At 40.6% G+C, this 144,179-nt stretch overlaps 1 protein-coding gene across 1 annotated transcript; it reads right to left on the reverse strand.

Moving 5' to 3' along the window:
• Positions 1 to 10,301: 10,301 nt before the first annotated feature.
• Positions 10,302 to 75,169, reverse strand: LOC108940918 (leucine zipper protein 2-like). The gene is made up of 11 exons (XM_029256463.1): positions 75,063 to 75,169; positions 40,503 to 40,626; positions 39,290 to 39,360; positions 36,536 to 36,617; positions 27,365 to 27,427; positions 22,240 to 22,302; positions 21,580 to 21,642; positions 18,605 to 18,679; positions 16,304 to 16,471; positions 15,600 to 15,701; positions 10,302 to 11,028 (listed from the first exon to the last, which is right to left on the reverse strand). The coding sequence occupies exons 1-11, from the start codon at positions 75,122 to 75,124 to the stop codon at positions 10,921 to 10,923; spliced, it is 981 nt and encodes a 326-aa protein (XP_029112296.1). The 5' UTR covers positions 75,125 to 75,169; the 3' UTR covers positions 10,302 to 10,920.
• Between the last annotated feature and the right edge of the window lie 69,010 nt (positions 75,170 to 144,179).

Consider the following 144,179-nt stretch of genomic DNA (forward strand, 5'->3'; position numbering starts at 1 on the left):
TCATCTGCATATATGCAGAGAAATTTACAAACATTTACATGTGTTTGGAGGACTTACAGGTGGTGATACAATAAAAATACATATCAAATTTTTGGGCAACCCTGAGTGTGTGAATCCTTATATTTAGGTCTGGAAGTTGTGTTTTTCCAGCTGTTTGCATTTTAAAAAAAGGCTGGGAAGGACTGGCGTGGAACACAGCATGCGGGTCTTCTGACGGAAACTATCAGAAGAACATGTAGGCCATGTTTTAAATCTTTGAAGTTATCAGATCACAGCCGGAATTTGGACCGCAGCAGTTTGGAGCGGAAAGAACTTTCAGATTTGATTTATTCTCTCCTCCGAAAGTGTGATGTTGATAAGGTTTATGAAACATGGAATAGTGTATGCAGGATATGTGTTTGTGGTGTGGTTTCACAATACTGGCGATATTTCAAGCGATGAATTGAGTTTAGGAGTGATGGAAAACGGTTAAAATAACCCTGATGGTCAATTTCCCAGGGAACTCGTTTGGTCATATTGATGCTTTTTGGTATTCTGGGACAAGCTGTTTTATAAATGATGGCTTTTTCAAGGCAAACGAGAATAACTAAGAGACAGCAATGTCCTTCTGCTTTTAAGCTTACAGCAGCAAATGTTTCAGGAAAACAATGCACAAGACATGACGGAGCTGGGCAAACATCTTTTAGTCATTTGGGATTTTCGTTCCCATCGTAACCAGTCGCTCTGCAATTCAATTAAAAGCCTTTTTTAGGCAAAGTATTATTTAAGGTTTGAACGACAGATCAGTGAATGAGGATAAAATGAAGCAAGGGTCCGTAGCTGACATTTCAGCACCACTGAAGTCTGTGTCATTAAATAACTGACCTTCTCGAGCGTTTTTTACTTCGTTTTTCTGTGCACGCTGCTGACTTTCTAAGTGAAATATCTTCTGAGATCCTCCAGTGAAAGCGCGTGAAGCTGCTCACAAGTGCTCCAGGGCTGCCATCACCTCCTTGGTCCAGTGATCACTGAATGAGCCACCTGCTCTCAAAAACCTGTGGCGCATTCTGCTTTCTTATTTCCTCAACATTTTATTCAACGTCTTTGGGCAGTCACATTAGACTCTCCGTTCTTCTTGGCTGGTGAACATGTTTGCCTGTGGTGGCTACTCCCCAAGGCTGCACTGAGACAGCAGACTCAACAGTGCAGCATCTGCTTGATTTACATTTATCTGACACTTTTCTCCAAAGAAACCTACAATGTTAAGATGCCGACAATGATTTACCCATTTATACAGCTGGGTAATTTTACTGGAGCAATTTAGGGTAAGTGCCTTGCTCAAGGGTACTGCAACAGTAGGTGGGATTCAAACTGGCAACCTTCAGTATCAAAGACAACAGCTCTGACTACTATGCTACCAGTTTGCCTGATTTACAGAATAATACCGTACTTTGATTATACTAAAATACTATAATAACACTATAATAATACTACTGTTATAGTATTAATAAGTGTATAATTATAGTGTGCGACAATGATCAGAGGGAGCAACATCACATGTATATGTTTGATGCATTGTCTTCCTGTGTTAGTCACAAGATTCTTTGCTGTATGTCTCATTTCTCAAAGACTTTAGTGCTTCTGAATGCAGGAAAGTTTAACAATTCAGCTCATTTAACACCTTGGCCCTTTACCTGTATAGTTCCAAATACTCCTTTTGTAATTCATGAACTTCTTTGTGGGCCATGATGGACATCAGGTAATGAGTTCCAATTTTGTAATAATCGTAAAATCAAATTAGAGCCGGAAGAAATGGAAATGAAAGGAGATGAGCCATCGTGCAAAAAATCCTTTCATATCATAAAACTTTTTTTTTTTTTAAACAATTTTGAGAGTGTTGTAGAATCAGATTTCTCATTTGTTGAGACAATCGGTGCATATTCAGGAAGACTGATGACAGTAAATTTCCAGCCCTATGATATGAAGGCCAACCAAGGACAATATGGAAGTTCTTTGGTGTCATCATCCCGAAATCAAGTGTCAGACAATGTCATATGATCATATTGGAGTGTAACTTTAAACTAAGGTCAAATTACATACAGGTGGTCCCCGATTTACGATGGTTCGACTTACGATTCTTTCGACTTTACGATGGTGAGCTGGCGATAGATGTTCAGTAGAAACCACACTTTGAATTTTGAATTTAGATTTTCTTTCCCGGGCAAGTGATATGCTGTGCGATACTCTCTCACGATGCTGGGCAGCAGCAACGATCCGCATCTCCCAGTCTGTCATGCAGAGGTGTGTATTAGGCGTATTAAATGTATTTTCGATTTACGATATTTTCAGTTTACGATGTGTTTCACGGAACGTAATCCCATCATAAATCGGGGACCACCTGTATCCTGTATAATATAACATAATATAATATTTTTTTTAATAATAACATATTATAATATTATATTATAGCTCCCAGATTAGTGGGGGAAATTTGTTGGTGGGCTTTAATTGAGACTTTTTGGGTGTTGAGGTTTTTTTTTTTGTTCAGGATTTGGTGTTCAGTGCATTTAAAGGGGAACAAGCCCAACATTTGTTTCCCTTTCCTTGAAAAAAAATGACAATTTCCTTTGAACCCTGTTGTGCTGTATCCTTGCAATACCCATGTGGTCAACTGTACTGCACAATGAGTCACACTAACTGAAATACTCTGTATTATTGCAATAATTACCCTTGTAGCAGAGACTTAAAACAGCGCCAAATCACAATCCTGCCTGGTTTTCCATAGTTTTAATTAATAGTTAGAACTCCCAAACTATACACTCAGCAAACACCAAGAAGTAGTTATGGCTTTGAAAATTAAGTGTTAAAAGCAAAAATTACCAGTTTTAATAGGAGCTGTGCATGGAATATGTACATGAATTGGAAAAGCTTAGTATCATTTCTGTTCCTCTGTCTCCTATTAGAGATTTTTAAAGCCACATTTCCCTGGGTGTGTTGTAGCATCAAAGTGCTCCTAACATCTTCACAGAAATATGCATTTGTGGGTCTTTTTCTAATGAGGACATGCTGAATGGAATAGAATGGTTTTTTTTTTCTTTGTTCCTTTACTTTTCACTCATTTTTATGTGAAATGATCAGATTTGTTATGTTTTTCATTGTTTATCAGATATGAGAAGATGGCCAGAACTTCCTGCTGCAAAATACCCAAAGGAAGGTATGGTAGCGGGGGGGGGGGGGGGGGGGGGGGGGTCCATTTACGTGTCAGTGATGGGAATAAAGTAAACAACTTTTAGACTTTCTCTACTTTGTGTGAAAATTAGAAGGTAAACGTGTTAGATAAAGCTTATCAAATGATTTAATTCCATTAACAAAATCCAAAAAGTTAAAATGTTTCTTAACGAGATTTGATCTACTTTAATGCAACATTAAATGAAATGATGACTTCTGCTGTTTTTATAACCATTTTAAATAAAGAGAAGAAGGGGCAACACTCACCACGAGATGATCTGCCTTAATATTTTATATCAATTTATTTATTTCTTTCAAAAGGCCATTTTTGCACAAGTGAACAACTCATTGAGATATGAAAAACCTGTTTATTCTTGACAGCAATTCTGATATATTCTGGGAAAGTGATTATAATCCGTAGAAAAGGTTCTAAAGGCCAAGACCATCTGCTTCTGCTCTGCGTTCAGAGGTGCTCTTATTAAACACTTTTCTTTTAAAGAAATTGCCATAAGGTCCTGCACAATTTCAGTTTTTTTCTGCATTTTTCTCACATTACAAGAATACTTTATAATGGGATGTTTATATTTAAGTCTTTACTTTTTACTAGCAGAACAATTTCCTTAACCACAATATCAGTCTTTTGGTGACCTTCTAAATGGAGCTGATCTTGAATAAAAGTTTAATATTGGCACAGTATGCTTTTCACTATGAAACAGCCACTGTCTGCTTTTGATTAAGTTCTTACCTGCCCTCCCTTTCCTACCAGGTGACATGGACAGGATTCTGCTGAAAGAGTCACCATCTCTACATCCAAGGGGAACAGTCCTTGTCCCCCTCCTGTTCTCTCTCTACACCATCCTAAGTGAGTGATCCTCGGTGTCACATCTGACAGCCATCTCTCTCTCTCTCAAAAAACAAAAAAAGAAAAAACAAATCACAGAAGGGCACATTAACAGAGAAGCTGTCAATTCCACGTAACATTGTTTACACCACTTTTAGTCAGGCGCTCTCATTTTAAGTCCATTGCATGTCTGTTGGAGTGTACTTACTGTTTTAACAACTACGTTATTTTCTACTCTTCATTATATCATGATTCATTTTAATTATGCTTTACGTGCTGTTTACTATATAACTCACAGTACGCAATTATTTTATGTCTTTTTTAAACACCATTAAATTTTTACATGTATGTCTTCCCTTATCCTTTGTCCCTTCTTTTTATTTGTCTGCCTTGGAAATTTCTGGAATAAGCTCTTCTGTTCAAGACGATTTGGATGGTCTGTTTTACAAACACAGATAAGGGAGAGTGTGGGAGTATATAATGAGCAGTAGGGAAACGGCAGACATGGCCGTCAACGATGGGCTGTTTGTGCCTCATTACTGAAACTCTAAAGGACCCGGAATCGTCGGAAAAGATCGATTCCAAGAATGTCCTACAAGCTGCTGGCTGCGTCAGCCTTCCAGTTTTCAAAAATTATCTCCCAGCTCACTCATCTCCAGTGACTCTCAGTTGCATGAAAAAGTTCAACAGCACAGTTTTGGCCTTGCAGGCAAGAACTACTTGGACCTCAATACCTACAGTAACTTATTAACACCCACACAACAACAAGACCATTTCACTGAGCCATTAAGGGTGCCAGGTTACACCCACTATTCCAGTTACATCTTCCTAGATGTTGCTTGCACTTTTTTAAACAATAATTTGTTTATTTTATTTATTTATTTATTTTTTTCAGTTTCGCATTTGGGTGCTTTATATAGCATCACATTTACATTTATTCATTTAGCAGACGCTTTTGTCCAAAGCGACGTACATCTCAGCAAAAGTACAATTTATGCATTACATTGAGAGAAGGAGACATAGCTGCAGACATGAAAGTCTCAAGCAAACCTAATTTGTTACCTACCACTTGCTGCACCGAGATTCATCGTTCAAGTAGGTGCATAAGACACAGGATAGACAAATCCTGATACCCACATCAATTTTTTTTTAATTAAATATTATAAGATGCACAAATGAGCAGTACAATACAAGAGTAACGGCTGAATAAAAGTTGTAAAGGTTGTATCTGGGGATGCTTCTGGAGTTACGATGCGTGAACGGTTACACCATAGATGATCTGAAGAGATGATCTGAAGAGATCACTTCTGAATGACTGTCTCCAAAGGCCCTGGAATAAATTGTATATTTTAAATTTGAATATTATATATCAGTAACTTTGGCTATGTATGTCCTTTTGGATTAGATAAAAAAATAAAGCGTAAACTTATGGACTGAGCGCCAGATGGCTCTGGAATGCTATCTTCCAGGCCTTATCTGAATGGCACTTAGAAATGGTGATCCTTTCAATAACAGCTTCTTGGTGACTGTCGCCACACAACCTGTTGACAGCCCGTTCATTCGAAATTGCAGACTGACTTCAATCTCTGCGTTTCCTCAGCGTGTGTGTACATATACAAGAACTGCAACTACTAGTTATCTAGGACTGGGGTCATTATAAAATGCAATTTGCGTCTTTAATGACACTTGATATAACCCCGGTGCGATTTAGGGAAATAATGGTGTACATATATGAGGCTCCGTTGAATGTAAAATCAATGATTGGTCTAGGGTACCATCACTGAAATATTGGGTCTAAGCAACAACAAGACATATGAGCATATTTATAGTCCCCCAGGTCGCAGGAAAACATTGTGACTGAATACTTTAAGGGGTTTCATCAGGGCAAGGATGCAAATAGTCACTTGTTTTAGGAAAAACACTTCATGACCTTTTATAGGCCTTATCATCTGCTTCCAACCTTTATTATCAGTTATGTCTTTTTGGGCCATCATGGACTCTCTGAAATTTGCTAAGACTTTAATTTCAATTATTGATTATTATTAATTATTATTGAAACAACTTTTCTCTAATTACAGATCCATTCTTTCCATTGTTGAGCAGTGAAAAATATAAAATATGGATGATGTCCTGGTCTCTATCTCCTCTGGACAAAGCAGCTACTATGGGCTTCTGGCACTTTCTGCTTGGAAATGAAACCATCATCTCCAGGGTACCCTCCTCCCCCTGTTTGCTACAATAAGGCCCGACAAGGCTGGGAGATCCGTGTTACACGGCAGATAACCCACTGCTTCAGCCCACACTTGTCCTTCCCTATGGACTTCATCCACTTATCTGACAGAGAATCCTCTCTACCCCCGAGTAACATCACCATTAAAGTTTAATCGAGCACCATCACAACAACCCCAAAGCACAGAAAAGTCCAAATTGTAAGTACACAGAAGTTTTACTTTAAACTTGATCTTATGACAACGCCAAGTACTCATATACAGAAAAGGTGGCGGAAATGCAGAATTTTATCAGATTTTTCTCCAGTCTTTTGACAGCAACTGCTTGGCTCATATCACCTTTGAGAGAAGGTTTTCATTATACTTCTTTTATATTTATTTCATCTCATTGGAAATGTGTCTAACATTTCAAGTGATGATTTCCATCAGAAATCAGGCTATTTAGGCACTAGGCAAAAACCCTTGGTCAGAGTGTTAACTATTTTTGTTGAATATCTCTAACCACTATGCTACTAGCTGTCCCATGGTATAGACTTGTACCGGGGGACAGCTGGCACCATAGGGGTTAGAGCTACTGCCTTCGGATCCAACGGTTGCAGGTATGACCCCCCTGTCCAGCTCTAGTACCCTTGAGCAAGGTACTTACCCAAAACTGCTCTGGTAAAATTATGCAGCTGTATAAACGGGTAAATAATTGTACGCTTGTAATAACTGCAACCTTAACATTGTAGGTTGCTTTGGAGAAAAGTGTCAGCTAAATGAATAAATGTAAATATCAGCAGAGTTACTACTGTCTGTGGTAGTGCTCCATATTAGTGCTCATAAAAGCAGTATAAACTGCATAATTTAGATTCCTCCGCTGTATTTCCTGTGTGTATCTTGTAATTCACATTGATGTTTATGATTTTTTTAAATTGCTTTAAACTTGAATGATCAGTTTCTATAATGGCTATCTTGTGCCTGTGGGTTTACTGAGATATTGTTCCATTAAGCGGAGACCTGTCAGCCATTCACACAGACATGCAAGGTAAGGGAATACACTGGATGATGGTCACTACCGTTTAATTTGAACAAAAGAATCTCAGTCCTTCAACGTACAACACCAGTCAAGAGTTTGAGTATACCTGCGCAACCAGGGCCATACTTGTACGGATGAACTAGACAGAAAAGTAAAAGTAAAATAACCCGCAAGTGTTCTACATCTCTGGGAACTGCTGGGACGACATGTTGGTAACATCACATATATCATATAGGTAATACATGATAAAAATAATATACATAATTGTGATTATACAAGTAGTCCTCAACTTACTGAGTTTCTTACTAAATGACTGAGATTTCTGATATTTTTTCACTAATTTCACACATTATTCATATTGCAATAATAATGATTATAATAATAAGAATAATGTATTATACCGTATAACATTTATGTGCTGCACTATTATTTTAACGTTCATTTCTAAATCTATTTTCTTTCGCGTTTTCTTTTCTGCACCACCAGAGCACTTATAAAATGAAAGTAACTTGAATGGACTCGCAAACAAAACTTCCTGAAAATAAAACGTTTTTCTAACTAAAATGTAACAGAAACACTGACTGAGTCAATAAGAAATATGCCTTACAGCAACATGCTCAGCAAATGTCAACATGCAGCAGATGTAAAATGTTATGACCAAATGTAGTAATTCAAAAATAGGACGCTAAGGATGATGGGCGGACTATCAGAAGTACAGGCCATTGTAAGGGGAATTTGTAATGTCGAGGACTAACTCTACGGCGTGATCGTGTGCTCATCAACATTGACTGTCAGGTTACTGCTGCTAAAGACATTCTTTCCCCATACATTATGAACAGCCACTGATGCAAATAAAGCTCAAATCCTTAAAATACTAATTTTCTAAGTTAATTTTTTTAAGTGCTTCATTTTAATGAAATAATGATAGAATAATTATCGTAGTCCAGTGAAGTATAGTGCACAGCCACACCACATCATAACATGATATATTGAATGATGTATGACTTTTCCCAAGCAACTTTTTCATTCTGTCACTGCCAAGACCATGTAATATTGAAAGCCTGTTTCTGATTATTTTAAATGGGGTAAATAATTTTTTCAAGGCCCATCCAAAAACCCTAAATCAGTTTTCCCAAATGTCACTCGAACAGTTAAATGCTCATATAATCTACCAATACATAACTTCAGCATAATTAATGAGGTCATTAAAAGGTATGTTTTTAGGCAGTAGGTTTCGGAAACGAATTGTGTTTTCCTTATGTGCAGTAGACAGCAGCAAACATTCAACAATGGAATTTATGTAAATTAAGTGCAGACAACAATTTAATATAAACAGACAAAGCACTTTACCGTATTGAACAGTTACTATATTCACTGAGTGAAGAAAAGACTGGTTAATTATGAAGTGTGGTAGGTGAAGGTGGGAGGAGGCTTGGCAGTCATTCTTGCACTGCCACTGCACAAATACATCAAAACAATGTGAACACCAGACAGGAAGCAAAGTGGGAATAGTTGATTGCACACTAGCATCAACTATACTCTTCAGATAAATTTTGTTACATTGATTCTTTGTTATGGAAATTAAAAACTGGCTATCTACAGCCAAGAGCTGTTCTACCAAAATTTTGAATAAAGAAAATCCGTAAATTGAGTGATGCCTGTATACATTGTAATTATGATCAAACCATCTGTGATTGTGTGGGTGTGTAATTTATTTCAGATGAAGGACCATTACAAAAAACAGCATGTATATGCTGAATAAATACTAACTGCGGAGTGGTATTGCATTTCAGTTATTCAAGGGTAGACCACTAAACCGAGATATAATTGCATATATCTGCCTGTAATTTAAACGCATTTTATTCATTCACCGAATCAGCAAATTGTCTCGTTTTTATTTTACGAAGCAATTTATTGTGAAGTCAGAAACTGGATTAAATGCACTTTTAGTGATAGCTAACAATATGTGAAATAACAGAAATCGATTAAACAGCACATTCAGCTCATTCTGTGCAGTTCTAATTAAAATATATTTTTTTTGCTGCATTTTGTCAAGGCAAGCAGACGTCTAGACTACATATACAAGCGCTTGCAGTAGTGAATAGGCTAGGAGAGTGTAGTCATGATTCTAACAATGTTTAATGCCACCCATTGTGCTCTGCTGGAGCAGCTTTGCTCTCTGTGTGGATCCAGACTATTAAACTTTGCTGTCACAGCTTCACGCCAACATGCTGGTCGCTCACCATGCTGCTTGTGAGGCCACTCATGTCCAGGAACCAAAGAAGCATGTCAGATCTGATTCTGATTCAATGCAGAGTCACACAATTTTATCTGTGGAGTCGAGTGATTTTTAATCCAGCACCCAGACAGCACCTCTTCCATTTTTTATGTGCAGAGAAATTAGGCATTTTTATTACTCTTGAGTGTAACTTGCAAAGCCTTGTCTTGTCATTTCAATCCATGACGCTTCTCCCCAAAGTCATGGGTGGTATCAGACAGAAGTCACTTTATCCCTTAGTGCCTCCAAGTATGTTCAAAGGAGCCCAGGAAGTGTCCCCTTCTTCCTTTCATTGTCACCATATATGCTGGGCCACACAGGAATTCACACGTGACAATCATGAAAATCTTCAGAAAAATTTGCAACAAAATCCCCAGCCAATTTATATGAAAACCTTCAAACAAAAACACCCCCCCCCCATTTATTTATTTTTTTTATTTTTTTTTTTTTAAAAAAGATGTCAACACTATCATGCAATCTGGCTCATGCATTGTGAAAATATACCTTTATAAACCCTCAAAATGTCTTCAAACAACCCGTGAAATAAATTCACACTGAAAAGGAAGGGACCAGAGACAAGCAATAACAACACAGAAAGTAATTGTATTTGAAAATGTAACAATAAAACAAATACTATAAATAATAACATATGACTACCAGGTTACAAAAAAAAAAAAAAAAAAAAAGAAATAAACTCTAAAGGATGACAGCAAGAAATGAAGGCTCTAAAACTGTTCAATTGTAGATATTTGTTCACACATCTATGAATTTGTCTCCTCCCACACCAGTGACCCGCGATTCCTGCCATTTTCCTGGCCCTCTACCCACCAGTCTGCTTAACATGCGTAGGTCAAATAGCTCCAAGGGTTTAATTTAGGGACTGAATACAGCCCAGCCATAGTTTGTGTTGTGTGGGAGGACGGATTTAAGCCCTTTGTTGCAATGAGCCGAAAGTACAAGATCATGCCTCAGTCATTTTGGAAATAACACTTCAGTCATAAAAAAAAAAAAAAAAATGATCCTTCTTTCCTGACTTTATCATGATTTCATCTCAGTTGAAGGAGTCTCATCTGGTTTGAAAATATTACAAAAATATTTATGAAAGTGATGTTTTGGCTATGAAAAAAATAACTGCAACACAAAGCTGAAAGCATATAAAAACTAAACCCCAGGGGTGCATAAAGTATGTGCCATTTCCTAGAGGTTTGTTTCAGAAAAATCACAAATTGGGGCACGGCAGAGAGGGGGTGCATGCCTTTGTACCAAATCGAAACTAAACTGACATAAGAAGTATTCGGAATGTCCTTACGGTTATTTACAGCATTTTTTTTTTTTTCTTTTTACGTCTTCACTTGTGTTTCTCCATTAGTAACTTCGTGCTGGTTGCTTCTGTTTTCTTGGCGCCCTCTGTATACTTGTCCGCGTCGTTTTCGACTCTTGGGTGATCTTGAGGATTCTGCGATATGATGAAAGATATAAGGAAAACACAAAGTTAATGTCACTCATTTATTTCTTTTGAATGCGCTCACCCCCTTTCCATAACTGGATATGCAGGTCAGGATGATCAGGAACCTATTCTGAAATCAACGGGCTCATGGCTAAGGGGAGTTACATGCTAGATGTCCCAGGTCCACTGCAGGGCACCAACACATGCACACTCCTCCATTCATTCAAACACTAAGGGCAATTTAGCATCGCTGATTCACCTCAGCTGTGTACTGTTGGAAACCAGAGCACCTGGAGGACACCCACACAGACATGAGGAGAACAAATAAACTCCCACAGACTGATCCACATTCAAACCTATGCCCAAACAACCTAGGCGCTGTGAGGCAGTAGTCCTGCTTGCTGTGCTGCCTTTGTTTTACCACACACACACACACACACACACACACACACACACACACACACACACACACACACACACACACACACACAGAGTCTGAACTGCTTGTCCCATGTGGGGTTGTGGGGAGCTGGATGGAGCCTAACCTGGCAACGCAGGGCACGGGGCTGGGGGGGGCAGGGGACACACCCTGGATGGGACACCAGTCCATCACAAGGCACCCCAAGCAGGACTTGAACCCCAGACCCACTGTACAGCAGGACCTGGTCCAACCCACTGTGCCACTGCCCCCCCCCTTTATTGCATTTCTTTATAAATAAGATAATGTATCTAGACTTGACACCAAAAACAAACAAAAGTTACAAATTGAAACATAAGAATACAATAAAAGTTCTGTTTTAAAAGTAATCTTACTGGGTGAATTTGGGACGGAACACAAAATATGTGATAACACAACTTATTACTTATTGGGATAAAGCAATGACCCTTAACCAAAGTGCTGGGTCAAGAAACTTTATATATAAGAAACGTATATCTGAACTGAATGGTTTTTTTTTTGAACACAATATAGGAAAATTGCCTCACAAATAATGGAAATTATAATGGAAATAATGTCAATAAGTTGAAAAGAAACCAGCTGAGCTGAAGCAACCAATCATGTGCTGTGTCCCATATAGACCAAGTTCTGAGCTAATTTTACTGCAACATTTTTATAGTGTAAAATGAATTATAGAATATATTGTAGCCACTTGAGTCAGGACATTGTAAATGTAATGGTGCTGTTATTATTTTCTTCCAATTGTCAGGTTTTTATAATGACCTTATTAAAATGTCTGGTGACAAAGTAAATTGAGTGCAGTTGCTTTCGGAGTAAATATAAAACCCCGTGGGGCTCTAAATTACTGTAAAATAGCACAAAAAGACAGATTTATTGAGTAGCTTTATGGCACGCAGGACAAATGACCTCATATATGTTTTCCTGGCCGTGGGCATTCTGAAAGGTCTTTGGGGTGGAAAGAGCTCAAACTGAGATTCCAAAGGGTGTGAAGAGTCATTAAGGATTACTTTTTCTTTCCTCTTAGTGATTTTCTTAAATAAGGTCACCAACCGATTCTGTGATCCACCTAAAATTGTATCTCGACAGCTTCGGTAAATTTGCCTACTTCACATCGTGGTCCCCATCACACACACTGCATGTCATCACACTTAGGCAAAGACCTCTTGACATTTAGTCGTTTCCCGCCAAAACGTACGTGAAAATAACAAGGTACTGAACGTGAGCGTCGCTGAATATTTGCGGTCGAAATAATTGCAGAGTTATGCTTATTATCGCTGCGGGATTAGTTTGAAAGGCACATCAATCAAGTAGTGAAGACCAACCACCTGTCCAGAGTTACCAAGCCCAGTAGCTGTCTCGTCTTTTAAAAAAAGGCCCGTCAGTGTTGTACCAACTATTTCCATCACCAGCTGGAGGGTCCCTTATTGATTTCTTTTTTTTTTTTTTTTTTTTTTTTTATTGATTAGCAACAGCGAAAACAGTGGGGCTCGGCAACACAGGAACAGAATCAGAAACACATCCACGTTTATAAAGCAAAGACAAAAAAAAAAAAAATTGCAATAAGTCAAAAATGTGATCAGATACCAAGGTCCAAGAATTCTACTTGACACAATGTTGCCCAAAAGTTTTTACCGGTTGTGAAGATTGAACACTATTTTTTTAAGAGTTTTTTTAACACACTCATCCAATAGTTAGCTCCCAAGCAACTTACAGTGTTAAGGTTACAATTATTTACTCATTTATACAGCTGGTAGTGTAGTGATTAGAGCAACTGCCTTTCAACCCAAAGGCTCCAGGTTGGAGCCTCACCTACAGCTGTAGTACCCTTGCGCAAGGTACTTATCCTGAATTGCTCCAGTAAAATTACCCAGCTGTATAAATGGGTAAATAATTGCAACCTTAACATTGTAAGTTGCTTGGGAGAAAAGCGTCAGCTAAATGTTATACAGCTCGATAATTTTATTGGAACAACTTAAGATAAATACCTTGCTCAAGAGTACTACAGACAGAAGTAGGGATTGAACCCATGACCTTTGGATCCAAAGGCCACAACTCCATCCACTACACTACAAGCTGTCCAATACTGCAGGCTCAACACAGACACACTTATTAGAAAACAACAACGGTGAGGGAACCTGTCCTTGAGAAAACGCACACATTTAAAGCCATGTCATTGAAGAAAACAAACCCTCTGAGAACAGTTAGACCATCTTTGATGCGGTAAGACCACAATTCACATGAATTTAAACAGACATCACTGGCGCATCTGAGTTTGCATTGTATTAAATACTGAGCTGAAATCAATAAGTAAAACCAGCGTACTGGATCTGTATTGCTCAAGACAACTTGCTTGCATGTCAATTATAGACCATTAGAGTATGAGCTGCATCTCCCTCCCAATTTTCTGCTTCTTAGACAAACTGTGAGGGTTTTCAGTCATCGATATTAGATGAGGCAATATGGATACTAACAATCATTTCCATACATTTAAGCACAGAACTTAAAAGTCACAGTCAAACATGAAAATAATAATTTATCTTCAGCTTCTATGTGAATTTAATGTTTTACTTAAAATTTGACATCAGGAAATAAACCACAAATGGTCTGACTGATGTCAGTTTTAATGGTCATATTCTGCTTTGCATTGTGTTTCTGTACACACACACACACACAAACTCTTTGTTTAAATTATAACTATTCCATATTTTAACCTAAATCCTAATTATTCCTTTGGTTGATGTAATGCACTTTTTGTGTTGTTCTCTGAGATGTGTATCGCTTTATAGAAAATTGTCTGCTAAACAAATAAATGTAAATGTCCTAATTAATTATTATTAATCAATTATTACTATTTTGACTTCAGACATAAGACTCTTTTTATATTTATTCCTAAATGCAAATCAAGTTTACGTTAGCAAGTCCAACAATAATACACATAATGTGATTCATAAGAAATCTATACTTGTCTAAATCCCATTGATTTACATTTAATATTTTACACTTAGTTTTTGCTGTTTTTTCGCCAAGTTGTGTGACCTGTTAGCTTTTCTGGATTGAGAAAAAACCAAATTTGAAGTTTATACTTTTCAAACGTAAAACCCACTGCCGGGATGATAAAATGTGGGGAATGGTAAATATGACATGCCTGTGTTCTGCTCGTCTGAATCATTTCTTGATGCATCGTTTCATATAAAGATTCTTTCGCACACATTTTTTCATCCTCCCTATTCTATGTTTTATTTAAAGTGAGATTAAACGATGGTCAAAATAAAATCCTCCAACTACTATCACAAAAGTTCAAGAAACATCCTTCACAGTAGTCAATCCAAAATTCATGCCTCATTACTGTACCATAAGAAATTAATTTCCAGCCCTTAATGTCCATGAAACATGACTTTATGCATGAACTGATGAGCTGCCAGGATCTACAAAATCCCACTTGACACCCATAGCACATAGTATATTTTTTTTCCTCATAACATGACATTGATTATTGTTATACCTGATACATCGAGTTGGGTAAGTGCTGTTGAGTCAAGTTTGGCTCGTGATGACTTCTTTCTTGGTTTAGTGTTATGGGAGGGTGCCGAAGTTTACAATTTTTTATTTATTTATTTAGCTAGCAGATGCTTTTCTCCAAACTGACTTCCAATGAACTCTATGTAGTGTTATGAGCCCACACACCTTATTCACCGTGGTGACTTACACTGCTAGATACACCACTTACACTGGGTCACTCATCCATACATCAGTGGAACGCACACACACTCTCTCTCTCTCTGTCACTCACACACTATGGAGGAACCTGAACAGCATGTCTTTGGACTGTGGGAGGAAACCAGAGGACCTGGAGAAAACCCACACTAAGTATTGTCTTCTTCATGTGCCTTTGAATTATGAACAAACAAACTCCACGCACCCATAGCTGGATTCAAGCCCATGTCCGAATGGGCATCTTAAGCCCTGTGAGGTACCAGTGTTACCCACCATGTCACCATACTGCCTTTGACATGCCTTTTTCATATCTATAAAACTAGCTTCATTTATTCAGTCGTAGGAAGTAAATCTTTTAATGATCAAGAGCCAGTTTAATCATGAAAGCTGAATTAAATTATCATCTTACCTTCTCTGTGTGGCTGCTCCTGTACTGCATGCTATCTGTCACCGGAGCTGCTAAATCCAAAGGTGCTTTATTCGTGACTATTCTCAGAATTTTAGGGATATCCTGTGAATAAGCCAATAAACATTTTTATTTATGGAGAAATACATGGTGCACAAATTTCCATTTCCCATTTTCAGCAATGTAAAGTTGTGCTCTCTCTCCTCTGAAGGTAAAGAGGTGTGTTTTTTTACGTTTTTCTGCATTCTAACTGTACAAATTCTTTTGCTTTTGAAGTACTTCTTACTGATTTTAGGAGGAAAAGACAACAGGAAATTAGCATACATTAAATATTTTTAAAAATTAATATGAAATAAATATCTTGTCTTTGATCTTAAAGTACAATCTATTATACCCCATTCAGTAATCCTTAAAAAAAAATAAAAAAAAAACAGCAAAAAAAAAAAAAACCACCCCCACACACAGTCAAGATAGAACGTAATAATTCCTGCCTTTATCAATACATGAGAGAAACCAAAAAGCTGTCAGATCAGTTACAGACACCTTTATATCCTCAATGCCTTTATACCTACAATTAAGTTTAGAAATTCTTACATGTAATTTTTTACTTTTTAACCATTTCATGAACCTGTAAGTGGTGCTGGTTGGTTTTATAATTTTTTTTTTTTACATAATTATTCGACAGATACCACTGTGAGGTAGTCTACCTTCTCACGGGGTTGCTGGAAAGTGACCCTAGAGGTATTGATGAGGGTTGAGTATTTCACTATGTCAGAAGATGCCACCGGGACTTGGTAGGTCTTGTAGGGATGGTTGTGAAGGACAGAGGAGAAGCAGATGTGCACAGTGTCCTTCAGGGCTTTGAGCTGGGATTCCTGGAACACAGATGTGGGGAAGTGTATCATGGTCTTTGCCATCTCACCGCACACCCATTTGCTTACCTGTCCATCCGCCCGGTCCAAAGGAATTTAAGCCTGGCCCTGGCAGACCCCCCGTGTACACTGCTTTTGGCTGCAGCCACTCTCTTAATACATTATAATTATAGCTGATGACTGATCGAGTCCAATGATTCCAAGTTAGACGTAGCAGATGTGAATGCAGCGGACTCAGTAAGCTAGCCTCCATAAGCGATCTCAATTGTACAAAACTAAATTTGTGTTTTGCCTAGAACGGTTCTTGGAGGGACGCCAGAGGGATGTATTGTTCATTCTCATCTGACCCAAAGCAAAAGGACAGATAAATAACATAAAATTGATATTGAACCTATCAATGATTAACCTTTTAACATAATCGCCAAAAAGCTCTGAGCAATTAATTAGACCAGGTAATTGTCATTAACTGCCTGTTAACAGAATTAATGACCACTATTGCAAAAACATCCTGCGGATCTTTTTATTACAGGCATTCCTCAAAAAGCACAAATTTTGGTTGAACACAATATAAATGATAATGAGTCCCACAGCTAACAAATTCAGATTAACATTATTTGAATCCTGCCATGCATTCAATTAACAACTCAATGAAGCATAATTATTTAAGCTTTCAGATGCAACAAAAACCAATGGATAACAGGGAGTTCTCCAATACCAGAGTTTAAATTATGTGGACTATATACCTGGAAATTCAGATGTTTAGTGGCTTTTTGATGCCAGATCCATTATCCACTTCCCAGCCTCTGAAGGCATTTACTGATAGCTACATTAAATTTTTTTCACCTGCCTATACAGCTTTTTAGCAATAAAAGGGTCCAAATGTGATTTAGAGCAACATATTCGGTTTTATCAGAATCAGTATTACCACACATTATACCCAACGGTGGTTTATAATGAACATAAACATTTCCTCCTGTTATTACTTGGAAAAAAAATGATTTGTTTTTTTTATTTTTATTTATTTTTTTTTAAAGCAAAGATTTAAAGTCCATTTGTTATTTCCACAATAATAAATCTTTAGAAATAAGAAATAACAATAAGAAATCCCTTCAAATCTTGCCAGCACTTTACGCGGTATTTTCTCAGCATATAACCACACACTGGTAAGAGTAAAAAAATATGCTAAGAAAAGTTATGGAAAAGTGTTTTGCGCAGGAAATTTACCCCTTAAACACTTTAATGAAAAAAGTCCCTATGTCAAACAGTAATTCATATTATTTAAAAATATTGTTTCACAAATAAATAGAAGACAATTGCATTGCAGTTCATAACGTTCCCAAAATTCCCATTGACTTTGCATAAGAAATTATAGATATGTCTCATCTTTTCAATCTACATATGCTAACGTGTCCCAATAATTTCTGAAAATATTTTATGAAGAATTGCCAAGAGTGGCCAAAAATTCTCTCTCAGGTGGCTTCCAGTGGCTTCCTGTGGCTCCTTGTATGAAGTTTTAATCTCTGGTTACGGTTTAAAAAACAGCAAAAGGATCTACACCCTGATACCTACAAGGCCTTATCGCTTCCTATACCCAACAAAAGCACCAAGCCCCTCCACCTCTGCCTGCTTATTAGTCCAACTCATGAGGAATCTGAAAAACTGAAAGTGCTTGCAATCTCGGTTCTATCTCTGAAGTGAATGACCTCCCCCTCCCCTTCAGAACTGCTTAATCCCTTCGACATTCTGCAACAGTCTAAAAACGCATTTTTTTTGAACTACGCTCTCCCCCGATCACCTAAAAAAAATCCAGAAATATGCATCACACTATCTGTTCCAATGTTCTGTTCCCTATCGAACGTAATTCTATGGGCAGCTAGTCGTGTAATGCGCACTGACAAAAACGGAGATGTCAGACAAATTACCTGAGCTTCGGCAATCGCATGAGTGCATCTACTGCTCGTTGCTGTCAAATACAGTTCTGTTTACTTTCAGTTGTAAGTTACTTTGACAAAAAACATCATCTAAATGAATAAATATAAAGGTATTTGTAAATAAAAGTGAAATGTGATAAATTACTGAGTAGAGAATGCGTTGATTCCTTTGCCATTATTTGATGAAACACAGGGATTGTCTTACCTTGTCCAGTGCTGCGTTGTCCAGTTCCTTCTTGGCCTCTGCCAGCCTGAGCTCCAAGTCAACCAGCTGCTGTCCCTTGTAGTAAAACACATTAAATAGGGTGTGGAGACGTTCGGCATACCCTGATTGTTAAGTCCCACCTCAGAGATCACCACACATGAAAATAACTCCACCTTATCAAAATACGTGTGTTGCTGGGGATGTGATTTTTGTTCAGTAAACTTTAAATAATTATTTCCATAGCTGTTCAGGGTGACATTCTGCAGGCCAGCAATCATAATGTTCATCCTGTGTAAGAACTGATTTTCTGACTGGGAAAAACGCATTGGCTGTGTATCTGTGTTACCGTCTACTTTTTGGAAATCGATTAATTTTACACCCAGAAATGGAAATGAAATGAACCGGACCTCAAAACCCACTGAATTCACATGTTTTCATGACCACTTTTTTCGCTTTGTTTCGTCCACATGCCTTCAGTAGTTCTGCTTTATTTAGGCAGGCCAACGAATATGGCGGTAATGTCAAAAATCCAAATGCTCTTTTGAGCAACCCCTTCTTTATGGGTAACTCTGCTGGTCCCAACTCTGGATATAAAAGGAGGAGGGGTGGGCATGGGGTTATGGCAGCCCCACCTGAAAAAAAACTCACTTTACTACAGAAACACCAAAAAAAAAGTGATAGCAAACACTTGAATTCTTTGGCCAGCTGTTGGTGGTTTATACCCCATCTGGGGTGAGGAGTAAAACCAGCCAACCGACCAACCGACCAACCGGCCAACCGGCCAACCGACCAACCAACCAACCGACCAACCAACCAACAACTTAGTTACTTACTTCTTGGTGAGTTCATGTAAAACTATTGCAGTAAATGATGCTGCAAAGACAAACAAGCTGGATTTTTGTGCCTCTACCAAGATACAACTTATACTATGATGACAATTCACAGGTGAATTTCATAAAGACACATGGGTCAGTTCTGTATAGTGACCACTTTCAAACAACACCGCTGAAGGGTTTCTGGCACAGGGTCACACACACCGCATCGATTAACCATCCAGTGAGCAACATCACTGTCAACCTTTTTCCTTTGAACTCCAGCCATCTCACTCACAACACATTTACCTTCATTCCTTTGTCTGATATTTTTCTCTGAAGCAGCTTACAAAGACATTTCAGCCCTTTATACAGATGGGTAATTTTCACCAGAGGAACTTCTAGGGCAAGAACCTAGCTCAAGAGTGCTACAGCAGTAAGTGGGATTCAAACCAGCAACCTGTGGAGCTGAAGACAGCAGCTCTAATCACTACACTCCCTGCCGCCCAGACACCAGTCATTGTCAACTTTAACATAACCAGTTATTGATGTTTGAACGGATTGTTCTCCAATATTTCAATATAGTGTTTAATTTTATCCAGTATTACACTGCATGAACAAACCTTGAGTTACATGATACACTAACTGCCCTAGATAAGAGTGAGAATGTGCTTGGCATATGTATTAAGAATGAAACAGGCTTATTTTATTTATTTTTTTAAAATTATAACCCTTTCAGTACGATTCTGCTAAAATTAAGTTTGGCATGATATCTCTTGAACCGCAGTTTGGATGGGGGAGTTATTATATCAAGACTCTCTTTTTCTAATTGACCTTGAAATAGAGACAATTTAGTTGCAGAAAACAGTTTGTTTCTATCATTGGTATAGTCAGACCAAGAGGCCATACTGTTTTTACTGTTAAATTATTTGATGCAGCAACTCACATTTATCCACTCGTAATCAACACTATATACTTAAGTTATACGGTATATGGTAGTACCACTACAGCTCCAGTTAGTTTTTGACACACACAATCATTTCAGTTTATTTGCTTTTTCCCTCCTTTATAGAATTTATTCACATAGTTACTGGAGAAAATGTTAAATTATAAACACTTGGTCCTCGTGTAAGAATTTACAAGTTACGAATTTTCAAACAGGTCTTGATTTATTTATTTATTTTAAATGGTATTTTTTTTCACTTGACTGGATTAATTTAGCTTGCCTTATTAATTAAAACCAGAGGCATAACAACTTGCAGTAGCGACAACAGTCGTTGCAAAGGTAATATAATCGAACCTGCATGATTACCGGGAAGACATGTGTCCCCTACCACCTTTTATGAGTAAAACATCTTCCAGTGAGTGTTCTGACGGTACAATCCTTCTTAAATCCAAAGTTAAAGCTAACTTTAACTTTAGGAAAAAACATTTTGATGAGAAATCTGTTCAGATGACCTGAATTTGTGGTTAATAAACCTGTGTCTTTATTCATTTTTTGTGAATAGTGTTGAAAACAAATGTTCACAAACATAAAAGACTACACTGAATCTAATGTATAATAACATCTGGTTATATGTGTGGTCCAAAAGTTGAAGGCCTCCAACATTTTGTCACAGTCAGTGAAACAATGTTCCTCACATTAAGTGAGCAACCTGTAAAATATATGAAATATAGATGCTATACTGTATGTCTTGGGAAATGCAATGCAAATTTGTTGCCCCCCCAGTATCATAATTTCAAACGATACTTTTTTTTAAAAATTTTTTGTCTACTCTACACTATGAGCCACTGGGAACCGAAGCCAAATTTTCTGTATGTGTGCACACTTGGCCAAATAAATCGGATTCTGATTCTAATAATATACAGAACCTGAAATGTATGCTTTACTGAAACAATACTAGATACACACGTTAAATCATACAGAGGACACAGCTGAATCGCATAGTTGCCGGATTCTCCGTTTAGCAGTTCTTCATTCAATAGTTTCTTATTTAATGAAAAGGGAAAAACAGCCATAACTTACTCTATAGCACTCAGGCCTCACCTCAATTTAAACAGAGCATCTCGGGCTTTATACATGAACCGTAATTATAGCGCGTCTCCCGCTGTAGTAATTTGAATCTGAGTCGGAGCGTTTGATATAAAGCATTAGGCTCGTACCTTAAAAATCAAATCCTTTTTTCTGTACTGCAACTCCTTCAGCTGCGCCTGGATTTTCCTGGACTGCAGCAATGAGGGAAAAGAGCACATTTGGTTATATGTGCGCTCCAAAAGTTCAAGGCCTCCTACATTCCGTCACAGTCGGTGAAGCAAGGTTCCTCACGTTAAGCGAGCAGCCTATAAAATATATAAAATACAGATGCTATATTCTAAGTCTTAGGAAATGCAATGCAAATTTGTCGCACACCTTGCAAACATAATCGCAAACGTTGATACTTTTATTAATTAGGAACTAAGGGCTAAGCTGTTTGGCAATGTTAATTAATGCATGCATGTCAAAAACTTTCCCCTGGCTTAGTCATCAAATTTTTGCTAAAAAAAAAGATGGCATTTTTTCTAAAAAAATTTTTTTTAGATCCAGGTAAACTAAGATTAATAACTTCACCAGCTGACATCAGAGGTTTTGATACAGTCTGTAGACTTATTAATAATAGGCATGAGCTCCAGCTACATCACCTGGCAAATTTACATCCTCTCCAGCGATGCAATGGAGGCTTAATATTCTGTACCAGAACCGTGACAATATATCATGACTTTGCCTCTCCTGCAGTCGGGCTCTAGAAGAGAGGTACAACCAAAGGGTGAACGTTGTGGTCCTACCTCATCTGCATGGATACCGCACAGCTTGCTGCCAGAGAGAAGCTTGTTCTTCAGACTTTTGTTCTGGAAGAAAAGAACAAAAACATACATTTGTTTGCACCAAGTTCAGAAGTACATGGAAGTCATTAATTCATGCCCGGGGAACCTATTTGTGTTTTGGTGCATTGTTGCTCTAGCGCAGCTCATTGTGTCCCTATTCAACCCTTCGACTTGCTACAGCAGTGCTTTCTAACACAGAACTCCTTTGTAATCTCATATTCACTTCAGCGTAAATGAATGAGGAAACTTGAAAGTCCTTTCAAGCAGCTTGACAACAGATGGGAGGAAGCAAGCAGCGTAGAATTACATGTAAGAAAATCTAATTAGGGGTTTATTCTGGTACTTCGATGTCTTACCCTAACCTTGACAGTTTCCACCGCGTTTTCCGAGGATAATGATGAATGGCGTGTTGCTATGGCGATGAAATGTTACCAAAAACGTGAAGTGCGCAAAGGAAAGTTCCTGCAGACCAGAACTTCTCAGCTGCGCTGCAGTATTGGACCAATTCATCAACTTACGCCCCACATGCTAGACACAGCGCTTGATTGAAGAAAGTAATAACATATAGAAAATGCGGTGTTGTGATCAATCTCTGGTAATTCTGTTACATTTCCTCTTTCTGCAAGCAGCTAAGTGTGGTGATGGTGATTTTTCAGACACGCTGATGTCCGATTGTTGCAGGGAGGTGTAAAGCTGTTTAGACCGATGTGATTATGTAGAGTCAGCTGATGGAGGTATATTGTCTGCAAATCAGACAAACACACTCCCAATTGGGTTTATTGAACTATGGCAATTAGTTACAGTATTAACATGAATTAATGAGCATTCAGATTGTTCAAGTAAGATGCTGACAAAGAGTTAAATTAAGAAAAATCCTGTCCTGTACCACAATGTTGTCCAAAGGTCAGATTAAAATGAGCCTTGCAATTCAAAATATCAATCTTTAATTGCTTTGTTTCAACAAAACAATGTCAGATTGACATTCCTTGGTGGTAATGCTGTCCCCTTGATCATTAATTTCAGAAAAAGGTATTGCTGAATTTTTTCATTGCTTTATTAAATTTATTCTGTGATAGTTTTGGTTCTTTACTGTTTAGTGCCTTGACTTCTTCTAGCACATTACGGCATTAAAATTTAACTTCCCAAATAATCCATAAATTACAGAAAATCTTAATTTTTCATGCTATTAAAATTGTCAAAATATTAAATTATGCAGAAAATTTAAAAGACAAAATTCCAGTGTACGTTCAGCTTTGATTTATAGAGTATATTGAAGAAAATCACCAGATACAAAAGATCTGGGCTCAATATGCAAAGTGATTGCCCTCCAGGTATGGAAAGTAATTTTTAAATTTAAAAAAAAAAATAAAAAAAAACATTTTAAGGAGACTGAATTACATCCTCGTTCAAGTCCCCCTCCTGTCTACTACTATAGTACTTTTTAATAAGGTCCTTACCCTGTATTACTCTGGAAAAAAAAGGTTAAACAGTGGATAAATACTGTAATCCACTGTGGCTATGTGTCAGCTAATTAATAATAATAATAATAATAATAACATACTAACAACAAATAATATCCTCTGGGGAATTACTGCACACCTTAACCCCGTCTCTTCTTTTTATTGTTGAATAAATTATTAAATATTAATTTATTACTCAATAAATAGCTGCACATTGTGCCTCGGGCAACAGCCACAAACTCCAGGCTGATGCAACCTGGGGGACCAGTCGGCCAAGTTTGAACGACGAAACCCGTCCATGATGCATTGCTGTATAACTATGATGCTAAAGATGAACTGAATTTAAAGACTCATTTCGTGAATCTAGTGCAATTAAAGCTGAGGTATTAACTGAACAAGAACATCTTTAGTCGCCGGGGAAAAAAAAATCTCAGTGGAGTGGAATAAGCCAGTTTCACATCCAGAGTGGTGGCAGAGAGATAAACTTTCTGCCTTTGGACTAAATTGTGCAAATGAATAAAACACCTGACAAACAGACTACATATATTACATTCATAAAATAAACAACAGAAAACTATCAAGTGTGAATTCAAACAATAGTCCCCACTGTGATCAGGGATTCACGACAGCAGTTTGTTTTGTTTCATCAAAAAAGTAATGTATTTGACAACTGTAAGGCCTACACTTGTGTAGCAAAAACTTAAGTTAAATATAATACTGATTATTTATATTAAATAGTAATGTGTAATTAAAAATTGTGTTTTGAAATATGTCAATAACATATAAAACCAAAATACAGACCAAAAGTAACAACGCACCAAGACTGCCATTTATAACTGTGTTTTTTTCTTTTTGTCAGTGTGTGCAAACCGATTGAGCTCTCAGTTCAGCATAAGTAATTTGATTATTATCTGATCCCTGCTCAGTCTGTGTGGAGTTTCCATGTTCTCCCTGTGTCTGCGTGGGTTTCCTCCGGGTGCTCTGGTTTCCTCCCACAGTCCAAAGACATGCTGTTCCGGTTCCCCCATAGTGTGTGAGTGACACAGAGAGAGTGTGTGTTCCACTGATGTATGGATGAGTGACCCAGTGTAAGTAGTGTATCTAGCAGTGTAAGTTACCTTGGTGAATAAGGTGTGTGGGCTGATGAGACTACAGAGAGTTCATTGGAAGTCGCTTTGGAGAAAAATTTCTGCTAAATAAATAAATGAAAATGTAAGTAAAAATAATAAGCATTTTGTAGTGTAGTGGTTATAATTACTGCTTTTGGATCCAATGGGGCAGGTTCGATTCCACACCTCCAGCTGTAGTTCCCTTGAGTAAGGTACTTACCCTAAATTGCTCCAGTAAAATTACCCAGCTGTGTAAATGGGTAAAAAACTGTAAGTTTAACGCTGTAAGTTGCTTTGGTGAAAAGCATCAGCTAAATATGTAATTCAATTAGCCAAGAAGAAATTCTGAAATTTGACACAGATCATGTCAGCAATTCCGTTTCTGTCATGATTAACTCCTAAGTATGAAATGATATAAGGAGGTAGTACATTTTTTGTCTGTAACAGACTAGGCTGTTAATACTTTACTCCCTATTAGCCCTGCTAGACACCTTCCGCATTACACAATGAATTCAGTAAATGCTGCGGCGAGGATTATATATACAAGAACCAGAAAGAACGATTAGATTGCACCAGTTTACAGGTCCTTAAACTGGCTCTCAATGAAGTTCAGGACGGAATGTAAAATTGTATTTCGCACTTAAAAAACTCCTAAGAATTTAGCCCCTATTTATTCAGTGGAATTGATTAAACGAAGCACTAGACAGAATGTGCCGTCCAGTGACTTTTTTTTTTTTTTTTAGTATCCCTAGAAAACTAATTAACCTGTTTCTGCTAAAGCATTCTGTTATCAGGGCTCTAAACAGTAAAATACAGTTTGTCCGCAACATTTCTGAGAGGTATTTAGTATTTATTTTTAAAACACAGATGGCGTGCCAATTCAAATTACGTACCAAAGCATCGCCAGATGAGCTGACACGGCCATTGTGAATAATCATCACTGCTTTAATTTTTTTTCCAAAGAATAGTGAATCCATCAGCTGGGTAAAAAGTTATAGATGATTCACAGTTCTGAGCTTATAAGTAATACCATAAGCTTTGAGCTCATGTGCAGTTGTTGTCTGTGCTTCAGAATAAATAACATACAACTTCATAAACATTTTTTAAAATCTCTCACAATTTTACTTTTATTTCTTACTTTTACACTTGCCCTGGGTATCAGTGAAGTTCGTGTGAATCGTCTCCAGCATACCTCTTTGTTGGGCTTCCTTGCTTGCAGTGTAATACTCAGAAGAGCCAGAGGTGTGCACGAGGCATCCCGGCTCACCAGAGGGAAGGTCCCGCTCCCCCCAAGCCAGGACAGACTAATCGTCTGCAGTGCCACTCTGTTCCCATTTGAAAAACAAGACTGCTGCTTCCCACCCCGCAGATTTGTTTGCAGGTTTGCATTTGCATTACCTTTACGTATTCACATTTCCATTTATTCGTCTTGCATACGCTTTTCTCCAAAGTGACACACATCTCATAGAATTTGTATATTTATACAAAACAGAGACTTTTCTCCAAAATGACATACAACTCAAAGTAAACACAAGTGCATTTCACCAACAAAGGTAAAGACGCAACAATATGATTCTTGAGCGGAGCGAATTAATCCAGTATCATCATTTTTGCTGGTGCACATTATACGAGCAAGTACATTTAGAACTGACGACAAGCCCCTCACCCACTACTGGATCATTTGACTTATGGATTTTTTTAAATAACAAACCAACACTGGCTTCATAATGATACTACGGTCATATGTAGGGGACTAGCTGTAGTCTACTAGATAATGTTAAATAAAGAAAAAAAAATACTACAAAGGTGATTAGGAATCGGCGATATTCTGATAAAGTTTTATGCAGCTACTTGCGTGATGAACGTCGGTGCATATGATGAAGGACACTAACTGTACCTAAGAATCACACATCTGCAGCTATGTCTCTTTATCCTAATGTAATGCACAAACTGTACTTTCTATGAGATGTACATCACTTTAGATAAAAGCGTCTGTTAAATGAATAAATCCAAGTGTAAAAGTAATGATGCCCCTTCAGTCAAATCAAAAACAGAATATATGTAATAACTATATACATCTGTTCTTATCCCATTTCCTCGACTCTCCCAGGAACTGACGTTGCCAGAGTGAACTTCGTCGGGTTCAGACCTGTGTGCACTGACTATTCACGTTGAATGACTCATTGAAAACCACACAGGGAGTTTATGAGTGAACTGATGCATCTGGAAACTGCTTAGAAAACAGGAATATGTTTTCCTAATCATGCATAGTTTACATACTCATCTGACTTTTTTAATACGCTCATTTTTAACCATGTAATATTGTTATTTGTTTTGCTACTTGTTGAATGTCTGTCTCTGATGAGTGCTTAAGGGCAGTCTGTTGGAATGGATGCAATGCAAAAACATACCGAAATTAAATGAGGTGAACTGAGGGATCTGCGTGAAAGCCAGTTTTTATCACAATTGGGCAGGATGGAAACGTGTTGAAGGTAGCCCTTGGTAGTAGGAACTCACCTCCTGCTGTAAGCTCTTGATGATTTTGCTCTTTTTCTCCATTTCCATCTTGAGTAAATTGATCTGTGAATGAAAATAAAAGAATTATTGGACAGGTCTGCTAACACCAGAGCGGCCAAGTGGTCCATCAACACTCATAACTTTTATTTGGAAAAATGTGCAATCCACATCAAAGACGTAAGAAAAATTTTGTCTGACGTAACAAGGGTTGTGAGGAGGACAGTTGCACAGCCGTTTGGTTCGCGTATTTATTCTGCTGATCTGAAGCATGAACAAAATGTACCAGCATCAGGCAGGTAGACAATTGCAGTCATAATCTGAGAATCGTGGGCAATGACCTACCGATTGACGGGGTGTAACACATTTTCTTAAGAAATCCTCAACTAAGTTAAAAGTGCATTGCACATTTCTCCAAAATTGTACTTTTTTTTTTTTTTAAAACCAGTAATATAACAAAGCAACTCAATACACGCAAAAAAATCTCCCCTTTGTAAAAGGACCTCCAGATAAATACACACACACACATTTTCAGAACCGCTTGTCCCTTACGGGGTCACGGGGAACCGGAGCCTACCCGGCAACACAGGGCGTAAGGCTGGAGGGGGAGGGGACACACCCAGGACGGGATGCCAGTCCGTCACAAGGCACCCCAAGCGGGACTTGAACCCCAGACCCACCGGAGAGTAGGACTGCGGTCCAACCCACTGCGCCACCGCACCCCCACCTCCAGATAAATAAATAAATAAATAAATAAATAAATAAATAGATAAATGTGCCAGAATTTCAACACGAGCAGCGTGGAAGGTAATGTTAAATAAACACATCCTTTTACACACATCAACAGACACCTTCAAGGAGGTTAACTGAGCACTTCTTCTTAAGACACTGAACCAGGCCATAGTGTAGTCTTCAGTGATGCTGCTGCTTGTTATATTTCATGTCTAACAGGTCACTCTGTCTAATCTCCAACTATCAGTTTTTCATAGCCTGTTCATTAATTTAAAAAAAAAAAATGCTGACATTTCCTTGTTTGTAAGAATAATGTTTTATTTGTTTTATATAACTTTAGTTTTAATTTCTGCTAGCAACACACCTGAATCTTTGGGACGAGATAGTAATGGTGTTACAATGAATTTGATTTTTTTTCCTAATGTAGACTGTAAGAATGGTTTCTTGTCATCTGACTTTGGTTGTGTAGCCTCTACCTCTGCCAGCTTCACAAGCGTATTCTTGGCCAGATCAAATGCAGTTACGGAGGTAATGCAGCTCATAACCATCCCCTTTTCTAGTAAATGCCATTCACATTTTGCACCTCCAGATGTGACCCTCCTCTTGGATTCACCATAGTAATCGAGAATAAGGACCTCAGCCTCGCTCGAGATGTGCTGCTGCTCCAATGCTGAAGTCGCCATCTTCACCACCTTATGTGGTATGGAAATGACAGGAGTTTGTGAGATCTAACCACAGCACCGCTGTCTCCCTTGTTCCCACAAGCCTCTCTAATGAACTATGTCATTATTGCAGTATGCTGTAAGCACCCTGAAGCCATATGGATTCCTCCTTTCTTCACTCTCAGTATATGCAGGAGGAATGCCATTAAACACCAAGCAACAGCGCTGAAGAATAACTTTCACACTAAGCAGAGAGATAACTCTGGATCGGTTCGTTTTGTCGGAATTCTTCTTTACCGAACCTCAGATTCTGTGCAACTGCGCCATTTCTCCAGATCACTTTCAGGATGCTCCAGAGTCCATGTAACAGCTTCGGGCAATGCTTGGAGAGTACTCCATTTGGGCCTGAGGCTGAACTTGCACTTGCCTTCATGACTGCCTATTGCAGTTTATTCCATCCGTCTATTCCAGCTGACTGTTGCAGTTTATTCCAGGTTGATTTGTCCTTGTTCAAGGTAACCATTGGACTTTGTGGTTTCATCAAGGCCCTACTCTGCTCCAGCTCTTAGTCTCTGGTAAAATCGTTGTATCAGGTTTGGAGGTAGTAGACAATTTTCTTCTTGGAGCAGAATAGCAGCCTGTTGCATTTCTGTCTCAGCAGCCGCTTAGTGAACCCAAAGGGATCTGCTAGGAGAGATACCTGCTTTCTGGCCCCTCCGTCTCCTCGTTCTCCTATTCACCTTCGCCCCCTGCAGAGACGTGAGTCTCTTCCTAAGGATGCATCTTAACTCTGCAATTACAACTCTTCCCTCCTCACTTGCTACCCTAAACTGTTGCTGTAATGCCCTGCTTAAACCCTTGCTCCTCTGTACTTGGTTGTTTCTGGTGTATCTTGACTCCACTGCTTTTTCCAATATGCCAAACTTCTTTGCTGCTGAACTAACAATGCTGGTAGTTATAATGTTAAGCCTCTCTTCAACATTATTTTTCATGGTTGCGTCTTTGCGGAGCTCCACTCTTTCTCCTTGTTACCTTGAGGTATCTTGGCCACACACCCTTCTGCTACTCTGCTTGGGCTTCTGGTTTGTGTTACACGGAGGTTATTCCCACTTTAGGTTGCCTTCTTCCCTGGCCCTTCCTGCATCTCACCAGTGAAACCTGTGCTTCGTGACCTCTCCTCCACCCACAAGCATTTCATCTTGGTCCAGTGGATCTTGAGCCCTCGCAGGTCTTTCCCAAACAAACAAAATGTTATTCTCCTCATTATTTTTGAAGTTGTGACACTTTTATGGACCGGATTCATCTTGATTCAATGCACAGCTCCCAAATTGTTAAACTGATTTAAAAACAATTGGGCTGATTTTTAAATAATTCAGTTTGCTTACGTTTGATTTTCCGCCATAAATTGCAGTTCATTTCAGTACAGAAAAACAGAGACAGTAGTAACACTGTTAATCCTCCTGATTAGAAACCAGCAGGAAGAATTACACTCATTTTGCACATGTCATTAGGGCTTACATTTATTTATTTAGCAGACACTTTTCTCCAAAGTAACTTGCTATGAACTCTGTGTAGTGTTATGAGCCCACACACCTTATTCACCGCAGTGACTTACACTGCTAGATACACTACCTACACTGGGTCACTCGTCCATACATCAGTGGAACACACACACTCTGTGCCTCACACACTATGGAGGAACCTGTACAGCATGTCTTTGGACTGTGGGAGGAAACCAGAGCATCCGGAAGAAACCCACACAGACTGAGCAGGGTTCGAACCCACGTCCTTGTATCTGACCTTAACGATCAACAAGTTTTCATTGGATAAATTATATAACATGTCAGTCCCTCCATCCGTACTTTCCTACCCTTTCATTGCTTAGCTGTCACTTTTTCCAAAAAAAGCAAATTAATTTGTTTATACATCTGTCAATTTTACTTTAGCCATTGTGGTGAAGTGCCAAACTCAATGGCACTACAGAAAAACAAATTACTTGAACTAACAGCTTTCAGGTTAGAAGTCAACATCTTTTAATCGCTATGCAAACTGCTGAGATCACAAGTGCCTTCAAGCATTTGCTTTTGAGGTTGCTGAAAGGAGACTGTGCAAAATCTGCAAAATTATTTAATATGTCTTGGGAAGCAGTGTCAAAAATAATGACAGCGCACGAAAAACTGCATCGAAAACAGGAACAGCGACTGCAGGGTGAAGCTCACGTACTGGGACAGAATGACCTGTACCGTAAAAGGATAAAAAGCAACATATGAATGTAGAAAGATATTGAATTACATGACAGAACTGTGTCAATGTCGATGTCATAATACGTGGCGATATGCTCGCGCACATATTCACTGCAGGTTCACCATGCCTGCGAACGACAAAAATGCTCACTTTTGCAACAGCTGTGACAATTTTTCGCATCTTGACTTTGATTTTTCTTGACATGCAACACCGCATTCATTGCTATGTCTCCCTAAAAACAACCAGACTGATTAAATTCAGGCTGAACAGTCAGCTACGGGGATGATAATTAAAATACTATGACTGCATGTTAATCTGAAAACTGGATGAGACGGTTTAAATTGGGGGATGAGATGGGCTTAAATTATAATGAGCTCAGTTTAAATATTTACTTTTGAAAATGAAGTGTCCTATACACCAGTGCTTTCAAGTCAAGGGCAAATGCGACATGTAAAATTCACTCTTATATAGACTGATGGTATCAGTGTAGACAGCAGTGTTGCTGTGAATGGGACTCCAGTGAAGCAGACATATTTTTAGATAACACCAGGGTATCAAAGTTGACAATACGGAATATTGTTTCTCAGTAAATTCTTGTTGAAAAGGATATAAAACCTTTCAAGACTCCGTTATGGCTCTTCTATCCGAAAAGCATTTATACTAAACGGCTGGGGCAGCTGGTAGTGTAGCGGCGAGAGTGAGTGCTTTTGGACCGCAAGTTTGCAGGTTTCAATCCCACCTACAACTGTAGTACCCTTGAGCAAGGTACTTACTCTGAATTTGTCCAGTAAAATCAAATAAATGAGAAGATGTAAATTTATTCCTCGGAAAACATTCTTATAAGTCTAGGCGGGCTATTTCTGAGACTGCTGACATTAGAACCGTAACCCCAAGTAATCCTGTTTTGCTCAGTTTTTCACGTCACTTTGAATTCCTCATCATAATGTGCCCCAAAGCACACCCTGCACTTGTCCAAATCAGAGCTGTAACCTAACCTCAACCAGTCACCTCATATTAAAACCTGTATCCTCATTCTCCATTCCTTACACTTTCCTCCAACGCTTTTCTTGAACATAAGCTTCGGTAAAACACGAGATCACATTAAAACATTAAGGTTCTAATAACAATTTACTACCAGTGCTTCATAATAGTTTATGATTGGTTGGAAAGGACAATTCGTTATAATTCTTTGTGAATAATAAAATTAAGTTTTACAGCACCTCATTACGGCTAGATTGTGATTTGTGTTTTTTGTGTAATTTGTACAATTAATAAATGTGTAATATACCATTAATACAGGAAGTGGTACAGTTATTAATAAAAAACTGACATTTATTTAGCTAGCAGATACTTTTCTCCAAAGCAACTTCAGATGAACTCCATGTAGTATTAACAGCCCACACACCTTATTCACCACGGTAACTTACACTGCTAGATACACTATTTACAATGGGTCAGTCATCCATACATCAGTGGAACACAGACACACACACCGGGGCGGGACCTGAACAGCATGTCTTTGGACAGCGGGAGGAAACAAGAGCACCCGGAAGAAACCCATACAGACACAGGGAGAACATGCAAACTCCACACAGACTGAGGAGGGAAATCAAATCTACATCCTCTTGCACCACCCAGGTGCTGTAAGACAGCAGCGCTACTCACTGTGCCACCGTGTCCACCCGGAGTGCCAGTGGGAATGTGTTGCCAAAACACACTCTTCTTTGGAAGTCCAAAGGGTAGGTCCCCCCCAATTTATTTATTTTCTTTATTTTATTTATTTTTAATACTACTACTACTACTACTACTACTACTGCTGCTACTAATAATGATAATAATATATTGTATATTGCATGAATTAATATTATAGGCGCAGGCTTAATTGTCCAAAATTGTACACTTTGAAAAATCAGTCTTACATAAAAATGTAATGAAAATTTGATGTCTAGTGTTTTGTGAGGCTGAACCACTTTCCTAATTAAAGTTGTTCCGCTAATATCAGCTGCTGGATATTACAGAGAATTCTGCTGACCTTTCTTAAGATCATCATTTGCAAACAGGAAAACATTTTTATTGCTCTACATTTGGCAAACTACTTTATGTGCCAATAACTGAAATTTTGAAGTATTGCCATTAGAAAAAGTGCCAGTGCGGTGGATATAATGAGCTGGATGGCATTTAACTTTTTATTTAATGCAGAGACTAAAATAACTTAGGGATCATGCTTTTGGATCCAAAAATAGTGGTCCGAATGACCTTCTAGTCATCGGTGAATTTGAAAGCACAAGGATCCTATCGTCTTCCGTTATCTGGCTTTCTAGTGCTAGAAAGCACTAGAATCCGTGAAGGTGACTGGGCCAGTGGAAGTAGGCGCCCAGAGTTGTGGAAACAGCAGAAGATCCTCGCTTTGTGTGCAGGTGACATCCTAAAGTGACATTTCAACTGCAGACCTCGGGTTGCGCTGGAGTCCCACCGCGAGTCACGGGATGGTGCTCCGGCTGTCCGTCGTGCAACGAGGTGCTCGTCCTTTTTCTCACGGTTATTTGGCCGTACTGTCCGATGTCCTGGCAGCATTGCGCACCGCAGACAGCGTACCTGCTGCTCACGCAGCCTGTCTGGCAGGGTTCAGTTGGCCCAGAGGGGTACAGTTATATACTCTCACAGCACATTTTCTGCTAATTTGCTGAACTGCACTAATTTTCCTTATGTGGGTAATTGGTACTCTTTACTGAGACTATGTTCTTTTTAAATATAGCTTATTGGGTGTAATACCACCATGGTTTAAATTACGCTTTATCACGCTCTGCCACTTGAAAGGCTAAAAAGGAAAAACAATTTGTAAATGTTGCAAATTAAGAGGTACTTCAACCCTGCTGTGTTTAGCCTATTATGCAATTGTTTATACATTTTTTATTTATTTACAGGTTGGCATTACAAAGAAGGAATGTCCCGCAAGAGCAGTGGTAATTAAAAGAACGTCACACCGAACAAGAGCAACTTGGATTTCTTGTTTCCCTGTAAAAGGTGAATTTACCGATGCTTTTTCATTTCTTCTAGACAGTCTAGGCTACAGCTAGAAGCACAAACAAGCCTGGCGAAAAAAACTAAAAAAATCTTCCATAAATAAAAAGTAGACATTAGGTTGAGCAAGTTAAATGACTGAATGGATGAAGAAATAAACAAATAAATGTTAAAATGATAAAAGATTTTTTAAAAATGGGAGATATTGGCCTATGTATGTGAAGGTTTTCTGAAAACTGATTCTAACTTTTTTTCAGTCATTAACAAATTTCTTAAAACATAAAATTCATAGGGCAACATCTTCAACTCAAACATTTTTTTTTTGATGCCATACACCTGTGTTAATATGCAAGAACCCACAGAGCACAATAATATTCACTAAATTAGGTAACACATATGTTAAAAAAAATCAAGTTTTGAATGGAATATGACAAAAAAAATGTGAATACCTTTTAATTTAACCTAATACAGACACTCCTCACTTAACGACCTACCTGTTTAACGACCGCGCAGACTTACGAGCAGCTCTCCGACCGGTCGGTATTGTATGCTGCACGAGAACTTTGGTTGTGGAAACGGCAGCGCGGCGTCTCAGCGTCAAGCATCTCATCTCGCATCACCCTTTCTCGGTCTCAGTCTCGTTCCCACAGTCGGTCAGTATTCACTACACTAGCGTTCGCAACCTCCAAGACTACCTATTTCGTCTATAAATTTGTACTTCATTGTGCACCCCATAGTACAAGATGTCGGCGAAAAGGAAGAGCATGACTTCACCTGGAGGAAGCGCCAAGAAACAAAGGAAAGCTATCGATTGTGAGATAAAAATGAAGATCATAAACGACTATGAAGCTGGTAAGAAAGTTAAAGTGACAGCACGTGACTTGGAGCTGGTGCATTCGACCATTTCAGCGATCTTGAAGGATAACCATAGAGTGAAAGAGGCAGTGAAAGCATCGACAGGATTTAAAGCCATTATAACTAGGCAGCGGAAAGGCCTCATTCATGAAATGGAGAAATTACAGGAGATCTGGTTTGACGACCAGATACAAAAAAGAATACCGATGAGCCTTTATAAATATACTAAAAATGTTTCAAATGGTGCAGCGGTGACATTAAAACGATATCTAAAGATGGTTGACACAAACCCACTACCAGTACAGTATGTCTGAAATATTGGTAAGGGGCGGCTCCTCATTTATCGACCAATTCGCTAAACGACCTAGTCGTAGGAACGCAACTCGGTCGTTAAGTGAGGAGTGCCTGTATTTGCTTTTTGGATTGATTTCAAAATCTCACGCAAAGTCTTTTTTCTCGTAAGTACTATTAGTAAAATAAAATCTGCTAATCTGAGCTTTTTGCCAGTTGTTTACAGCTAAAGTAACTTAAAACAATATTTAATAGTTTACCAACAATGTAGTCATAATTATTTTTAAAAGAATCATCAGCTTTGAATGCAGGAGCCAGAGTGTCTCGCCCTCCGCTTCATCACAATGAGGAACACCTGCGGCGGCTCACAGGACAATCGTATAAAGGGGGAACTCGGAGCCGAGGCAAATGCGGAACCTAGTTCAGCCTTAGCTCTTGCTTGCGTGACTTACCTTAGGTGCTGTCTTCCACGATTCCCTGTCCTCTTCCTACTCCTCGCCCTAGTTCCCGGTCCCCTTTCCTATATATCCACGTCTTCCTGGTTTGCATCGACTCCTTGCCTATATCCTCGACGACGATTCTCTGATTCTCCCTCGTGACCACGTTCGCGCCTCGGTGACCTCTGCCTGTTTTCTCGACAATGTCTTTCAGATTTCCCTCTGAGAAGCCTTCCTGCGCTCCCCAATTGGGTCCGGCGCTTCCGCCCCCGGAGGACACCGTGACACAGAATCAGAATCAAATTCATCACCTTGCGTCAACCCTGCAAACCGTACTCCAGTCATCCCGAAGACTCGTTTCCCTCTAATTCATATTAAATTACTTATTAAACAGAATTACACCGATAAGCCCAAACATTAACACCACCTGCCTAATATCGTGTAGGTCCCCCTAGTGCTGCCAAAACAGCTCTGACTCGTCGAGGCATGGATTCCAGAAGACCTCTGAAGGTGTCCTGTGGTATCTGGCACCAAGACGTTAGCAGCAGATCCTTTAAGTCCTGCAAGTTGTGAGGTGGGGCCTCCATGGATCGGACTTGTTTTTCCAGCACATCCCACAGATACTCGATCGGATTGAAATCTAGGGAATCTGGAGGCCAGGTCAACACCTTGAACTCTTTGTCATGATCCTTAAACCATTTGAACTATATGACATCTCAGGCCTGATCACAGTATATAGTGTGTCTGTGTTACCTGCCCCATTAGAGTTCATGACTTATTTATGACTTATTGTATTGGTAATATGGTAACATGTGAAAGGGAAAAGGTGGGTTTGAAAACAGGCCGGTCCTGTATTGACGGAAGAGAAATATAGCTTTCAGTTGTCAGTGATGGGCGAGTGTAAAAGATGGAGAGGGGAGTGAATAACTTACAGTGGCCTGTTCTTTCTTATCTCTCTCTGTGGCTTCCTCCAGCTGCTTCTTCAAGGCCAGCTGGACAGACTTCATCTCTGCTCTGTGAGGAGAAACACACCGTTTTAAAAGGCACTTCCAGTAAAGTGAGTCGCATTCGCAGAACCCCTTAAAGAAATTAAATTTAAAATATTGAGTCGTGCTGCTGATGGAGGCAACTATCTATAATACAGAAAACTATGTTTGGCTGTGCCAGCTATGAAAGTATTGACAATATTTGAAGTTCTCAAAGAAGTACAAATTGACTTTGAATTTGAATTTGAATTGAATGTGGCATTGAAGTAATTAACATTTTCATATTCAAAATTAATGACAGCAATAAAAAAAAAATCCTCTCTCAACATGACCTCTAACAAATTATAAATATACTATAAATATGATAGAATATTTATATGAATAAGAATTCACAGTTCAATGGTAAAGCTCAGTTTTTAAAATTATTGTACAAAATAAAACAGCAAGCTGGATGTTCATTCTGATGAAGGAGTAACCTCAACATGCAATGTGAAAAACAAAGATTTTTTTTTTTGCTAAATTAACAGTCAAGTTTCTCACCCTGGAGTGCAGCAACATAGGAGGAAATGACAGAACCTTTTTCCTCTTAAGTTAACAGCTAATCTTTCTTTACTTATTAAATGAATCAAACCTCAGGACTTCTTGTGTAATACAGGGAATACTAATTTGGAAGAAATTAACAATTGCACCAAGGTTCAGGTACATTCCTAATTGCCATTAATTAAGATGCTACAGACAATGTTCTTGTTTAGTACAGGCTGACTACACACACACACATTTTCAGAACCGCTTGTCCCATACGGGGTCACGGGGAACCGGAGCCTACCCGGCAACACAGGGCGTAAGGCCGGAGGGGGAGGGGACACACCCAGGACGGGACGCCAGTCCATCGCAAGGTACCCCAAGCGGGACTCGAACCCCAGACCCACCGGACAGCAGGACTGCGGCCCAACCCACTGCGCCACCGCACCCCCAGGCTGACTATTAAAAAAGCAATATGCAATACACAGAATCTGAACAATATATCCCATCATTGTATTTACATTTACTTATTTAGCAGATGGGGGGCGCAGTGGCTTGGACTAGGTCCTCCTCTCCAGTGGGTCTGGGGTTCGAGTCCCGCTTGGGGTGCCTTGCGACAGACTTGCGTCCCGTCCTGGGTGTGTCCCCTCCCCCTCCGGCCTTACGCCCTTGTGTTGCCGGGTAGGCTCTGGTTCCCCGCGACCCCAGATGGGACAAGCGGTTCAGAAAATGTGTGTGTGTGTGTGTGTGTGTGTGTGTGTGTGTAGTTAGCAGACATTTTTCTCCAAAGCAGCATACATCTCATAGAGAACACAATGTGTTCATTACATGACTATGATAAGACACTAGGATGCAGATGCATGATTCTTAAGTGCACTTAGTTTATTTCTTTCCACCATATGAACCAATGTTCCTCACACAAGTAGCTGCATTAAACTTTATCAGAATATTGACAATTCCTGATCGCCTTCCTAGTAATTTTTTTTGAGATACATGTAAACATTCACCCCGTCCTGGGTGTGTCCCCTTCCCCCTCCGGCCTTACGCCCTGTGTTGCCGGGTAGGCTCCGGTTCCCCGTGACCCCGTAAGGGACAAGCGGTTCTGAAAATGTGTGTGTGTGTGTGTAAACATTCACACTATTTACACTATTTCTACTAACAACCAAAGGGACTGCGGGTAGCACAGTGGTTAGAGCTGCTACCTCTAGGTTCAAATCCCACCTGCTGCTGTAGTGCCCTTGAGCATGGTACTTACCCTAAATTACTTTAATAAAAAAATATCCAGTTTGCAGGTAGCTTAACACTGGAAGCCACTTTGGCAAAAGTGTCAGCTAAATGAAAAAAGGCAATCAGCCTGATGTAGTGTAGAAGAACCGATTCCTGCACACTAAAAATAATTGATTGCCTTCACAATGCGGGAGAATAAACCCTTGTCGCATTGTTATATTTTTTATCCTTTTTATAAATAAAAGTTAAGAAAAAAAGATTCAGTCTGTTATTGTGGTGTCTATAAAACAACACATCTGCTGTTTGATAGTGGAGTGTATGACAGTGCAAATAGTTTTCAGTGGCATGTTAAAGATATTCTTCACATCCAATTGCATACTACGATTTATTTTCTTGAATGCATAACTGGATGAAATCTTTTGTATTGGTTATTTACCCATAATGGTATGTATCACTTCAATGTCCCTCTTAGTGTACAATAAAAAGAATTTTTTTTTTTTTCTTAATTATAAAGCTGTTCTCTCCTTTGGTTCAACTGACAGCACAGCTATAAGTGTCTCTGAGCTGTGCAGGAAACTCAAGGCAGCAATGCAGTCTGTACCCAATAAGCACCATAGGACGTCTCCCATTTGCTGTCCGCTGAGGCTCCACTACTTGACAAAGGCAGAAATGCCAGGAACTGCAGGTGTCCAGTTGGACAGGTACGCACCAGGTGTGATGACTTTGGTCAAGTAGTAGAGAAGTGTCTTAAAAAACTTTTGCAAAGCTATGATGACATCAGCTTCCTGGTCCAGCTTACCAAAAATATTGGCTTCAACTAAATTCTTTCAATGGACATCAGCTTTGTGGTTCTTTGTCCGTCTGTGTTGCATAAGGATGAACCTTTCTGCCTTTGTATGGTCTTGGATGCTGAGCAGAAGCCAAAAACAGGACTGCCATAAACTGATGTACCTTTGTTTCTGGTTGAGTTCCAAAATTTTCTGGACATCATTCTTGGTCAATGCCTCTATGTTTTTCAAGACCTAGAGGACATAACGATAGAAACGTTACCTCTTCAGAAATCATCATTAGTACTGAAGCAAAGCATTGTCAGTTACTCATTGTGATCTCTGTTCATCGACCACCGAATGTTTCAATTTGTGCTTATAATATTTTCTGCTGTGCTCTGATAATGTATTTAGGTTGTTTCGTGGGCTTATATAAGTATTTGCATAAAGAATTCTGCATCTTGTTTACTGCTGTTAAGATCTCAAGTTTTGAAGACTCATCTTCATCAGGTAGTAACAGGCCCTTCTGATTAATTCAGCAAAAGTACTCGTTGAACTGAATCATGTCTGACGTACCTTCCATGTCTCATGCATTTCAATTTAGACTTTCCATGAGGATATGGAATATAGCTTCCCAGAAAGACCAAAGAACATTTTTCATCAGTCTTTGCATCTCACGGAACATGGCACTCTGGGAGGACAAGTAATGTTCCCTTGTATCTCCACAGGATGCCATAGCCCATCATCATCCCTAAGACATTGACTCTGCTTTGTTTACCAGATCTCTCTTCCTGTGTTTAACATAAAACCTTCATATTTGCATGTGCTTTAATTGCAAAATGTTCTTTACACACAATTTTACCAGCTAACATGGCATTTTATGTCAAATTCATAAAGTCATTTCAAAAGCTTGTATACTTACGTTGGATAATTTATTGTACAAAGAATGTTCATTTTTGAACATATACATTAAGAAATAATGTTCTAACATGAAATGTGAGTTTGGCTGACTGCTGGTTATACTATAAGTGTCATTGAAGCTTCCCATTGGTAGTGCTGGTTGCACTGTACTGGACCTGCATTGTTAATGTAAATAGGTACCTGTATTAATGGGTAAGTAAATTAATTATGGTCTGTAATCTGTTGAGGATAAACATGTCCACATGTTGACACGTAATCTTATGAATAATTATCAAGAAATGATCATGATGAACAAATAACCCATTTAAAGATACCCTTTAGTTTGAAAAAGAAAGGGATTTGATGTAGGAGTTAGTAATGTGGTTTTCACCTTTTGCTCTGTTGCTAAGTACATGGGTATCATGCAATGGTTCGATTGTGTTTGCAAGGCTCAGACAGTTTCCTGGTGTGCTGATTTTGAAGAGAAAGGACTACACCTTGACCTCAAAGTATCTTTTTGTGGCATCCCGCTCTTGTGATGGACTGGAGAGCTGGTGCAGAATGGCATTCCTCTTGGCAAACGTGTCCCGCAGCTTCTGTTCCAGCTCCACATTGCTCCGTCTGACACACAGCATTGAGAGAAGAAATGCATCCGTCACCTCAGCTCTGCTTTCTGGACAAACTGGAGAAGAGACATTGAGAGCAATGGCACACATGGTGCTGAGTCCTGCAGGTCACAGAAACTTAAGGGTGGAGCCGGACTGAGACGAACAGATTGCCCTGCTCTCTGCCATTTCCTTCCATTCTTTTTCTGTACTCCATCCATCAAAATTTCAAAAGCCTGCTAAGACCCCGTAGTATAGTTTGGAATCTGTTTTTCACACTGAAATCATGGTTTTATTTTTTATAGTCCCAAGTGTTTGTCTTCTGTGTTGCCTCATTGTACAGGAAGACGGAGGACAAACTGAGGCAGAAAAAAACGTGATAACAGGGTATGGCCTGTCTGAATGAAATCAGGGTCTGTAAGCAGTCCAGTGGTCGCTTGGTGGAGGGTCAGTAAAAGGACACTTTGTTCGCAGCATCTCCAGCTCACACTTGTAGATGTTCTATGTTGCCACAGCTCCACTCACCCTTCCATCCAATCTACAGAACTGTACATAAACCCCTTCTACTACCCTCACTCCTCCTCCATCTCCTTACATCCCACTTCAAAGTGACCTTGTTAGCTAGGGCCACCCACCCTTTAATGAGTCATACTGCAGCTACAACCTTCTTTGTCATCAACACTTCCATCTTTCCTCCACCTACCACCAACCAGCTAATCTGAAATATTTTTTTCAACGGTGACCATATAAGGAGAAAGCTGAGGAGAGTTTGCCAGGGAAAAGCTGTAGGGCCCGAAAGCAGTAGTCTGAGGTTGAAGAAGTTGTGTGTGGGGAAACTTTGTGGAGTTTTCCAAAGTGTTTTTAAGCTGCGCATGAGGATAGAAAGGATATGATTTATGTAGAATATAGCCTGGATGTTCCTAGTTCCCAAGAATGCTCGATTGTCAACTTTAAATGACCATCAACCTGTTGTTCTGATTTCGCACATCCATTGATGCATCCATCCATCTATCCATGTTCACCTAGAGCATAGAGTCATCAGGCAGATGACTGGAAGGATCAGTTCTTTAGATGACAAATAGACTCTAACTTTAGATGGTTTCAGTGAGAGCAACTGGAGCGAATAAGCACTAGAACAGATTTCAGTAACCCCACGGGCTGCTAATTAGCCCATTTCCCTGTTTTCACTCATATGTCATTGGAGATACTTTGCAGAGAGGGCTACGTCTGCTCACTCATGTCACTGATCGCAAGACTTTCCAAGCCACCAGTTTTAGTAATAGGTGCCAGCTCTCTGTCTCCATAACATATGTACAGTTGGTTTAAAAATAACGCTCTATTGCCGTACATCAGAACAAGGAGGTTTATTACACTCAGGCCAATTCAGGAAAAGCAAAGGGTATAATGGCAATAATTTTAAATGCTTATAAATAATGACCATTTTTTTGAACTCATAAATCTATAGTGCTAGGTTTGAACTACCATTAATCAATACTCATACCCTTGGCAATATGTGTGGCAGTCCATCTGTTTCCACTTTAACCAAGCTTGGATGGCCCCACAGAATCTGAGCCATACTTCAGAGCCACACTCTGGCAATTTTTTTCACTTAATCAGCAGTTACTTTTGTTCAGTTATTGCATTCAGGTAGGGCTGTGAAGTGCTGGAATCTAGATGGGCTCCAGCAAGCTTTGAATCACTCATCAAACAACCCTACTCTAAATGCAAAATTTTGAAACTGTATAAGAGAACAGAGATAGACACCTACTTGCAAGACCTATTGCCTGAAGCAGTGAAAATTAAACAGCATTTTACCATACGTCTCAGAGGCTAAGAGGAGAAACCAAAATTTCTATTGCACTGGAACTCCAAGAATGTGGTTGTCGCACTAAGAGCTTCCTTACACATGTAAATGACGTTTTAACAACACCTGATGAAATGTATTTCATATTAATGTTGATATAATAACTAAATAAATAAATACAATTTACCATTACAGTTGTGCTGTTCTAAGCATTTACTAAGAGATGGGCTATCTATTATTTCTCAAGGACTGCTGATTCTGCAAAATAAGACCCAACTTTTGACAGGGAAAATATGAAATTGCTGCTAAAAGCATTTTGTTACAAGAATTTTGCCAGGCTCAGCTTAGACGGGTTTAGGAAAACAGACCACGCCCCTCCCCAGCATATAACGTTAACAGACCATTCATATATCACAGCAGAGACAAACCATGGCAAAGAAATTAGAGCAGAAAGCATATTGTTTGCGAGTCCACCTCGCACTCATATAATATTAAATATTCAGCGAGGTTTTGATGAGCGACGTTAAATTTTTAAAGTGTCTGTATGAGCAGGACATCACCTTGCCCCTGCTGACCCTCGCACTGGGAAACAACAATAGGCCTCACTTTGCACCTGCTGGTTCAATAGCCGCTGGGTGCCTCTATTTCTTATTATCATGATCAGCACCTTGCCCCCTGTACATTCTGGATAAATCAGCTCTTTCTACAACAGTAACTTTCTCTGCAGCTCCCCTTCCACTATGATTCATTTGTGGGACTTGCTTATCTCTGCATTCATTGACTGCTGATGTGATGAGTTTGCCTGACATTCACTGCAGATACTGTTATTGGGAGTTTCCTTCCTTCATTGGCGTTTTCCAGTGTCATATTTACCGACTTCTATTTTCATCTACTTATCCCAGGCTACCGGCTTTTCGGACCTCACCTTTACAAACACCGCTATTATAATTGCGTTTTATAGATTACCAATACTGAGACGGACTGCCTTTGTTTTATCTCAAAGGCCAGGGGAACATCTCAGACCACTCAGTGGGTCTCTAATAATAAGCATGTGTTGCAGCTCAGGATTTGAGATTTGTTAAAAGAGCAGCAGTGAGTCTAATCAGCAGAACTAAAGCCAGCTGGGTGTCATCATCACAAAAGTGTTCACAGTGCAATTGTGTCCTAATTGGCAAACAACAAGCATCCACTGCTCTCTGTCTCATTTGATTATAGAGAGCAAAATAAGGTATTACAAAAAAAAAAATTAAAAAATAAAAACAAAAGTCAATAACTGAAAATATTCCAGCAGATTACTAAATTATAAATACAGGTCAGGTATTACATGCCCCTATTGGATTGTTTGTTTACTATAGTCTTTCTGTTTTAAAACAAACTCTTCACCGCTCTACCCACTGAGTTCGGCACACCTTAGATCTTGGTATGGGGTGAATGTGCTTCTTCTAGGTTTTTTCTTCGGCCCTTGTTAGTGCCCAAGGTGCTCAGTAAAGTACCAAAGAAAGTAAGAAACTATATAGAGAAGAATATTTACAGCAGTCCACACATTACATGTGCCATCACCTACAGTAAACAACACCTTCCTGAAAAAAAAAGAAAAAGAAGAAAGAAGTGGAAAATATATATATATAGCTCTATACATTCTTCTATGCTCTAAGTGATCATGGATAGATGGATGGATGCATGAATGGATGTGTGAAGTCAGAACAAAAAATTGATGGTCATTTAAAGTTTACAATCAAGCATTCTTGGCAACTAGGAGCATCCCCAGGATATATTCCACATAAATCATACCCTGTCCATCCTCATGCATAGTTTATGTATATATATATATATATATAATGAAAATGATTCCTTTAAATAGCCTCCCTTCATTGCTTTAGGATGGACTGAACCACTGACACCAAAAATAAGTATCAATGACACAAACATAAACTCGGTAAAACATTGACCCACAGATGTTACAGTTAAGACTTTACAATAATTTTGCGCACAAAAATAATTTTCTATTATATAGCAATTGACCCTCTTCACAAAATACAATGATTAATGAAAACCAATTAATTATAAACTTCCCCCACAATGAGTTTTCCCATTTTTCTCTCAACTGAGCATGTGCAAAACCGGCAATATTTAGGGCCCTATAAAACCACCCATCAGTGTTTTGCTTGGCCAAAAAAGTAAATGATATTGCTGGGTAAGTAATACAGTGAAGTACAAGTATAACACTGCCATGATGAGGGAGTGTTTGTGTGTGATTGGAGAAATATAGGCAAATCAGTGTGTGTGCCCCTCGAGTTAGTTTAACTATGGAATGAGTCTTCCCCCCCGACACAGACCTGCCCTCAGTGCTACCATGAATAAGAGTGCCCAACAAATAAAATGTTAACAAAAAAAGGGTGGACTCTAATGAAGATCTGTAATAGGTGTGGAACAAGCAACATTTACTTACGGCAGGTATTTATAAGACAAGCAGCATGTACTTTTTTCCTCGAAACCAAGTACCTCTGTCAAGGTATGGACTGACACCAACCCACACACAGACACACACACCCATACTCCCTTTGCAATTTTTTGCACTGCTCTTATTGTACTGATCAACTGTATTTTTTTTTTTGCTGCTAATAAGCTCAGTGCAAAAAATTGCAAAGAACAAGGAAATAATATATCGGCACCACTGCCTATATGAATTGATTTGTAAAGGACATCTGTAGGTCTGAATTCTCCATTTTTATCTAATAGCAGTGCTTTGCTTGATTTAACCTTAACACCTTCTCTATGGGGGGAGGGGGGATGGGGTGCGACAGATTGGTGTCCCCTCTTCCTTTGGCTGGGTAAGGCTCCGGCTCGCCGCGACCCCACTTGGTACAAGCGGTCGTTGACGATGGATGGATTAATTAACCTTCTCTATGAAGAGGCTCAACGAACACACGAGAAATGTTTAGGTAGTGGGACTGTATGAACGTACCTGTGGATGAGTAATTGAAAACTTTAACCTGATTTCAAGCAGTAGAAAATAAGTGCTCTATTTTATATTGCTTTACTAGCTAAGAACTACCCCAAATTAAAAAGTATGCCTATGTGACTGGCTGCCTGCACCACCGATTCAATGCTCCCTTTGTGAAACTTGTTTGTATGTACCATAATCATGTTGATTTCCAGCTTGCAGACAAAAGCCGTGATGTATTGCTTAATAGCTGGAATGATTACATGCACCTAGAGGATGTTATTGTGGTTTTTGCCTTAGAGGCTCAGTAAATGACTCTGGATTCAAGCATCTAATACATTGTGGTCAAGAGGCTCAGTCTCTTTTTAAATTACAAATGCAAGTTGTGTGCATCCAGCCTCTGGTGGCAAACAGCATGTCTCCAAACTGCAGGAACTGCCTAAACACATTTGTTGCTTCAGCTCTACAGTACATTTTCTAAATTGCATGGAAAAGTGGGCCATTACAGATGATTTAGCTGTGATTATGGGGGCCTTCAATATGTACGTACACGACTGCGACGGTAACAGTGACGGCAATGATGACTAAAATTATTACACCCTTAAAATGACCTTTATGTGCATCCAGTTATGAAACATATTTTAGCATATGCTGTAGCATAATAGAGCAATAATAATTCTTAATATTTAATAATTCTTCTCTCTATATCCTTACATTATCAAAATAAATGTTTTCCCACACTGTCTTTTTACTTTGCTTTTTAGCAGTTCAGTGAACATTGAGGGTGTCGGGTAGCATATTGATTAAAGCTGCTGCCTTTGGAACCAAAAGGTGTAGGTTCAAATCCCACCTCTAGCTATAGTACCCTTGAGCAAGGTACTTACCCATAATTGCTCCAGTTAAATTACCCAGATCTCTAAATGGGTAAGTAATTATAAGCTTAACATTGGAAGCTGCTTTGGAGAAAAGTGTCAGATAAATGTAAGACCAGAAGATTTAAGAAACAATTTAAAGCAAGTTTTCTCCATCCTTGAGCTGGTGACCTATTTTGTCACAACGAAAGCTCAGGTGGTGAAATTCAGTCTTGGCTGTGCATGTTACTCATGCCAACCTTATTTTTGCAACTACGTACACAATTTTAGCAGAAAGAATCATGCATAATAGGGGTACGGTGGCGCAGTGGGTTGGACCACAGTTCTTCTCTCCAGGGGGTCTGGGGTTCGAGTCCCGCTTGGGGTGCCTTGCGACGGACTGGCGTCCTGTCCTGGGTGTGTCCCCTCCCCCTCTGGCCTTACGCCGTGTGTTACTGGGTAGGCTCCGGTTCCCCGTGACCCTGTATGGGACAAGCGGTTCTGGAAATGTGTGTGTGTGAATTATGCATATATGAAAGACTTACAGTTTCAGTAGCTAACTGATGTATGGATGAGTGACACATTGTAAGTAGTGTATCTAGCAGTGTAAGTCACCTTGGTGAATAAGGTGTGTGAGCTCATAACACTACATAGAGTTCATTGGAAGTTGCTTCAGACAAAAGTGTAAGATATGTAAATATTTTATTTGCTGACCCCCAAAGGCAATGTATGGATGATGTATGATAAATGTTTGCTCTGAAACAATGTCTGCTCTGAAGTTTCAAGTTTTTGATGCATTGCAAAAATGTACTCCATGATTAAGAATATTAAAAATTGAAAATTCATTCAAGTTTTTAAAAAAAAATGAAAAATGTGTCTTATCACTTACAGATAACGTATTAGAACCAGGTAAGTATGAAAATCTTTTCAGTCGGCAAAAAAATGTGCTTTTTCATAAGATTCTCTAGAGTCGATATGGATGTGTGCATCCAGACAATAAAACTATTAGCGAAGCTCAGTGCTTCCTACGACGGGGTGAGCGGTGAGCCGCGTTGGGCCACAGTGGCACTCGGTTGTAAAATGTGACACTCCACTGTGGGGTGTCGTTGAATGTTAAACGCACAGCTAAAACATGGCGCTCCTTTATTACCTTGCCACCATCAGGCCTGTGCAGAGAGGTGATGCTGAGCACAATTAATCTAAAATTTTGAACAGGTCCAGGTCAGATGTAAAGGGGTTATTACATGTGGAGAGGGGACATTAGGAGCAACACTGACAGAAGTGGCTGCTGGTTACAGGGACATCCTATCTGGTGCTTTTTAGTGCTTTGCACTGCTGGGCAACACCGGTTTATATCTGTTTCTCTGCCACACACAAACTTGAGTCTTCTACTTTGAACTGAAGGAAGGATTACCCAAAAATTCGTCATGCACAACATTTACTGTGTGAAGCCCTGTTTGTGTATGGATGTACCATAAGGGTTTGAATTAGGGTGGAATCTGAAGTGCACTTTCATGCACATCAAATATAAGCAACATTCAGGTTTCCAATGAGCTGATCTGAGGCTTTGTAGAGAGCTGCTTCCGTTACCACGGAAAATTGACTGCATCAGTTAACAAGACTCGGCATGCTGGGTGAAGTATTTGATTTGTGCAGGCAGTTACAGGGCATGGATGCCAAAATACATTTGTGAAGATATAACTGGGAGGTAGTATGCAGAACTTCAAGCACATGGCTGAGGTTGAGCGTACAGACAATGCAGCACGCTAATCCACTACCCTTAGCCCACTGGTGTCAGAAGGGTGGTAGATCGCAATGGCCTGTGTGGCTACAGTGGCTTTGGATGTCACACCCGCATGAACATTTACTGAAGAAGCAGTAGCCTTATGAGAAGATCCAGGAAGATATTATAGAGTTAGGTGTCTGAGGTCAAGGAAGGGTAGAAATCAGCTTGGGCAACACCTGGCTTCTCTTTCCATGAGGTGTCATCCAATCACCTTGTACATTTTTAAACCTTTTCCAGGGCAAACAGGTGGATGTTTTGTTGATTTGTACAAGTTCAAACAAACAGTACCTAACCCGAGCAAACGCCTGAGTACTTTTTCTGACTATGATATGATTGAGTAGGCAGCTGAAGGCACATGAGAGTGCATGAGAGAAAAATAACTGGTGTTCCAGCAGGAGTCCTTGATGAACTATAGATTTACCATACAGGTGGTCCCCGATTTACGATGGGGTTACGTTCCGCAAAACCCATCGGAAGTCGAAAATATCGTAAGTCGAAAATGCATTTAATACACCTAATATACACCTCTACGTCACAGACTGGGTGATGCGGATCACTGCCGCTGCCCAGCGTCGCAGGAGAGTATCTCACCGCATATCGCTTGCCTGGGGAAAAATCAAAATTTGAAGTACGGGTTGTACTAAATGTCTATCACCAGCTCACCAACGTAAAGTAAAAAAAAATCATAAGTCGAATCATCGGAAATCGGAAACCACCTGTATGTAGCATATATTGTATATACCAATACAGTATGTGTTTACTTGAGGTTCCCCACGCAGACAAATGTGTTCTGTACCTGGCCCCTGTCCCACAGAAATGTGTTTTCTGCATACTCCCAACTGGACAAACACTTGTATACAGCTTGCTTCTATTCTTGCTGGCTTTTTTTTTACCCATTTCTAATATGAATGGTCCTGAGAGTGGACTGACCATGGAGACTCAATGGATCTCAGAGCAATTAGAGTACATAAAATGTGACAGGCTCTACAAGGCAAAGACTGTGGACTCCCAAGTGTTCTCAGCATTCCCTCATTGGACCTTGTCAGGACTGGAGCCTTTATTTATACATCTTTTCTTTCAAGCCGCCATCATCACAAACTCAAGGAGTTTGCTCTGCAGTGTTTTGCAAGTTCCAGCCCATATAAACTTGAAAGGTTAATTTTATATATGGTAATTTTGGTTATTTACGAATCTAGACTGGCAAAGGAAAATGGTGTGAAATCAATTGATATATTGTGTAGATAATTTAATATCTCCTCCTGATGGGATAAAAATAATTTTAGTTCCAAGTAAGTTTAAAAAGGCTGTATTATTATTTTTATAATACAATGTTCTATGGTGTCACTAGTATTTCTGACTAGCAGTTTTGACAGGGCTATTCATTGCGCAAAGAGTTTCTCAGGCATCTTTAACATAACGTAAAATGAATGATTTGCGTCCCAAAAGAGTTTGTCAGCTGCTTTTTTATTATTTTTATAAAAGCTCTTCTTTGTCTTGTTAAACATTTACTTCAACCTAAAATTATTTTTTTAACTTTTTATCTTTTCTCCAGGAAAAAAAAAAAAAGTGATTTAAATTAGCTTCACCAACTGACAGACTCTTTTGAGGAGGCTTGTATTTCAATGACAAAGGTTTCAAATAAATATATTAAAATATTTTTAAATTCTTCCCAGACCTTTTTCTGCACCTGGCCAACAGTTTGCTGAATAAGATTTAATTCTCCTCCTTTATGATGCTCTTTATAAGAACATGCGCAAACAGTCACCTAACATGTTTGAATTGCCATGGTAACCAGCAGCCTCATATTTTTAAGTGCAGCCATTCATAATGGCCAGACCTAACAATCACATTTTTTTGCACTGACTGGTCCCAGTGACATTTCCATCCTTTTGAAACCAGTATATCTATCTGTACCACACCAACTTTTCTCACTAATGGCAAACAAATTCCCCATCTTCAAAGTAAAACCCATAGAGTAGATATGCATGAAATGATTTTTTGAAGGGGATGTCCTATTAATAATTCAATTAACAAATATTGTCATCATAATTTCCATGCAGAACAATACAAACTGGAAATATTTTTGCTAATTCTATTCAATAACCTATGCATTGATATTTAATTCATTATACAGTAAATGTTCCAGAGATATTGATTAACATGTTATCTTAATGCTGCTTTATTTTCATTATATGTTTCCTCCATCTCAATATGACTGTGAGAAGCACTTTTCTCTCATATCTGCCATGGTTAAATGTTAACAGCAGGAAAATTTGAGCTGAAGGCCTCCGTAATGATTTTATAAACGATCCCCTGCTTTGTTGGCTGTCCTCCTTAACCAGCCGTCACAGCAAAAGACAACCTTCTTTAAGGGATTGTTATTTAATCAGGAACAATGAGAAAATAATCTGGGGAAAAATGAATGTCCGTTAAGATGCAAACAAGACTTTTCTCGTACAGCATTGGGTCACATTTGTATCAATTTGAGTCAGTAAGCTGATAATGGATAAAATGATGCTTTATGACCTCGGTGCTGGTCACTGAGGTGCCGTTGTCCTTTCCGTAGTAACATCATCAGTGCGTCTTAATCAGCTTCACCATTAAAGGACCGACGCATCGGATGGAGCGAAATGCGATCTAGCAGCGTTTGGTCATTTCGTTTAACTTTCCATTTAATGACAAAATTAATTATTTGTGATTTCCGATTCCATCTGTACAAAATTTTTTAATTTTTCCAGCTATTTCCACCGTTACCCTCATTTTTAAGCACCCGCGTCTGATCAAGGGAGGGATGTATGAAAATGGGCTGAAGAATGCTGGCAAGTGAAGCTTGTTGAACTGACATATTATTACTGATGCTTTTATTTCCAAGGTTTAATTGTGAGAATTATAGGGCAGTTTTCCGTAGTTACGGCACACACACATACACCATCTGAACCGCTTGTCCTATACGGGGTTGCAGGGAGCTGGAGCCTAACCTGGCAGCACAGGACATAAGGCTGGAGGGGGAGGGGACACACCCAGGACAGGACACCAGTCTGTCACAAGGCACCCCAAGCAGGACTTGAACCCCAGTCCCCTCAGAAAACAGGACCCAGGCCAACCCACTGTGCCACCACACCCCCTAGTTATGAGACTCTTTTCAATAATTCGTGTGTTAGCTGTCAGTATGCCAACAATTTCTGATTGGCCCAATGATGCCAATAGATATAAATCAGTAATGTCACGTCCACCACACAGCCCTCAGACCAGACAGCTCACCGGAATACACTCCAACTGGTAGTCCCAGTCAACCAATAGCTAGCCTCATTCTGCCATCATTTAATCTTCTCAGCTGCCAACAACTCACTAATTAAGGGAGATGATTAATTATTGAAATAATGACCATACTTAGAGGAGAAAAATCACACAGTGGAGTTACCGAACTCTGATTATTTCAGTTCATTCTTATATTTTATTTTGCTGTCACATATTTGAACAGCCACGGTAACAACAGTATCACAGCTTTTACCCACTGATATAACAATTCAACTTTATATATTTTCTAAAAATAGTTTTGTTGCTCATTGATATGTGAACCCCATGATGAGATTTCAGAATAGATTTAATACAACTGAGATTCAGAAGATAAAGCATTAGTGATAGGGGGTGACAGGTTTTGTAAAACGTTTCTTTCCCAAATATTTATTTGTACAATATTCTATACATTTGCATTTATTCCTTTAGCAGACGCTTTTCTCTAAAGCGACGTACATCTCATGAAAAATACAATGTGTTCATAACATTAGCAGAAAGAGAGACATAGATGCAGACGTGTGAGTAGCTGCATAAAGTTTTATTCGAATATCCAGGATTCCTGATCACTTTCCTAGTAAGAATTTTTTGATATATATATATATATATATATATATATATATATATATATACAGACAGTATATATATATATGTAAAGAGTATATATAAACATGTTTACATATCATACTACGTATTGCATATATACGTGTTTATTTTTACATTGTACATCCAGAATGCAGTTTTGTACCCGATCTGTCTGTCCACAAGAAGTCAGTGCCTTCTGGGAAGAGAATGGCAGCTAATCAGCATCCCTGATTCATGGTCTGCTGCAGCTCTGCTGTCTGTTTGCCCGGGAAATCACAGGTCACCATGTGACTAACATTTAAGAGCCGATTTCAAAGAGCAGCACCGCGCTCTCTGTTCGGTACCAGAACCTCCCAGGTGGATGAAAGGCCAAAGAAGCCGAGATGGTCTGGCCAAATTAGTCCATCCCTTACACTAGAGGAACACTGCCAATTTGTTCTGCTGCCCGACGACTCCCAGTCACAATCAGCAAATGACACAGCTCTGGTGTAAATCTTTCTTTTTTGCCGGGATCAGCAAGAAAGCTGGAATTACTCATAGAATGTATGTGTAAAAATAGGTTAATGTGAGCACCAAATACACATAGATCATTTCCATTGACCTCTATTCTGATTTTTTTTTTGTATGCCTATGGCAGGTTAGACCCAACTTCCTAACAGTTCACAAAACTATACTAATGGTGTTCTTTAAAATTTTTGAATTAATAAATCTTGCAGTAGAGGAAAGTTGTCTGTACACAACTGGATGAACACCTTTAGGCTATAGACAAGACAGAAAGTGGTTTTGTTGACTTGGATGATTTTTATTCACCAATGTTGATAACGATGAAGTTTGTTCTTGTTTCATAAGTGTCAGAGAAGTTTAGCTGATTTGCATTTACCTTTATTCTTTCAGCTGATATCTTTAAAGCAGCATGTAACATTTGTTATTTACCCCTTTATACAGCTGAGTAATTTTTACTAGAGTGGTTTAGAGTAAGTACCTTACTCAAGGGTATTGCAGCTGTAAATTGAACTTGAATCCTTTGGATCCAAAGGCAGTTATACTAACCACAACACTACCATCTATCCTTGACCACTAGCTGACATTTACTAATGTCTAGTTAATCATAATAGCAATAATAATAAAAAATGTTCATTAGCAAGTATGCTAATGACATGAATAGTCTTACTTTGTCTGCCCTCATAAGAATAACTGAATATCTGCTTTTAGGTTAACCCTTCAGTGGACTACACATACAATTTTTTACATACTTCTCACTATCTGCTTAAAATAATCATTGTAGACATTTATATTTTCATTTTACTAACATACAGTAGCATAGGCCACACAGGCACTTGAGCTAATGCTCAACTCATTTAATTGTACAGTTCAGTCTCCCTTTTACTTTGAACATGTTCCCAGCATAGTTAAAGGGGAGAAGATCTCATTCTGTCAGGGCTTTCCGTTCCATGCAGCCAGGATGTAAAAGTTACCCGGGAGGGGGGGCACTTAGGAGACAATTACAAGACATAGATCATTTGCTTTCTGCTTTGCTTTAATCATGAATTTGCTTTTACCCATTCTGATCACTAACCCATTTAAATGTAATGTGAGAAGTTTGAAATGTGCCCTCCAAATCTCCCTCTCCCTCTGCCTCAACCAGACCTGCAGAAAATCCCCATGCGTTATCGTATGTCGTATACCAGCTGCCTTATTATGTCTGCACCATATTCTCATACCGTCTGTTTTTTTTTTTTTTTTTCCGTGATGCATTAATGGGGCAATACATCGGCTCTCCCCTGCTTAATTCTACCGGGATTTGGCGTCATTCACATCCAACAGGTGTGAAGTGAACATGTCCCTGTGTAGTCTGTGGTAGTGTAGGGGTTAGTGCTGTTGCCTTTGGTCTCAAAAGCCAGGGGTTCAGTCCCCCTCTCCAGCTATAATACACTTCAACAAAGTATTTATCCTAAATACCTAGCTGTTTAAGTAGGTAAACAATTGTAGGTATCCCAGCCTTCTAAGTTGCTTTGGAGAAAAGCATCAGCTGAATGAATACGAAGGGATTCTAAACATCATTGTTTATTCTTGCAAAGTTTTTTGATTAGCACTTTGACTTCAGATTTTAAGAATGACAGTGACATTTCCTGCAATGCTGGACACAATAATTTGACCTTAAAACATTTATCATGTCAAAAGGTTTTGTATTGCATTGAGGGGACCCTTTTATTAAGGTGAATATCACCAATAAGACAAAGCAACATTCATATAGTGTTGGAGATATGTTGTTCAGTGAAAATAGTAAACATGACAAATGAGCAGCTATGGTGTGTAGCGGCAGGTGGCATAGTGTGCAGCGCTCATGTCCTGCTGAGAAAGGTTCTCTGAACTGTAAAAAAAAAAAAAACAAAATGAACCAACCACATAAGTGAGTAAAGTCATTGTAAGGAATTTAACATTGTCAGTTGCTTTGGAGAAAAGCATCAGCCAAATGAATAAATTACTCAGTATTTGTCTTATTGTACCTGTCTTTCCACAGTTTTTGTTACATCGTCAACGTTAAAGTGGCTCTTCATAGACGCGAAAAAATGTGAGAAGCTGTAGTAAATATTCACCAGCGTTTTCCAAAGACAAATCTGAAATGGATTTATTTAAAAAAAAAAGTTGTATATACAGAAGGTATAAAAACTATATGTAAAGTATAGTTTAATTGAGAAGTTCATGAAAATATCACATGAAGGAGGGGTCAGATTATAAAATCATCATCTTGAGAGGAGCTGAAAGGAATTGATGTATTATGTTTTCCTGCAAAGGGCAAACGCCATTTCTGTGATATAATGTCATTTTGGCATTAATGCCACTACTTACAAGATGGTCACCGAGGACCTCTTGACATGCAGCCACGTAATGAAAAATCTTGAGAAGAGGTGAATAACAGACAGCAACTAATTCCAGCCTCATCCCCTGCAAGGTCTCCACACCTCGATAAAGCTCCAACAGCAAAGGGGTGGAACAGCCGCCATGGGCTGTCATTACATTTCAATGTCACGAGCACCAGGAAACAAGCATCCTCTAATGCAGGGACAATTTCTTCCATTTCATCTATTTCATGTTAAAACGATCTGCAGTAGTAACCGTGTAGGAATTATTGATTCATAATTAATTAGTGGACATGGCCTCAAAGTGTATCTATATCCAAGTTATGATTAACGTTTATTTTTCACACTTCGAAAATTAATGACTGTCATGAAAAGGTAATGCATTTTAGATTACTCCAGTCTGGGAAAAAAGCATGTCTTAAGATATTAAGCGATATTAATATTCATGGTTATGTTAATGCAACAGGCTGGAAAATAAATGATAAAGCAAATTAGATGCTCAACCTTTGGACAACCTCTGCCACGCCAAATCATCCTGTCATTTCGACACAAATTGGAAAGCAGATTGTTGCAGGACTGATAAGTGTCTTTTAATTAAATGGATGTGTAAACAATCGTACAGTAGGCAGGCCAGGAGATAAAGACAGCACATGGCGCTGCAGAACTGTAAAAGATTTATAAAGCCGCCATGAAATGAACGCGCCAGTCGCCGAACGCTCGAAGCCAACTACAGTAATGTGATCTGAGGCAAAGAAAGTGGTTAATGTACAAGTATTTCATGAACTGTACAGCATCTGGTTACCCTGTAGCAGTCTTTCTGGAGCAGCAGAAGGATGAATTATAATTCATGGCATGAAATAGGTGCAGCAGTTACTCAACACTTGTAGCCAAGTACTGAAATACCATATAAAGCAAAGAAAGTGGTTACCGCACGAGTATTTCACGAGTGTTTTAATGTACTGTAAAGCTCTTGGCCGCCCCGTATTCCTCCCTTTGTGGAGCAGCAGCCAGGCTGATTGTGATTCATGGCTTGAGCTCTCCTAGGAGGAAGCGGGGGACATTCCCAGTGGCAGCTGCAGCACTGTGCCCATATATGAGGCTGGTGGCTTTGGCTGAGAGGCAGTTTGCTTAGCTTAATGTCAGCATCTCTTCTGCGTAGGGATGGGCTCTGCCAACTCTCGTTACCCTCTCATGTCATCTCTCATGACCACTGTCTCTGCAGCATGCAATCCAACAATCGCATTTTGTTTATCGCCCAATTACTGCTGCTTGTCCGGAGCCAAAAACACGCGGGAAGGACGATGACGTGAGCCGTGCGTCGCAGCTGGAACCTGAGCTTGACCCTCCCCAACAATACATTTCATCTCTAAATTTGCACATGTGGCAATGAACTATACTGGCAGGGACATCCAGTATTCATCCAGTCTTCATCTTGCTTCTGAACAACGAGAGTATTTCACCAAACCCCCGATGAAAATATCTCCTCTCTTGAGAGGTGGAGTCTGCTTTTAGATGGCGAGACCATTTGTGTGAGCGTGAGTCTCAAAACATTCATACATAACAAATAGATGTGTTTTTAAAGCTTATTGAGTTTTCATTCCTAGAAGTGGAGATTAGTACATACAAATCGGCTGACTGTTTCTGACATTTACTAAATAAACACACACACACACACACACACACACACTTTGAAGCTGCTTGTCCCAAGGAAGGTTGCGGCAAGCTGGAGCCTAACCCGGCATCACAGGGCGCAAGGCCAAAGGGGCAGGGGTCACACCCAGGATGGGATACCAGTCTGTGACAAGGAACCCCAAGCAGGACTCAAACCCCAGGCCTGCCAGAGAGCAAGACCCAGCCAAACCAACTACACCACCGCATCCCCTTAAATAAAAAACATCCTTTGCTGTTGTTGTTGTTGTTGTTGTTGTTGACGACCTTCCAGTATTTACCCTATTTTCTACCCAAGGTGTGCCAGCCCCTGCTTTTCACCCAGCGTTTCCAGGATAGGCTCTGGGTCACTACAATCCTGTTGAGGAATAAAAATTGGATGGATTATTATTATTATTATTATTATTATTATTAGTAGTAGTAGTAGTAGTGGTGGCAGTGGTATAATTAGTAGAATTGGAAGAATGGTTAGTAATATAATTATTATTAATGATGCCGTAGTGTTTATTGTTGTTTCTTATTGATATACTTTGAAAATATTTTCCAAAATTGCTATATTCCTTGGGAATTCACCAGCATTATTAATATTAATTTTGTTCAGTGACTGCTCTACGATTCTTACAGGTGCACAGGCTGAATTCCTTCAGTCAGGGTCTGCCTCCGCAAATGTAACACGGGGCTCTAAGTAACTTTGCACTTAATGGGATTCGTTGGCGCCGTCCCATCAGAAATTGGCTCCATCTGCTCACCACAATGACTCAGAACTCACAATGTCTTCACAATGCAAAGTTATACTGTAACATGGACAGTTTCTCAAGTGGTATTTCCACATTAATCTGGCACTTTTTTTTTTTTTTTTGTCCGGCCTCGACATCTACCTTCATTCAACCCTGGAAAACAAGATTATAGAGTTCGCTGCTTAGATCAAGCTGGTTATTTTTCACATCCCTGAGATATTATATCATGCACCTACTGGACTCATCTGGTTATATTTGTGTCAGATCTTCAGTACATTTCATGCTGCCGATATTGCACAGATGGATTTCTCCAGCTCATTTCATTTTTTTTTCCCAGGTACTTTTGTAAAATTGGAAATTGCTGGAGATAAACTGGATTTGAGCATTTTGGGAAAGCGCTCAAACTAAGCTCCTGCTGCAGGCTGGAGACTTGATGGTCCAGCATAAACGCAGCACCTGAAATGACTAGTAATGACTCCTTCGGTGCAGCGTCTCCTCGGGCAAGCAGAGGTGCGCGGCCGGCGTCTGTTGCTATTCAGGCCTCTGCCATATTCCAGGGCAACATCACAGAACAAATTGGAGGAAGTGGCGTTGAATGCCAAGGTGGGAGTGAATCGGTGTGATAAGCCTGCCGATGTAACACATTCCAGCAAATCATAAGCGTGTATGTGCCCTCACACGGTGTGGCTTTACACACAGTCCATAATGTTTCTATATTATCATCAGAAAAGGCATGATGAGCTAAACTGCTTGCCAACCCCGAAATAAAACTGTTTCTAACGACTTTTAACGGCGCAGCATCATGTTTACTAAGCGGAGGACATTCTCCAGTACAGCGGTCCCCCCTTATCCACAGTTTCCACGGTTTCAGTTCCATGGTCCGAAAATATTAAATGGAAAATTTCGGAAATAAACAGTTCGTAAGTTTTAAACTGCACACCATCCTGAGTAGCCGTCCCACCCGGGACGTGAATCATCCCTGTGTCCAGCATGTCCATGCTGTATACGCTACCTGCCCATTAGTGACTTAGTAGCGTCTCGGTTATTAGATCGACTGTCACGGTATCGCAGTGCTTCTGTTCAAGTAACCTTTTTTTTTTCTTCAATAAAAAAAATCTTTATTTAAAAAAATCAGTAGTGATGAGGACCTGGGCATTCGTCCTTAGTTTTCTTTCTTCTTCTTCTGTAAAGGAAAAAACAGTATATATAGGGTTCAGTACTATCCGCAGTTTCAGGGATCTGCTGGGGGTCTTGGAACATATCCCCCGTGCATAACGGGGGACTACTGTACAAGTCATGTTTACACCTATTGTTGTTTCTCCTGTTGTTCGTTTTTCTCAGTCCTACCCTTTAATTCACAACTCTACTTGCATGCCGCATATGGTAACATTGTGCTTAGCGTTTCTGCGTTCGGATCCAAAAGGTCGCAGTTTCAAATCACACCTGCTGCTGTAGTACCCTTGAGTAAGATACTTCCCCTAAAGTGAGTTAATAATAAAAAATAAACCAGCTCTGTAAATGGGTTTTAAAAAAATGTCAGTACATCAGCATTGTATGTTGCTTTGGAGAAAATCATCAGCTAAATAAGTAGATGGTAAATGAATGACTAAATGTTGTCCTCAGATTGAACTGCTGTATTGAGCAACTAAAGCATCACCTTTGCACTGTGTTCAGAGCTTCTGCAGAGCCATTGACATTTCTGGCATTTACAGAAAATATTCAATGTCAGTACTCTCAAATAATACTGCTGGGTGAATCTCAGTCTTCCGGAAGAAGCTTTCAACCCGCCAAATAGTCCAGACCCTGGATGATTTCTCCTGCGTGCTGCTTTACTTCTCCCTGGCCTACCTGGGGCTTTTGAAGGTGAAAAGGGACACCTTTGTGCCGTTTATATTTACATTTTTTCATTTGGCAGATGCTTTTACTGAAAGTGGTGTAGAACTCAGAGTAAACAAAAATTTAATTCCTCTGCCAGAGATATGGAGCTGCAGATTGTGTTCTATACGCGACAGAGGAAATTGTACCTCTCCATCGGAAACACTACAGATGAGTGGACTAAGCAAGTGGTGCGTTCAGTGCAATGTATGTCTGTAGACAATTTTTTTCAGCTTCCACATGTAAAATGCGGTGTTTATTGGTTTTTTAATCCATTGGGATTTCAGGTCCCTTCACATTGTTTTTGCTCAAGTGTGGAGCATGCCGATTAAATAAGGATTATTGTCAGTACCGTAATACGTTTTACCCGTCACAGCTGTGTCCGTACATACATTAAACAGATGAGTTTTGTAGGTTCAGATTTCTGCCCATAATAAACAAGAGAGGTGGTGGGAGTTTTCTGATTTAGGGGGTGCAGTAAACTCTTAGTGAGCCGAAGCAGAAAATGCAAAAGACTGGACATTGTTGATAAAAACAGACACAGGGGCTTGTGCTCTTCTTCTGGGACGGAATTCACTCAAGTACTTCAGAACGTGAGCTCATGGCTTGAAATAGGAAATAAAGCTAAAGTGGAGTGAAATATTCACACCGAAATCTGAGGGAGTGCACTTCAAATAAATACTGTAGGTTTTCCAGAAGTGCACAAGCAATAATTCATGTGGATCCATAAGGAAAGTCTTTCTGTGCATGACCTGCTTCTTGGGTCTTTATGGAGAACATGGAGGAGGGAGCTACAGAGTATGAGAACACAGGAGATCATCAGAGTTGAGTTGTCTGCATAGGCAGTGCCCGTTCAGCCAGTGCTATCGCAGTAAAACAGGGTAAACAGTTGGAGCGTATGGAAATCACAAAGTTACTGGGATGACCTTTTCACAAGATATTTCAGACCTTTCAACCCTGAAAGAAGTGATTGCCTACTGGTGTTTCGTCCATTGGTGCTTGTGCTGCTGAACTTTGCTGCAAGGCACTTCAAAAGTGGTCGTGATACCTGACAATAGAGGCAGAAAAGATCCTGATGCAATTTGCAAAAGCTGGGATTTGCATGACAAAAAAAAGTCCTTCCGAGTTCTCAAGGTCCATAGGTCGCCGATGTTCTAAGGGAGATCCATACTCCTGCAGCGGAGCAGAATACAGATTTACGCATTCCACATAACGAACTGTTGGAAGTTTTCCTGCTGCTGAGTTCGAGAAATTGTTAAAGTCAGCGTGTGTTGGTTTATGCTACAATTTTGACAAAAGAAATGATCCTGACATGCAACGTATCTGCTTATATATATAGCTGGAGCCACGCTATCGCAGCGGATGGAAGATAGAGCAGAAAGACAAACAGGGAGTGCTATCAGAACACAAAGCCATGCCAAGAAAGTTTAATGTCACACAAGTATGGCCATGTTTGGAGAAGTTCCACCACTGCTCCCAAGACTAACATTTGGCAAAGGTGTCAAATTGCAATAAGAAACAACTCTGGCAACTGCATCCGTTAGTTCAACACAGAAGGTTGATGTTTTCAGCCTCCCAGTACACTTCAGGATCACCTGGGCTCTGATGCGGATTCCCTTGGTTGTTTGCTGCTGCCAGCTCGCCTGGCAGAAACATATTGTTCTTTACATGCACCTGTTTCATCAACAGAATCCCCCCTTAGGTCTGTAGTCCAAAGAGAATACAGAGTCAGACTAGATCATCTGACATCCACAACACAAGAACCTCTCAAAGAGGAGAACAGGTAGGAGTCAGAGTAGCAACTTGTTCATATATTCAAAATACAGGTGGTCCTGAATAACGACGGGGTTACGTTCCGTGAAACCATTCATAAGTCGAAAATATCGTAAATTGAAAATACATTTAATGCACGTAATACCAGCTCTGCATGACAGACCAGGAGATGAGGCTCGCTGCCGCTGCCCAGCATCGCAAAAGAGTATCGCTCTGTGTATCCCTCGCTTGGGAAAAAAATCAAAATTCGAAGTACAGTTTCTACGGAATGTCTATCGTCAGCTCACTATCGTAAACTCGGAAAAATCGTAAGTTGAACCATCATAAGTCGGGGAACACCTGTAGTAGTGCCAACCTAACAACATCCACGTTTCCCCTTCTGCAGGGCATACAGGTTGTGCCAGTTTCTTGTAGCACTCAGCTGATTAAAGGCCATCGCAGTGAAGGAGGGCTGGAAGTTGGCACAGCCGAAAAAGGAAGGACAGACTGTTCCCGCAACTTCATCTCCTCTCAGAACTCCACCAAAGTCATATGTATTGCATTTAATTTTAAGCTCATGGAGGAAAATAATAACCTGACACTTACAATTTCTCCTGTCTCCCCCAAATCTTATAGTTAATGTCTTAATGTCAGATGGAATGAAGCTGAATAATTCTGCAATTGTATTTTTTCTAAGTCGATTAGTGCTTAAGAGTACATGGAAGGAGAATTGACCGAGATTATTGGTAATAGTGGAGGTTCTGTATTACAAAGCATTTAATAGTGGCTGCAGAGTGCTGTTTCATGTGTAACCTTCGTCTTTTAAGCCGTGCGTTCTGTGGAATAGTGGCTAAATGGGTAATACTCAAAACCAAGGTACCTTTTCAGCTATTGCCATAGGTAATATGAAGGAAAAGCTCAACGTTAACATGGTTTTTCTGGGTACAGCTAAATTAATAAAGGTGCACAAAGTGATGCTAGAGTAGAATAATTCAGCCTTAATCTTTGAATTTTTATTTTCATTTAATAGATAATGGATACATTTGTATATAATGGATAAAGTGTCCCAAGGACAGATCCAAGTGGATTTTAATATACAGCAGTAATGGCCTGAACAAATTAAATGATTGCAGGGTTTCAGTGCTATTTGATACACAAAAAATGATCAAATTTCTATTACCTGTCAACAGAAGACTACTAAAAATTATGAATGCTTCATATACCAGGTAGAAGGCAAGACTCTAAACTACAGTTCGGGAAGCACAGCCTGCCATCATTATTTGCATTTATTCATTTAGCTAACACTTTTCAACAAAGTGACTTGTATTGTCTGTATACCTACAATAATTTACCTGTTTAAATGAAAAATGAAGCAGGGTAGTTTTACTGGAGTATTTTTTTAGGGTGAATGTTTTGCTCAAGAGTATTACAGCCAGAGGTGGGGGTAAAACCTGTGACCTTTGAGTGCAAAGGCAACAGCTCTAACCACCGTGCTACCAGCTGTCCCTTATTTGAAAGATCAACAAATATCAGGGTGCAGTGGAGACTCAAAATGCAGCGGTGACAATGGAAAAGCCAATATACCTGATTTCTGACTTGCAACATCGCAAAGCAAGTGGATTTATAATGATCCACTAGCAGGGGAAGTGGAGTGTTTCTGAAGCAGGTATGTGAACAATTCCCAGGCCAAATGTCATTTTAGTAATATTCGTTTATTTATTTTTTTTTTTTTCCCAGTTCCAGAAAAACATTCTTTTTGTGGAAGCAATAAATTAAATTCCGCTTCAGCTTGCCCTCACTGCTGCTTCATTGTGAAATGGAACAAAAGGTTCTAACCTTTGCAAATGGCTTTTCAAAAATCAGTAATTTATTAATTGAGAGGTCCTTATGTGTCACTATCTGTGTCAACGAAGCGCCTTTGATTGAGTAATAATAAACACATGAAGATTAAAAATTAGAAAATATAAAATTATGAAGAATGACCCACACATTAATACCCGTGTGCCTGGTTGTACATCAGTCCCTTTGCTGAAGAACTCGTGCCAAATATTCGCAGACACAACTGTGCTGTCAACCGAAGCTCTGGCAAATTGCCTTGGTAAACGTGGCTGACCTTTTCAAAGGCATCCCCGGTTTTCTTTGTCTTGCAAAAGCTGGCATATTTAATTCTGACAAGCTCGAAATCTTTTGCAGCCCTAAAATTAGAGTTCATGGATTTAGAACCTGAAGTCCACCCATCCAAGTCTATGAAGAGAATTTTCTGTCGGACCCCTGACCAAGATACTTGAGTCAGTCTTTAAAAAAAAACATTATAAGTGTATAATGCTGAAAAACCTCCAAACAGTGTGAAATCAAGACTACATTTACATTTATTCATTTAGCAGACGCTTTTCTCCAAAGCGACGTACATCTCATAGAAAATACAATGTGTTCATTACATTAGGCGAAAGAGACACTTAGATGCAGACGTGTGATTCTTAAGTGCAGTTAGTTTGTTTCTTTCCACCATATGAGCCAGTGTTCATCACAAATGAATAAAATGCATGAAACTCAAAATACTGACAATTCCTGATCACCTTCCTACTATTTTTTTTTTTTTTTGAGATGGGCAAGCATTTACATTACATGACAGGAGTAGCTGCGTGTGGAATGTGGAATGATAGTTTCCTTTTCATTAACTGATTTCCATGAGTAAGTTTTTTTCGTGTATTCAAATGATATGCAAATGAGCCAGCCTGATAATGTCTAATAGTCAGAACGATGGAAGATCTGTACATAGAGACAAGGCACTGTGAAGGCTACAGTCAGGTGTAACAGGCCTTGTAAAAAGATAGTGTGGGGTGGAGCAACAGTGACAATGCAGCCTTAATAACAGATGGTATATATAACAGTTTGTTGCTGTATTGCTCACACAGACCACACTGCCCTTTATATTGCCGTGTGGGTGGATTTATTAATATTGCTTTTTTTTCTTACTATGGCAACCCGGTTCTCGAAAAACTTTATGTTGGTTATTCATAAAGTATTAACGTCAAAAAGATTGAGACATGCAGTTTAAGACCTGCAGCACTAATAAATTGAGCTGGTCGGATGATAATCCTATGGTAGCATACTTTATCTTATGACTCGCAATTACAGTAGGTCTGACACAACACTTGGTGTTAGTTTTATGCATGTAACTATAAAATGCAGGTTTTGAAAAGGTTTGGAGGCTTATTTATAATAAAGTGCTGTAAATAAAAATAGCAAAAAGGCACACTCAACTGGATGGACAATATTAAAAAAAAACAATCTCAGGTGCTGCAATCCTGACTACTTAATGCATTTAGAAAAATGGAGACTCTGCTCTCAAACTTAGTGCACCAGCAGATTTTATTCGTACAGAGCACAAATATGTTTTTGTACTGTTTTTTGAATCCGTTCTACATAATTTTTCTTGTGCTTCACTTTTAGTTTTTTTTTTTTTCTTTTTTAAATTTTCCGGTGTATTGTGTCCACCTTGTTTTTCTCTTATTTGAGCTATTTTTCTTGTGTGTATATTCCTCATACTTTCCTTATTTCCTATTGTTTAAGTGTCGCTCCAGAATTCAGCCAGTTGTCTAATAGCTATGACGTCACAACCTGTCACAAGTCCTATACGCTGTAAATGTCTCCCTTTGGTTATCGCATCTGCATGCTGAAAAAGGCATCTTACGTTTTGTACAAATTAAATTTGTTTCACTACGTCTGAGAGTGATGCTCGCCTTGTCCAAAATAACAAACAGCAGTATGCAGCATCCAACCCAAGAAAGGAAGGATAGAAGGTCTGTCAGCCAGGTCATTCTTCCAGGACCATTTAGCAGTTGCCGTGGAGATAATTCCCTACAAGAACATGGACATGGTCCTGGTTACCCTCAACACTTGCCTGTCCCACTGATCTGAGCACCTTGTGAAGGACTGTCATTCATCAGCTCAGAAATGTTGTACACAAAACAAGTCTTCTTAACCCTCATCTGACAGAAACTGGTGTTGGAGAAGACAGCAGGACTGACCCATGAGTGGGTTGAGAAGGTCAAGGTGGCAGGTGCCAAAGGCCTTCCGTTAAAACACAATTCCTTCACTGCAGCACGTGTCTCGACTTTGTATTCCACCATCGTACAAGGGGAAAATTCATACCACGAGGCCCTCAATCGTTGCACAAAGGGGCTGAACCACAGATAACTTCTATTACCCTCATCACTTTTGAATGTGATTTAATTAGATTTATGTTCAACTAAATATTCCTCTGGAGGCTTGGAAGCTCCGTAGAATTGGTAAGTAGTGCTCTTCTCGCAGGTTTTGTGCTGCATTATCAGCATCTGTTGGCCACCGTTACCGCATTTCTATCAAAGTAGATTGTCTTTTATGTAAGTTCTGTATACCACAGGTGGCCAGTCCTGAGACTTGAGGTCCACAGCCAGCAGGGTTTATGGCCAATACACCTGGATCAACAGGTGAAGTGACTTCGTGTCTGAATTATTCCTTCAATAAAGCAAATAGGAACAAAGGAAGCTACATTGGGTTTAAAAACTTAAAGATGCAAAAAGAACTTTAAATGATAATATCTGACTTTCTTGCATGTGTTTTTGACTACCCTGCAATAGATTGGTTAGCCTTGAGCCCTATACTTCCAGGATAGGCTCCGGATCCGCAACCATGACTCGGACAAGCGGTTAACAAAAGTGACTGAGCGAGAACCTGAATTCATTACTTAACTAATTATTTTAATAAGGACTATTCAATGCTCAATTACACCTTTTAATCAAGCGTTCAGTCTTTTGAATGTATAGGACGAGATGTAAAGTGAATAAACTGTACGTTCTAGTACAGTTAATAAGATTATCACTATATCTGCTTTATTGGTCATCATAGTACTTATCAGAATATAAATGTGATTCAAAATTAGTTTGAGCCTTTGACAAGATTGTTTAAAACCCCAGAAGTAACCTTTGACATTACAGTTTCTGAGGATGATCAAATCCCATGTGGAACTATGAATAGCAAATGGGCAATAAAAGCTGTTGAGTCCTGCGAGAGATGGCTGAGTGCTCTTTGGAAAAAAAGGACGTCAGCTTAATAATAAACACTTACCAAAAGGCCAGATTCAGCCATCTGTTTCTTGGAGGACCCTGTCCCCAATGCTCCCTCACTTGGAAAGTGTGGTCATTTTAAAACAGACCTATAGGGACCTCTAAAAAGAGCACATTTAACCAGACATAAAGCCAAATAAAATAAAATGAAGTAAAATCCAGATTTTTATTTTGGTTTTTAAATTTTTTTTTTTAAAAAAAGCATATTTTTTTCCTGCTTCAGTGCATGTCGATGTTGAGATGACCGATTCGCCTCTAATGTTTGGAAACAAAATTCTCAATGGGATCTTACTCAACCAAAAAGCAGATGGTTGAATTCACTCCATCCTTTTGTAATATGGGTCTACGGGGCTTGATTAATCAGACTTTTGCAAATATCGTTTTTTTTTTTTTATTTTGTCCCCATCCCCCCCAAAAAAAAACTAAATTTAAAATGGAGCCCTTAACCCCGAACGTTAAAAATGTTTCATTTGCTCTCATACAGAAAATCCTGATAGTCGTGACGAATATCGAATATTCTGCTTGAGCACGGTTACGTAGCTAGAATTTTCATTGGTGGACGAATCCAGCTGTGTGGAGTTTAACAGCTTAAGCAGAGTCGAGTCACTCTGGATAAACCATCTGTTAAGCAAGTGAAACAGCTGCTGTCCACTAAAGGAAGGAACAAAATTTGTGAAATAAGAAGGGAAGGCAGTTCCCTGCAGGCTATGTAATGTCACAGGGAGATGATGCAGAAACACGGTCCCTCCCCCCGCCACGAGTGCCATCACATGTGAGACTCAAAGCTCAGTGCTCCAAGTGCCTGCCCGTCCAGGCGTCTGTTTTATTTACCATTCCTGTGACAGCGCCCCCTAGTGGCCCCACCCCCGAGCGGGGGGACACACGCCTGTCACTCCAGACCCTTTAATTATTTCCGTCTAGGTAATTAGAAAGAAATAAAAGAGAATCGTTAAGAACCTCTGGGAGTTGCTGTTCCACTTTGCTTTCCAGGTGTTAAGTGGTACCCCTGCGTACTTCGTGCAGTTTGCGGCGAAGTTTGTGATAAACCTCTTTGTTCAGAGCCCAGCTGACTGCCTCCAGTCCTTCTCATCTATTCCAACACCTGTGAGCCCTTCTCCTTGTTCCACGTGGGATTAATTATGTTCTTGGAATATGATCAAATGAAGTTGTACTATGCTGGGATCAGGAATATTTCAATATCAGGAATATCTCCATACCCATTGATTGATTCTCCTATACACGCAATTTGCTGAAGCACCCAGGCCATTAACGGCTATGATACGAAAGTTGCTGGCTTATAATAAGATGATACCTGTTTGGTCCGCTGTCTTGTTTATTGTCACCAGCATCTTTTTTGTTCTCCGTCTGTCCTCCAGAGATTTAATACCCGTGATGTATGGTATTGTAAGCAGCCACTCTTTATCCCACTGACATTTCAGCACAGTTTTAGCGAGTCCACCACACTCATATTCCTCAGCACTCTGGGAATAGAGAAGATTGGACTAGAGAACCCAGGGGGGAACTAAACAACGTCTACTAAAGACTCTGGTCGCAATGAACAAGACATGGAATACAAGGAGGAGCAGGACTCCTACGGTACCAAAAAGGTGAAAACAGGTATCACCTTATTAATAGCCAGGAACTGTCATATCTGAACCATTAATGGTCTGGATCCTTCAATAAAATATCTACATATAGCAAGATGGGTATTGAGATATTGCTGATATTGAGAGATTTCTGGTGCCTGCATGGTACAACTTGGAAGCCTGGCCACAGCTCACCATGGCTGGTTTCTGCATCTCGGAGCAAACTGTGACTCAATGAAAGTTCAGACCTGGCAAAGCAGGAAGAGAGATTTTTGAAACATTGTATGGTCTATGTTTAGTGTAGTTTTGATTTTGCTGCTGTGCACTTCTGGTCCATTTATCAAATTATGGGTTCTCTTTTGTTGTTGTTATAGGCTTTTTGGTGGGCTCTGGGAAGGAAGAGTGAAGTCTCCCAAATTGTCCCACCACTGTTCCAATGCCCTCACATTACAGTAAAACATATAAATGATAACATCAAGATGAAAGCATGCTGTATCTCTTAGGGTAAACCCATCTTTTCCCATTATGAATGTTTTATATATAATTTTGTGCATTTTTAGAAACATGCTTCTCTACTGTATTGTAGAAGACATACTTTCATAGTGCAGTGAAAGTCAGTTTAGTTGAAGCTGTGGAAGAATAAAGGAGCAGTATAGTTGCTTTAATTTTAAAAAGATGCTATTCATGTAATGATTATAGTCGTTGCTCTATATGCTGTAGTCATTATCCTGCTTCTAACATGTTAAATTCAAACTGAACACTGATTCAGCATTGCATTTATCATTCAGGTAGTACAAGTATTCTTTCATTTTGGCTTTGCTTGAACTTGGGGGATTTTTCTTAGTAGAATTTTTATATAACAGCTGAGAAATTGATTTTTTTTCCTTATTTGTTGGCATAAGCATGCAACTTGGGCACTGCATAACCAATTCTTGCAAACCGCATGGGTACAAACTGCCTTATCTCTTTAATGGTCTGTCCATTTACTGCCCAACATGTTTTTTTATGGAGCGATTAGGGGAGTGTATTGCCTTGCCACTTTCTGTATAAGCTGGGTGACACCACTCCCCAGACTGCTGATGAACAGAGATGTAAAGTGTTTTCAGCATTAAAGAATCCACTCCTACATGCAGCACAGGCAGGCCATTCTGAACCAGGTCCAGTGGCAGCTTGACAGCAATGCAACAACAAAGAGCAAAACCTGGGACTAATCACCAAAGCTCCAGCTTAGCAAATCAGCTCGGCTTCAAGGAGGAGCACAGTTCCCCATAAAAGGTGACTGGTTCCTGATAAACACACATGGGAGAGCTTTTTCAGGTGATGGGTAGCACAGGGAGTAGCACTGCTGTCTCACAGCACCTGGGTGGTGTGGGAGGACATGGGTTCAATCCCCACTCAGTCTGTGTGGAGTTTGCATGTTCTCTGTGTGGGTTTCTGCTGGGTGCTCTGGTTTCCTCCCACACTCCAAAGACATGCTGTTGAGGTCCACCCATAGTGTGAGTGACAGAGAGAGAGTGTGTGTGTTCCACTGATGTATGGATGAGTGACCTATTGTAAGTAGTGTATCTAGCAGTGTAAGTTACCTTGGTGAATAAGGTGTGTGGGCTGATGACACTACATAGAGTTTGTTGGAAGTCACTTTGAACAAAAGCACTGCTAAATAAATGTAATTATTATATTTCGCCAGAAAATGTGCATATCAAAGTTCCCAGAAACTGTTATTAAGCAACCAAATTCTGTAATAAAAATACAGTATTTATTTATTTAGTATTTATGTACATAAAGTATGAATTCATTGGTGTTGCAAAAGTGAAAATTTGTAATTTGGATGTTTGCAAATCATGGAATCGATGTCCTGTCAAAAATGCCTGCAGAAATTGCAGAATTTGTTTCTTCTTAATTGGATGTTAAATATCATCGAAAACAAATCCATCCTACACATGGCCTCATTTAAAATATACTATGGGAGCTTGTCTAACTGTGCTTTTATTATCAACCTCTGACAGAAGCTTGCTAGGTGGAATTCATCACATCGAATGTTGTAAAGGAACATGGTGTATAAAGTTGGAATGGGGGACAGTGCAGCTGCACCAGCATAATAGCGTAATACAAACGGCAATGGGGAGAAATCAGAGAGGGGCTTTCATTAGATATTAAGTCCAATAAACGATATCCAGAATGATACTTCAGTTCTGGTCAGCAAACTAATAATTAAGCACATGAACATGAACCGTACCATGAACATTACTGGCTCGAGTCCCATCAGGGGACAGGAATAGGAGGTATTAGTACCCAAACAGTCAAGATATTAAATTTCATCTCCCAAAACTACCATTTGTCCCTCAGTTTTCCACTACTTTTCATTTCATGACTTATTATTTTATTAATTCGATGTATTTATTTCAATTTCTCCTACATGTTTCTTAATATTGGCTCTGGTGAAGCCTGGGCATCTTTTTTTGCATTTAGTGTTTTACACCCACCATACTTACATGTCATACAGCCTAGCAGCTTCTATTGCTCTTGGGTTTTCTTTTATTTTATTAGTTTGTCATGGTCTTAATGGTTCAGCTCTAACCATTTTTCGAACTATCTACATTTATGCTCATCTGTAATACATCCGGAAAAAAGTAATGCTCCCCATTGCAAAAATATATGTTAGCAGTATGTGTAGATATATTTAAACTGAATCTATTTTCCAGCATGAAATCATTGGTGTGGAAAGGCAGTGTTATTAATCAGATATGCACTCAGTTTGTGGCCTGGCACAGATTGGATATACAGCTGCTAATATATTGAAGTGGAAGTAGTTATAGATATACATTCTTGGTAACGTTTGACTCCGATTGTTATGTTACCGTAAAGTGTTTTTTTGTTCACTGCGGAGGAGGTTCCCTTTAGAATTTGCCAATCTGACATTTTAGCACAGATCTTAACTCACGTATTCTACACAACGCAGTGTTGATGTTGTGGTTATTCCCTCATTAAAGAATGCAAGATGGCAAACTCATAATTACAGAAAGCTCCCAAGAACATGCATGCAAAGTTATGCGAACGATTGCTGATGTAACTATTTCAGAAAAATAGCCATACGTTCTGACAGCCAACCAAAGAATGGAACGTTTTAATCGACAAATGGAAAAATAAAATTAATGCTTCCATCAAGAACACGTTTTCAATCACGTTTCATCCTCAATGTACTTGATAAACTGCGTTTGTTACGTAAGTGCCACAAACAAAGATATGGACAAGTTTTCAATTTAAGGTGCATCATGCAACAACCTGATCATGTCAGATGCAATGCAATGTAAAACCTCTGACCAAGACTAAATATAGGTCTAAATTTAACACAAATTAAATGAAATCCAACAAATGGCTATTTCAGAATCCTAACTGTATTCAGCAATGAATAAACATTGTGGTTTGATTTCAGTTATTCATTTATAAGATCTGGATAACAAGCATACGAGAACATTTGGAATTCTGTTTAAATTGACTTTTGTTTTATTACTGTTAAATGTGCTATCTTATTAAATAAAGGGTACAATTCACATATGATGACATCAGCGAACTGAATGCATAAAGAAAACATTCCTTATTGCAGCTGGTAAAAAGATAAATGGCTTTCACTCTGCACTTTTGTGGCTTAATTTTATTCTAAGAAAATGTTATTACCAGCACTATGACATATTGCCAACAATTTTTTTTAACCTTTATTAGTTATCAAACTGTGGGCAGTCTATGTAAATTTTTCCACATTGAGTGTTAATGAGCCTTTGTTACATAACTTGTTTTGAGTATTCTTGTGATGATCATTACTCTTTATTACAAAGTTTACAGGCAAAATCATGCCTAACTTTTTTTGACTTAGTGTGAATTCCCAGCATTTGCAAAACACAGACTACGGGGTATTTTTTTTAGATGCCTAGGGCTGATGCATACTTCCTGTAGCAGGTTATGGCCTATAACCTCACAGGTGACAGATCTTTCTTCTCCCTAGTGATGGGCCAGTGCTGTTGGGTATGAGCTGAGGTTTGCTTCCCAGCGTGTTGCCTTTCTGACCGTGCTGCAATTTTTAAAATAATGAAAATGACTTTTCCAGAGGAAGCAAAGACCCCGGTCCCTACTGGTACCGATGAAAAGAACCAGTTTCATTTTCACAAGAAATAAATCTCGTAATAGCACACTTGTGCAGATATTGATTTATGTCAGCTTTTGAAGAGAATACTTTCCCGATTTAGATATAAAGTTTTCGTTCTGTTTTTACGACGTTTGTCGCTGAGCAGATCATGCATTAAAAGCAAATGTCCAAAAGCAAAGGTCGGGGGAATGGAGAAGGAAGCACGAGATAAATCAGGGTTTTATGCTGAAAGCTGCAGAACTGATGCCCTCCCTTCTCTGCATCTCTATAACCAGCCACGGAAGAAGAAGGGGAGAGAAAAAAAAAAAAAAATGATGTTCCTGGAAAAGTACATGGCTCAAAAAGACTGCCATTTCCTCAGGAGAGAAAGGTTATGGATGTTTCAATGAATCATGTCAACAGAGTGCAACATCCACAAACGGGCTCCAGTAACTGCCTGCTTGTTCCTCTGAACACTGCGCTACGCCGATTTCTCCAAGCAGCCTATCCTGCTGCTCTTTTCCCATAATAATGGTACTTACTCCCTGGTCCCATCTGCTAATGATGTGCTTCTACTAGGGTGGCAAAATCGTGTGAACTTTCATAAAATAAAAAATTTGCCATGGTAAGCTGCAAGGAAGTTACATTTTTTCCATTATTCTTTCAGTATGCTTTTGATATACTATTGAGGAAGAAATAATAAAAAGAATGATAATGAAGGTTTTGAAGAGTTACAGGAAAGGAATCATTATTTTTAACAAAAATGCCACCATTGTGACCCAAAAACATCCAGAAGAAAAATCTCCTTGTATAACAAATGTAATTAAAATGATTAAGTGCTAGATTGTCCTTAAGTGTGTTTGTTTATATTTCTTTTTCTTTATGTTTATCCATGATGTACATTTACATTTATGCAATTAGAAGATGCTTTTCTCCAAAGCAACGTACAGAGCAAAGAAAGTACAATGAGTGCATTACATAAACATAAGGAGAGATTTGGATGCAGATGTGATTGTCGAGTAGAGTCAATTTGTCACATACCGTCATATGAGCAGGTCTACATCACACAAGTAGTTGCATAAAGGCATGTCCATTAATTATCCATGTAATTACTTAATCAGGATTTCAAAGTACAGGGAGTGAAGAAAATGCAGGTGGTCCCCAGCTTACGATGGTTCGACTTACAATTTTTTCAACTTTACGATGGTGAGCTGGCGATAGACATTTAGTAGAAATTGTACTTCGAATTTTGAACTTTGATTTTTCCCAGGCAAACGATATGCGGAGCAATACTCTCTCACGATGCTAGGCAGCGGCAGCGATCCGCATCTCCCAGTCTGTCACGCAGAGGTGTGTACGTATCAGGTGTATTAAATGAATTTTTGAGCTACGATATCTTCAACTTACAATCGGTTTTGCGGAACGTAACCCCATCATAAATCGGGGACCACCTGTAATGGAAACACATAATATATTAATGTAAAGGACCTAATATGGAAGGTGTAGTGCCACTTTTACCTTCTTAAGAACTTCAGTCCTTCTTATCCTTCCTTTGAATGCTGCTATGTATGTCTTGAGCTGCATGCAGTGGAAAACTGGACCATGATTAAATTCAAAAATCTTTTAATTCTTTAAGAGATAAAGGAGGTGGAAATTTACTTTGCACTCTATGCTCCAGAACTTCCGATACAGGTTCAATGACGTTTGAAACCGGTGACTTTTTCCTTGTGTTTCCCATTCCGGAATATGGGAATACCATGACAGAGCAGTGATTGCACCATTGGGTGCACCTGGTAGTATAAAATGACCTCATATTCTTTCACCTTTGCACAACCATGCAGAACAAAGTAAAGACTCCCATTAAGCAGTTTTTTTGAGACTGGGTCACAAATTCAGTTCTATGGTAATTTTTGAGGCTGTGCTTTTGGGGCATTTAGCAACTCTCCAGCGAAGTGTCGGTGAGCTTGTGGCCACTATTCCACTTTGCCCGCGTAGTTTGTTTGTGTTCGGCAGATGCTGTAATTTATTTTTGAGACTGTTCCCGTTGAGGTATTAAACAATTTTGCAGTTTCTTTAGTTTTTGTGCCTGCAATTTGGGCACTAACTATTTAGCCTTTTTAGAACTTTATTGGCTGTGTCATACTGCTTTGGAAACTCACATATCAAAGTCCGTATGATCAGACCTTTTTTATAGTGGACACATACTGCTTAATGGCAATTAGACTAATATGATTTACTGCATTAATGATTTATTTCTGTCAAAGTTAAATTCCCTTTTTCTGTACAATTTCTGTTATTTTGTCCACCCCTAGATAGATTTAGTATATTAGGCAAATTTATCACTCTGGACTGTGTTTATAGGGAGAGGGATTGGAGTTATAGGGAAGAGTCCCACTGTAATACAAAATTAACTGTTTCAATTGTGTTAATTCACAGTATGGGGTCTTTCTTAATATTTATTCACAGCTTTCGAAAAAGCTATTGATCCTTTTTTATATTTTATATAAGTATCTTCTCACATTTCTTCCGTGTAATTATCCCCAAAGCTGCCAAAAAGTCTGAACTGAAAAAAATTCCCAAAAGTTCTCACGATAAATGTCTATATTTACCAAGGATAATCCCCCACTGCAGCCCAATCTATTAGTCTCGCCCTACAGTGAGATGTTCCAACTCTCGTCTACTAATCATGAGCTGTTCGTCTTTCACTAATGATGTTCCTTGTAATTCACAAACAGGTGAACGCACACATCCCACATAACGTGTGGTGCTGGTCTCTCCTCTGAATGACATGCTGCTGATCTCTCCTACCAGTCATCTGCTTCTGGTCTCACCCCCCAGTGACATGACGGCTGCTCTCCTTCTACTTAAACACACTAATGCATTGCTTTCCTCACCAACTCGTGATGAATACGGTCTTCAACTAGCCATATGCCGCAGATCTCTCCTGCTGCTCTTTGCAAGTAATATACGGCTCCTATCCCCTACCACCTAAGTTCGGCTGATCTCTTCTGCTCGCGACGTACCGCCGCTCTCTCCCGTTAGCGATGCATCACAGTTGGCTTTCACTTTCTCCAGCCTGCTTCGTTCAAACAGCGCTTGCATCCTCACACCTCTGCTCCAAAAAAAGCACGCCACTCTGTGGCACATACGTCAACTGTAAGAACCACAAAATAATGGCTAACAGCAATAAAGCAGGTCTGCAGAAAACAGTGTGTGCAGAAAAGTTCTGTATTCATGGCAGAGTGCTCGCTCCTCTCCTCCAAGCCTTCGCTCGCCGCACAAAGGTATTGGCAGCCTGTCTCCTGGCAAATCAACAAGAGTCCACTTGATGTGACTGGCTCAGCCGCATCCAGAAAGAAGTCTTTGTAAGAATCTACACACCAGTTAAAAAGACATTCGCTTAACCTCCCCCCCCCCCCACATACCCCATTAAGGAAATTCCCAAAATTAATAAAAAAAAGCTTTGTGCCTTTTTTCTTACCTGGTGTTGATGCTCTGAGCTGGAAGGAGTAAAAGCAGGTAAAACACACAGACGAATCTCATAGCTTTGTCTTTCTCTCTCCCTCGCCCCTTCTCTTGCTCCCATCTCTCTTGCTCCCTTCCTTCCTCGCTCGCTCTTCCTTGCTCTATCCTTCTCTCTCTCTCTCTCTCTCTCTCTCTCTCTCTCTCTCTCTCTCTCTCTCTCTCCTCGCTCGCTCGCACACGGGCCGGCACACATATACACGAGCCGACGCAGGACCGCGCAGATGCAGCACTGTGGCAGGCTGAAAAGGAGGTGCTCCACTTTTAAATAAAATAGGGGGGGTGGGGGAAGATGGACAGAGTGAAGAATGTGAAAGAACAGCAGGGAGATAATGGAGGCTAAGAGGTGGATTGTGATGACACGAGTAATTCAGCCGCTGCGGAACGTCTTTCCCTCCTGCTTTCCCTGTGCAATTGTCCCCAGTTATGTGCTTACCCTGTGCAATCCGCAAGGATCGCTTATTATCTGTGCTTCCTCTGATTGACAGGGAGGTATTATCTTAAATTATACAAACAGCAGGTGTGTTCAGTCTCTCAATGGGACTATGAAAAACCGATACCTGCAATTAAATTTCATTTGTCTGCTATAATGCCTTCGGTGCAGGCTTGCACAGACATATTACACTTTTTTTATACTTTTGCTTGAATATGATTGATGAATAATTGGGGCCGTGAGCATGGTTTTGTGATCCAAAGTGAACCCCGAGAGGCTTTGTTCTTTCACGAGAAAAGATCAGAGTGTCGGAAGAACATTCCGGCCACTGCTCCAGTGGGGACGCTGACCTCTGCTTAACTTAATGGAACATCATGAGAAGAAGGAACTTTTAGATGCAGAACAAGATGTTCATCTAACTGTATTAGTTAGACATAAAGTTAGTGTAAGGTGTGTTGGGCTTTAATCCGATTCCAAAAAGTATGTTTGTATAACCTTGGAATAATGACAAAGAAACACAACTTTTTTTCACTTTTCATAACATTCCTTTCCACGAGACAAATTATGTGAATGTTTAGAATCCATGACTCTCAGTTGATCAATAATGACTGTGACTCAGTGTCTCCTTTAACTACTGGTATGTCTGTCACATTGGTTCTCTTAAATTTTGTCTCATTCCTTCTCACAGAGCTCGTTCAGTTCCTTGGTAATTGGGAGTTTCCTCACATGGGTAGCTAGCCTTAGGTCCTGCTACAAAATCATAATGGGGTTCACCCACGGACTCTGTGAAGGCCATGTAAAGCACACATTTTCTTCTGCTGCAGTCATTCTTTTGCAGATCTGCTCATACTTTTCAGATTACTGTACAAGATATATATATATATATATATATATATATATGTTTTTCAGCTTCAGGTCACCAAAGGGCATTTCCCTGTAGAAGTTTCAGTAATGACTGAATGTTGTCTAGAATCCTCTGTGCAATGCAGAATCCATGTTTGTGTCAGTTACCGGGGTTGTTCAGGTTCCAAAGTTATACAAACCATCACACTTTACATTTACATCTATTCATTTAGCAGATGCTTTTCTCCAAAGCGACGTACATCTCATAGAAAATACAATGTGTTCATTACATTAGGAGAAAGAGAGACATGGATGAAGACGTGTGATTCTTAAGTCGGTTAGTTTGTTTCTTTCCACCACGTGAACCAATGTTCATCACACGAGTAGCTGCATAAAATTCAGAATATCGACGATTCCTGATCATCTTCCTACTAATTATTATTATTATTTTTTTTTTTTTTGAAATACACAAACATTTAGGTACTTTCACCACCATTAATGACTGAATGTATTTCTGTCCAAATTCAATCTTTGATTGTTCAGAGGAAAATATTTTCTTATGAAACCCAAAAAATATCTTTCACTGGGTTGTCCAGGTGCCTTTTTTTCAATACTTTTTTGGATAGTTGAGTCACGAGCAATAGCTGAGGCAATAATTACTCCTGGGTTTTTTGCTTTAACTTGGTTTGACAGGTTGAGATCCAATGTGAGAGATGTTTGTTGATTAACTACTTCTGAGCAGGTATTGTACTCGTCTTCATTTTCTTGACTACCTGACTGTGGACTTGATGAAACCCTGACTCTTTTGATTTTGTTTCTGTAATCCTTTTAGGCTGATTAGTAACAAGTCTAAAGACAGCCAAAATTTTAGTCAAATTTCCAACCATGACCAGAAAAATAAAGGTCTGTAACAAAGACATCAGGCAAAAAGCTTCAAAAGGAAAAACAAAAGTCACATGGAGTGAACTTCAAATCCCACTGCAAGTTTTTGCAATGTCATTTTTCAAAGTTTTGTAATTAACTTGTGTCCTTTGAGGTATCTGACACGAGCATATTTTTGTACTTCTTGATGACGCTTCGTTTTTGATATATGGTCAGTGACTGTAATGACACACTTCCTGTCAGCCATTTTGTTGCAGTCTGAAAGCTGGTGAGAAGGTTTTGTCCTGTAGATGCTGCAAAACTCATTATGGACTGGATAGAAAATCATGATATTTATGTTCTAAATACTGAATTTGATTATACCGATGCTCCTGGTGAGAACAAAGAAATCAAACAAGACAATTTTTGAAAGAGACTGTTTTTCTTTTGTCAATACATGGTGACACAAAATGGAGTCATTTTAGAATCACAAACTCAAAAGGTAGCTGACATTGTCCATGAACCTGTTCAGGAACATTGTGTAGACATCTAATCTTGTGGAGATCCAAAGCTATGAAAATTGATGCTCACCATTATACATTTACCTTTGTTTCTAATTTTTCAAAGAAAACCAGATAACTTGTATTTGGAGCTCTGAAATTGTGAGGGGTGAAAAATCATGTTGTCTAAATTGCAATTTCTTTTGGGGGTTGCAAATGACAAATGCAATGCACACACAGCACAACACACCATGTCTACAACTGTTTGTCCCGGCAAACCGGAGCCTAACCCGGCAACACAGGGTGCAAGGCTAGAGGGGGGAGGGGACACACCCCGACAGGACGCCAGTTTGCCACAAGGTACCCCAAGCAGAACCTGCTGCACAACCGCGACCCCGCCCTCCCATATGACAAATGCAAATAAATAAAAATTCAAGTAACTTAATTTTTCATGGTTTTCCTTTGAAGGTGATCAACCATTCTTCTCTTCTGGAGTCTTTCTGGTCTCCCCTCCCTGTGATGACATCATAGCATAGTTAAAAATAGTTATTAGAAGCCAGGGAAATTGTCACCCTTTGTTTTGGTTGGAGGGGGTGCGGTGGCGCAGTGGGTTAGACCACATTTCTGCTCTCCGGTGGATCTGGGGTTCAAGTCCCGGTTGGGGTGCCTTGCGACGGACTGGCGTCCCATCCTGGGTGTGTCCCCTCCCTCTCTGGCCTTATGCCCTGTGCTACCGGGTTGGCTCTGGTTCCCTGCAACCCCGTATGGGACAAGCAGTTCTGAAAATGTGTGTGTTTGTGTTTTGGTTGGTATGACCTACCCCCCACATGCCTCAAACGTACAGTATTTATCTTCAGGCTGGTCCAAATCACCAAACATCCATAAATAGAGGCCCAATAGCAAGGATGCACCACATCTAAAAAAATAAAAAAAATATTTTCCTTGTATACAATACAGATTTCCGGAGGGAAGGTCACTGAGGGATGTGGTCATGTGGTCCCAGAGAGTTATTCAGACCTTAACATATCCTCTTAGTGTGTCTTACTCATCAGTTCTTACCTGTGACCCTGATTGACAGGCTGCGGTTCTGTATAAATTAAAGGAATCCACAGAATGAAAAGGTCACCCTCACTTATGAATGTTGCACAGGTGTAAGAAATGTGCCACCTTGTGTATTTGAAATGGTGATGTTTCTCCAGCTCTCTTTTTTTCCACAAGGAAGCACACTCCATAGGGGCACCTGCTGGATAGCAAAAGGCGACAAAATGCCCCGAGGAGTGTAAGAAAGGACAAAGAATACATACATCTCTAAAATATAAATAAATAAGCTTTTACATACTTCTCCGTCCTCTAGCTGGAGGTTACTTTGTATTTCATGAAACACGAAATGAAAGGTTTTAAATCGCAAAGGGCTTCAGTCACCTTAAGTTTGGATGGAAGAAGTGGTTTTGACTTCCATAACAGTGGATTTCTATCATCCTACAGTCATGAAGAAATGCCATATTTAAATAACTCAGCGGAGGGATGTTTAAGATGTTAGTGTGGTAAAGTGTACTACTCATCCTTTTCAACATTCTAGGACTTCTGTGTAGTCTGAAGGGGGCATCATTGTTCCCCTCTCTCCTCCACTGGGAAGTTCCAAAATTTTGCCAAAATTTTCTTACATATGGGATATGGTTTACATTAACATTTCCATGCTCTGAAATAAAGAAACAGTAAAACATTAATAAGCGTACGTGAAGAAAGTATGAGAATTCGTGTTTTTTTTTTTTCTCTCCTGTCATTTAAGATATTAATTGCAGTCGGGTATTTAATTACTTGAATATTTCCCACCTTGAGTATTGTGACAGTACTTGGAAATGAATGGTTTGAGACTGTCAAACCATATTTGTACATGTCTGAAACTTAATCGGAAATTTACGGGATGAATAATTACTCACAAAGATGTTTAAATTACATTCAGAGTTATAACATCCTCCAAAAAGCTGCCATACTCATTTCATAGAGAAAATGCAAATACGCAAGCAAAGATACTCCGCTAGATTTCCGAAGCTTGTATACGGTACTCAGGTTAAGCTGAACATAAACTGGAACATTTTAGCATTTCTGAGAGAAAAGTGCAGCAGGAAAAGATGAGTTCTCAGGCTTTTCTTGAAGAGTTGAAAGGATTTTCAGTTCTAAGTGCAGATGGCAGATCTCGTCATTATTTGGTGTGAAGTTTCCATTGCTGCCCCAAATGCAGACACACCCAAACCCCATTATACAGGCAGTCGGTATACAGACACACACTTCTCCAGACTTCCAGAACGTGTACCAGTCCCCCCAGTATAAGGATTCTGTCCGGTCCGAACATTAACCGGTCCTGGTGATAAATAAACTTAAAGCTCAGTGAAATAAATGCCATCTCACTTAGGGCCCTTTTTTGTTTATCACATTCCAGTGTGAATGCTTCGGGTTCAGATACCATTACTGATCAAGGTACGTTACTATGCTCTGATACAGCAAGATTACCCTCCTGTATAGAAGGATGTTATTGTTATGCTGCTCAGTATGCATTGCGAGTTCTTTTAGACGAAGATATCAGGAAAGTAACAATGATTTAAGTGTAAATCTGGTAATGTTGAAGTGTATGATGAAGAAATGAAGTTGTGAGGATAATTATAATCTACTATACAATGTGCAGTAAAAATGCATTGATTTGTTTCTCCACTTATTGATGAAATCATTTTTTTTTGTGTTTCCCTTTGAATTTAAAATATGAATGCAATATTTAAAGGTCCAAAAATTATTGAAATTACTCATGTGCCACTGTTTCAGGGGAAAATTGTCAGTGAAAATTTCAGTCTAAATTGTCGTAAATTTTGCTGAGTATCAATAGCCCACTGTTTCTGCCACAGCAATACACCAACAGAAGCGCCCTCTGAACCTGAGGAAAGGGACAAAATTTCATTAAGTAGGTACATATTATGAAAGAATACAATAACTATAGTGATTGTCAGCCTAGATTTATGTTATTGATGGTTTGGATGTTTCGGGTCACTTGAGGGATCTTGTTTCGGTTTGGAAATTACTTAATTTTTTTTTCCCATTAGATTTCCATTCCATAGTAATTGCTTTTTAATTAGTTTTATTAAGAGCACACGGTCACATCAACAAAGAGGTAGAGAGGGAACGCGGAGGGATTGCAAAAATGTCCACCTGGAACCAGAACTTAAGGTCAAACTGTAACAATATGATCGCAGGTACGATCACATCGCTCTTTCCAGCTTCCAGAAGGGTAACCAGTCATTCCCAGAATTCATTAGAATTGTCTTGCAACTCAAATGTCAATTTTTCAAGGGGGGAAATTTAAAGACTTCAGCGAGAATTGCTTTTTCAGTATTCGAACCCTCCTTTATGGACAGAACCTCAGGGAAAAATTAGGTTCATATAAAGGTGATGGCTATACCAAGGTTTGAGCTCAACCCAGGACCGAGAGCGATGTCACATGTAAAACATTTGTCTTGAAGGCAAGTGGTTCACTTTTCTATATAAGCAAGAGTAGCCCAGCCATGACGGAGATGCATAGCTCAGACATGCAGCTGGATTGCCAATGTCGTAAAGGAGAAAGCTGAACGACTCGGTCATGGACAGTAAGTGCTTGGACTTGAGATGGAATCTGTCACGTGTTCCATAAATCCACTATAATGTGACATACGATAACTAGAGGCGGGTCTTTAATGAACGGGGGGCTCTTTGCCCCACCCCTTTCTCAGACTGCTGCTAATTTAAACACAGTAATTTCTGCAGCTTTCACAAGGAAAGCAATCAGCACAGAGAAAGGCCTAAGGCACATTAACTTCATTACTGGAAAAAAACAACATTTAGGTCAAAGTGGAGCTCTCTGGTCCACAATAAAATCAGATACACTCCAATAGTTCAGGAGAATAAACAGTTTGTGGTGCCGATGTAATAAATCTGGATAAACACAGGTATTTCAAACTTTGTTTCCCACTGAATAAGTACATTTGTATCTTGAGTTGTGAACTTTTGAGTTTGGAATTTTGGAGGACATGGAAATTTTTGCTGATTTTGAACTGAATTTTCCTCCCCATTCTGTGTTATAAAAAGTCTGCTACAGAGCAGAAATTGCCCGAATTTCCACTTGTTGCCTTTTAATTCCAATATTTCAAGTTCCAGAATGATAGCAAAATAAATTTACATGTTGACTCATTCTAAATTGAGTGAGCTGTTGATAAAAATAGAATAAATTATCCATCCATCCATCGTCAACAACCGCTTGTCCCGAGCAGGGTCACGAGAATTAAAAATAATAAAAAGAACTTTTACAGGAAAATGTTATTTCATTACAACTTCATCTGATGTTTTCAACAGAACATAACCAGAGAATAAACTGAGTAATTACACAATATTTTTAAGTTTTCATTAATGTTGATGTAGTGGTTTTGACTTACAAACAATCTGAGTAGCAAACAGATGTCCAGACTCAGTTGTGTCTGTAAAGTGAAATACACCTGTATTTATAATGTATTTTAATGTATTATTATTATTATTGTTATTATTATTATTATTATTATTATACTAACTTGAATCACAATACAAGTGTTATTAACCCCAATAGGTACAGATGTACCAAATGAATAAATAAAAGAAATAAATTCCTGGCACAATATTATTCAGTAGCTAAGATAATTAGTTATATTTTTACCTCCGAGATACCTATTGTGACTAACTGCCGACATAACCATTTCAATACAGCACCTAAAACCCGAAGTAAATCCAAAGCCAGCACAGAGTGACCAGCAAAGAACCGTAATTAATGCTTTCATTTTCAATCAGTCCTCGAGTGAACGAATGGGCAAACAAATGAGAAAATAGCGAGACATGTTAATTTAGTCAGACAGCCTCGATTAACTAAATTCTTAGCTGGAAATTGAAAATATCTTCACCGCTGGATCTCTACTACTACTGCAATTCCTGACATCTCTGATTACCTTGACTTTATTATTAAGCAGTGCTACATTTTCATTGCACTTTAATTGAATGCATTTCTAAGAAAAAAGAAATCCACTAATTTTTGACAATATATATTCATCTGCATTGAAATAACAGATGGAGGAGCACACAGATCGTATATAAACATTGCCAGAATAAGTGACAAAATGCACTAGCCGTGGCCTGTGCAGCAAAAAAATATTGATCCTGATGTCTTAAGAGTTGAATTCAATAAACTGCATGACATCTATACTCGCTGAAAAGTGATTTTGATAATTAACATTTTTCTGTAAAACAGATTAAAATGAACTGAGCCTGAACATGTTCATATATGTTTCCGAAGACAGAAGCGCGAAAACACACATATTTTCAGAACCGCTTGTCCCATATGGGGTCGTGGGGAACTGGAGCCTACCGGCAACTCAGGGCGTAAGGGGAGGGGACACACCGAGGGTGGGATGTCAGTCCTCCGCAAGGCACCCCAAGCGGGACTCGAACCCCAGACCCACCAGAGAAGAGGACGTGGTCCAACCCACTGCACCACCACGCCCCCTGAGCATGGTAATATTTCATGGAAAGTACAAAGTCCCATCAGAAGCATCCTAAAACCGCTCAATAATTTACATTTAAATAGAAGTGTGTGAAGTGTATTTTACTCATTTGACTTAATACATTTCAATGCTAAAAGCTGCCAGTCATCAGCATATTTAACATGCCTTCGCTGTTATTTATGGAAGTCTGATATGATTGAAGATTTCCTCATTTTATGCTCACGACACAAAATATCTTTCGATTCGACCATCTTGCTAATTTATGACAAGCAGGCTGTAAAATGTCCCACGTGCAAAACATCTTGTAATAAAATAAGCAAAAAACAGTTAATAATTTCCTAAAAAATATGGGATTGGATAATTACAAATCCCTGTAGGGGAATTCACAATTTCACATACAGTACTGTGCAAAAGTCTTTGGCACTTAGATGTCTCATAAATATTTGTTTTAGATGGTTCCTTAATGACTTTTGCGTTAGTGTCAATGGGAAAGAGCATATTTTATATTTCCAAGTATTCCTTTTGCAAAAAGTTACAGTATTACAGTAAGGGTTTTGTATGTTGTTACAGAAAGTACACACACACACACACACACACACACACACACACACTCTGGAACCACTTGTCCCAAGCGGGGTCACGGTGAACCGGAACCTAACCCGGCAACATAGGGCGCAAGGCTGGAGGGGACACACCTAGGACGGGATGCCAGTCCATCGTAAGGCACCCCAAGCAGGACTTGAATCCCAGACCCACCAAAGAGCGGGACCTGGCCAAACCCGCCGTGATGAGCGGTTGTTGACATTGGATGGTTACTAAGCTTTGTAGGAAGTTTATTAACTAAGAGCATTATTTCTGGAAGCATTCTCACTTTACAGCTTTCCCCCCCAAGTGCCTAAAACTGTTTCAAAGTACTTCAGTTCCTACACTTATGCACATCTTTTTCTTGCATTTTCACATCACGATAAGTTCAAGAAATCTGAACTGATATGAATACATTTAAAAAAAAATGCAATATATTTGTGGAATTCCATTTATTTCCAGGCATCTGGGACCAGCAAAGGTGTCTGAGAGCAACAGAGGAAAATTCCCTGTGAGTGTCGATAACTCGAACGCCTTTGTTTCTTTGTTAGAGCCCCTTAAAGGAGCACATTGACGTAACCTGCACCGCAGCGTATTGTGCATGGAGACCCCGAGACCTCATTAAAGCTTTTAAACGGCTACAGTCCGTCCTGTCAGTCCCAGTGCAGAAAACAGCGGCCTAACTTTCTAAAACTACAATAAACAGACCACTGCAGTAATAAGCAACATTTATTAACCCCTGAGTTGGGATGCGACCTTTGAATTTTACCAACCTTTGAATTAAGTCCTTGGTCGGCAATGAAGAAGAGCCACCCAGTTCAGCGACACTGCAGTATATGGCCACAATTCAGTGGGTATCACATGGTAAAAAATAAATAAGAAATGCTGAGAGCTAGTTGTACAATATAATATTATTTTACGGAGACAGAACGAATAGATAAGTAACATCGAGTGAAATATAAAGTATTTACATATTTATGAACTGCTGGAGACACTTCTCAGAGTCGCAGATGTGATGAGATGATGTATTCATGTAAAACAGGGTATGAAAAGAAATCGCCTTCACAGACTATGGAAGGACATCGGTGAGATTTTTAAACCTATAATTAAGCGCATAAAATAAAAATTTTTGCTGCTATCACTTCTCTGTATTTTTTTTTTTTTTTTAATGGACACCTCCTGGTGTCTTTTGGCCAGTAGTGCTAGCAGTTCACATACACTTATTGTAAACAGTATATGCAGTCATCCCTGAAGATATGCCAATTTGAGTTATGAGAACTCCACTTTTCTTTAATACCTCCATCTCAGCTTATGAGGCATTTCTGTGCATTTATGAAAACGGAATTTGAATTTTGAGTACCCCTCCCGACAGCTGAGCAACGCAAGACATTTACGCTCACGTTGTTCATTTCACAGTTGCTTTTCTCCAGAGTGACTTACAGCAATCGCGTAGTGTTTCGCTGACACCTTTCTCGTAAGTGAAAATGCTACACAGAATGCTCTAAACACCCTACAATCATCCACACATTTATACAGTACAGCAAAGTAACACACACTTTCTTCAACACTTTTCTCCAAAGCATCTTCCAATGAACTCTATGTAGTGTTATCAGCCCACACACTTTATTCACCATGGTGACTTACACTGCTAGATACACTACGTCACTCATCAATACATCAGTGGAACACACACTCTCTGTCACTCACACACTATAGGGGAACCTGAACAGCATGTCTTTGGACTGTGGGAAGAAACCAGAGCACCCAGAGGAAACTCACACAGACACAGGGAGAACATGCAAATTCCATACAGACTGAGTAGGGATCAAACCCACATCCTCTTGCACCACCCAGGCACTGTGAGACAGCAGCACTACCCGCTGTGCCACCAGGCTACCAACATGCCCATTCGCCGAGCAATTTGGAGTTGCCAGTTCACCTGAAACAGACGTGTTCTGTACTGTGGGAGGAATTGGGGCACCTGGACCAAAAACCCACATTTTGATAACTGTACAATACATAACGTGGCAGGTCTGGGGTTTGAGTCCTGCTTGGGGTGCGGTGGCCCTGCCTTTCTCCCTGTGTTTGCCTCCCCCGCCATGCAGAGGAAGGACCTGGCAACCCACCTTTGTTTCCTCCCTTGACTTGCCTTGAATACCACGCGAGTGGTCGCTATGGGTCGGCTTCAACTCTGCACTTACCATACCATACCATACAATACATAACAGATATGAAACGAGTGCAGGTACACAGTCATACTGTATGATATGTATGATAATCATCAGTGCAGGGAAACTACCCTGTTTTGTTGTGTCATAATAACTAAAGAAGTAACTGTGTCCATTTTAATGTGATTTGTTGATATTTTAACATAAATCAGAGCTAGTTTTGGAGTTCAGGAACTCATGAAAATGTTCCCCCCCGAAACTAATGCAAATAACATCTTTGAGTTACGAGAGTTCACCTTACAGAGGGGTTTTCAGGAATACTGTATGGACAGAGTTCACAGACACATGGGCTGACTGGCACAAACTATTCCACACACATGCAGTTTCATATTGCAATAGCTTTTTAGATACGGCCTGTCGCTTCCCCCAAAGTGTCCTTGATTAAATAGGCAATTTTTGAACCCGGGCCGGGAGACGGTCGCATTGAGAGCTGCTGTTAATGATGATGTAAAGGTATCATTCCTGGCATCTCTTCCTGTACGTCCTGGGGCTGAGAGTAGTAGAAGCGCAGTGATTTTCTCCAGAGCTTTGTCACAGGGCCAGGGAAGGAGTTTTTGTTAGTGCTTTGAGATCAGGAGGCCTGCTGGACTTTATGAGAAAAAAATATTATCAGCAAAGCAATAAAACTTAACTCCATATGTATGAATAATGCGCTCAGGTCACAGTACATATTAAGAGAAGAGCAAATGCTCAGGCTTTGGATGCTGCAATAGCATGATGTTCTAGTGCCATTCTACTTAGTAATATTACATTCCTCATGCAGGTGCACCTCCACTGCAGAATGCCAGGTGTTCCGCTGTTTATGACTCTCAATGAATCACTGGTATGAATTCAGCTTGAGAGCCTTCATCTGTGTCAAAAGGCAGTATGTTAATAAATTCGCTAAAAAGAGCTGTCATAGTGCTATGATAAGATCTAAGGCCTGACTGAAATAATAAACATGTATCATTTGTCTTTAACGTGCAAGTGAAAAATTGAAAAACATCCTTTTTTTTAACCATATTGAATTGAGAGGGTATTAGATTAGTCTGTATGCTTTTAATTAATTGGGCTTCGATTTGAGAATCAGAAAGTTTGCGAAAAAAATATTAAAGATTGTCGAGTCAATGAGTTTCGATATAGGTTGAGGCATGTTTTTCCTCGGGGCAGCAGGTGGTGTTGTGGTTAAAGCTGCAGCCTTCGGATGCGAAGAAGCCACAGAGCAATACTTCTTTCTGCTGCCGTACCGTTAAGCAAGCTGCTCGTCCCGAACTGCTGTCGTGAAAGTTACGCAGCTGAAAAAGCAGCTAATCAGTTGTGAGACGTTTAGCATTAAGTCACTTTGAAAAAGAAAACATCAGATGCATGAATAAATACAGATAGGATTCAGTTAACAAGAAGGAAAGTATTACTTTAAAGAGTTCTTCTTTTATGGTTATGTAAAATTCTAACCTGTAGGGGTATTACATGTGTTATGAATTCTGTGAGGGAGCCCATGACATGGATCTACATTTTGCTTTTTCAAAGAGCGGTCAGTATTATTGCAGTGCATGCAATAATAATAATAATAATAATAATAATAATAATTTGGGGTGCGGTGGGTTTGGCTGGATCCTGCTGTCTGGCGGGTCTGGGGTTTGAGTCCTGCTTGGGTTGCCTTACGACAGACTGGCATCCCGTCCTGGGTGTGTCCCCTCCCCTTTCAGCCTTGCACCCTGTGTTGCCGGGTTAGGCTCCGCTTCGCCGCGACCCCATATGGGACAAGCAGTTTCGGACTCTGTGTGTGTATGTGTGAGACAATAATGATAACATTATATTATTACGGTGGTATAGCAAGTAGTGCTGCTGTTTCACAACGCCTGGGTGGTGCGAGAGGACATGGGTTTGATCCCTGCTTAGTTTGTATGGAGTTTGCCTGTTCTTCCCATGTCTGCCTGGGTTTCCTTTGGGTGCTCTGGTTTCCTCCCACAGTCCAAAGACATGCTGTTCAGGTTCCCCCATAGCGTGTGAGTGACAGAGAGAGAGTGTGTGTGTTCCACTGATGTATGGATGAGTGACCCAGGATAAGTAGTGTATCTAGCAGTGTAAGTCACCGCGGTGAATAAGGTGTGTTGGTTGATAACACTACATAGAGTTCACTGGAGAAAAGCATCTGCTAAATAAATGTACATGAAAAAATTTCTTTTTCTTCTTCTTCTTCTTCTTCTTCTTCTTCTTCTTATTATTATTATTATTATTATTATTGTCTAATAAAAAAAACAATGATAATAATATAAATACAAATATATCCAAATTAAAAATAATAATTAATTATTATCGATATAGAATATTGCATAAAATAAAATATAAAATAATAACAGAAATGAAAATTAATAAGAATGATAAAATAATAATAATAATAATAATAATAAGAAGAAGAAGAAGAAGAAGAAGAAGAAGAAGAAGAAGAATGTCCTGGTGTAGCAGTCCATAAAGGCTGCATGCACATGAGAAGATATTGAACCCACCACAGAGAGCTGATTCCAGCAGTTTCCTGACTAGAATGCAGTCAAGACTATAAGATGTAGGATGATTCACTGCACTTCTTTATTTATGGTTTATAGACCTCATTACCTGAAATGATACCACTTTGCACGAACTCCGGAATTTGGCATTTGGATACTCTTTGCTCTTTATTATCGTCTCACCCATTAATTTCCGACGGTGAAATGAATCTCACCGGTCACACCACAGATGTAGAAGATGTGAATAATACATCTGAAAATTTGGTGAAACTAATCATCATTGATTTTCTGTGTTCGGATGCCTAGAGTGGAGGGTGTCATGAAGCCTTGTGGCAATCAGATGAAAGAAACCGTTTTTATGACAGAGAAAAGCTGTAAATGGATCAGATTTGACCGTTGCGCAAGTGGATGGTTAAGCAGAAATTCTGCCGCTTTGGGGGAGGACAGTCACTGTTCCAGGATGCTGAACTCCACTTTGGCCTGGAGAGAAGCTGCTAAATGAATGGTTAAGCTGTTCTCCTCCTTTGCCGCTTCCACTGCGTCGCCCCTCACACCTTAGTTTGGTTATGCTGCCGTAGAACTCCTCAAACCCTTACATTTTTCATGTTCTGTTGCCTTAAAAATACAATTCAGAATTCATCAAAGATTTTGTTTTTGTTCTCCAGAGCATAATGTGCCATTTTAAAAGGAAAGAAGGAATAAAGAAACTTAAAAATAAAGAAAAAAGAAAAAAACCATATAGTACCAAATACCCAAATTATGAGAAGTGTGACAAAAGTGATATTGTGGCCTTAAGGTTATAATTCTGTATGCTTAACCGACTTGCCTCTTGCTGCTTTTTGCAGGCTAATGACTCATAACCTTCTGAAGTACTGAACATTTCATTTTAATTGAAAAAAAGATTGCATTTTGATTTAATTTTGTTGGAAAAAAGCTTTTATTTGCTACAAAGATGTATTAATCTGTTAAGTATTAATGCGAAAAGTCGCTTTGCAAATACAACAATTGATATACATTTAGTTGGTAGGAAACAGCATTTGTTCTGCATTTGTTACAACCATGGTAACGGTGTTACCTTATGGTTGGGTGAGAGTATTGTAGTCTTACGGTTGATGCTATTATAATGTTATGGATTATATTAAACAAAATATATCATATTTTCTTAAAAGGTTTCTTTAATTTTTTTTTCTATAATTGCTTTGCCCGTTTTGTTTTGTAGTGTTTAACAAGTGTGTGTCCTTGTCATCAGCATATTTGTCACTGAATTAAATTTATGAGTTACAACTTTTCATTTAAATGGAGCAGCTGGACAGAAGTATGTAGTTAATATAAATGAAAATTATTTATTTTCCTACCAGATGTCTCTACCCAAAGTAGCAGGCATGCCTTAGAGTATAAAGCTCTTTATTTACTGGAGCAATTCAGGTTAAGTACTTTGCTTTTGGTAACAATTGTTCCCTCTGTGGGATTTGAACTTTTTATGTTTTCTTAATAATTACACCATCTGCTGACCCCATTGAGTCTTTCGCTGAAGTAAACAAAAGTCTCCATGGACTGTTTTACCCCAAAATGTTTGTTGCTGATTTACTTTATAATTTAGTCTGCAGGCTGTGAACTGAAAATATTAAAGAACCAAAGAGATATGGAGATGTGTTTGTTGACTGAATGGAATGTTGTCACCTTCAGTTTATTCGGAAGACAGAAAATCAAGTGTTTTAAGCATATAAACCGTGACACTATATAAAATATAAAGTACTCTCCATAAAAGCTTGATGATTATTGTTTTTGAAGGAGTCAGTCAGTAAGAGGAAGAAGCTCAAAGTGGCCAGGAGAGGGAATGTGGTCCACCCCTGGGGGTCTGTCCCTGGGGGTCTGTCCCTGGGGGTCTGCCCCTGGGGGTCATTGGCTGTGTGACATTTTCAGATGTGTGAAAACTGCAGTGTTTTATACTCATGGGGAGAGACAAACAGCACCATGGTGTTATGCCCCACTGTGTTAACATTGCCTTGGCCACATATTGCCAGTTTGTATAAATTTCATTTTTTTTTTTCCCTTCTCTGCAGCTCCGTTGCCTTCTGTTCTGGAGTCGTCTGCAGTTTCATAGAGAACTTTTAAATCAACACCGCAGCAATGACACTGTCTCAGTCTTTACACCCAGCCGCGGTATAAATTTGGTGCCGAAGTGATGACTCAATACAATGCTGTTATTCAGCAGCTTGTCGCTTCTGTAGGGTGGGGGGGTCACGCTGAGCCTAACCCAGCAACACAGGGAGGAGGAGGAGAGGACACACCCAGGACAGGATGCCAGTCCATTGCAAGACACCCCAAGAAGGGCTCAAACCCCAGACCAGTCACAGAGCGGGCACCCACCGTACCACCACACCGCTGCACCACCACACCCCTCTCTGGGAAGTCATCATTGCATATTTCAGAGATGACAGCTAAAAAGGTGATACAACAGATGTAACATTCATCCTAATAATCAAGAACAGAACTTTTCTATCACTACTTGACTTTATCCATGTCAAAATGTAAAATACTACATATATTAAAAATTGTTATAATGGGGATAATAAAACATTTTATTTTGAAGTTGAGACTTCTATTTTAGCTCAGATAAATAATCAATAACGGACCCTATTCATGACAAAATATATAAAATGACATATGCCAAATATTATGATTTTAAAATATTATTTTGTTAAAGCTCGTATTAGCTGACACAATTTTACTGCTCTGACCAAAGACGAACTATAACATGTGTTACCATGTAAGGAAGACAGATTATCTGAAAGTCTCAATTAAATTAAGAAAAAAAAAAGACACGCACCAGCGTCCTTGTCCTGATTTCTTGTAGTGATTTATAGTGCAGTGGCCTTATGGTAACTTTTATTTCACCAGCGCTGCTGCTAAGATATCGCAGGAGTGCCAAGTAAGATTTCCAGGGAACAGCTTTGAAAGAGTGAAGAACCGGATTTATAAATAGTCTGCCATGGATACCAGTAATTGTTTTAAGTACCAGGTTGACAGAAAAAGATGACATGAAACTAAACAGTAAAATTACTCTAGGATGGGTGTCATTGTGATCAAGAAAGAAGAATTAGAGGTCAAACCCTCATTAAAAATCACAGACTGTCCTCTGTAAGAGCCCCTAGGACTCTGGATTGTAGTGTGTACAGTTTGGGAAACACACACATTGTGTGCAATGGATAGAAATGAATTGTTCAAGATAAGGAGAGTCAAAAGTATATTTTCAATAGCAGTTCTTCAGAATAAACTGCATGGCGCAAGATGTGCATATTAAATTACTTTTAAACATTTGCGACTCTGCGGAAGAAAAATGAGACCGTGTTTCTTCCAGGTGCTCCAGTTTCCTCCCATAGCCCAAAGACATGTGTTTCAAGTACGCTGATGACTCCGAATGTCTCCAAGTATGAGAGTGTGTGTATGAGGTAGCTGTATGGGACAACTGGCGGATGAAAAAACAACAATATAATTATACTAATAATAATAATTATAGTGATTAAAGAAAATAAGAGTACGGGTCCATATTTTGTAAAGAATAAAGTCAAAGTTATGCATAAATAATTGTTAGGAGTCTAATTTTTTTGAGTGTTTATGAATAATTCATAAAATGATTGTTCGTTGCTACATTAGCTGCCTAGCAACCAACAAACATTCATTTGAGTCTATTGGCTGGATCATAGCAGGGATATGTTTTTATTTTTCATTTTAAACATGAGTATGAGTTTAAACTGCTCTGATAGACATGGCAGGGGGGTGCGGTGGTGCAGTGGGTTGGACCGGGTCCTGCTGTCTGGTGGGTCTGGGGTTTGAGTCCTGCTGGGGGTGGCTTGCGAAGGACTGGCGTCCCATCCTGGGTGTGCCACCTCCCCCTCTAGCCCTACGCCCTGTGTTGCTGGGTTAGGCTCCAGCTCCCCGCGACCCTGAATAGGACAAGCGGTTCAGACAGTGTGTGTGTGATAGAAACGGCAGGGAGAGAAACCTTAACAAAATACTGCATTGTCCCTGCTGGGGACAGCCTATGGCAAGAATCCAACCCTAGTGTCGTCAGGAGAAGGCAGTAAAACTAACACATCGCCAACAGGCCATGGCCTCTGAGCCTCGCTTTTACGATGTCCTCCGAATGTACTCTACGCTTCTCAAGCTTTCCGACAGACTTAGATAAAGGACAGCAAATCCTGCCGCACCATGACAACTGGGTCCACTTATCTTTGAATTATTAAACGTAAAAAACACATTTTCTAATTTCCTTTAATTCTGTTGTTAAAAGCCAAAGTTCCTCCGGCATAGGGGGAATTGAGAAAAAAAAAAGAAAAAGAAAATCCCAGAAAAGGAAAAAGGAAAAAAAAACGGCAAGAAAAAAGAAATCTGTAAAACCATGCACCAAATTTGCAGTCTTATTTTTCTGTCGAACATAAAGAATTTGGATGTCATTAGATACTGATTTATACCGTACTACACTGTAGCACTTGGCACTGACATTTACATTTACTTTTATTCATTTATCAGATGCTTTTCTCCAAAGAGACATACAGCTCATAGAAAATACAGTTTGTGCATTACATTAGGAGAAAGAGACATAGCTGGAGATGTGTGACTCTTAAGTGTAGTCTGTTTCCTTCGCCATATGCATCAACGTTCATCACACAAGTAGCTCATAAAAACTTGACCAGAATATCGCTGATTTCTAATCACCTTCCTAGCAGTTTTTTTTTTTTTTGAGATACATATAAACATTTAAGTTACATTGCAGGAGTGGCTCCGTAAAGGATTGATCCGAGGATCGTCTCGAAACAATGATACCTTACGTGAACATAAGAGATGATGGGCGAAGTGAATCCAGAGCAGATGAGTTTTAAGACCCTTTTTAAATGTGGACAGAGATTCAGCAGTTCTGAGTGAGATGGGGAGGTCATTCCACCACAACGGAGCCAGAACCGAGAACCTCAGTGCTTCACCTTTCGTGTGTGGGACCACCGAGCAGGAACATGTGGAAGAGGATAGTAGTCTGGTTGGGGTGCAGCAGTTGATCAAATCCTGTAGATAGCTCGGAGAAATTCTACTGATGCATTTGTAGGCCATAACCACGGTCTTAAATTTCATCCGGGCAGCTATGCGAAACCAGTGCATAGGAAGAAGTTGAGGAATGGGCTTTTTTCATTCAAAATAGAAAAAAATCCAGCCAGCCATCCAGCCAGCCAACCAAGACAACTAGCCAACCAACCAACCAACAAAGGAATAAGGACAATAAACTGTTACATCCCAGCTGATTTGTTTCTTGGGCTTGTTTGTTTGTTGTTTGTTTGCAAGGACAGTTTATAGTATATCTCAGTTTCCTGACTTACATAAGGTCAAGGTGTCAAACATTGCATCTGTGTTCCCTCTGAGCAAACTGTCTATGTGTTACCGAACAGGGCTATAACACTGGCCAGAAAACACACACATACACACTCTATGTGCTTTATACTTGCAAAAAAACCGCAGCTATTAATAATTCATATGTAGTATATGGTGAAAGAACATTAATTTAATGGGAGGGAAGTCAAGCCAGTCTCGGTAATGTCATGTATCAGCCTCAGAAGTCTGCAGAAAGCGGGAAAATATCAGTACAAAGAAGGGAGTTGATGTGCAGGGAGAGGTAATCATCCCACAATCACTGTGTACACAGTGGATTACCATAAAGGAAAAACAAATCGTTCTGCAGAAGTTATACTGAGTTAATCAGTGCCCTTTCACAGGAATGAAAAAATGCCAAAAAAAAAAAAATAATTAAATAAAATGAAATAAAAATTAGACCTTGATTGCCAAAGTGCTTTCTGCCTGGAGTGTGAGTGGCTCAGTTTCCAGAATCTGCAGCGAAATCCCAGTGCATCAATAAGACAATGCAGAGCTAACAATGGAGGGAAGGAATTACTCTGCATCTAGGGGACTGAAACAGAGACCCACATTTACCTAGATTTCCATAAAGTGGGAATGGCCTGCCGTTGGGCCTCGAAGGGCCGCTGAGTCTTCAGGGTCGGCATTACCCTTTTAATTCAAAGTTGTAATGCTGGAAGGACGTCACATCGGCCACTTTTTCTGGGTTATATTAGCGACTAATTAAAGGCACCCAACAGAGCCTGTGGGCCTCGGACCTGCCACGGTGACCCAACCACTGGCATGCAAATCTGCTGCAAACACCCCTAGGCAGAGCCACAAACACTCGTAGTTGAGGTGTTCTGATAAATGAGAGCAACTTCGGTGATCATCCATCAGATGGGCAGAGGTGTGCCGGGAGACTTTGGAGGAACATTCAAGGAGGACATCCTGGGGAGAGGTGCCGTCCAGGGTACTGGAGAAATACTGACAAATGAGAGGGGACAGAGGAGTGTGCGCAGCTTGTCCTTGATCACATCTGTCACTACTCAAATCCAGTCTGACCGTTCACTTCTTTATAAATCCAATTTGGGCAAGCACTCCTTTGATATATGGGTTATTAGTATTTCAGTGTTTCCGAATTAGTTTTCCATTACAGTGTATTTCCCTAGAGAACCAGCTCAGTCAATGCAGCATACAGAGGCTCTTTTACAAGTTTTACATGAGGAGCAGAGAGGACCCTCAAGCTCTTGACCACTTTTCCAATATCTGACTTTTCCCCACCGGTTAGTGGCCCATACATCCACTCCAGTGCAAGTAGACTAAGTGTTAAAGTGGAAAACTGTCACTGCTCCGCATCTTGGGCAGCTCACTGGTGACCGTTTTGTGTAACTTGTACAACTTTAGAAGGATGACCCAAGCTCATGAGGTGCCCTTGTTCGGGGTGGGCGGTATCATAGAGGTTAGAGTTGCCGCCTTTGGATCTGAAGACCACCGGTTTGGGTCTCTTGTGTCAAGTCACTTTGGAGAAAGGACTCAGCTAAATATATAGACGTTTGTGTGCAAATGAAAAACCTCCTGTAGTCTTTTAAATTGCTCCATGACTTGCTGAACCAACCAGTCAGCAACTGCTTGTCCCAAGCAGGGTTGCAGCAAGCCAGAGCCTACCTAGCAACACAGGGCATAAAGCCAAAGGAGAGGGGGACACACCCAGGACAGGGCACCAGTCCGTTGCAAGACACCCCAAGCAGGGCTCGTACCCCAGCCCTGCCACACACCAGACAGCGGCTAAACCCACCATGCCACCATGCCCCGTTGATTTGCTGAAGCTATGGTCTAATTCAGGTTCTTAGAAATGTCAAGTTATTTCATATGTTGTACAATGCCATGTTATCTCCACACCTCTTCCTTAGTTGGGTTTGGCCCAGTATGAAATGAGCGCTAAATATTGCCAATTATAAGTCATCCATCCATCCGTCCATCCAGTTTCAGTAACCTCTTATCCTGAGCAGGGTCGTGGTGAATCGGAGCCTATCCAGGAAGCATTGGTCCCAAGTCTGGGGTTGGGTAGGGGGGCATGTCCTGGACAGGACACCAGTCCTTCGTAGAAGTATAAAACGGTAATTTTTAAAGACCAAGACCAAGATGTGTTTTTCTATGTTGAGTCCATGATAATAAAATAAAGCTTTTTCTGGAAATAATAAATTATTTTTGTTGCTTATGTGTGTTTTTGACAATATCTGTGTTTACTCTATGCTATTTGCTCTCTTTTGCATGCTATACCTTATATTATCATGCCAGATATTAAATTTGCAATTTTTTCATAAAAATGAAAGTTTTTGTACCTGCTGAGGACTTAATTCCTTAATTCCTCTCCTGTTGGCAGCACCTCCCTTCCTGCTTCCACCACTTGCTTCACTGTACAAAAATACCAAAGCAACAGGCTCAGAAACTCCAAACAGCCAAGAAGCTATTCCTGTGCATATTCTGTATTAAGAATTCTGTATTCATTTAGGTTTGAGTGCGAATGAATCAAAACACAGGCTGTTTGAAATGTGCTTTAAAATCAAAGGAATAAGATTCATCTCTGCAGACAAACACAGCAGCCGCCCCACTGTTCAAAGCTCTTTCCGGCTGCTTCCATCTATGACTGTCCCTTCACTCCCTCCTGTCTGCTTCATTCCCTCTCTTTCTTCCACTTGTTTAAAATCGATATAAATATTTCACCAGGTTTGCAGTTGTGCCGCATGCACAGAGTAAATAAAATCGTCACTTATAATTATTGACTTCGGGAATGTTCATAAATAACCCGGTTAGAGAGGTCCAATAGATTGTCAGAATTCCCCATCAATAAGGTTTACTGTTTCAAAGTATTGAGACCTTAGGAAATCCATATCTTTACGTTACTAGTTCGTTTAGCAAAATTACAAAGCATTTTGCCGCAACATACATAAACGTCGGAACGCGTGGTCGTTTCATATGAATAGCAAGGGAAAATAATGCCTTAGTTTATTTCAGCTTGACTGCTTAACATGATCTAATGTTCCCTGGCTGTTGTAATGTCTTCGCATCGCACCGCAGTCCTCTGAATGGTACCAGGGAGACCTAGTTACAAGGTCTCCAAGCTGAGTAGTGGATACAATTAGATACTTTAATAATAAATAGGCTTTAAATGAATTACCATTTAGCAGCGACTTAGTGCAGCAACATTTTATGTAATTATATTACCCAGAAATGACCATGACACAAAAAGTTGCCAAAAATGTTTGAATAAATATTGCAATAAGCACCTGTGGTATGTTGTTACCTTGCTCAGGGAAGGCACATATTGTTGGTTATTTTAGCCTTGCGTATTGTGTGAATTTATCCGTGATGTTCAGGTAATATTTCACAGATGCTCGTTGTTTCATGTCTCAGACATTCTGCTTTATGAGAGGAAAGTTAGAGCGTAGCCATGTAAAGCAATCCGTATCCGCAGCACAGTAATAGCTCTTTATTATGTCTATTAATTACTATTAATTATTCATACTTAGCTGACATTTTTATCCTTATCCAATTTCTACAGTTGGCTATTTTTACTGGAGCAATTTAGTACCTTAAGAAAAAAAAGTGAGGTTTAAACCCTTCAGCTTATGAGTCCATGTCCTTAACCGTTGCACTCGCTGTGCCTTTAGAGATGTAGTGTGACTGACATGGAATGTGTTACACCTCACACAACGACTAATTTTTGTTCAAGATGCACTGCACTCGCACCCGCTCCAGCGGAAATGTACAAGGGGTCCTGCTGTGATGACAAAGAGAGCCAGTTGGATACAATCCGAGGACAGCATTGTATTTCTAGAGAGAGAAAATTGCTGGGCGGAAGTTTTATCTAAGCACGAGTTCAAAAATGGGTCCTCAGTTGTCTGGCATTACAATTAAGAAATTGTCATAAAAAAACGTCAATATTCTCATAGTGGAAACAGATTATCTTAACATATTAAAAATAATTATAATGATTGCTCCATATTTTATTTGATTATTTTAATAAATGTGTTCAGCATTATTGACCTATTGTTGGTTTGTAGTTGGCCATTCCAAGATATTCTTACCGGACCTTACTGTTAGTCCTGATAATTATGTAAAAACTTAGCCTTTCAGCACAAAATTGTGACAAAATGTTACCACTTATTTCACCAGCACAGCTGCTGACATATTGCAGAAGTGCCCATAAGATGTTCAGCACCTAGTATGAACACAGCTGAGAAAGTGACAGAATTGGATTTATAAATAGTCTGCCATGGATACCAGTAATTGTTTTAAATCCATGACTGAATGTCAGATTGGCAGAGAAAATGAAATGACAAAACAGCAAAATTATTCTTGCAGATATTGCAGAAAACAGAAATAAAGATGAATTGCTGATATCCCTGCTGATATTCTGGTTTTTTCCACTGTGCTCTTTGCCAAATGTGTGTCTTACTTATTGTTCTCTATGGTTCGTGTGAATAACTCTTGTACCCCCTTTTTTTGTATGATGACCACATGAGCTTTCTTTCTAAAATCTGTGCTGTCCAGCTCTACTGCTACAAACTGTGACCCTTTGCTCTGAGGTCCAGGTAATAGCTGTTGTCTCCTCTGACTTTGCTTGTTTCTTTGTCCATCATGTATGCAGTGATCCATTTCTCTCCATCATTTGTGAATTCTCCCTTTTTGTTCTTGATTAAGGTACCGGTGGTTGAACAATTGAACCATTTGCATTTGGGCACTGAAGGCATAGATTACAGCAACTGGAATTAATTGCTTTTTGTTACAAACAAACAGTTCAAATTAAACTCATTCATTTACTTAGGAATGTGGAATCAATCCAAGCAACAGCTCATAGTTTAGGTAAGCAATGAATTGTCCGTGCACAATGTACTCTTGGCAAGGCATTTTGTGAATGAATTGTTCAGCATTCAAATTTTAAATTGCATTCACTTTGCCAAAATATAATCCATTAAGTGGATATCAACAGAATTCAGATTAACCTAGAGAAAGATTATTTGTAATTTATGTACATCTTAATTTGGGGAATCAAATTTAGAACTGAGTCTGTATGACAACATATTGAGAGGCAGATTCTAAATGTGGTGTTGTGGGAGAGGAATTGTCAGACAGTAGAGAATAGAAATTGGAAATAAGAGGTCGGGTACAACAGAGTGTGGATTGGAAGGAAGCGACTTTTGTGTCTCAGCTATTAAGCAGTAAAGTTCTCTTTAAGTTGGTAGCCTAGTGGTTAGAACTGTTGCTTTTGGACCCTGAGGCTGCAGGTTTCATCTCCACCTCTGACTGTAGAACCCTTAAGCAAGTTATTGTATTTACCCTAAACTGCTCCAGTAAAACAACCCAGTTGTACTAATGGGTAGATAGTTGTAAATGTGTAATAATTCTACCTTTGGAGAAAAGCATCAGCCAAGTGAATAAATGTAAATTGACTTGGGGTGGGATTCAGAGCCAGTGAGGAAAGAGCAGCACATTTGATAGTGTAGTGGCTAGAGCTGTTGCCTTTGGATATGAAGGAGGCTGGTTCTAATCTTATATACTGTTCTAGTACCTTTAAGTATAGTACTTATCCTAAATTCTTCCTGTAAATTACCCAGCTCAGTGAATGGCCAACTATCTGTAGAAAGCTTAACATGATAGGTTGCTTTGGAAAAAGTGTCAGATAAATGAGTGAAGGTAAGACAAGGGCAGGTCTGACCTGGTTTCCTTAAATTGAGGCCGAGGAGGAGACCCTCACAGGCTGGACCAACCACCCAGAGGGAAAATGAGTTCTTGGTACATTCAAAAAAGGAGGTGCTCAGAATGTCAGATAAAGAAAAGATGGAAGAGCATGGTCAAGCTTATCAAAACACATATTTTGGGATGGATGCTTTTTGGCGGAAAGCCTTCTTCTGCAACATCCCGGAAAATAAAAGAGTTTCGATAAGCTTGCGTGTGTTCTACCATATTTTCTTTCATTTGTATGTAGCAGAAGAGTCGAAATGCTTATTGCAGGTGTCACATGGTTGGAAGGGTTGATCTGGATGACAATCGCATTTACAGTCTAAGTCGCATACGTGGAGTGGAAGGGTCCGTTGCAACCTCGAAAAGTTGAGGTAACACTTTGACAATGATGTAAATAAGATAATTTCTCCACCTTAGCATGAGTTTGAGTTTGTGGATAGGAAGGAAACCAACGTGGACAGAGGAAAAACCTGCATTCAGACAAGAATGTGAGCTGAACTAAAAATGACATGTCAATCAAAGCAAATTTGATGAGCTTAAATGACAATTTTCACTCGCAGAATCCTAACACTACTGAAGTATTAAAGTATTTAAAATGTCTTTTTTATGCAGACAACAAATATGTAATGCTTGAAGTGTCATTCCGTGTTCGGCTTACGTTCCAAGTTAAAATGTGGAAGTAGATTCATGATTGATGTAGTAGATGATTTAATGCACTGCAAAGACAAAAGAGGGAGGTCTGAAATATGCTGTCTAGATAGTTTATGATTAGCATAAAACAGTTAAGCTCTTTGTAAACTGGCCCTGATGGTCTGCAGGTGCCATAAAAACGAATCCAGCGCAGAGCTCCTCAACGTGTGTTTCTAAAGGGTAAAAGGACACTGAGTGTCTCCATGGACCAAACCTCATTTTAACACATGGCCATTAGTGCTGGAGGGTAACATACTGATCCACAAATGTTTTTTACCTAATTTACCAAATTGCACAGGCCTGGAAAAAGTGGCACCCCTGCTCAAAATATATCACAGAAATATCTTGTCTGATCAATTGTTAATCTCTCTTCCACAAATACATCTGGCTCGTCTCTTTCCATTTAATTATATTTGCTTCATTAACCTGGAAGAAAAACATCCAAACCTTCAGCTTGTCCGACAAGCTTAGTGTGGGGTTGCCTGAATATGGAACATCTGGCATTCTTCTCTTACACATTTAAAGGCACTCATGCATGCAATAGAGACCCCATTACATAGCAATTTTTAAAAATGTGACCACACTGTGGATATGCTTCTAGTGTTGGCATTTCAAGAATGTGCAGCTATACCTACAGGACAGTTGGTAGTGGAGTGTTTAGAGCTGATGCCTTTGGATCCACAGATCATAGGTTTGACTCCCCCTGCTTCAGCCCTGGTACTCTTAAGAAAGGTACTTGAATTATGCCAGTAAATCTTCCCAGCTTTATAAATGGATAAATAACCTTAACAGTGTAAGTTACTTTGGGCAAACACATCAGCTACATGAATAAATATGTCTCCAGATTGCCAATGGGTGAAGAATAAGTTGTACACCTGAAATACAGTCCAAAGAAATCTTGTAATTATAATGACTGGTATGTGCTGAAATGGTTATCTAAAGAGATAATGGGTAGTGAAAACACTAAATATTTCATTCAACTCCAATTCATGTTATTGTTTTATATATTTTGTAGGCAATGGAAGTTTAAGGAGACATCCCAGCCACAACATTGTCTGTTTCAGGCATGTTTTTTTTTTACCTAATACTTCTAGATGACTTTTAAACATGGTGTATTCAGACCAATGTATTGTATAACCACATACATTTCTTAATTTATGGAAAAAAAGGCCTAGGAAAAGCATCTGAATTATTTAAGACAGCAATCAATATAAACATGCCTCTGATATTGGCATTTAAAGAATTAGTTTACTTTCTCTATAAGAAACCTATAGAAGAGCTATTTACTGAATGAATTCCAGGCTGTCTAGACTCTAGTTTCACAACAGGAAAGGGTGTTATATGGTGAGCAGTATATGAGGTCTTTCTCCCACTGGCACCACGTCTCACAAAGTACCAAGGTGGTAAAATTTTATAATGTGCTATTGCCGATGTGTACGCTTTGTTTCAGATGTAGGAGCGTCATGGATATTCCACTCATGGAGTGGAAATTTGTTGGGAAATTGTTACAACCAGCTGCAGCCTCCAGAAACGCAATCCTTACATGAACGGTCCTGCAAGTGTGTTTTCAGGACAGCACAACAGAACACGCGATACGAGCTTAAGTGACGCACTAAATGACTGGGTAAGGGGGAGGAGCAAAGTGGGTCAGCTGGTAGTGTAGTGGTTAAAGGTGTCACCTTTTGACCCAAAGGTTGTAGGTTCTAATCTCACCACCAGCTCTACTACTCTTTAAGAAGGTACTTATTCTTAGTTGCTTCAGTAAAATTACCCAGCTATACAAATGGGTAAATAGACTAATCTGCTAAGTACAGCAAGAGCTTTTACCCTACTGCTGTAGGAGTATACAACACTAACCAATGTGCCACCTTTAGTAACTAGAGTTGGACTGCTCCTCCCAAGCACATTGGTAAGTTACACTGCCACTTTAAGCATTCTCATTCTCTCGTTCTGAGTTCTCTAGCTGTCAACTGGTATTATTGTTATTACTGTTACCATTATTTATTGCTATTGCGCTATTCACTGTCATTGTCATTGTTTTGTTTGTGCAGTGTTTCTATTGTCTGTTGTCTCTGTCTTTGTCCATAGTCTGTGGAGAAGCATTCAAGAAGAACGTCATGATACTTGTACATGGTACTTGTAAAGTAGCTTAACATTGTAAGTGGAAAAAAGTGTCAGCTACATGAATGAATGTAGTGAGAACATTCATTTTTGGTGATGAAATATTGTTAAAACTCTTTTTTAAAAGATCACATTGTGCCGAGTAATAATGTGTGAAGCTTTTACATGAATACGATGGTTAATGCAATAATTCCTTTCTTATAACGTATGTTATGACATGTTTTTAAATGTCAAAAAAAAAAAAAAATCCTGCTTCAAAATTCTAATTCTCACTCCTGGAGGAAATGTCTCTTAACACTGGACTTTGACAAAAATTTCTTCCATGGGTGGGTGCAAAACGTGTTCTGAGAATATCGAAGCCCAGCAAAGACAAATCAGAAAATACAAACAAAATCAGGAACACACACACACACACACACTTTCGGAACCGCTCGTCCCATACGGGGTCGCGGTGAACCGGAGCCTACCCGGCAACACAGGGCATAAGGCCGGAGGGGGAGGGGACACACCCAGGACGGGACGCCAGTCCGTCGCAAGGCACCCCAAGCGGGACTCGAACCCCAGACCCACCGGAGAGAATCAGGAACACTTGTTCATAAAATGTCACATTATACTTCTCATCCTGGCATACAAATAAAATCCCTACGATTAAATATATACATATATTAATACAGCTGACACTTTTCTCCAAAGTGACGATGAGGCACCTACAGTTTCTGCAGTTCTGTAATTTTTGCTGGAGCAATTCAGAGTAAGTAACTTGCTGAAGCGTAGTGCGGCAGTAGGTGGGATTCAAACCTGCGACCTTCAGATCTGAACGTAGCACTACTATGCACAAAAGAAGTGTTTCACCATGATGTCTGAATTGCTGCAGGCTACGGATGTTTGTTGACAGTTACAGGCACGGTCCGTGAATACCAGGGTGACTTTGGCAGTACTTGGAAGCATCTATGGACAATGTCGCTGAAACTGACTTCGGTTTCCTTTGACAAGGTTATAAGCACACAACCTCCAGATCCAGGTTTTTTATTCACTTCTATTTTCATAGGAAGGGGTCATCGGGATGAACTTCTGGGAGCCAATTCCACGCTCCCGTTCCTCCCCGCTCTTGGCCCTTGTTCTGGCTGGGGTTTAATCAATGAGCTCCGCATTGCAGATTGCTGCTGTCATCCTGTTTTATCGACACCAGCCTCGCTTTCCCAATCTTCTCAGTAAAACAAAGGAATTGAATAATGGGGATGAGAAAAGGGGGGAAAAACTGGTGAAAATGAGACTCGGCATCACTCAGCCAGCATCCTGATTGTTCACCTTGCAGGCTGTCAAAACCCTAATTTATGTCCATGCGATGTCCGTACAATGTGAAAGGAGCCGGCACATTCCCTGTCGACATCTCTATGATACCTCTGGCATGGAACACTGGAAAACGTCTGCTCACGTCTGCGAGTGTGGAGAAACGGGGAAAGTTTGGGTTGAAAAAACGGAAAGTCTATTACAGATGCTCCTCGACTTACGATGGTTCGACTTTACGATGGTGAGCTGGCTATAGACATTCAGTAGAAACCGTACTTTTAATTATGAATTTAGATTTTTTCCAGGCAAACGATATGTGGTGCAATACTCTCTCACAATGCTGGGCAGTAGCAGCAACCCACATCTCCCAGTCTGTCATGCAGTCGCTATACAGATACCCTCCACATCTACGTTGTGTTTTGTGCATCCATAATGCCACAGAAAGGCTCATCTGTGTCTCCTGCTACTGGTGGGAAGAAGAAGAGGAGGGCAATTACTCCTGGGGAGAAACTCAAGATAACTGCCCATTATGAAGGCAGTAAACCTGTAACGGCTATCACACGTATGCTAGGCTAGGATATGATGTTCGGTAGAATAGGTGTATTAAACGCATTTTCGCCTTACAATATTTTCAACTTATGATGGGCTTCATGGAACGTCACCCCATCGTAAGTCGGGGACCACCTGCATCTAGTGGCTTGTAGAAACTCATTTCTGTGGAAACTGATCATCAGCCTCTTGACAGTCCAGGAAGTCAGAGTTAAACAGGGTTGTTTGATTGCACCAGAATTCATAAGAGGCTATTGCCAATATTTCTTCAGCGCTTTGGTTTGGTTTTGCTAATTAGAGCTTTGAAGCTCTTCAGATGCTGCTGGGGCTTAGTAGCGTGCTCCGAATGTTCCCTGTGCTACCGAAATCACAGCCTGTGGGTTACTCTTCCTATTTACATGATGTTTTCGTAACCTGACATTTCAATTTGTGTCAATTTCAAGACAGATAAACTTCAAGTTCCAAACATAAAGAGTAAGAATAAGTCAGATGTTAGATAGGGAAAAAAAAAATAAAAAATCTGATCAGGTATATGGCAGAGATGTGTTCAGACATTATATGACAGAAACAAGCAAACCTTTTAAAATTTGACTTAGAGCTCTTTAACCACCATCAGGATGAATCCTTTAAGCCTTTGCTAGAAACAAACTGATTCCATGTAATTTAAACTAAAGAAAATAGGAAATAATGGAATGGAAGTGTTGAGGGACTGTTGTGTACAGCTTGTTTCATTCAGTGTGAGGGGAACAGAATTGTTGATGCTTTTATGGCTTTTATGTTAACTAGGGGAAATCTGAAGCCTGAGCGTATATGTTCACTGTGATATTTGTGCTCGTAAATAAATATTTCTGGATGTTTCTTGGAAAACTTTGGTGAATCTGCACTTCCTTGCATTTCACCTCTGTGATCAGATATATAAAAAAAAAATATCATCCAAGAATGTTATATTCTATAACAGGGCTTTATTAAATTTTTTCTCACTGATTTTACTCATTATTCATGTTAAAACAATCCCTATGTGTATATATGTAATAATATATAGTTTTTTTTTTCCTTTCCATCTTGTTTTAAAGTTCACATGTGAAGTTCATCATTGGTTAAAATACACGGTGAGTATTAAAACAGTAGAAATAAATGTTCCCAGGTGAGCGTTGCGACCAAAATAGTTTTACTGCTTAGATGTCGCTTATGGTGTTGTCATAAACTGATATGCTCCAGGCCATAGCATCACACAGGGGATGGAGATACATGGAGGGGAGTATCAGCAGTAGCAGGTACTGCTGAAGATGATAATATAAGTGATGATGGTGACAGTGCACAAAGTTCCTGGTCAAAGAGTATCTCAAAAGATGGGGATTTGGGAATCTACTAGAGCTGTAAGATTAAAAAGGTATTCTGTGCCAACAATTGGAAACTCTGAGAAATTCAAAGGTGTTAGTCATAAAACTGGCAATATTTGTTGGGTCAGAGTGCTGTCAGGTGGGATTATGTTACCGAGCAGGGGAATCAAGCACCGAGATGAAGTGTGGGTGCCACATCGACAGGCTGTTCCTAAAGTAAAGCCCACTGATGAAAGGGGCTATTTTTATAAATCCATCCAGAGTGCAAATGGAGGACCCTGCGGGTGAAAAAAGCCCTCCTGTGTTAGTTCCTCCAGGACAAAGGGGTGCCTCTGTCATGTTCCACAAAGGAGCCACAGGCGGGACTCAAGTGCAGGTGCATCATTATTGAGGGATAGGCGAGAGAATAGTCGGGGGCAGGCAGGGGTTGGTCGATCGTCGTTCGTTGTCCGAGGGTACGCGCGGGAGCCGGAGTCAAGAGGACATGAGCAAAAAGTCAGGGAGCCAAGGGAGTCGTATCCAGGAGCAGGGGAGGTAGGAGCTAGGGAGAGTACAAGGTAGAAGACAGAGAGATGACATGAGGTTGCAGTTGGCTCAGACAACGTTCCATGGGATGGGTTGTCCAGGCAGCCTCTTTATACCCATCCTCCGCCATTCATTGCTGGTGCAATGGTTAGGCACGCGGTTGGGGGCGTGACCACTGCCCAGGGGTGATTTTATTAGTCTCCCTTCCTCCCAGTGCTAATTTACCTGCCCAGGTTTCCCTGTAAGGTATGGATTCCTTCTCCTCTTATCATCTCAGCCATGAAAACTCGGTACAGCAGACACAGTAAAGGCAAGCCACATTCTTGGGGGGGTATGAGAGCGCAAGCGCCGATACTCCAGAAACAGCACAGAGCCAAAGGCCCACGGAACCAGTCACTTCTTCAAGTCGCCGAGTCGCATAAATGCAGCGATGGCGCAAGCGGGAGCCCTGAAAGAGGAGCGGGGACGACCAAAAGCGGGCATATCGCATTCGCATACAGTGCCATCAATCCCGCCTCAAAAGGCTCAAAGGGACGAGATCAACGTGAGTTACAGCTTTCTGTCTTCTCATTACGGTGCCCTCTGCGAGCGTTTTATTACCTTACCCGCTCCCTTCCCCATCACATATCTTCAGTTGGGATTTGAATAGCTTAGAATACTATGTTTTAACCATTTACAAGTGGGATATTTGCAGTAGCGGTTCAGGTTAAATGCCTCGCTCAAAGGAATGAAAAAAAACATCCCTCCCGAGGTGTCCCTGCACCTGTAACCTTCTGGTTTCAAAGCACTTCGCACAGTTTCGGGGTAATTAATTGTGCAGCATGTTGGCAAGAGGAGAGCTTATCAGCCAGCTCGCTTGCTTTTTACTCCATAATAATTAATACTGAAATATTTTTAGAAGCTTTCCTCTGAAGCTGACGTGGCTTGCCAGCCAGCCGTGGAAGCAACGTGCCTGGGAAGTATGGGCAACTTACATCACAGCAGAGTTTAATATCAGCGTGTTTAAAGGTTACCAGCTGGAAATGGGCCTGTCCACCAGATGGGCAATGGATTAGAGGTAATGTTCCCACTTTACTTACATTTATTCATTTAGCTGATGCTTGTCTACAAAGCGACTTACAGTATTAAGCCAAAACAAAAATTATTTACCCATTTATACATCTGGGTTATTATTACTGTAGTGATTTAAGGTAAGTACCTTGCTCAAGGGTACTACAGCTGGAGGCGGGATTCAAACCTGCAACCTTTGGGTCTAAAGGCAGTAGCTCTAACCATTACAGGTTTCTCTGGAAATAGAAAGAGGCCTCCAAAAGGATGGCTGCAGAAGATTTTTTTTTTGTTTGTTTTGGCAGCAGCCTCTTCAAAAACCAGATCCAAAGCCCACTGAAGTGTTTTGGCTTCTGACTCACTGTAGAAAGGTCCTGGAGTCAACGTACTTCCCACCACAAGTCACAGACCAGTGGTTATGCACAACACCGACTTCAGTTGTGACCAGTTATTGAATGTATCAGTCAGTGTGATGAATGTTGAATTTTCCCTTTTTTTCATGAAAACTTTAAAGATTGTCATGTTTTTATGAATTTTATTTGTGCTGTTATACCTTCTTTTGGTCTTAATCTCTGAAAATTGAGGGATTTAGAGACTTTATTAAATAGAGCATATTCCAAGCACTAAGGTGGGTACAAGCAAAAAGGTGCAGAGCTTCATGAATGTTAAAGCCCTGACCTTTCCAGGTACATCAGTTTTCAGTATTCCAAGGTCACAATTTTCATTCTCTCATACACTCATTGCAGAACCGATTTTTTAAATATATATAAATGTAACTTCTTGCAAATACCATTATATCTGAAGAGTTTGTCTTGGCATATAAAAAAGCACAGCGTTCTCAGTTCTCCATTCCAGCAGTTTCTGAAATTTGCATTATTGAGCCCCAATTTGACAAGGTGCAGTGAGCTGTTAACCAGAATACCAGCCAAACAAGAACTGTAGAGGCTGCTTGCGCAAGTTTGTATTAAAATTGAATGGTTAAGTGCAAATAAACAAACATTCACTCAAAGCCAAATGCGACTTATTTATCTGTGATTTCGGCTCTGGATCATCGTGAACCTGGATGGATGGATGGATGGACCTACATAACCCAGGTAAACACTTTTCATGATGAAATGCAGTTCATACTCTACATACACAAGTCTTCTGATCACATATGTTTCTTGCTTATGCTCTTACGTTCGTAGTTTAGTTGTCATGCATTAGATATTTTCAGTCTGAGCTTCTCCGACATATTTTTTGTACCGTGTGTAGAGCCTTGTTTCATCTCATAATACTGCTTTAAACTGGATTCTTTGAGGACAGCAGCAAATTTGAGCTGTAAACTCGGCGGCCCTTTCTTTCACAGTGATGGAAAAAGAATGATTTTCAAACTTCATTCTTTCTTGAAATTGCCCTTTCACTCGCTACGTTTTTCCGGCTTCCTCACAAGGCTAGAAATGTCACAACTGAAACTGTAACCATGGAGCAAAACCTTCAGGGAAAGGTATCCTGGACGTTATAAATTTTCGTTCACCGCTCATCGGTTTTTTTTTATAGGGAACTAGTCAAACATCATTTGACATTCTGTACCTACTGTCCATATTAATTTAAATTGCAGCTGAACATGAAAAAGATCATTTTTAATCCGATATCTGAAACACGTCCACACTTCAAGATCAAACCGTTAGGTTTCCAGGCCTAAATTTGACCCGTGGGACATATTTTAATTCTTAAGATACAGTGCCCTGGTGACTTACCCCTTTGAAGAAGCAGGAACAAGAAACAGGGACTGTACAGTAGGTGTCCAATTCAGGCTAAGCATGGCAGGGTTACTAATGATCCAACACATATCTTCTTCTTACCCAAAAGAGGAAAAAATACATACGTTTCCTTTCTGATTTTCTTGTACAACGGCTATATAGAGTGTATTGAACTTGAACACTAAAACATTTGATTTCAATCCTGATTACCCTTGAGAATTTGCATTTATCAGATTTTTTTTTTTCTTTTTTTGCTGTTGTATATTTTCTGTGTGTGGACCAGTTGCTCAGTTTGCCCTGCGTGGGATATTTAATTATGCCACTGACTCCAGTGGGCTGTAAAAAACATTTCTGCACTCGGCCCAGACTTAGATTTGAACTTTGTGGTTCACCTAATACAAAATGAGCTCAGTGTTTAATGGTCTCTGTTTTTTTTTTTTTTTTTTACATGACTACTTCTTCCACACAGTTCAGCTAGTTCTGACATTTATCTGTTGAAATAGTGTATGAATTAGTCAGGAAGCTTAAAGAGCATATTCAAACATTTTGATCCTAAAAAGTCAACAAAATAGCTTACACACAACCAGGAATATGAGGCAAACAACAAAACTGTCTCCTTGCAGTACATGCAGTCCCGGAGTTACGAACGTCTGACTTACGTACAACCCGAAGTTACGAACCTACCCCATAAAGCCTATTATACTAAAACTTCGAGCTACATACAATAATTTGTAATAACAAACGGGTGCTACTTTGCAACACGCATCAAATTATTGTTCATCTCCAGTGGTTCGTCGGCTAGTGGTTGGGGCGTGTGGGTACATACGGTACTTCAGGTCCGTATGTTGTGTGTTGTACCATGGTTTCCAGAAAACGTCATTTCATTCCACTGTATACAAGCTATATAGAAGAATGACAATAAAAACAACTTGAACTTGAACAGTGTCTCCTGTGTTACTGTATTTGGTTTTAACTCTATTGTGTTTACCCTCCTAATCATGGCACTAAAGCGTAAATGTGATGCAAGTCATGGTGATGCATCAAAGAAAAGGAAAATTATCACGACTGAAACTAAAGTGGAAATAAGAAAGCGATCGGAAAAAGGTGAAATGCCAACGAACATTGGAAAAGCATCAAGTTACAGTCGGTCAATGATTGGGACAATTTTAAAGGGGAAAGCGAAAATAATAGCGCATATTAAAGGCTCTATCCCGATGGAATCTACAATTATCTGACTTATGTACTAATTCGACTTAAAGACGGACTTAGGAACGGAACTCGTCCGTAATCCAGGGACTGCCTGTATTCTGTTTTCTTACATCTGTGCAGTGTGTTTAATATACATATTTTTATATATAAATGCTTAATATGTCGTAAATGCCCTTGCTAATAGTTTCATACAAGTCCAGTCAAAGTCAAAGACTTAGTTAGCTAGTTAGTTTGTTAGTTTGACATGTTTAAATTTTCGACAGAGATGGCATTTAAAAATGTGTCCCTGAGTTACTCTAGAAAGTTGCTCTTGTTAAGTACAAACCAAAGCTTTATTTTGGCCGCTGGTGAAGCAAAGGAGGTTTTTTTTTTTTTTCTCACTGCCTTTCTGTTGCCTTTCACTGATGTAGGGAAATGTATTCAAGCCTTTGTATGACATGAAGGTTTGATTGCTGTAATGTCTCTCAACAGTTTCGATGTCCCGCTAGCAGGATTCTTATCAAATTTGAACACCTGCCTTGTCTCCACTTCTCCACATACCTGTCAAGTACTCCACAAGTTTTCAAGGTGTTTCTCTTGATATGCAATTCTCTCCATGTACTTGCTTCTGCCCGTCGGACGCTTTCTCCTGGAGTGTTTTGTTTAAAGGAAGCTGGCCATTTCAGTCTCTCAGGTGTGAGGAAACAAAACTTAACTAAAGGCTTTTGACTACAGAGCTCATCATTTATTAACTATTAATTTTGATGTTGTAAATTCGGAACAGCCTTAAGTCAAACTGAACATTATTTTTCTGTCCCATTTTCTGAACAAACACATCAGGATATTCTGGTTGCGCTGTTCTCATAACAGTTTGGCTGAAACTTGCCTCCAAAACAACTTACAATGTTAAGATGCCTATAAATATTCATCAGTTTAGTCAGCTGGGTAATTTTACTGAAGCAATGTACAGTAAGCACTCTGTGAAAAGGTACTACAGCAATGGGCTGGACTCAGGAACAAGCAAGCACATGTAGCAGCTTCATCCACTACACAATCAACATGTTTGTTATATACATATAGTTGGGCTTATCAATACTATTGCAGAAAACAGAATAACTCATTATCATTCTCAAAAAAAACATGTTCATTTATATCTAGTCTTGCTTGAAAGTAAGTGAGCCCCTTGTGTCCTTTAGTTTTACCACGAAATGGTTATTTAATGAGAATCAGTGTTTCTCCTGTTACATAATAGGTGTGTAATGACCAATTCCATATGTTGCTTTAAAAGAAATCATGTGTGTAGTAGAAACACACAAGTAGTGCAGGTGTAAAAATAAGTTAAGCCCTAGTTGCACTGGTTAAACCACGTAGGTAAGTAGAATCAGGGGTGTAAATCACGGTCATTTATTCATTTTTTAGTCAAGTTTATTTGAAGATTTAACATTTACATTTTAAACCTTTATTTTAATATTTTATTCAAGAATAATGAGCGTCCCTATACAGTTCACATACCTTCAAACAGTTATGTATCTCTCACACTATAAAAGCACAGGCCACCTTTTCCATCCCTGTTGTGGTTTACCCAACATTATACCAAAAAAAAAAAATTGTCTTTCCTTTCCTGCACTTTATTTCATCTCCATCATAAAAGAAAGCCAAGAAATCCGTTTTGCGTTACAACTTTGTTTGATTCATACGTCTTAGTATTACTTACTAACCGAAGTTGCGTAAGGCCTGGCAAGGCACCGAGGAGCTGTCAATAGCTGGAGCAGCTTTAGGGCGGCTCCTCTTTGATCTCCAGACCAGACAGTGATCTGAGCAGTGAAAATGCGGTAATAAAGAGAAATCGAATGCCCCCATCTGCAGGTTTCCCCGCTGTTAGCACATCTCCCAAACTAATAACCATCTCAATTATTTAAAGCCACAAAATACCTAAACTGCCTAGTGGACTTAGCTTTGAAGGCTCAGTGTTTTCGTACCTGTAAGTTCATTTATTCAAGTGTGAACCCGTGGGACTGGAATGAATGAGTGGCCCCTGGCCTCTGTCTCTCTCCTGTGGAGGGCTATGGGGCTGTGCAGTGACTGATAGGCCAATTCCCTCCAAAAGCGCAGAGCTACCTGCACAGTTATTATCACATCTAAGAAACCTTTTAACAATTTAAACATGACTAATTACAGACAGCCAGCCTGGGCTGGGGTGTTTTGTGCTGTCTGTTATTCTTTTTAAATAATGTAAAATTGGTTAGCTCGATTTTACGTGCACAGGTGCACTATTTGGGATACCGCCCTTGTTGTATATCAGTGTATCCTTTTTTTGTGCTGCATATGGTGTCATTGTCTTGTGTGCTGCCAGTTGCAGAATGTATGAAAAACTTTAAATAATCTTGTGAAAACAAGATGTTTATGTTTTCCTGAAACTTTTCTTCAAAGTAACTTACAGTGTTAATCTACTTACAGTTTTTTTACTCATGTGTTCACCTTGGGAATTTCACTGGAGGAATTTAAGGTAAGTGTCTTGCTCAACAGTACTACAGCTGGAGGTGGGATTTGAACCTGCGAAGGTAGCAGTCGAACCACTGTTCTACCAGCTGTTCTTATTTTAGGGTTAATACCTTGCTCAAGGGTACGACAGCAGGAGGTTATTCAGATTCAGAGACATCAGCTCTAGCTACTATGCTTTCAGTTGCTACTTTTCGTGACTGGATTTTTTATTTTTTTTGGATTCAATCCAGATTTAATGAATGTTTGAAATTTATAGAGTGTTCTTTGATTGGTGGCATGTCAGCCATGTGCCCAGTGATTCCAGGATAGGCTCCAGAATGCGGTGACCCTGAGCAGATCCCAAACGATTAGCTGAAGTCAGTGAGTAGTCCTTAATATTCCTGCATTGGCTCTAGCTGACCATAATATATGTGGTTCATCTTGCATTGGAAAATTCAGAGACTTGTAATCTCTTGAACCGAGCAAGTCATAAATACTGATACCATCTACTCCTGAAAAGCGTTCGTGAAGGACGGTGGCACAAAGTTCACATCTGAGCATAAAGGTCACAGCTATAAACCATAAATTTATGACCTGTCAATAAGACCCCAATTTGACTGAAGCTTGACCAGGTTTCAGGTACAATTCTTGAGGTCCAGGCCCATATATATATTTTTTTTGTGTTCTTTACCTGAGAGAAAAAAAACATCATAACCTAAAAAAATGACCAACTACATAAATTATTACAGCATAATATTGTACACAATAATTCTAGTAGAATCTGCTGAAAAACCAAATGATACCAGCAAGTTCTTTGTAAGATTAACTTCATGCTCATTTGGGATACGATTAGGTGAATTAATTCTTAATCTTTAGCCTCCTTTCCATTAACATAAATCCTACAATAATTCCTCCAGTTATGTGGATATCACTAACATTACTTCAGATATTAATTTTCACCCAAAAGAATAATCAAGGATAAGGCTAAATGACAACCTTCCACTGAGCTCTCATATCTATAAATTCATGGTGATAATATCTTCCTAATCATAAAGCACTGAACAGATTTAATTCCACTTTTGTCATCATTATCTATCTATCTATCTATCTATCTATCTATCTATCTATCTATCTATCTATCTAAATCATTATGTTTTCCCATACATAATGGTTAGATCAGTTGGAACTCTAAGGTTTAAGTCCCGTTAAGCACAACAAATTAATCTATAATATATGACCTTCCTTAGTGAGTTCTATGATAATGTCCAGCGCTCTTTCCCACTGGTGCAGTGACTTTACTCAGTTACAGATCCAGTCACAGCTCAGCATAGCTGTTTGTAACGTTTCCTTCTCATGATTCACGCAATGTGGTCAAAAAGTCTTTCGGTTCTCTTGTTTTTCCCTGGTATTCTATTTATTTTTCTTTTAGATACATGCAAAAAAAATATCAAATTTATAGGTATGAATCGCAACTGTTAACAGCAAACATTTAAGCTTTTGTGTAAGAAGGCATACCTGTGCCCCATTGCTGATATTTATTTTTTACATTTCGAGTAGAGCCCAGACTTGCTATTTAGAATTGATTTATTTATTCAATATTAAGCTGACTCTTTTCAGAGTGAGTTACAATGTAAAGCTACTTTTAGTGATTTACCCATTTACACAGCTGATTAATTTTTACTGGAGCAATTTAGGGTAAACACCTTGCTCAAGGGAACTACAGCAGGATGTGGACTTGGATGCTTGGTGCTCTACTACATCACCTACTGGCCTTTAAAAAGGTCATTCCAGCTGTTGCTGCATGTCAGTGTGCCCTGTTCTGGTTTTCAGAAACAAGTTAAGACTTAGACTTAGTTTGGCATTTTAAAACTATGTTTAAATGCCCATGTCTGGGAGATTTTGTGGGGGAGGAGGTTACATTTTTAAATCAGCTCACCAAAGCTCACCAAAGGTCTTTTTATTGCTTGTCTTGAGGCATCCAGAAAGCCAAAATTGTTAAGGAAAAAAAAATGAAAAGAGTTTTATTACTTCTCTCCCAATGAGAAATATGTTTTTTCTTTTGTTGTGCTGTTTGTGTTTTGTTGTGTTTAAGCCTAAGGGCGAAAGCCATCTTATTGTAGACAGGACTGTGTGGCTTGCAAAGGCCCTTCGACTAAGGTCCTTTCTGGCATGTGACCTGCCACATGGCGCTATTCCATGACATCACTTTTGCACCAGCCAAAGTAAAGGATTGTCCACAAATTGGCAGCATTGTTCATGCCTGACATGTCAGGTAAAAAGTCATTACTCAAGCTGGCTTTGTTGCTTATGGCCTGAAATGACACTTTTTCATAGACAGATACAATTTATTTATTCAGCAGACACTTTTCTCCAAAGCGACTTCCAATGAACTTTATGTAGCGTTATCAGCCCACACACCTTATTCACCGCGGTGACTTACACTGCTAGATACACCACTTACACTGGGTCACTGATCTATACATCAGTGGGAGACGCTGTCTCTGTGTCACACACACTATAGGGGAACCCGAACACCATGTCTTTAGACTGTGGGAGGAAACCAGAGCACCCAGAGGAAACCCACACAGACACAGGGAGAACATGCAAACTCCACACAGACTGAGTGGGGGATTAAACTCCTGCCCTCTTACACCACAAAAGCACTGTTAGACAGTAGCACTACTCACTGTGCCACCATGCTGGGTAGCTCCCTCGATAGATAGATAGATAGATAGATAGATAGATAGATAGATAGATAGATAGATAATGATGACAAAAGTGGTATAAAATCTGTTCTATGTGTTTTGATTGGCAAGGTGATCTACAGCAGTATGACAGCAGTACGTAATATAGCAGTTAATATGCTGGTCTTGGAGAAAGTTCCTCACTTTCCCAGGAACTGTTGTTGTTTTTCATAGATGTCACTGAGACACATCGGTAAGTGTCTGCACAGTACATCAGATCACCACCCTAAAGCCAGGAAGGTCATGTAAACTATTTTTCCTGCTGTTACAGAAGTTTCGGACAGAACCGTTTGGAAAGGATTTGTTGGGTAATTAATGTCTTGGGCCCCGAGGACTTGAAGACCGGCTCTCCTTCTTCTGCTTGTAGGACGTTGAAAGAGGAAGTGGGACATTGCAGAGGGGCCTGGAGATTAAGATCAGGTGAAACATCACTGAGAATCCACCTCCTACTCGTACACCTTTAATCCTGGCTCTCTTCTGATGATCAAAGCTGTAGGACACCATGGCAGACTCCTTCTGCTGTCACTCATCCTCTTGTGAAGCTGCCAGAGCTTTCTGGAATGCTGAAGGAACCTCAAAATCCCCCCAAGACCAGAGCTCACATTGTCAGCACACAAGCTCAGACTTCAGACGTTCGGTTCTTGAATAACTTTGGCTGTTCCGCGGCAGAGCTCAACCTCAGCTCAGATGAAACGCGGCGCTCGTTTGTCGGACGGATGCATTGCGGCTGCGCTTGACAACAGTCAGAAAGCAGTATTTATCTTTGTGGAAATGAAAAAAAAAAAAAAAGAAACGTTTAGAATTGCAAAACAAAATAGAGGTATATATTAAATAAATATATTTCTGTGGTTCCACTTCCATCACATTAAGATGTCATAGATCATTTTCGAATGGGGATTGAATTGGGTATTTTTTTTACTGGATATTATGGGTAATGAGTATAAATGGTATAATGATTGCTAGTTACAAAAAGTTTTATGTGTGCTGGGTGGCACAGTGGTGCAGCCTCATAGTGCCTGGGTGGTGTGGGACAACATGGGTTCGATTCCTGCTTAGTTTGTGTCGAGTTCACATGCCTGCATGGGTTTCTTGTGGGTGCTCTGGTTTCCTTCCACAGTCAAAAGGCCTACAGTTCAACTCATTGGTGATGTTCAACTGCCTGCAGTCTGCAAAGGGGTCATTGTATTTGTGCATGTGTTGCTACCCTGTAATGGACTGACATCCTGTTTTGGGTGTGGTGCCCCCCCCAGCCTTGTGTGCAGTGTTTCTGGGATAGATTCTGGTTCACCATGACCAGGAGAAGTGCTTATTGGAATTGAATGGAGGTGTTTGTGTTTTTGGAGTTTCCCTCTGCCAGACTGCCAAAATCCTGCTTGATTGATCTCCAAGCCACAGCACAGGTTTGGAACCATCAGAAGAAAACTGCTCATCATGATCAAGACCTACACATGATGGAGGTTTTGGTCACGGGCCAGTGTCCAAGTATCCCCATCACTGCACAACGCGCACTATTCTGGGTGCGGGAAACACGCGACAGAGGCTCCACAAATCCAGTTTTAAAATGTGAAAGTTTTCAAACGACAAGTGGCTGTGTGGAAAATCTCCGGAGCCCTATGATGCAAAGCAATTTAAATGGTTTACATAGAGGCAGGCAATGTCAGAGGGGACTGCGGGCTATCTGCAGGTCGCGGAACAGGCCGTGCGTGGCGGTAAACAAACCCGCGGGCAGAAACAACAGTCGGCTGAGTGGGAGGGAGCCAGAGGTACAAGAGTGTCAGAGAATGATGGGACTTAATACAACCTGTTTATATCCTCCTCTGATTAATTAACGAGCTCAGTTCTTTTGGGCCAAGTGATCGAGACATTCCTCTCATGCAAATCGCTTCCCCGATTGCTCATGCAAATTAGCGAGGGAGCTCTTGTTTTGCTTTAGCCGATACCCGCGCCGTTACCACGACCTTTCTCCTCGCTTCCGTCGATCCTGGCAGTCACCATCAACAACCCTGGGAGAGGCAGAGTCCAGACCCCTGGCTGCCTGAAGCAGAGGCCACTTCACCCTCACCTTCCACGGAGGCGCACTGCTGAGTGTGAAGACGGAGCAATCAGCGTCAATGTATTCCAACTCCATTTATTCCACCCTCTTGAGTCGACCGGGGGTGCTTATGCATAGCTTCATGTCCGGGATAACTGATCAACTTTCACGCCTTGTAGTCGCATCGTTTAGTAATGCTTTGCGGTTCCCATGGCAACATTGCAGGACGACTATGTCACAGTTTAACGTCTGCAATCAAACAGGCCTTAACTAACTCAGACACACTAAACTGCTGTTGACACCCCTGGCACCAGTAATCCAAACCGTATCAACCCTGTTTGCACATTGTTTACTTTAAGATATGATGTTTTTAGCCCAGGGCGGCAAGGTGGCGCAGCGGGCTTAGCCAGGTTTTCCTCTCTAGTGGGTCTGGTGTTCAAGTCCTGCTTGGGGTGCCTTGTGATGGACTGACGTCCCATACCGGGTGTGTCCCCTTCCCCCCTCAGCCTTGTGCCCTGCGTTGCCGCGTTAGGCTCCGATTTGCCGCGGCCTCAGACAGTGTCTGTATGCGGGCTTTTATCCTTGACTATCCGATGTCAGCAGCAGACTGCTCATTTTTCTCGGACAGTAATAACCTCTTTATTAAAAAAAGAAAAAAAAAACTGCCTACGACATTTATCACATTGTCCTCTTTACATTGTGTAGTTGTGGATTGTTGTTTTTGGTATTCTTACATCTTTTCAGTTTGCTGCAATCACGGTTTTGCCAAATAAATAAAGAAACTCGTCGTACCATTTCATTCCACAGGTTCAACTGCAAATTATTTTGTGATCACTTTGATGTATTTGGTGATATTTGCTTTCCTTTCTAAGAGTGCTGTATTTTATTGGTTCTTTACAGAGACACGTTTAATTTTAAGAAGGGTAGAAGAAAAATACATCTATATCATTTTGTTGTAATACATTTTCCACTGAAACAGCCACATGTATAATGTTGATAACATTATTATTATTATTATTATCAATACTCTTTTGTCCAACATCCAGCTTCTGTGTCTTAGTATATGGACGACTTCAACTAATTATTCGAATCACAGAGCGGCAGTTCTTGTTGGGGGTAAAACGGTCCACCATACAATTTATACAGAGCCTTTCAACTTTTGCTACATGTTAAACCCAACACCAGTTTACCAGTTAACTCTTGTCTGTATGGGAAGAACAGGCATAAATGATTGGAACAAAGATTGTTTTTCGCATAAAAGGAAAAGCCATTGCGGATGCAGTGCAGGGTATGAAGAACTGTTCTTTGTTATAGTTCAGTGTGGGGCCAGAACAGTTTGCATCCCCATTCTGCTTTAACTGGAGTGCTTGAGCACCTGATGCCAGGAAGTCAGGCAGCAGGAAGTTGCAGTATTCCAGTCTGGACAGGATTATGACCTGGACAAGCAGTTGGGTGCTGATGATGGGGAGGAAGGCTAGCAGCAGTACTTCTGAGAGAACAACAGGGAGGGATCAAGGGTAACTTGAAGGTTTCAGACAGACTGGGAGGGGAGAGCATGACAGCATCGGCAGTTACAGACAGGGGGGAGGTCAACAACAATGGAAGAGGAGGAGGAGGGAAGGAACAGAATGTCAGACTCGGGAGAAGTTCACCTTCAGGTGATGAGCATCCAACCAGCAAACGACTGCTGAGGACAAGCAGGTACTGGTCATGCCAGCTGAGTCTGGTAAGTCAGATTCCTGCAGGCTGGATGGATTGCACATTGTTAACATGATCACTGATGAATTTGTCTTCCCCTGTGCATTTAGAACATCACAAAGCATTTCTTCTGTCCGAGGGAAAACAAGGCTGTCTTTCAAGCACAAATCATGCTGATCAGCTGTGCAATATGACTGTCCCTACAGTGCGCGCAACATCAAATCATTCGTGTGCGCCCGGCTAAGAATTGTGGTACAGACACAAAACCATGGATGCCAAAGGGGAAATTATACTTCTATGTAAAAATTCTAAGAAAAATATATACAAGCAGTCCCTGGGTTACAGACGTCTGACTTACGTATAACCTGTAGTTACGAACCACCCCCAGTAAAGCCTACTACAATAAAAATTCGAGTTACATACAACGGTTCGTAATAACAAACGGGCGCTACTTTATCAAAACATTGCGCGTCTACAGAGGTTTGTCGGCTCGTGAGGGCGTGATCACGAGGTAGAACAAAGACTTCCTTCTTTTCAGTCGGACCACGTTGCTGTTAACAGTTCTCGTGTGTTACTGTATTTAGCTTTATTTTTTTTGTTTTTACCCTCCTAGCCATGGCACCAAAACATAAATGTGACACAAGTTAAGGTGATGCATTCAAGAAAAGGGAAACGACCACGAGTGAAACTAAAGTGAAAATAATAAAGTTATCGGAAAAAGGTGAAACACAAACAAACATTTTTAAAAGCAAACACAGTTTCCTTGTTTTTTATACCCACATACACACAAACACACACACACATTCTCTCTTTCTCTATTATGAATACTCTAGTAAAATTATTTTATTAGTATCTCTATGTCTTTTTCTATTATAAATACTGTAGTTACATTTATTATTATTATTATTATTATTATTATTATTATTTTGGGGGCGCGGTGGCGCAGTGGGTTGGACCGGGTCCTGCTCTCCAGTGGGTCTGGGGTTCGAGTCCTGCTTAGGGTGCCATGCGACAGACTGGCATCCTGTCCTGGGTGTGTCCCCTCCCCCTCCAGCCTTACGCCCTGTGTTGCCAGGTTAGGCTCTGGCTCCCCGCAACCCTGAATGGGACAAGCGGTTCAGAAAATGTGTGTGTGTATTTTTATCATTACCTAATTACATTGTTATTATTATTATTACTGTATTGTTGTATTAAACAGGTTTTAGTGTATCCGGAAGTGTTTCTTTAATGTTTTTTATGCATAGAAAGGTATACAATATATTATATACTAAGACAAACATTTGACAAATTAATGTTTGATACCCACCCTCCCTAACTGCTCCGACTTATGTCAAAATCCAACTTAAAGACAGACTTCGGAATGGAACTCGTTCATAATTCAGGGACTGCCTGTATATGAAAGTGTCTTCTGATTAAAAAAATTAAATAAATGATTGGTATGTATAGCGATCAATGTCTTTGCAAATTAATCTGGGCAAATATTCTATAATTTCTGAACAACATATGACATCTGAAGACAGGGACAGTCACTAGCATAGTGGTTGGAGTTGCTCCCTTTAAGTCCAAAGGTCTCGGGTTCAATCTGCAGCTGGAGTCCCCTGGAATGGACTTTTAGTACTAACCCTAAATTGCTCCAGTAAAATCACCCAGCTGTATAAATGGGTAAATAATTGTGAGTTTGTAACCTTAACATTATACACTGCTTTGGAGAAAAGCATCAGCTAAATTAGTAAATGTAAAATATAGCTAAATACTGTCTATATCCCCAGAGCACATATAACCTATCATGCATTTGTCCTTCTGAAAGTTTGTCTTCTAATAATAGCCATTCTATTAACGTCACTGTGGAAGAATTCAAGAGGAAAGTGGAAATTCCTCTAACTGTCCGTTGACTACAGCGTAATGTTGCCCGTTATCCTGACATACGAGTTGCTGCTGTTACATTAGTTACTTCATCTAGTGCTTAAAATTTCCCTTTTGCCTGTTTTTCCATTATATCCGTCCTCATCTTCCCGTTTTGTCGTGTTGCTGCGATGTTCCACCTCCAGGCTGTGCTCCAGAATTTGCTAATGTGAAAAATCAATAAAAAAACTTGAGTTACACAGAAAGGTAATTCCGAATGCAGCGTACAGATTGACGGAATGACAGTGCTGTGCTCCCGGTTCGAAGCTCTGAGAGCGGGGGAAAACAAAGCAAGAGAGGCCGATGCGGAACACGGCAGCGGATTGGGAGCGGGGCTGATGAGAAACCTTTTTATTCTATTATACGCTATTGAAAATTCAATGTGCTGACGTGCTTTTCACTTCTAATTGAGTGTTTCTGTAGTGCCTAAGGTCAGGGAAGGTTGTTTCCCAGCTCAGTGGATGGCTGTGCCGTCTCCTAAAAGACACTTGACTGTCATTGGAGAATAATGCAATCAGATGCGAATTGTGTGATGGCGAATCAGATCCAAGGTCAAACACTCGCTTGGGCCTTCCCAAAAGAAGGGAATTTATTTAATTATAAGACACCTGTTGAAGCATGAACTATGAAAGTAATATTTAAAAGGTCAATTGCTAATTAATCTCAGACATCTGGCTTGGGGCATAAATAGAATTTAGTCAGGATCTTATCCCTGCCCATGTACTTGATCTCGTGTAATATGTAGGGTCTGACCTTTTATGAATTTTCTAGCTGCACTTCAGATCTTTCCAACGGTTATTGCGCCCTCGCAGAGGAAAAAAGGCCTTTCTTGACAATTAAATGTTTTTACTTCTTTAATGGGAATTTTTTGCCTTGGAAATATTGCGTATTCACACGATTTTGGGCAGATGTCAAACTAGACCAGCCTCCTGGTGTTGGGTTTTAATGGAGATTGCTGTCGGAACCAGTCCGCAATTACGAATACCATCTTGCCTCAGATGTCATTGATGGATTTCAGCTCACCTTGCTGTGAACTTGCACTGCAGCTCCTCCCACTTCTCCCAGGGTGCCTTCCCGGTCCACTGGGGTTTGTCGTTCTTCCACACTGCAAGGCTGGGTGTCGACCGGCTCCCACGTCAGCTTCTGCTGCTCCAGCTTTAGGCTCCACCGCATCTGCTGCGGCTTGGTCCTTCTTCCCCTCCCCCGCTGTCGCCCTGGTAACCACTCCTTTCGACGGCTTCACGATGTCCTTCCACCCCACTGTTCTCACAGCCAGCACGGTGTTCCCAAGTTCTTTGCGTGCCCTGTCGTTTCTTTACTTATCCCTTCCTCTCGCAGATTGCTCAGTCTTGATGACAGCTACCCTGGGGCGGGCATCAACCCCAGCCCAGGTGCCCAGGTCCTGCACAGTGGGGTGCCCTCCTCTGTCCTTTCTGTTGAGTGTCCAGGTTGGCACGAAAAAAAGCATCACCATTCCTGCCTCCTGCCCCTGAGGACATCTATACTGTCTATTCTAGCTGTCTTCTTCGTTCTCAGATCCCGCTCGGTCGTGGCACTGCCAGCAGTTCCCACCAGCACTGTCATCTCTGCCACATCCTTAAATGTAAATTCTTTTTCCTCTACTTTCCGAGATCACTGATTATGCTGATTGCTGTCCTTGCCGCTTATTTTGAGCTTTTCAGCTGTTAAACGTGTCATAAATTATTCCGTTAACTACAGTGCATTTGGTAACGAGCCGATCGAGAGTCTTTATGTTCATGAGTTTCAGTGTGTATTCCAGCCCCGTACACGGCTCGCTAATCCATTCTCCTCCTCCGTTTTTTTTTGCAAAGCAGAGGCTCATGAAAGATGTGACCACTGCCCTGGTCTTCGAAGCCTCAGTCGTCTACTTCAGTGTCCCACCGCCCACTCTTTCAAGAGCTGTGGGTAGAGCTGAGCAGTGTAATGATTTGAGCTGTGGCTGTGGCCTTTGACAACAAAAGTTGCTGGTTTGAATCTCACCTCCAGGTGTACTACTGTCACATCCCACGGGGTCACTGCCCCTCCTGGTCAGAGGCGGCGCCACTCAGTGCCGCTAGCTAACGCTCACCTATCACCTCACAGTCTCGTAGGACATGGAGGTATAAAAGGAGCCAGCGGAGCAGAACTAGTCGCGGATTCTTAATCAGCAGTTCTCTTGTGCTTCGTTGGCGATTGGTAGTCTCTTGTTCCCTCAGTTTGTTTTCTAGGTGTGCATGTTCCAGTCCCGAGTGCCCGTCCCGTCAGTTCCTGCCTCTTGTTCTTCAGTCCTGGTCCATCGTTCCTGTCCGGTATTTCGTCACGTCTCAGGGTTGCGGTCAGACTCACAGATTAGCGTTTCACTGTTCACCGTAGTTCCAACACCGTGTGTGTTTCCTGGTCTCGTGTTTCTTGTTTCACTTCCACCGAGTGTCTTACAATACTCACCGTACACGTCTAACCTCACACTGCACGTGAAGTCATTATATATTTCGTCTGTGTTTGGACGTAATAGCAACGCGCGTCCGTGTCGGACTCCCGTCCGGACGCTACAGAAGAATCCGCCTGCTAATATGACTTCAGCGGAATGGCGTGAGCTGGCGGATCTGACAGAGGCGAACCAAGAACGGCTCCTGGTTTGCGCAAACGCCGCTAGCCGCCTCACAGATCAGTTGGAGCAGTTGACACGACTCCTCAGTCACGGTGGGCGGGGCGCCGATCCGACCAGTTCGCAAACGCATGATGATTGGCGGACATGTCTTTTTGATCGTCTTTATGCTTCCTCGGGTCCTCGCGCGGAGCCCACGAGCCCTGTGCAGACCAATGGGATCAGCGCTACTGAGCAGCTGTCCGTTCCCTTCCCGGAGGCTTTGCAAGGTAGTAGAGGTGAGAACCAGAATTACACAGAATACTCAATCTCCAGTCCAGCCTCTCTGTTCCCAGGGCCCTACTCTCCAGAGTCACCCCCTAGCCCAGACAGAAAGACAGAGAGACAGTTCTTCCCCAGCACCAAGAGTTTTCAGGTGCGTTCCAGGTCTCCAGTGGAGAAGACATCCAGCCCCCAATTGTCAAGACCACTCTCTCAGGAGTTCTCGCCGGATTACCGGAGCAACTCCGGGTCCAGCCGGACCCCGACGCCGCCAGGGCAGCAGGTGCCCTACAGCCCTGTGGACAGTGAGCCGGCTCAAGCACGCAACCTTGTCAGCTGTGCAGGGCTCGAAGAACAGTGCGTCAGACAGGGAATAATACGACTCAGTAACGGGCGTTTGACAGAGAAGGAAAGGAGGCGCCGTTTTCTGCAACGCTTGTGCTTTTACTGTGGAGCTGCGGATCACGTGCAGGTTTCCTGTCCAGTGCGGCCACCCCGTGGATCCCAACGGACCGACTTACTGGTGAGTGATGTATCTCTCCATACCTCCCTGTTGACATTACCAGTTACAGTATCCTGGGGTTTCCAGCAGCAGCAGACGGAAGCTATGGTAGACAGTGGCGCTGCAGGGAATTTCATGGATCATGATATGGCCGCGTCCTGGGGCTTGCCCTGTGCCCGATGCCCCAAACCCCTGGCTGTTAAAGCTATTGATGGCGCTCCAATCGGGTCGGGGCGTGTAGAGCAGCGCACAGAGCCCGTTACTATGCAGGTAGGGCCACTCCATAAGGAACAGATATGGTTCTATCTGATTAAGTCCCCTGATAACCCCATTATTTTGGGATATCCATGGTTATGCACCCATGACCCTATTATCTCTTGGAGGGAGGGGAAACTGCTGTCTTGGGGACAGCAGTGTCCCGAACACCTGGAGACATCTTGTAACTCCACATCCATAGAGAGCCCTAATGCAGATCTGCCCCTGCAGCTTCCAAGGGAGTATGCAGATCTAGTGGCGGTGTTTAGCAAACACAAGGCTGCAGAACTGCCCTTTATTGTGGAGGTTGATGCATCTGAGGCCGGGGTAGGGGCAGTGCTCTCACAGCGCCAGGGAAGTCCCCTGAAGCTCTATCCATGTGCGTATTTCTCACACAAGATGTCGCCTACTGAACAGAATTATGATGTAGGAAACAGGGAGCTCTTAGCCATAAAGATGGCCTTAGAAGAGTGGAGACATTGGTTAGAGGGGGCTACGCACCCATTCTTAGTGTTAACTGATCACCGGAACCTGGAGTATCTGCAGAAGGCAAAGAGGCTCAATTCCAGACAGGCGCGGTGGGCCATGTTCTTCACCAGGTTCCGTTTCACGGTGACCTATCGTCCTGGCTCCAAGAACGGCAAGGCCGATGCCCTGTCCCGTTTGTTCGAGGTATCGCCTCAGCTCTCCCCACCAGACACCATCTTGTCCCCGACGCAGTTTGTGGCTCCTATCCGTTGGGCTTTATTGGACGATATCCAAGCAGCCCAACGTCAAGAACCCGGTCCCAACGAGCAGCCCCAAGACAAAGAATACGTCCCGTCCACTGTTCGGTCCGAGCTCCTACACTGGGCCCATGATGGTCCAAGTACAGGACACCCAGGGGTCAACCGAACCTTGAAGCTTCTCGCTGAACGCTTCTGGTGGCCATCCATGAAACAGGACGTACGAGACTTCGTCCTTGCCTGCACCACATGTGCCCAGGCCAAGGTCCCACGGCAGCTGCCAGCAGGGCTTTTAGAGCCACTCCCGATTCCCAACCGTCCATGGTCCCATATAGCGGTGGACTTCCTTACTGATCTTCCGTGTTCCGATGGAAACACCACCATATTGGTCGTCATAGATCGCTTTTCCAAGGCCTGTCGACTGATTCCTCTGAAAGGTCTACCTACAGCCCTGGAGACCGCGGAACTGCTGTTCCAACATGTCTTCCGGCTGTATGGCCTGCCAGAGGATGTCGTCTCGGACAGGGGACCCCAGTTCACCTCAAGAGTCTGGAAGGCCTTCTTTGCCCGCTTAGGAGTCTCAGTCAGCCTCTCCTCTGGTTACCATCCACAGTCTAATGGGCAAGTGGAACGCCTCAACCAGGAGGTTGGACGTTACCTGCGGAGTTACTGTGCTCAGAATCAAGCGGATTGGAGCAGATACCTCCCCTGGGCAGAGTACGCCCAGAACTCCCTGGTCCATTCGTCCACAAACTTAACTCCTTTCCAGTGTGTGCTCGGTTACCAGCCTCCGCTGTTCCCGTGGACGATGGAGACCAGTGGGTTGCCAGCTGTGGACGACTGGTACAAGAAGAGTGAGTCGGTGTGGGAATCCGCACATGTCCGTCTCCAGGAGGTGGTATCCCACCAAAAGGAGAAGGCCGACAAAAGGCGTAGGACTGTATTGTACCAGCCAGGGCAGAGAGTATGGTTGTCCACCCAGGATCTCAAACTGCATTTGCCCTCGAGGAAGCTTGCCCCCCGTTTCATCGGCCCCTTCAAGATCCTGAAGAGGATCAACCCGGTTTCTTACCGTCTTCAGTTGCCCTCGCATTATCGTATCTGTCCCACGTTTCATGTTTCGCGCCTCAAGCCCCATTGTGTTTCCGCCCTGCAGAGCCCAGCAGTTGCTCCACCTCCACCGTTGGATGTGGATGGTTCTCCTGCCTACTCCGTCAGGGCCCTCCTGGACTCCAAACGGAGACGGGGTACGCTGTACTATCTGGTCGACTGGGAGGGCTATGGGCCGGAGGAGCAGTCTTGGGTACCAGCACGGGACATCTTGGACCCAGCTCTTATTGAGGACTTCCATGAGTGTCATCCAGATCGGCCTGCTCCGCGACGGCGGGGGCGACCGCCTACCCGCCGGCGTTCTGCGGCTGGAGCCGCCCCTGGAGGGGGGGGTACTGTCACATCCCACGGGGTCACTGCCCCTCCTGGTCAGAGGCGGCGCCACTCAGTGCCGCTAGCTAACGCTCACCTATCACCTCACAGTCTCGTAGGACATGGAGGTATAAAAGGAGCCAGCGGAGCAGAACTAGTCGCGGATTCTTAATCAGCAGTTCTCTTGTGCTTCGTTGGCGATTGGTAGTCTCTTGTTCCCTCAGTTTGTTTTCTAGGTGTGCATGTTCCAGTCCCGAGTGCCCGTCCCGTCAGTTCCTGCCTCTTGTTCTTCAGTCCTGGTCCATCGTTCCTGTCCGGTATTTCGTCACGTCTCAGGGTTGCGGTCAGACTCACAGATTAGCGTTTCACTGTTCACCGTAGTTCCAACACCGTGTGTGTTTCCTGGTCTCGTGTTTCTTGTTTCACTTCCACCGAGTGTCTTACAATACTCACCGTACACGTCTAACCTCACACTGCACGTGAAGTCATTATATATTTCGTCTGTGTTTGGACGTAATAGCAACGCGCGTCCGTGTCGGACTCCCGTCCGGACGCTACAACTACCCTTGAACAAGGTACTTACTCCAAATTGCTTTATCTAAAATTACCCAGCTGTGTGAATGAGTAAAAGCTGTAGAAAGCTCAAAATTGTAGGCTGCTTTGCAAAAAGGTGTCAGCTAAATGAGTAATTCTAAGACAAGGGCAGGTCTGACCTGGTTTCCCTAAACTGAAGCCAAGGAAGAAACCTTCACAGGCTGGACCGACCACTCAGAGACAAAATGCATTCTTTGAATCTTTTTAAAGGGGGTACTCAACTTAGGGGTTGGGTGCTCAGACCCCCCTCATTTATATAAGCTAAAGAAAGCTGGGAGATCATGGACAAGCTTATCAAAATGCTTTTATATTTCAGGACGGATACATTTTTTGCACCGGTGCCCGCTATTTGGCGGGTCTTGGGTTCGAGCCCTGCTTGGGGTGCCTTGCGTAGGATTGGCATCCCGTCCTCGGTGTGTCCCCTCTCTGTCCAGCCTTGCGCCCTGTGTTGCCGGGTTAGGCTCCGGCTCGCGCTCGGGATAAGCAGTTGTTGATATTGGTTGGTTGCATTTCAGCAGGAACCTTCAAAATTGCTTTGGAGAAAAGCATCAGCTAAATGCATTGATGTAATTTGATAGCTTGTAATCAACAAGCTTATATTTATTCATCTGGCTGATGCTTTTCTCCATAGCAACTTACAATGCAAAGGTACCCAATTATTTACCCATTTATACAGCTGGATAGTTTTATTGGAGCCATTGAGGGTAAGCACCTTGCTTAGGGCTACTACACCTGGGAGTGGGATTCAAACCTGCAACTCTTGGATCTTAAGGGGGAAGCTGTAACTGTTATAGAACCAGTTGCCCCAGGATTGAGTGTTTTTACTCAGTTCAGGAAGACAATGTGGATCAACAGTTCCTGCCAGAATGAGTACTGTTTTATTCATCTGGAGTGACGTGGCCTCACAGAAACTCCCATCAAAGCCAGTACAAGACCCATTAAAGCCTCTTTATATTCTTAGCTTGGCAGTGTTTTTTGAGGGGATCTTCTGTGGGTGATCGTGTACAAATATCTCCCTTCAGACTCCACACCAAATACACTCCTCTATTTTACAGCCACCGTAACTGTAAACTCATCTTGCTGAAACGGCACTTCCCAGTGTTATTGAGAGAAAGTATAGAGCGGGAAAGAATGAGAATACACCGAGCAGCTCTAAATTGTGTAAAGAAAGTCACTGTGCGGTGCAATACTGAACTCTTCATCACGTAGCGACGTGTTCAAACAGAGAGCACTGAGGAGTGATGGCCTTACCTGTTTTGAGAACAACGGAGGTCTCAGCTGCAGTCTTTTTTTACATTTACATTTACATTGACATTTACACTTATATGTATTCATTTAGCAGACACTTCTCTCCAAAGCGACGTACATCTCATAGAAAATGCAATGTGTTCATTACATTAGGAGAAACAGAGACATCGTTGCAGATGTGCGATTCTTAAATAAACTTAGTTTCTTTCCACTATAGCCACCGATGTTCATCATACGAGTAGGTGGATAAAACTAAGAATAGATAATTCCTGATCACCTTCCTATATATATGTCTTTTTTTGGAGATCCACAAACATTTACGTACAATACAGGAGTAGCGGCTGTGTAAAGGGTTGATCTTAAAGTTATAGCGTATGAACATTTACACCTTACATGAAATTAAGAGATCATGAACAAAGAGAGTCTGGAAGAGGTCAGTTTTCAGACCTTTTTTAAATGTGGACAGAGATTCAGCAGTTTTGCCCGAATTCATTATGTTGCAATACATTAGCAACTAATGGCTGAATAGGGCGAGAAGTTTGTACCTCTCAAAGTTTGGGGACATCTGGTAGTGTAGTGGATAGCGCTACTGCCTTTATACCTAAAGGTCACATGTTTGATCACCCCCTCTGGCTGTAGTACCCTTGAGCAAGGTACTTACCCTGAAATTACCCCAGTAAAATTACCCACCTCCGTAAATTGGTAATAATTGTAACCTTAACATTATAAGTTGCTTTGGAGAAAAGTATCAGCTAAATGAGTAAATGTAAAATGCAAACCTGCATACAGCCTGTCCTGTTATGTACCATAACCTTTAGAAAAGACAGCATCCCTGTATTTTTTGCCCAATTGTTCAGATATGTAGATGTGATGTATCAGATGGTGTGTAGAGGATGACCTATTACTGCCTAGACTCCAGAAATCACTGTTGTGTCTGCATGGACTTAATGATGTATCAACCAGATTTCAGTGAAATAATCTTGCTGTCATATGTAATGCGGCAGGTAGCCTTGTCCCATAAGCAATGGACTTCTAACTTCAAGGTTGCTGGTTCAGCGCAAACGCCAAAGTCTGTAAGACTTTAACGCCCATCTAACATTATGTCATGCCGTAAAACTTTGATATTCCTGTACTCAGATATTCTGTAAATCTTTAGAATATCTAGTGCTGTCAACAATACAGCAAGTTCACACCTGGACCTGCTTTGTCACGAAGTGGTACACTGCTTTATCCTTCCTTAACAACTATAAACTTCATACAAGGAATTAAATTTTCAGTTCATACACCCAAAGTGGCTTTAATACATGTGGAGATTTATTTTGAGTACCGTTTGGTTCGATTAAATATTAATTTATTTATATTTTCTCAATTTTTTCTTTAGAAGACTGCATTTAATTACATGTATTAATTTTCTGTGTTGTAGAAGCTTATTGACTCATACTTACAGGTCATATGTATTTAGACTTATGTGGTCAGGTTTTAACAACATTAGTGTTTAAAAGCTTGCAGTTATAAATATGTGGTGTGTTGAACAGTTTGAGAGGTTATTTTCCTTTCATTTTAAAATTAGTGATAATGCAGATCTTTGTGTGGTGTAACTAGTTCCAGGGGACCTAAACCAGTATAGCTGCCACCAAAAATTTGATTTTAAGGCACTTTATTTTAACCATGCCCCCAGAACATACTGTAGACATTCAACCATACACAAGGTCTTTAGCTTATTACTTATGCACAACTGCACTTATTATAGACACAATTAAAAAGCTAATTATTAAGTGCACAGAACTGTTGCAAAAAAACTCTTGATCCATTTTAATGTGTCAAGCAGTGGATGATTTGAATGTGCAATAAATGGAACTTCATTAAACAGGTACATGCAATAGCAGGATGTTTCCTTAATGTACCTGTATTCTCAAGACAAAGGATATCTGCTAGGGTAGTGGCTGAATTTGCTCTCTTTGCAGCCAAAGGTTGTTGGTTCAAATCTTATCTCTACCAATGGTGCCCTTGAGCAAAGGACTTATTTATTCCTTTAGCTAATGCTTTTTTATAACTTGACTTACAACATTAAGCTGCTTACCCATTTATACAGTTGGGTAATTTTTCTATAGCAATTCAGGATAAGTACATTGTTTGAGAAGGGGGTGTAGTAGTGCAGCAGATTCAACCAGTGCCTAATATGTGGCTGCTCTCAGGTTCAAGCCCCGCTTGAGGTGCCTGGCATCCTGTCCTGGGTGTGTCCCCTCCCCCCTTGGCCTCACACCCTGTGTTGCTGGGTAAGGCTCCAGCTCACCATGACCCTGCTTGGGACAAGCAGTTGTTGACAATGGACCGGACATTGCATGAGAGTACTACAACTGGAGGTGTGATTCCGTTGCTTTGACTGAAAGTGTCTGCTGAATGAGCATATTTATTCATTTAGCTGATGCTTTTGTCAAAGACACTTACAATGGTAGTTTACCTACAATTATTTACCCATTTTTACAGCTGCGTTATTTCACCGGACCAATTTAGGATAGGTACCTTGCTCAAGGGTACTACAGCTGGAGGTGGGGATCAAACCTGCAACCTTTGATGAAGTACTGCAGTATCTTAGTGTTTCTCATAGGCCAGTGTTCCAGTGCCTTTTCTTTGTATCGCATGCTGCAGTTGTGGGTTCTTCCTTACGTGACGTTACACATATCTCTGTGGTTGTGTGGCCGGCCAGCTGAAATGGGACAATGTGGCGAACTGCCACTACAGATCTCTTGCTCATCTCATAGCTGAGACAGCAGCTATAAAGCCATCCATCGGTGTTCAACGGCAGCGATGAAACCGTTCCGTCTTTTTTTCTCCGCACTGCTTTTTCTAGCTCTTTCGCACCACGATGTTAAACGTCGAGCCGAAGTAAAGTCCTATAGCGAAGGCGTATAACAGCAGACTTTGCAGCTTTTCTGTGCTTATCGTTTGCGTCGACATATCAAGCTTCTGCGAGCGGCGCATTCTGGGAGATCTCCGGGTTCGAGGTTCCCCAGCAAAGCATGATGGAAAAGAGAACCGCTGTGGTTGGATCCCTCACCACGCGTCGGCTCGGGCTTTGTCTCCTGGCCACGCTTGGGAGGTCAGCGGCTTTGTGTACAAGACATAAACACTGTCTAAATATTTTACAACAGTTAAAGGACTAAAGGAACTAAGCATTTTATGTATCTATAAATTATGCACGGGAAGACTGGCTGATTTTCTCTCTTTTTTGTTTTTTCAGGCTGAAATATTTATGTCAACGCCCGGTATTCCATGTGCCGTATATCTTGCCGTGTCAGCAACGGAGCTGCAGCAGCAGTAAAAGGGCTCCTCGATATATATGTGACGCATAATTACATTACGGTCCGTGTCTGCGTATAATATGCGGGGTTGTGCACCGCTCTTTGTGTGATGCCTCGTGCGTGTGTACAATAAGCGCCGCTCTGTCCAGCTCTGTGAAAAAGGCCCGATGGCCTGGAATTGGGTATAAAGCGTAGTGATCTATGGAGCTTTCTGTGCAACGTACCCTGCTGAATCTCAGCTCTGCGCACTAGACACGCTGCTTCACTGTATTTGTGTGAATAGTACACACTCCTCTGTTCCATCTCGGGGTCTGCTCGGTTCCGCTCCGTGACAGGGTTCCGAAACACAACCCCGTTTCCGTTCCGTTCCCGCGCCGTTCGGGCCGCTTCATTTCCTCCTTTGATGAATTTGATTAATTTTGTTCGCTTTTTCCTGATGGCCTGCATGACTTAACATGGGATTCATTTTGTATCCCAGATGTTATTGAGACAAATGACTTGCAAGTTATTGTGAGTAATGGGCTTCATGGAATTGGACATCATCTGCATCGATATCTTTTCCTCTCACTGTTCGCTGATGGGGGCTATTTGCATTTAATTTAAACATCGGCAGTAATCGATACAACTACAGCTGTGCAGAACACCACCATCGCAGTTTTTGGTGTCTGAGCTCCATTCCTCATGTTATCACTTACCATCACGTTCCCATCTACGGGCTCTGTTTGAATCTTCCTATTCGTTTTCCTTTTTGTAATTTTGTAATCATGACGTTGAAGGGTTAACATTAGGGCCAACAAGGCTTTGTCATCAGCCACTGGGGTGGGGGGGGGGGGGGTGATGTTTTATGGAGTCCGGATGAATCACCAGCCTGTGAACCACCCATGAAGTCTCCCCCAGGACCCCGCAGCCCAGTTAGACAAATGAAAAGTTCTTTGTCTCTTTAGATATATTCCAACTGTCGTTCTATTTCTTAACGTCAAGAATTTTAAAGAGTTCAAACGAAGAACTCAACGACATATTTATCACATATGCGTTCTGATTTACTTGAGTCCAAAATAAATTGCAAGTGAATGGTTTTATCTTTTTATTGTCAGATATAAATGTGAGACTATGAATTTACATTTAAATGTAAATGTCACAAATTTAATCCCACATTTACTTTTTTCATTTAGCCGATGCTTTTCTGCAAAGTTAATGAAAGCTTTTAACCTAGTTATACAGCTGGGTAATTTTGATGGAACAACTCAGGGTAAGTACCTTGCTTAAGGGTACTACAACCTTGGGTGAGAGTTGAACCTCCAGCCTTTGGATCCAGCAGCAATATTTCACATTTATCTGATGCTTTTATGCTCCAGAGCAACTTATAATCATTTACCCATTCATACAGGCAAGTAACTTTACTGGAGCAATTACTTTGCTCAAGGGTGCTACAGCTGGAGGTGGGACTCAAACCTATGAACCTTTGGTTCAAAAGTTGCACCTCTAACTACAATGCAACCAGCCACCCCGGTTCTGGAGTACACTTTAAGAGCACAGTTGTAAGAAGCCACTGCATCGTTCCCAAAGGGTAAACCTCAAGAGCTCTGAATGTTGTACCCCAACCCATGGGATCTGGAAAACTATAGCACCTCATTTGCATTTGCCTAAATTACGCATTTTTTTTATTCTTTTGCTTTGTCAGTAAACTAATCAGTGCTCAAATAGAAGCTTTTTAAAAGGATTTAAATAGGATGCATGTAATCGTGCCACGGGGAGGTGTGTGTACTTCTAGTTCACAAAATGCAATAAACACATTAAAATAAGTGTTTCCATCCCTTAAACATAAAAATGAAATTTGTTACTGAAAATTATAATAGAATATGAGACATTTATAAATATTTAACAATGTAGTTGTGCTCCTATCAGGATGAATGAATCGCTGTACAAATTTAATGACCGGAAGTCAAATGACTGCATATTATGAAAGTAAGACTGATTTTTGCGTGAAATATCCGCGAAATCTCTGTTTTATATAAAATCTCCTACACCGCTGTAAAATAGCAAATACCTAGCAATAGGGCATATTTATAATACTGCATCGACTTCTCAAGTTGTAGGGAAAGATGTGCTGAGGTGGTGTCTAAGAGACAAATTGTGTTCACACCTTTACAAGGTCAAATACTTTTTCTTGTTTTGAATAATCCCCATCAACCCCATTAAATGAGTTAGTCACTGTCTCTATACTAAAAATGAAGCACGTCTGTTCAGTCATTGAAAATGTAAAATCTGGGATGGGATGTAGAATCGTTAGAGTGGAAAGGGGTTAAAATTGCCTGAGGATATTTTTTTTTTCTTTTTGTGGGTTGGCCATACTTTGATCGTGCAATTAATTAATCTACAAGTCATTACTCATCACTGATCTAGAGAAGAAAAAAATCAATTACAGGGAACCCAGTTGGAAAATTAAGTTTTCCAAGGTTGGGCTTTAATGTTGTTATGTCAGCTTCTTTCTAGCTCTGCATGCTCCTCACTCTTCAGAACACTGCCAATTATAAAATTAGGTGTTGCTCTTGGACTCGGGCAACTACTGACTCTGCTTTCTGAAAAATACATTGCGACGGTGCATCCATAATGGAGAAAACCCCTTTAGACATCTTAAACATCATGCTCACCGTTTTTGGAATTTTCACCAGGTGTTTAAAAAGAAATAAAAACGGAAATGGTCCACACCTGGAGCCAGAAGGGGCGCTAATTTGTATTGGGACTTGTATGAGAACAGAACAGTTTTACGTAGTCCAGCTGGTCTCCATGACAGCCAGATGTGACAGGTCACACCACAGCACTGCAGAGGCAGGTAATGGACCTGTTGGATCAGATGAGGGTTACGGTTAGGATTAGGGATTAGCGTTAGGGTTAGGGTTAGGGTTAGGGTTAGGGTTGGGGTTAGGGATTAGGGTTAGGTTTAGGGTTGGGGTTAGGGATTAGGGTTAGGGTTAAGTTACGGTTAGGGTTAGGGTTAGGGTTAGGGATTAGGGTTAGTGTAAGGGTTAGGGTTGGGGTTAGGTTTAGGTCTAGGATTGGGGTTAGGGTTAGGTTAGGGTTAAGTTACGATTAGGGTTAGGTTTAAGGTTAGGGTTAGGGTTAGGGATTAGGGTTAGTGTAAGGGTTAGGGTTAGGGTTAGGGTTGGGGTTAGGGTTAGGGTTAGATTTAGGTTAGGGATTGGGATTGGGATTAGGGTTAACGAAATGAAGCCACGACAAGGGAAGAACCTGAACCATGAGGCTATTCATCTGATCACCGAACTTTGCAGCCTCATATTTCACTTAACTTTTCTCCCTGTTGAGATAATGTTGTATTTTCTCAAGACACTCCTTTAGAGAGGCGAGGGGTGAAGAACAGCGGTCCAATAAAAGGTGGCACTAGGGTCTGCTGCACCCCAGCAGGTTAGATAAAGCAGTGAGAGATATGGCTGGAGGGAGAGGTGCTACAGTGCGGTGATAAAGTTACGCCTGGTATGCAGAGTTCACCAATAAAAATGTCCAAAAGCCCTGGCCAAATTACTATTGGAATACACCATTTATCAAAGGATTTATTAAGGGCACCACAGGATCGCAGAGGGCTCCAATTAGACATTTATAAGACATTTATATGAGCTGTCATAAAGGCAGGGTTTAGGCAGCTTTATTCACAGTAGACTTTATCTTGAATTAAAATGTGCAATGATGTGAAAAAAGACCCTTTGCACAGTTTTGTCTTCAATTACTTTTTTTAAGTTTTTATGTTTATTTGAAAAATATGTAGATTCGTGCATATATATCTATATATTGCGCATAGAGTCATATATGTGTCAGTTTATATATATGTAGTGTGTACTCTAATGTCAGATAATAGATAGCACGTAAAAGATGGAAACATGATTATATATTAAAGTAATGAATAATAAAGCATATTCTCTCGATACAGGGGTGGTGCATGTGCTGTGAAAATGTACAGAGCACCGAGTGTTACTCTCAGAAGGTAAACTGCACCCGTCGCTTACTGGTCTTGCCATCTTCCGTTGATATTTGCTTCGACTGGCTGTTCAGCTGATTTATTGATTTCAAATTATTTATGATTGACAGGTTAAGGGCTTCAGTTATTTCAGCCCACTACGGGTGAAAAGGGGGTGAAGTTTGTGGGTAATGACAATAACAGAGCACACCACAGGGGGCAGAGAGGGCAGGTTGGGGTTTAACAACCAGGGATGGTGCTGGAGAGGGGAGTGGTGTGGGCATCGACCCCCAGGATTTCCACTCTGCCCCCCCCCAAGTACAGTCTTTCATAGCCTCACTAACTAAAGGCATGCAAACCCATTACCTGTCAGCGCCCCCCAGTTAAAGCACTCTACAGGAGTTAAAGCACACAAAACAGGAGCTGTCAGCACATCATCCGGCTGCAGCTCAGGGTCCCCAAGAATGAAGGAACACGACAGAACATTATTGCCAACAAGGGAATAACTACACTTTAATTACAGGCTCTAGCATCTTTATTAAAATCTCACTGTATTTTTTACAGTATGCGTGCGCCTTCGACGATATTCCGTTTAAGGTGGCAAGCAGACGAGTGGTGTGAAGTCTTCATGATGGTGCTGTTGGAGCCCCTGGACTCTATTCAGAGTTGTCACTGGCCTTACAGCGCTACACCTCCCCTGATTCCTCCTGTCGCTGCTTTCTTGGAGCCTTGCGTCTTCATTTAGCTGACACTTTTCTCAAAAGCAGCTTACAATGTTAAGGTTACAATTATTACAGTTACAAGCTTACAATTATTTACCCATTTATACAGCTGGGTAATTTCATTTTGTACTGGAGCAACTGAGGGTAACTTCCTTGCTCAAGGGTCCTACAACTAGAGGGAGAGATCAAACCTGCAACCTTCAGTTCCAAAGGCAGCGGCTCTAACCTGTACGCTACCAGCTGTCCCCTCATTGTGAGTTTTATTTAGCCCTCATTCGTATGCAAATTTTTAAATGTGTCTCTCAAGGCATTTCCCGGTCAGATGTGAGTTCACAGAGACCCGGCCAAGGTGATCAGAAAACAGCGAGTAGCAGGCTGCCGAGGGGCCTGGACTCATTATTTATGGGTTAAAAGTTCATCGACACTTTTGTCACATGTCTCTGCTTGCGGAGTTTGTCTCAAACAGTGGGGTATCAGGGGTGTCTTCCTAGCGTGGGCAGTTAACATGGGTGGCACAGAGAGTAGTGCTGCTGTCTCACACTACCTGGATGGTCTGGGGGGATATGGGTTTGATCCGTGTTCTCCCTGTGTTAGTGTGGGTTTCCTCTGGGTGCTCTGGTTTCCTCCCACAGTCCAAAGACATGCTTTCCAGGTTCCCCCATAGTGTGTGAGTGACAGAGAGAGTGTGTGTGTTCCACTGATGTATGGATGAGTGACCCAGTGTAAGCAGTGTATCTAGCAGTGTAAGTCACCGCGGTGAATAAGGTGTGTGGGCTCATAACACTACATAGAGATCACTGGAAGTCGCTTTGGAGAAAAATGTCTGTTAAATAAGTAAAGGTAGTGTGTGTTGTAAAGTGGCAGGAGACAGAGCGATGGCATGGAAAGATGCTGATCATAATGGATATTATTTATATTTACTCATTTAGCAGATGCTTTTCTCCAAAGTGACCTACATCTCAGAGAACAATACAATGAGGTTATTACATCAACAGGAGGAGAGATTTGGATAAAGACACATGATTCTGGAGTACAGACCATTTATCACATTCCACCATATGAACCAGTATACATCACATGAGTAGCTGCATGGAGGTTTATCTATTATTCAGCAAATTGTTATTAGAAAATATTCAGCAGAGTGTAATGCTGTGGACATTTTAGGTGCTGTTTTGGTTTTGCCTATTTTAAGTGTGCATTTGATTCCTGCCTTACTCAGAATAAATTTAATACACTTAATAAAAGCATTGGTTTTGTTTGGGTGAATTTGCTGCTCAGGGCCTCTGTCCTATAACCCATAACTGGCCACATCACTGTTGGTATTGGCAGCTCCCTGTATATGTGTGTTTTCCAGCAATTGTATATATATATATATATATATATATATACAATAAAGGTATTTGTTGTATCTGACATTTTTAAAGTTTGACTTCTGAAAACACATGTAATGACAGTGATGTAAACAATAATGCATTTAAAAAAAAATTGTGATATCCCAAATACATGTTTATATTCTCAAAAGTGTCGTGTGATCTGAGCCTTAGGCAGAGCCTTAGGGTTGTGTCCTTCTTGAAAATTCACGGAGTTAGGAGCTGTACGGGTATTTTTATTTTGAAATCATGAGAAACACCATTTATTTACCCAAGCAGGAGCCACTAAAGTAACGTAAAGTAACGTTTAACGTATTTTTCCAATACAAGTAAAGGTTTGCTGCTGTACTATTTCAATAATTACGCAATCACAGCATCCCATTTTTTAATTGATATTAATATTTGGCATTCATTCTCTGCTGCTTCATCTCTGTTTCCAAAACTGAACCAAACTTAATTGTGTTGTTATTGTTGGAGTAAAACGAGATGAAAGCTAAGTCGTTGAAGTGCACGACGCGTACAGTTTACTGAAATCTGCCTTAATTCCGCAGTAATTAAAAATATCCGAGAAAGCCGCAGACTTCGTTGCGAAATAACGTGGCCAAATGGAAATTTTTAGATGATAGATGAGTAATTGCAATGATATTATTAGTGATTTCCTGGCAGTGTGTGTAACGATCCGTCTGCTAAGGGTGTGGACACGTCAAGTGGGCTCATTCAGAAACTGCTGGTCACCATCAATTAACGTGTCTCCTGTTTCCTACGGAGGAACGATTATCACTGTTATACTGTAACTTAATAGGGCCATTCATGTCCTCATTAAAGAGATTTGTCTCTGCAGGTCATCATGTTGTCTTGCCAGTACTGATCAGCACCAGATGGCACATTTGTGAGCAGTTACACACCACAATTGTGGCTGTTAAATCAACTCTGACAGAGTTAAATCAATTGTGAGGGGTGTTCATTTGAAAATATAGGGACAACCGCTCCGGATGCATCAATCTCACCTTGCTGGACAGCCGAAACACCTCTTTTTACTGCATCATCACTGTATTTGTTATAATGCAGAATATATTCTGTCCTCTCTGTGTCTCCCGGGTTAAAGATATACACCTCTGAGTGTTTATTTCACCGCAAAACAGGAGGAAAAGGTTTAAAAAATGAGTTTAGGGAAATAAGTGCAGAATTAATGGGGACAGCTGGTAGTGGAGTGGTTAACGGTACTGCCTTTAGATCCAAGGTTGCAGGCTTGATTCCCCACCTCCAGCTGTAGTGCCCTTATACAAGGTACCTACCCTAAATTGCTCCAGTAAATAATTGTCAGTATGTAATAATTGTAAGCTTCTTTGGAGAATAGTGTCAGATTAATGTAAGTTCTATATTTCTTACTGCAGTGGAGTAAAGGACGTTGTGGCAGAATACAGGCGGGATGAGATGGGCAGGACGAATAGTGGGGAGAGCAGACAACCGATGGACCACGCTTCTAGCTGAGTGGTACCCAAGAGAACGAAACCAGCTGGATGACCTCCAAGGAGATGGGAAGACGATCTCGTCAGATGCGAAGGCCGTCTGTGGAGGACTAACGCAAGGAGAAGGGACGAATGGAGAGCGTTTGGTGATCGGCGCTATCTAAACAACAGCTGATGGACCGATTGATCCAGGGATCGAGGGATTTCTTATTGCTGATGAGCAGCTGCCAATGTACTCATCTATTGCTGCATAGACAGACCCACACAGCACCGGTAAATGTGTGTCCAACGGAAACAGCGACCGAGCTTGAGCAACTGGAAGTGTTGAATGCTTCCAACTGGAGTAACAATTACCCAGTCATTATAAATATTATAATTATTGTAAATTATATTGTATTATATACAGCATATCAGCTGTATTTTACTCAGGTGGCATGATGGTGCAGCGAGTAGCAGTGTTGTTTCGCAGCACCTGAAAACATGGGTTTGAACCGCCATGTGCTCTGGTTTCCCCCCACACTCCAAAGATGTGTTTCAAGTGAAATGGTGACAAATTATTGCCCATAATTTGTGTGTGTGTGAGAGGGAGACAATGTGTTACATTGCTCCAGTGTATAGAGGAGTAAATCACCTTGAATGAAAAGGCGTCATCTAAATACAACACGGTATTCACTGTAAGTCCCTTCGGAGAAAAATGTCTGCTAAATGAATGAATGTAAATGTCCTGTATAATCTTGCATTTTCATATGTTCTCAATATTCATAAGATGTCTCTGTAAAGAGCAGCAACTGATGCGAATAAGTAGACTGTAAACGTTGATGGTTTGTTTATTTAATCCATTCTTATTTTACTGCATTTCAGTTGTTCAAATGTAAATCTGCAATTTTTTTCAGTTATGTCTCAAGTCTGATTCACTTTATGGTGTATTACTGCATTATAGCATAGCTTTACATAGGCATTTGCGTAATAGAACCATGTTTAAAAAAAATACAGAATGATTTAATTGGAGCAGTTAATATGAAGTCCATAAATTAAAAAATAAAATGCATCACTTTAGGCATCTTTTGCCACAAGTAACACATGAATACACAAGTCAAGCTTTGGAAATAAAGTGAAGAAAGCTCGATCCTTACGGAGTTTCAAAGTAAGATACGTGTTCTCAAAAACAAAGTGGTACGTGGGTGTAAATCTAGAGAGCTGGAATAGTGTCCTTTGGACTGACAAATCAAAAGTGCAGTTATTTCTTTCGGATGTCATGTTTGGGACTTCGGTGCAGTGTATCTACCACTGCAAGACAGTTTGGATGAAAGCTGCAGTGCAGTAGTTAAAGCTGCTGCCTGTGAATCCAAAGGTTGCTTGTTTGAATCCTATTTCTGGCTGTAGTACCCTTGGGCAAGGTACTTAGCCTAATTGTTCCAGTAAAGAAATTACTCAGCTGTATAAATGGATAAATAATTGTAGGTAGCTCAACATTGTAAGTTGCTTTGGAGAGATGTGTCAAATTAATGGAAATATAGTTGTGCTGTCCAGGGGAGGGTGAAATACTAATTATGCCCCTGAAAATTCAAATAAATGCCCCGTTACACGAAGTTGGGGTATTGAATGAAGTTCCTTGTAAAGTTAAATTTTCGTACTCCTGAATCTTGCTATTTCTCCATGACTGTATATACTGCACTACATAACGTATTTAAATTGTGTAGTAACCAAAGTGCAACACTGCGGTGGGTAAAATATAGCAGGAGGTGTCCTTTTTATTTTATTTTGTTTTATTTTGTTTTATTTTATTTTAAAAATCCAGTGATAAAGATCTTTTTTATGTGTTTAATAATTGGTTTAAAATCAAACTGATTTTTTTTCCTTATTCTGTGAAACTGATTTCTCTCCATATCCTTTTTAAATATGATGACAATACCTGTCCAGGTGTGTAGCCGCGACAGAAGCCTGCAGCACTTAATCGGTGCTGTATTCAACATCGCACACATGGTGCGTGACACCTGGTTGAGGGCATGAAGGGAGACCCCCAGCGTGGATGAATGCCCCCCAGAGAGGCTCCTTCCACAGGGGCGGCCAGCCTGACCTGCCACCAGTTTATTTTTGCCCGTGTTGCATGCGGTGAGAGCGCCGGTGCCCCGACTGCAGGCCGGCTTCTCTGGAGTTGTTACTCGAGTCACGTTAGCACACCCTTGGAGCAGAGATTAATTCAAGGCAAGCTGATTGCACAGCAGGGTGAAATATTAACACTTCGGTTTAGGGAAGAGCTGAATTTCAACTCCAGAACCCTAAAACAACACTTCTGCTCCCAGTTCAGAAGTTATCTTTTCCCTGAAATGAACTGAACGTGGCAGACATATAGTGAAACAGTGAGGGATTTTATCTTGATGTTCTTACGGACAGTCCAAGCTAACGTTACTGAAAATATTAATTGGAAGTGAAAATCATATACCTTCACAATGATAGTGAAACTGGAAAATACCGAGGGTCAAAATTCAAAGATACTGAATAAGTGTATCTGGGCAGACACACAGATGCTGAAACCGCTTGTCCTGAGCGGGGTTGTAGCAAACCCAGGGTGGGATGCGAGTCCGACGCAAGGCACCCATAGCAGGGCTTGAACCCCAGACCCACCAGTGGGCAGGACCTGGCCAAACCTGCTACGCTACCGTGTCCCCTGTCTCTGGGCAGACAGGCAGTGAAAAAAAATTGATTGAGGCATTTTTACATAGAGTTCATGTACTACATGCCATAAACAATCCATATAGTATTTACTTATTTTATTATTATGATCAGTTTTTCGGGGGTGCGGTGGCGCAGTGGGTTGGACCGGGTCCTGCTCTCCGGTGGGTCTGGGTTTCGCGTCCTGCTTGGGGTGCCTTGCGATGGACTGGCGTCCCGTCCTGGGTGTGTCCCCTCCCCCTCCGGCCTTACGCCCTGTGTTGCCGGGTAGGCTCCGGTTCCCCGCGACCCCGTGTGGGACAAGCGGTTCAGAAAATGTGTGTGTGTGTGTGTGTGTGTGAGTGTGAGAGATCAGTTTTTCTGGATTCGCTGTGGAAATACTAATGGAAATGGACGTGCCGAAGCGTTTCCGTGTATCTCCCTGTATCAGATTCAAGACCACGGCCTACAAAATCAGCAACGGATCTGCTCTTTGATATCTACAAGACCTAACCACTTGCTACACCCCAATCAGATTGCTACTCTCCTCCACCTCTGCTTGCTTGGTGGTCCCACACGCCAGAGGTCCAAAACCAAAACCTCGAAGGTCTTCTATTTTGGCTGTAATGTGGTGGAATTACTGGCATTACCTCCCCCTCTCACTCAGAACTGCTGAATCTCTCTACATCTAAGAAGAGTCTCAAAATTCACGTCTTTGAGGCTCACTTCTTAAATCTGCAAATCGAGATACCGGCTCACATTTACAACATATTTTACAAGAACAGAAATTTCACTCTAAAATATTCATCTTTGTGATGTCAAGCATCACGCAAGATAATGTAACTCTACATTACCTATAATGTTATAGAGCTCCAGCGTGAAAGATTTTTAAAGGCAGTGCTAAAAGTAAAAAAGGTAAAAGACAGCCTTCAGTTTTCAGTTTTAAACCTAATGTAATAAAATGCACAAAATTCTTTTTGAAGGCAATGTCATTAGGAACGACCGTGTCATTTTTCACTGACTATTTGTTCATTGCAAATGATGTTGATGTATAATAAATAATCTTTTTGTAGCAGGCTCTACACTGTTGATCTAAAGGAATTCGCTTTAGAGATTCTGCAAAGCTACCCCAAAACAATCCATACGGTATGATTCAGTCACTAGTAATTCATGTCTAGCTCTGTCTGCCTGGTCCCTTCTGGACCTTTCCAAATTGACACTTCTCAGACTGAAACTTGGGGGGAGCTCCCTCCCATTCCAGAAAAATCACATGTCCCAATGCAGCTGTCAACCTGTGAACACCTCATCTTTTTTTAGGAGCTTTGGACTGAATGACCATACAAAACACCACAGCTCAGTGCTTCCAGTCATCTTTCAGTCTTTGTGGGTGGTAATTTCCAAGCCTGACTTTGAAAAACCAAGCCAACCGAGCAGTTTATTTTTTTTTTTTACGATAGATAAAATTAAATGAAGATTAGCTAATATAAGGATGATGCACATACCAACGACTCAACCCCCACTCTAAGTAACCACTCGTGTGGTTTACAAGGCAAAGGAAGAGAGGAAGTGGGTTATTAGAGCTTTCTTCCATCCATGATAGGGGGTGAGGGGTGCAAAGACAGGAAAAAAACATGCAAACTCTGTATACCCTGAGTAGGAACCCGACACTCACTACGCAGCACTGGTTTAATCCACTGTGACCTTTGTTCGGACATATGAGTCATTGAAGTATTTCATAAAATGCTAGAAAGCCCCAGTTGTATTGTATGGAGGTACATGTGATGTGTATTATGAAATCATTATCTTTTTGCTGGATGATTCTACATTGGTGGGGGTCACTGGGAAGGGCTGCACAGTGAACTGTCCACTACAAGAAACATTTACATTTCAAAACAAAGTTGAGCACGGAATCAAAATCATAGGCAAATCATCATATTGCCAAACGACAGATGACAAACTCAGAATATCTGCACAATAATTTGCGGTGTTATAGCAGATTTGAACTTGACAGTGGGACAGCTGGTAGT

This window comes from Scleropages formosus, chromosome 11 (assembly GCF_900964775.1).
Source record: "Scleropages formosus chromosome 11, fSclFor1.1, whole genome shotgun sequence".
NCBI classification, from domain to species: Eukaryota; Metazoa; Chordata; class Actinopteri; order Osteoglossiformes; family Osteoglossidae; genus Scleropages; species Scleropages formosus.

Bases quoted from the DNA above. Each gene is read 5' to 3' on its own strand.
- LOC108940918 (XM_029256463.1), bottom strand. From the start codon at position 75,124: ATGAGATTCGTCTGTGTGTTTTACCTGCTTTTACTCCTTCCAGCTCAG. The intron at 40,627-75,062 runs GTAAGAAAAAAG...GCTGTGTGTCAG, and splicing joins GCTCAGAGCATCAACACCAG to ACGGAGCAATGTGGAGCTGG. The intron at 27,428-36,535 runs GTAAGTTATTCA...TTTCATTCACAG, and splicing joins ATAAGAAAGAACAGGCCACT to ATCAATTTACTCAAGATGGA.